Genomic DNA, 140448 nt, shown 5'->3' on the forward strand with positions numbered 1-140448 from the left:
TTCCTGCTTTAACACTGCAGTTTGGCTTATTTTTTCATTATTGAGTGAATTTTTCTCTTTTGAGTTTCTTTTTAACCTGTCCCTCGGTCCTTGCTGCATTTCAGAGAAGGTGGAAGCTTCCAAAAGGTGCTGTGACACCAAAGGGGTGTGGATGGTGTCAGAGCTGGCCTCCTGCCGTCCCCTGAAGAGGAGGATGGCACAGCTGAGTTCAGTGGGGCCAGGGTTTCCCTAGGAGTTCCTAAAAGCTCAGTGAATTCTCCCTTCCCACCACGCCCAGAGAGCTTACCTTGAAGTGTAAGCTGCAAGACAGAGTAGCTCCTTTGGTTTTGTTAATGCCAGGTGTGTACAGATACTTGCTTTTAGCCCAACTTATGCATTTCAGATTGACCAAGGACTTCCATTTGATGTAACACAGCAAATTTGGATACTCCTACTGTGTGTCATTTGCCATAAGGATGGAATTCCAATTAAAGTTCTTTTGAGGAAATAACTGAGCTGTGTGTCTTTGTAAGAGCCCTTTATGCTGGTGTTTGAAGTTCTCTCTGCACCTCTGTTGTCAGGCTGGGGTGAGTTACACCCCCTAAAGAGACTGGAGAAGAAGGTGAATCAGGGATTTGCCCTGGTATAGGATCCCACCTGTGATGGAAAATTTATTCTGTTCCTTGTTAGCGGTCTCTGGGCATCTCCTTGTTGATATTATAATTAAGTGCTTGATTGATTATTTTCTAGAGCAGGGATTGGAGATGTTGGATACTTAAGCTGATCCATTAGTGAGCTCTTGTGACTGGGTTGTGATGGGGGAGAGAGCAGGATGCAAACCCAACACAGTGGAAGGTGGGAAGTGTAGAGGAGAGCAGTGATGGTGCTTCTTTTCTTCTGGAATCTCAGTCCAAGCTCTGCTATTTTACCTTTGAGTGGGGATTTGGCTGTGTGAGCCTGTGTGGCAGAACTTGAGCAATGTCATATTTGAATCCAAAACAATCTCTGACATCGTGGAAGCACTTTTCCTTCCCTCCCTCTTTCTGAAGGGCTCACTCTCCACCTGCTTTCCTGCTTGGCCGTGTTTCTTTTTGTTTCCATGAGCAAATTCCCGAGCACGTATGGGCTGAGCTGTGTCTCTCGTGCTGTGTCTCCAGCAGCACAACCTGAGCAAGGGGTTTAGTTGTCAATCAGCATTTCAAGCCCTCAGGAGCAGGTTCTACTTCTGCCTGTAGAGCACAGGGATTTGCAAATTTGGACCAGGTCTAAAAACTGCCTTTTGTTTTCCTGCTAAATTTGTGCTCAGCAGTTAAGTGCCAGGAAAAGGTTATTTAATTTGAGTCCATTGGCCTGGCTGATGAGCATCCTTTCCATGACTCTGTGGAGATGGATTGTCTGTCCAGAGAGGGATCATCTCCAACACATGCGGCCTTTGATCCCCGGGCTCAGAGGTTGCTCCGGGAGCGGCAGCCCGGTGACATCTGAGCCCCAAAGGCCAGCAGAGCACTAAGCGGGGAGGAAGTGCTTGGAGCACTGGTCTGGTGGAAGGTGTCCCTGCCCTTGGCATGGTCTTTAAGCTCCCTTCCAACCCAAAGCAGTCTGGGATTCTGTGAGTCACTGGAGGTGCTGCCTGCGGTCCCATGGTCCACGGGGCAGGGAAAGGGACTGCAGAACTGGAGCCTGGCAGTTCCCGGAATGAGGAGAGGGAGCTGTCACGGGGAATCCAGAGCACTCCGTTCTCCTGTCATTTTTAAGGATGATCCATAACGTGTGAACATCACCCGCAATTGAGGCCTAATTGCGTTTCTCCAGCGAGCAGGCGGCATTTCCAAGGGAGCTTAAACGAGCACTTAAGGGATAATGCTCGGAGCAGTCCGGGGGGGGCTCCGTGCCCAGGCCGGGCTCCTCACAGCCAACTCCCCCAGCGCTTTTATCCCGCAGTTATTGGGCCATTACGGCTAAGTTGTCTTTTACTGCCTTGGATTTCTTGTGCTTGTGAGGGGAGGGATGTGTAACATGACCCAAAGTGGTCTTGTATGTTTTAATCTGCTGGTTTAATATCTTATGGCTTCCTGCCATTATCCCTTTCTGAGCTGGACCCTGGAGTCACTCCTGGAGGTTTGCTGTGTGCGAAGGCTGAAGGCAGCTTCCAGTGGCTGCAGCTTGTGGCAGGCAGAGCTGGCCTTGGCTTGTTCTCTGTGTGTGTGGGCATTGGTGACAGTTGTTCCCACCTGATGATCCCACCGTGGTATCCTGCCACGCTGCCTGTTCCAAGGGTTTTTTTGTCCTCGTTGTTTTCCTTCAACACTTCCATCCCACGTGTGCTGAAAATCAGTGGCATTGCAAAAGCTCCTGCTGTTTTCCTCCAAAAGAAACCCACTTCCCTCACGCTGATTTGCTGTTGGTGTGCAGCTTTTTCTGCAGGCTGCATCCCAGGCTGTTTCCCGAGGGAATTCCCGCAGGCTTTCAAGTGGTGCGGGGTGTTTGGATCAGAAGAGCTGCCAGCACTTCATCTGCAGCCAGGAGGGAGCCGCACTGCGATCGCGGCGGGTCCCACACGGCAGCTCATTACTGCCGCCGTCATCCTGACGGATGCGCTGCCCGAGGAGCGGGAGGAGGATGGGAGCGTGGTGTCTGCTCCTGAGGGGGCTTCATAGCACTTTAACCTGGAGTAACTGTGACTCTTGGCAGGGTTAGGAAACGGTGAGTTGAGGGGAATCCGCAGGAGTGAGCTCCATGGGTCCAGAGCCGGCCCCGGACCCGAGTGCAGGGGACAGCCTGGCACTGGGAAAAGCTGATTCTGATACAGCATCCCAGCCCGGCTGCAATCCTACCACACACCCAGCTCATCCTTCAGCTTTCGGCAGCTTAATGAAATGGTCCCATTTCCCTCTTCCAGCTGTGCCCACTGCTAAGTGCCTGGAAAATGCATCCCCGGGGGAACAATCCTGCAAGTGAGATGGAAATGACCTGCCGTGGCTGCATTAGTCTCGGTGTCACCGCTCTTGCCTCTTTGCTGTTAAAGGGTTTTTACCCTTCCTGTGCTCTGGTGGCACTGGCTCTGCAGTCCTCACCACCTCTGTGCACGGGAAGGGGGCTTGGGGAAACGCTCCTCACCCAGCACGTTCCCTCTGGCTCAGCGCCGTGGCCGGGGGGGCACGGAGGGCTCAGGGCCCCCCTCCTGTTCCACGGGAGCCCCCTGCACAGCCCAGCCAGAGGGAGCAGGAAAGGAGGCTGGAAGAGCCACGTCCTGAGCTCTGTGACACAAAGTGCTGAGGAGGCAGCTCTGCCTTTATCTGCACCCGTGGCCACTCAGCAAAGTGAAATGAAGCAGCATAAATTTAATTAATGGCAGAATCTGGCTCGGTGTCGAGAGAGGGACACAAAGAGAATGAGCATGAAAACAAATTTTTCAGTGAGTTTATTAACCCCAAGGTTAGACACTGGTGCCAAGGTTAGATCCCAGACAATAAGCCCCACAGGGCCTTGTCACTGCTCTGGGGCTGGGACACGGTGCTGCTGGGGGCTCTGGGGTCCCCCATGCCTTCCCCAGGCTGACCCTGCTCCAGGTGGTCAGAGGAGTGAGGGCAAGAAAGGGCTGGTTTGGTTTTGTTTTGTTTTTAAAGACAGAAATACAACAAAGTGCTTTTCTTGTACATTTTGTTTTGCTTTTTTTTCGAGGAAACAAAACAAACAAGACTTGTCCACAGCTAGGGTAAGTGACTGACTGACTGAATGAATGAATGAATGAATGAATGAAGGCAAACCTGCTACATCCTCCTTGCCATGGAATTTCAGCTCCAGGAACCTCCTGCCTCCTCCCGTAGTGCTGCTTCAGGGAAAGAAAGTGCAATAACTAACATAATTCTATGGTAATTACATTGCATCATATAATTCCATGACTTACATAAATATAAAGTGATTTCTCCTGTAACATCACAGCTACACAGGCTGTGCTCGTGGGAGAAGGTGCTGGATCCTTTTCCAAGTAGTGTTGCTCATGCTTGGCCAGGCCCTCAGTCCCAGGCAGCATTTTTGGGATGTGGTCCTACACTGGGGCCTGCATTAGTCTGGCTGTGCTCAGCTCTCCTCGCCCCTCCCTGTCCCTGAGAGCTGTAGCAGCCCGAGCCCCTGCTTGGCTCCACTGCACCCCTTGGTGTGGGATGGCATTGTGCTGGAAAAAACCCTGGGAAAAAGTCAGGAACTTTTGATTGCACAAGGAAGCAAAAGCATTGTTTTCCTCCTTTATTGAACTTTGGCAAATAATATGTGTGTGTGGGTTTTACATCAATAGCTATAAATAAAACTTCAAAAGCAATGTAATACTTGTCATTGAGATAAAGGACATCTATTGGCACAAATCAGTGAGTAAAAACCCTTTAATGATAAAATAACATTCACTCTTTAGCTACTTTATTTGTCTGAAAAACTCAGCTTACACTCAGTTCAACATACCACCTTCCACAAAGTTAAAAAATGACATAAAATGACATAATAAAATAGACCTTAAATTTCATAATACAAGTACCTTGGCAAATTCCAGCCAGCTGGAGCAGCTTGTGCCAGCCCCGCTGTGCCCTTGCCATGGCCTCACATACCCCTTGTTGCCTCTGGACTGAGGAATGCAGGTGTACTCGGCGCCTGGGTTACAACAACTGCGTGTCGGTGAGGAGTGGTGGCATCTGCCAGCAGGGCTCTGCCGGAACATCCCGCTCTGCTTATTGCGGAAGAACGTGGAAAGCTTTCTGGAAGATTAACCACTGTTACAATCATCAACTGTCTTACAAAAACCCCTATTCAAAGTTCTTGTGTCTGTTACTGTCTTTGGCAGAGAAATCAGGAAAGAAAATAACCCGACTATATTACACAGCTTTCATTATTATCACAACCTACCGAGTAAGGCCAAATGAAAATGTCTCCTTGCACTAATGAGAGCACATCTCTAATATACCCTTAATGACAGACGATATCAACACTCAGAGGCCTCCTCAGGAGACTGCCACTGCCCCCTCCCCAGGCCTCCTTTTCCACGCAGAGTACAGGGTATGGAGCAGTTGGTTTGGCTTTATGTCCAGTACGGTCTGGGATCAGGGGGACATCGGGGCTCCGAAGCTGGACCCGGAGAGAAAACATAACCCATCCTTAACCGGAGGGGCTCAAGCGTGAATCTGGACAAATCAAAGGGGGATAAAGCACCTTAACAAAACCTGGCCCCAGGGCAGGGGTGGGCAAGGGGCTGCGGGAGTCAGGGCTGCCGTGGGGCAGGAGCAGGAGCAGCTGGAGCGCTCGGATGGACACCCGCCCGGCCCGTCCGTCGGGCCAGGTGACACGGCTGGGACGGCGCTGCTGAGCCCCGGCTCGGCTGTCCCGGCCGTGCGGGCACAACAGCCGCGATGGCTGGGCCGGGCAGGAGCGCGGCTGAGGCCAGGGGCGGTCCCCGAGCACCCACCGCGGCCGCTCCTGCTGTGCCCAGGGGCTGCCATAAAGCCAAAGGAACTCCTGACCCTGGGAGAAAACGCACAGCAGCCTCCGTGAGGAGCAGGACGTGTCCTGCCAGGGGACTGAAGGAACCGAATCGCTGGGGAGAAGCTGCCGGTTGGCCAAACTTCTCAAATGGCAATTTCATTGGGGTTGAATTTGGGTCTGTTTAACACAGGGACAGACCAGAGCCGATCTGGACACCCGCCCTGAGCAGTGCTGAGCTGCGCGGGGCGAAACTGGGCGTGATTTCACAGCGTAAATGCAAACACAACTGCGCCACGACTGCGAACAGCTAACAGGCTCCATGCATAAATAAATACCATCAACCCAAAGACCTCGGCCCAAACCCAAAGGAAGAAGTTGCCATTAAGAACCACGATGCATCACACTGCTAAGGGTTTGCCTCATGCATAAACATGGGAGCGCTGATTGGCAGTTGCTAATTATAATACTACACCGTCACACAGGACAATCAGCTCTTCAGACCAAGTAGCACGAATGTAGAAAATAATTTTTTTCCTCCTTTTTTTTTTTTTTTTTTTTTTTTTCAACAGAGCAAATGAACACAGATTGTTTCTTCAGCAAAATATGAAACTGTAAACTTTGGGCTCATTCTGCAACTTTTCCCCGATCCATAATAACAAAAAAAACCCAATGGGAAGAAAGACTGACGTACATTTTTAAGCGCACCTTCTCCGTCTAGTACAAAAGCACAACCTAAAACATATAAAGCTTCTTCTTCTGTTTTTTTTTTTTTCTTTTAAATCACAGTTACCAAAAAGAAACAGTGAATAATTTATTACATACGCTATAATAACATTACGCTAAACAGCTATTCTCTATGAGGTATATCTGAGAAAATTCGGTGAGGGATTGCACGGTCTGCGTTGCCAACATGCCCAGTTCGTAATAAAGCTTTGGAACCATGGAGAAAGAGACATCAGGGACGGGGCGGGGAGGAGGAGGAGGAGGAGGAAAAAGAGGAGGAGAGCCTTTGGTATTATCAGGAGTCTGTTCTTTGCAGGGCTGCATTGCAAAGCACCACAGTACAAAAGCCCACCAGGTACGATTCGGCGGCCCAGTTGAAGCTGAGGTATTCACAGGAAGAATAAAAAAAAGCACAGAGAGGTCTAGACTGGCAAAATCGTTGCTTTGGTTCAAGCAAGGCACTCGTCCCGTGGTAACATCACTCTTTGCAAGTGAAGCAGGAGTCGGGGGGGCCGCGGGGACCCTGCCAGCTCTGGGGACTGTCTGTGTCCGAGGGCACAGGGACAATCGGCTCCCCCCGCCCAGAAGGCATCCTGAGAATTATTATAGCTTTGTATTGAAGGAACACAGAGACAGAGAGAAAAGCACACTTGTCAAGTCCTACCGTTTCCAACACAGACTTAAACCCCCAAAGAAATACAAAATAAAAGGCAACACTTAATTAAAGCGGAGCGTTTGTGTTGAGCTGTCGGTAACCTCTGTGAATGCAAGGGCACAGATTCCTCAGGGATTCCTGGGCCCTGCAGCAGCTGTCCCAGCCTGGGCTGGGCTCGGGGAGCGAGCAGTGCCCAGGGCTGGATTCGGCTCCTCAGAGCACTGCTTCACTCCTATAAACAGCAGAAAGCAGGCTCAAAACCCAAGTGCCAAAGGGCACCGCTAATTCCCCAACCAAACAACCAAACAACTTAGAAGTAATCACTCAGGAACGTGATGCTAATGGAGCTTAATGTAGCCTCACTTCATTGCTAACTTGAGAAAAGTAATTAATTGATTTTTATCTGAAAACGGCAATTGTAAACAACAACCAAAGGTGAGGAGAGGGAGCAGCTCCTGGATCTGTGCACGAACCCCTCCCCTGCCCCGGGCTCTGCGGCCCCACACCAGCCCTGGGCTCTGCTCAAGCACGAGAATAATAATAATTAGCAATGCTAATTGCTGCTGCAAACACACCCCAGAGCGGCCCAGGCAGCGCCTGCAGAGCCTTTCCCCAGGGAATCTGCGGATGGACAAAGCCCGGCGTCACCTCCAGCTCCACACAACCACTCCACTGGCGGGACCTGGAGTGGGAACGGCTCCGCGTCTCCAGGCGGTTTTGGCTGGCAGGAAGGAGAAAGGAACACAGAAAAGGGCATCACCAGAACTGGCAGCTTCCAGGGCAGCGTTTCTTTGGGAATCTGGGCTCTGCTGGACGTTTCTGGGTGTAGGAGAGAACAGTGGGAGTTATCAGAGAGCACAAGCAGAATGCAGACCGCACAGAGAAAGAAATCTTTGGTATCTTTGGTATCATCAACACGATTAAAATTACAAATGGAAAAGTCAGTGAGGTAGCCTCTTTGGTTCTCACTAGAAATAGAAAGGTTTTTTCTCGGGTTTTTTTTTGCTTTTTTCCTTTTTTTTTTTTTTTTTTCCTTTTTCTTTTTTTTTTCCCACACACAGAAGTTCATTCTTGGAAGCAGCTAGTTTAAGGGTTTCTCTCTTTTTGCTTGGCATGAATTATTTTCCCCCCAGCTTAAGTTTTAAGAAGCCACAAAGTTCAGGCAAAGTATCCCAATGTCTTTTTTTTTTTTTTTTTTCCTATTTTTCTGAACGCACAGTTTTAGGTTGAATATTCATTGCTTGTCCTTAAAGTTCGCTCTGCTGTTCTTACAGGAAATCAGCTGTAGTGCTTTATAGATAACTCTAATTAAAAAATAAAAACTCTACAAGGGCATCCCCGGGTGACAATGAATAAGTTAAATAAATAAGTTATATTATGAAGGCTTCATGTGCCATAATAAAGGTATGTCACACTTTCTAATCAGGAGGGAAGAGATTAACTTAAATAATTTAAACGTTGATATTTAAACAAATAAAATGAATTAAAGGAAGGAATTAAAACTAGGCTTATGTTTTATGGAACGAGTTGCTCTTGCCCTGTCTGACAGAATCTGGCTGCTCTAAAAGGCATACCAACTCTGGAGGGTATTTACTAGCAGGCTTCACAACCCCGATGCGCTATACAGCAGTCCTATGGATAAATAAGCAAAGTTACTCCCAAATGAACTCACAAATGGCTGAACTAAATAGATACAAATAGCTAACATCAGAGCCTGACTCCCCCATCTACATTCAGGCAAAACTCCCACTGAATTCAAAAGCTAAACCAAAACACAATGGGATTCAGACTGAACAGAGATCTCAGGACCTGCCCTAAGACTAAATTAAATAAATTACATTATTGATAGATAATATATTGGGTTAAAACCCACAGGTGTCTGGGAAAAAATAAAACCATTTAAAACTTTGCCTTCTTAAAAAAATTAAATAAAAATTCCCCATAATAAATATAAAGGAGGCCAAGTATAAAGTTTCCCCATCTCATAAAAATACTTGGGAATTGTGACAAGCGAGGGAAGCGCTGGCCGTGTCCGAAGCCAGCACACTCCTTGCAATCCGGGCTGGTTCCCGTGCCTTCCTCGGGGAGAGGAGAGCCCTGCCCTCCCGCGGGCGGAGCGAGCTTTGCTGGCCGAGTCCTTCGCAGGTCTTTGGGTTCAGCTGTAGGTCAGAGAGATCCACAATAAAGCTTTGCAACCGAAGTCAGTGAGCACATTCTTTGTTCCTGCACGGGACATCCAGCAATATCCAAGGTTTCTTGAAAGTTGAATTCATCTTGGCTGTGCCCAAGGTTGTGACTCCAAGTTCCCGGTCCAGAAGATGCTGGGATACTCTCTGTACACACGAGTCTTTCGCAGCACAATAAATAAAGCAACAAGTTACATTACACAGCTCTATAGATTCATCAGTGCAGGGCCTAGAGGTGGAACACAACTGCTGGGGTTTGGTGTGGTGCGGGCAGAGCAAGCACAGCCTCTGCCCACATGGACAAGAATCTCCACCACAGTCTTTGGCTCCGACGCTCCTCGTCTGAGGGAGCTGCTACATAAAAGCCTACGAGAGTGGACAGTGAAATGGAAGACGTCACACAGGGCATGAAGAGATGCAGGGATAAAAAATGCAGCAGGATTTGCGGGTGAAAATGGATTGTGACTGTTGATAGGTTTGAGGCCCCAGCCCAGAGAAGCCTCACGTGTGTTGCTACTCTGTAATGTTGCATAACAAACACTTCCACAATTTGGAGAGAATTTCACTGAGGAGAAATCTGTAAGTAATTCAGCGCCTGATCTAAACCCCCTTTGTTGGGGCTAGTGGATGAGCTCTGAGCAGGAGCAAAAAGCCCAGCTCTTTGCTCCCAGGCTTCACCAGAAGCTGTGGGCAGCTCCCCTCTGCGCCGTGGCAATCTGGATGTCCCTCAGGTGAGGTGAGCCTCAGGTGAGGTGAGCCTCAGTGGGGTGTCCCACGTGCTCAGAGGATGCCTGAGGCTCATTCCCTGCGGGATACAATGCACTTCCCTGCCCTCTCACTGCAGGAAGGGGAGCTGAGGAAGGAGCACTGGGCTTTTCACTGATCCTGCGTCATCCCCTGGCACTGCAGATTGCAGGGGGACACTTCCAGCATGAGACAGCTCCCCTGAGGGCAATGCCGAGTTCAAAATGCACCAGGGGCTGGCCTGATGGACACTTAGGTGGGAATGAAAGTGGAACTTCAGCTGGGCCCTGCTCCACAGCCTGCTGGCTCCAAACTCTGCACTCAAATATCTGGCATTTGGGTGAGGAGCCCTCAGGACACATCAACACAGATTGGGACCGTTTTTTAGCAACTTTATTCCATATCTGGCTACAAGGATTCTCCAAATCTCTTTGGAATCTGCCAAAGGATCCTTTGATCCCCAGAGCAGGCACATGCTGTCAATTCAGCTGTGAGGACCCTGAATTTGCTTTCCAGAAACTATTCCTGTCCTGAGCAGATGAGGCTTCTTGATTTTTTTTCTATTTTGAGTGCAGTCATCGGAAAGTGACTGCAGCAGTTCTGTGAAGCAGTTAAAATGAAGCCCTTGCTTAAAGGCAGAGAGGAGCAAGATGTGCTCCAGCTCTGATGATAAATTTGGACATGTCATGATGTGGATCATCAAGACCTGGACCAAACAACATTACAAGGCTAACATGTCAGAAGCAAGCCCTGAACTGCCCCACGAACTGCTGAATACTTGGGTTTGGTTCAGGTGGAGGTTTGGAGCCGGGCTGTGGTGCTGCTCAGCACTCACAGTGACAGAGATGGGAACACACATATTGCAAGTTTTATCCCTGGGGAGGAGGAAGAAGGGTGGAGGTCACTCCACTGATGTCACACGCAGGAGGGTGGCTGTTCACAGCTCCAGACACACAGGAGAACAACACACAAGTCACAGCCAACCCACAAGTGTTTCCTGGAGGGAGGAGATGCACCAGGGTAGTATCCCAACATCCTGCACTTGGAGTCCATGCAGCTCTCAGAGAGATGCCGTGTGGGGCAGAAACAGGGAAAACATAAATAAACCCACCCTTCTGGTTGCACAAAGACTCACGAGTGGTTACCTGTCCAGAGAACAGTGGGACTATGTGCATTAGTCATGCAAGAGGAGAAACAAACTGAAACACAAGTAGTGAGAATCCTCATCTTTGGTATTGTAGCTGTTGAGGTTTTGGTTGCTCTGTTCCTTGTTCTTTTGAAAAAACTGCATAGGCACAAATTAAAGACAATCTTCAACTTTAAGATGACTTGTCAAATGAAGCAGCAATTGTACTGGCTTTGCTTTGTTCTCATTCTTGTCAACCCTTTCTTTGAGTTCTGCTTCCGAAAATGTCCAAGATGTCTGTAGAACACAGTGTGGGACTCGTTTGCTTCCTGACATGCTTCCTTGGTTTTTTTTAATTTTTTATTTTATCTTTCAATGGAACAGTTTGTTGCAGAAGAAGTAGGTGCAGAAAACGTTTCTTTGGTTTCGATTAAGTAGTACATAAAAAAGTCTCAAGTGTCTCTGCCGGCCGCCCAGGCCGGTCACCAGCCAGCGGCCGTTGTGCCGCCGCCAGGGCGGCTCCGCTGCACGGAGCTGGAGAGAGGGCTCGGAGCTTGCCAGGCTTCCCCAGCGCCAGCCAACCACCCGCACCAGCGACGACAAAGAGAAATGGCAAGTTATAAACATCTTTGGCTTGCAGAAATCCTGTCTCTTTGGTGTGCTGTGTTCCTGCCGGCTCGGGGAGCTGGCAGGGAAAAGGAACTTAGGGATGCGATAGAGCTAAACGCGGCACATCTGAAATGGTCAGTGGCATCTGAAGGGCTTGTTTCTGTTTCTTTTCCTGCTTGAAAGTACCATAAAATACTGATAAAATGAACAAAAATGCACTGAACGCTGAAAAGGTTTCGGTAACAGCCGTTGCCGAGGAGAAACCAGATTCCCAGAAACTAAAAAGGATGCAATAATGTAAATTAATCTAAGTCTTCCAAAACATTGTGTTTACTCCATGAACTGTAGTAGTTCCATCGCCCTCCTGAGTGTGCATTAGGTACAAACACAGAGCTTGTGAGGAACTGCCAGCTGTGCTTGAGGCTCGTGCCGTCTCCGCGGTGTTCCCGGGATGTCAGGCTGCAGCTGGCACAGCTGCCCTGGGCAGCCCAGGGCCGGACTGTGGCTGTAGCTACCGGCTTTGTGCTTGATACTTTGAGCTCAAGAGAACTGAACTTTTCGAACAAGCTGATTAAATTAAACTAAAAAAACAACAAAAAAAAACTTAAATCTGATTTTTTTTTCCCTAAAACACTTAACAAAAAACCATGCCTGAGTTTAAAAACAGGGTCTTGGGTTTTTAGTATCCGACTTTGTGCTCCGTTGTCTTGTGGCCGCAGGGTGGTGTGGCCAGCACACGGCAGGCACCGGGCACGGGAGGCTGCCGGGCTGGCAGCGGCTCCCGCCGGCCACGGAAACCTGGGGCTCAGGAGAAACCTGCCTCAAGAACGACTCTCCTACGTTTCAGACCTGCTTCGCCTGTCCTGAGCATAGTAATGTGTGGAGAGAGGTTAATGTGGAGCCTGCGCCTGCTAAGACTGACGAGAAGCCGTAGGAATGTCCTCGGGAACAGCTGGGCTGGGCTTGGTTGCGGGGGGGATTGTGCTTTAGTCTCCAGCGAGGGGCCCTGCTGCGAAGCCGCTCTCTCTGCGCCGTGCCGGCCGTGCCGCGCCCCTCACGCCTTGGTGCAGGTGCTGGGGGCCGAGGAGGAGCCCCCGGAGCTCAGGTCGTCCTGCCACTTCTCCAGGCTGCGCCGGCGGGCGTTCATGAAGAAGTTGCTGACGGTGGTGAGCTCCAGGCCCAGCTGCTGGGAGATGGTGATCTGCATTTCTTTGGAGGGACGCTTGTTCTCCTTGAAGATGGCGAAAAGCGTTCGGCGCTGGAGGTCCGTGAAAACCAGGCGGGATTTCTTCTGGGAGTTGTTCCGCTCTTTGTTGGGCTCTTGCTCTTTGCGTTTGCAGGCTGGGAGGGGGTGGCAGAGACAGAGAGAAAGCGTCAGGGTAGTGCCCACAGACCCCGCCAGCCACCCCGATGGCAGGCACTGTCACATGGCAGGGGCAAGTGTCACCGCCTGAGCCAGCACCACTCTGGCACATGGCACCGGAGGGCTCCCAGAGGAAGCCAGTGGGCTGCATTGCTTTTACATCCCCAATACCTCTCAACAGCCAGGAATAACAGCTGTACGTAAGTTTTGTCCCTTTAAACAGCCCAAAGCAAACCCCAGTCAAAGCCCCAGTAGCAGCAGCTTTGTGTGAGTACCAAGGGGGAAAAAGCACCATGGACCTCCTTGGCCTCCCAGGGCAGGCACTGGCTCACCTGGCCCTGCCCTGCTCCTCCCCTGCTGCCTGACTCCTGCAGTGCCACCACCCCAGGGCACCGCTCCCATAGCCTGTCCCCCTTCCCAGGGCATGTCCCGAGGGTGAAGCCAGGCAGAAGCACCCGTCGGAGCTTAGGTCACGCAGGGCAGCAGTGCTGGACCATTGCTGAGCGATGCTAATGGATCCTAAAACCCATTCGTATTAATAGCTGCTCTGTATTTATTAGCAGAGAGAGAACAGCAAGTGCTGAAACCAATACCGCTGCCGGAGCACACCCACACTTAAAAATAGCCTGCCCAGGCCGTCTGCACCGGGCACAGAGAGAAAATCCATATGTTGACATGGTTAGGTAATGTGCTGGGACAAAATGAGCCCAGAGAATTGATAAGCGGGCACGTTTTAAGCAGCCCTGTTAAATAATTCTGCAGGTCTGGAATGTGAAATGAAGCTAGCCCAAAAGTAAAAGTCAGACTGTGGAAACGTCTGTAATTAACCCAGTCAGGGCTGTACCTGTGTGGAACCTGGCTCAGCCACTGTGGCACTGACTGCCTCCTTCTGTGCAGGGACAGGACCTCACAGCATTTCTGCAGGAAACCGGAGTATTTTCTTGGAGTGCCTGACCCTGACCCCTCTCAGCTGCTAAATTCCAGTGCCTGCAGCAGAGCTGCCTCTGGAAGGGAAGATCAGACCTCAAAATACTCCAAAGCACAAAAGAAGGATGGTCCTGAGAGTCGGTCTGAAACCCAGACAGGGGCTGTGATGAACATTCCCAGCACAGCCCTCCCGGAGCAGTGGCACCAGCACAGGCTGGCAGCAGGAAGCAGCAGGGATGCTCCCACCTGGACATGCCAGAGGCATCAAGATGAGCCTGCACCTGTGCCCCATGGCCAGGCTCGCCTCTCCGAGGCCATTATCCCAGAGGCAGCAGGAGGGAAGAAGCTGGGCTCTCTGACCGCACCTCTGACACTGCACAGATAACATCCAAGTGCCTGTGTGAGCTGAAAAAGCAGACGTTAAGCTGGGTTTACTTGGCCACAGGTCCAGAACCCATGCGGCGATGTCCCCGGCGCTGGGGACGTGATGAGCACCGGCATCTTTGCTGCAGCTTCTAATCGGTTCCGGGACACTGGGACGAGTGCAGTGTTTCCTACCATCACTAATTTATGTCCTGAGATACTCTGCGTTTTACAGTTATTGGTATCTGATAATAAATAATGCAGAGGTATGTGCTTTTTGATGCATTCAGTAAATACTTTCCTTGAACTGTTGAGTTTGCTCTTGAAAAGGCCCCACAAAGGCAAACGCTGTGCCTGACGTGCATCTCTCAGCAGAGAAAAATGGGGTGAGCACTCTAATAAAATCAAGTGATTTTCCGGGAAGAAAGAGAAAGGTTTTAACAGCAGAGGGAAGGGAAGAGACCATCTGGATTCTAAGCACAATTTGATTTATTAGCTGTGGTTAAACCTGAACATACCCTATGAAAGAAAATGGACAACCAGCAAGAACTGAAAGCCATAGCTGTGGAAAAAAATATACATAAAAATATAAAGTAAAAGATTTTTCTTCTGCATTGGATCAAAGATGCTCTTCAATAGAAACAATGCAGGAATTGCTCAGAATTGGGGTCAGTGCTGCCTCCTGTAGTGTGGACTAAAGTGGTGACCCATGACTTGAAGGGCATTAAGAGGGTGCAGGGACCCGACATTGCACTGTGACACCCTGAGTATCATCACATTGAATTTCCCTACTAATAGCTCATTTGTCTGACTTTCTGCAACAATTACTCTGATTTTCCATTTTCTTCCCCACAAGAGAGGAACTTTCCAAACAGCCAGAAATCCTGAAAAATATCTAGAAGCTCTAGTGCTCAGCTCAGTCCCGCCCTGTGCCCTCAGGGGCAGGGATGCTCCAGGGCGTCCCTCAGCTCCTACACTTCTCCAGGAGGGAGACAGAGATGAGGACACGAAGGTCACCAGCATCAGAAGGAGGAAGAGGCCCGGGCGGGGTCCCAGGGGCCGGAGCAGTGCCCGAGCAGCCCCGGGAGAACCAGAGCCACTTGCTGGGATACTGGAATCATCACCAACACAGCTCCTGTGCCTCTCTGGTTCTGGGTCTTTTAAACTTATGGCAAAAGTGACTCTGCAGCTGTGAAACAAAGAGCAGGTGCTAAGAAGGAGCCAAGCAGAGAGCAATATTCCCTTAACCCAGCAGTGTGTCCTCAGTCTCCATTGTTCTAAGGACAAGCCGTGAATATTGATCCCTCCTGTGTGGTTTGTGTGGGTGCAAAGTCACCCAAACCCAGTTATCTGCCTGATGGAACTAAAACTGCTCCTCTATTCGATTTTGGAGAGGACTCAATGTGAGGGAAATGTAATTACTCTGGTAATACTGAACACAATGAAATGACCATCAAAGCATTTTCTAAAGATTTAAAATGTTTTTCTTCTGCTGTGATTCACTTAAAGCAACCCCTTGTATATCCCTGTTACTACAATCTCTTAAAAACTAGGCCTCAGAAATCAATTTGATTACCTCTCTGAATTAAGTATGCACGAATGAGAGCGATTGAGATCAATACAAATTAGGTTAAGTACTCCGCTGTGTACAAAATCATTATGGAACAAGGAGCAATCAGAATGAAGATGCAAATAATCACATTGTCGGGGTGGACAGCCAGTGCTGCTCATCCCAGCTGCTGCACACACACCAAACTCCTAATGTTTGAAACCCTGGGAATGCCCTTGATGGCATTTAGCCAGAAAAACAGATCGGATGTGTAGCACAAAGTTAATTCTGTTCTTCCAGAGAAGATCTGCTTGCTCATCCATTGTAATGGTGAGGTGTTCCCTGTTTGGAGATCCAGGGATTCCTGCAATGCTCCGATAAAGGAGTTTGCAGCCTGGCTGTTTCCAGCCAGGAAGATGTTCTCTTGGTACCCCACCTGATTTTTCCCTCTCAACACGGAGGAGAAGAAGGTGTGTGGGAAGCTCTCCAAGGAAGACCTCCTCTGCTCTTCCTTCACCTCCTGCAGCCCAGTGCTGCTTGCCAAAGCTTAATGCCTCGGCACAGGCCCCGTGCTCCCATCCCATTATGAGGGAATGAGAACTGCTGGAAAATCACCGCTGCTCATAAATATGTTCCCTGCTTACTGAGAGATATTTTGGTCTTGGAGACAATTTGCGTTTTGGGAACCTGCCAGCCTCTATCGCTTGTCTAATAATTCCTCTGAGCAGCATTTACCAGTGGTTTGAGTCCCTTTTTTCTCAACAGAGCGGTTTGATTTTATAGCTCAAAACCCCCAAACAACCCCAAAACACTCCAATTTCTTTTTTGATTGCATTTCTCTCTGCCATCAGCGAATTGTCTGGCTGATGTTATCACCAAACCCATTTGAGATTAGTCTGTTTGGTATGATTTCTGTGTGCAAACCCCTCTATAAATCAGAGAGCCTTTTATGTAAAAGTCTGCAAGATTGATAGAGCTGGATACAAAATCTTTTACCTTGGAAAAAGAGATGTATTATCTGTCCCATTGGATATAGTGCTTTCCCTGCATATTCATCGCCCAGGTATGATGGGCTTTTTCCAGAGAAGACAGGAGACAAGATGGGAGCCTTAAATACAAACAGATTGCTATCAGAGGGAAGGGAGTGTTCTTCTTCGCTGTGTCTAGTGGGGATAAGATGAGAAGCAAAGGGTTTAAAAGACAAAAAGTGAGATTAAGGCCAGTCATTAAGGGGTTTTTTGTACCTGTAAGCCCTGGAAGAGATAGCTTAGGTAAAAAATCCCCCTCTGGAGATGCTGAAGGAAGGGGCAGACTGTCAGGACAAGTGATGTCTGCAGTCCCTTTCAGCCCTGCTTTCCCTCTGAGATCCATTCTCTGCACACCTGCAGAGCCCCGTTTGCACTCTGAAGGCAGCTCCAGGGGAGCTGCTCTGATGAGGAGTGCTGCCTTTAGTGCTCGGAGGCTCGGCACAGCCGTGTTGGTACTGCAGGAAGCTTGTCATCTCCCCGTAATGGCTAATTGGAAGGGAAGGAAAAGCTCCTGCAGCTGCTGGATGGCAGCGACAGCCAGGACAAGGTTTTGTGAATAATACCAGGGAGGAGCACCAAGGATGAGCACCCGGGGCCACAGCACAGAGCAAAAACGCTCCTACAGAGTGTGGGAAGAACCGACACCAGTTACTGGGAAATAATCTTTGGGCAAAAATGTTCTCCCCTGTATGCATTACTCGCCACAAATAAATTGTGGCAATTTTCAGCTGCAGAGGAATACTTGAGTTTGGGATATTTCAGTTCAAACAGTGATGGGCAAGAGATACAGGGGAAAAAAGAGATGCTGGGGGAAAAAATCTTACAAGGAAATAGTGAAGAACAGTTTCAGAATGAGTAACACATGATGGCCGATCAATTGCTTCTTCTAAAAAGTAGGGGGGGAAATACAAAAATGCATTTAATCCAAAACGCACTCAGAATTAACTTCATCAAATCATCAAGAAACTGATAAAACTCGTTTGCTTTGCAAAAACAGGATTCAGATTTCTGTGTGGCAGAAACGCCTTCAGGAATGATGTGGGACAAAGAGCTGGGGCAGGGTATTCTTTTGGAAAGTTGGTACATGAGAAATATAATTTATCAGCTGGCACCACAATTTCCCGCATGGATTGTTCAAACGCAACCACTAATCTATAGCTGAAGAGAGCACCAATATGTCAAGCCACTAAGCACCTTTCAAAGAACCTTTACATACCTGTATATTTAGTTCAATGGTAAGATATAGATTTATAAATACGTAACGTGCCTGATACAGATGTTATCATGCCTTAATTTTTAGCTGGGGATACAGACAACAAAATAGTCTCAAAATCCAGGGAAGAAACATTTGGTAGGGCATAAAGAGGCAGAGGATGGGTGGACAACTGTCCACAGCCCACTCCTCACTGTGAGTCCCCTCTCCCTGGCCTGGAGCACTTGGGGGTGCAGGGGCTCAGCCCTGGGATGTGACACTGCCCACTCCTGGTACTCCACGCACGGCTCGCCGGGCCCGGGCCAGGGAGAGCCCGCGGCCACCGCCGGCCCCGCGGTCTCGCCTCCCGCTCCCGCCCTCCTCCCTTCCCTCCGTCCCTGCGCTCGTCCCTCTCCGCCGCTCTCCGTGGTACTGACACGTCTGAGCACGGAGCGGGGATCGGGCAGCTCTGCACAAATGAGCCCTTGATGGCGTCTCGGTACGAAAGCGTTTAATCATCAATAAAGCGATCCGGCACCGCAGAAGGCAAACAGGCGGCGGAGCGCTCTGCTGACCCCGCAGAAATTTAGGATTGTCCGTCGGGTCCGCCGGGGCTTTCCCGAAACCTTGCCGCGGCGGAGAGGGAGGGTCCGGAGCCCCGATTCCCCCGTCCCGAGGGCAGCCCCGCTCTCCCGGCGAGAAGCGGCACGAGCGCGGGTCCCAGCCCGTTTTGGGGACGAGGTGCCGGGATGATGCCGCCGTCGGGGGTGGTTTTGCGGCAAAGGCGTCAGTCCGACCCTCCCAAAGCCCCGGGGGCAGCACGGCGTCCCCGGGAAGGCACTCGCCGCTTCCCCGGCTGCAGCCGCAGCCAGAGGCGGGCACGGGGACCCCAAAAGGGTGCTCTGCCCCCGGAGCCCCAGAGCACCCGCGGAACTGCCCCTGCACAGCGCGTCCTGCCCGCACCTTCCCGCACACAACCCCCCAGCACCGCCCCCTGACTGAGGAGTCCTAAAGGCCCCCAGGAAAAGACAGTAAGCACAGAAATAATGAGATTAAGTTAGGTTAGGCTAGAATAGGATAGACAATACTATATATCTTCTATAATAAGGAAAATTATTAAGCACACCCACGTTGCTACTGCTTCCACAGGGAGAGGAGGATTTTCCTTCAAGGACAGCAGATTTGCACCCGACTTGGAGTGCACCCCACAGGAGAATGGGGCAAATAGCTGGTGGGTATTTTTTGTTTTTAAAAACCTGAAATACTTGTGGCTTTTCCCCCATGCTCAGAGGGATTTAAGCAAGCGAGTAAAGGGAGAAGGAAGCACTGAGGCAAAGGGGCCGCATATTCACACGTGGTAATAAAAGGAAATTAAAATAATCGATTTCCTGAAGGGAAAAGTAATTTGCAAAGGTCTTTCCCGCTCCATGGGGAGTCCACGGCCACTCAGCACCTGAGCTCTCTCCAAACTTTACTCCTGGATGCAGAGGCATTCAGGGGGCCTGGTAAAGCAGAGATCCAGAATTATACAGGCATAACTCTGCACGCAGCTGTGATTCCTGATTTTCTGCTCTATATGCAGGGCTCCACGGGGAACCCCCACCCGGGACCAGTGCTGGGAAGGAAAAGCACCAGCCACATTACTGGAAATGAGCCGGCTCAGGTTCCAGATCAATGAAAACTGGGTCCACGCGTTGATGCTCCTGTTGCCAGCATTAATGCTCTTTTAATCTTCTAAACATTATCTGCATCGATTTCCCTCTCGATACACGTTTGTTTGTGAAGGCGACATCACCGCGTGCTCGGCAAAAAACTCCAACCCCTTCTGTCCCTCTGACGCCCCTGTCAGACCCCGGCACCTTCATTTGGTGGCAAACAGAGAAGAGCCGGATGCCCGCGGGTGCTGGAAGGGACGAGTTTGCAGTCGGCGTTAGAGCCGAGCAGGGGATCAGCGTCCCTCTCCCGAAAGGCAGCACAGCCGGGACTGCCCCGCAGCTCGGGAAAGCCCGAGCACTCTCCACGGGGATTCTGGAGACCCCAGGCCGTGGGTGTTTAACCCGCAGCACCTCTGGTTAGAGGTCGGGCAGGGATTAAGGCCATCAATCATCCACGGCTCCTCTTCGCCCTGCTCCGTCGCATCCCAGCCTCTGCCGGCAGCTGTTCCTCGTGCGGGAACTCTCTGTGCCCGTTTCCCTACCGCAGAGACCCCCGTGTCCCCTCAGACCCCTCCGGGTGTGCCGGCAGAGCGGGCAGCCCTGGGAACAGCCCGCTGTGTGCCTGCCCACTGGGAAACGATCTGCCCGCGTCGGGCTCAACCGAAATAAAAGGGCGGACTCGGTGGCACAAATATCCCAGGATTTTCATCGCTGTCAGAGCAGAGCGCCTCGGCCCCTGGCCCCCGCCCCATGCTGCGGTTTGTCCCACGCGTGTCTTCCCGTGCCACAGCCCCCCGTGTCCTTCTACACCCACGTCCACGGCCGCGTGGTTTCCGGGGAGCGGGAAGGCAGCCCCGGCCGCGCTCCACGGCGGGGCCCGGCCCGCACTCGCGCGGGACCGGCCGGGGGGCCACCTCTGAGCACCCACCGCGCCGCGGGCGCACCCCGCACGGCCTCACGGCAGGGACAGCTCTCGCTGGGTCTGTCCCTCTCACCTCCGGTGCGAGCGCTGCCGGGGGTCGGTACCGGGGGTCGGTACCGGGGGTCGGTACCGGGGGCAGGTACCGGGGGTCGGTACCGGGGGTCGCTGCCCGCCGCCCCCCCCGCGGCCCCCGCAGAACAATGGGGGCTGCGGCGCTCCGCGACCGCGGCAGGGGGCGCCCGCGCGCCCTCCGCGGACAATGCGGCCGGGCCGGGGCCGCGGGGGCTGCGCGGGGTCCGGCCCCCGCCCGCTCCCACCGGCCCCGCCTGTCCCGGGACGCGGGTGCCCCCCCCCCGGTGCGCCCGGCAGCTCCGGCAGCCGCAGGAGGGACGCTCACGGAGAGCGCGGTGCGGTGCGGAATGCGCGCCTTCAGCACCCGGCCCTGGAGAGCAGCCCCGGCCCCGCCGCCCGGCAGCGGCAGCGGAGCGCGCCCCTCCGCCGGCCCCGAGCCCCGCACAGCCTCACCGGGCAGAGCCGGGCTGCGCGGTGTCGGCGCTGCGGGAGGCGGGGTCCGGCTAGCTCGGCACAGCCCCGCGGTTCACGGCGGAGCGCGGAGCGGGGAAGCGGCCGGGCCGGCGGAGGACGCACTGCGGGGCCGGCCGGTCGGCGCTGCGCTCCGAGGGTCGCGCTCCGCTCCCCGCGCGGCACCGGCTTGCACCTACCTGCTAGCCGCAGGGCAGACATCCTCTGGAACTCCGGCTCCTGCAGCCACTTCCACATCCTGCGGAACGTCTCCCGGCCGGACTTGAGTTTACTCCAAGGCTTGGGGTTCCGCAGCAAGTCCGAGAGGGTCCCCTGGGAGCGGCACAGCACTCGTTGGGCGAAGATGGCCTGCGGGATGCTGTAGCGCTTCAGCTCCGCCGTGATCCTTTGTGCCACCTCCTTGGTGTTGATCTCCTCCAGCTGCCCCGCGCCGCTCCCCTGCGGGCCGGCGGCGGGGGGCGGCCGCTCCCGGCCGGCGGGCAGCGCGGGGCCGTGCGGCGGCGGCGGCCCGGGGGGCGCGGGGTGGTGCGCGCCGTTCAGGGGCGGCAGCATGGCCGGGGGCGTCCCCAGCCCCCGGGGCAGGTGCTGCTCGCCCCGCGCCAGCATCGCCGCGTGCGCCTCGAAGTTGGGGCTCAGCATCTTGTCGTGGCCAGGCGGCCCGTAGCCGTGCAGGCCCTGCTGGGAGCCAGGGAGCGGGCCCAGCCCGTTGCCCAGCGGCGAGAGGCTCTGCCCCACGGCCGGCACCTCCTTGTAGGGCCCGTAGAGGCTGTTGACGGCCGGCAGCCCGCGCTCGTCCCGCATGAGCGCGAAGCCGCCGCCGGCGCTGCCCGGCAGGCGCTGGTGGTGGTGGTGGTGGTGGTGGGCGTGCGGGTGGGCGTGCGGGTGGTGGAACTTGTCGGAGACGGCGGAGATGGGCGGCAGGGGCTGGAGCGGCGTCAGCGTGGTGTAGGTGCCGCTCATGCCCATGCCGGGCGGCGAGGCCTCGCAGGGCACGCTCATGGCGTGGTGCAGCGGGATGGAGAGCTCGGGCCGGTACTCGGCGGCGCCGTCCAGCAGCGAGGCCATGCTGGGCACCATGGCGGGCCGGGCGGCGGGGGGCAGCTCCTGGTGCGGCGGCGGCGGCGGCGGCGGCGGCGGCGGGGGGGGGGGGCGGCACCCGGAGCGGCCCCGCGCTGCGGCCGCCGTGGTGAGGGCTGGGGCTGCCCATCATCTCCGGTTCGTGCCCCGCCGCCCCGTGCAGGCTGCCCAGCGGCTCCATCGCCAGCTCGGGGTTCATGGCGCACGCACCCGGTTCCCCGCCCAGGCACCGCCGGCCGCCGCGCCCGCTCCTCATCCGCTCATCGGGGCGGCGGCCGCCGCGGCCCGGGGCCGCCCGCCCCGCGGGCAGCGGCGGCTCAGCCGGGCCCGCCGCGCCGGCCCCGCGCCATGTCCTCGCCTCGCCGCCGCCGCCGCCGTCTGCGGGCGGCGGGAGCTGTCCGGGGCCGCCCCGCCCCGGCCGCGCCCGCGGGGCCGGGCTTACGCCGCGGGCGGGCGGGCGTGAGGGCGTGAGGGCGGCGGGGAAGGGCGGGAAAGGCGGGCGCGCGGGAGCATTGGTGGGCTGGGGGTCGGGGGGCGGGGCCTCCGTGAGGGGACGTGAGGGGACGGCGGGGCCGTTAAAGATTCCGCCGCCTTTGTAGCGTGCGGGGCCGCCGGGAGCATCCCGGGATCGGCCCGGAACCGGCCTCGGCAGCGGCCGGGGCTCCTCCCGTACCGCCGCCACGGGGATCCGCGGTGCCGGCTGCGCGGCGGCCGCACGGCTCCTGTCCCGGCAGGCGGCTCCGCAACCCCCGGTCCCGCAGCCGGCGGCTCCCTGGGCCCCGCTGCGCACAGCCGGCCCTGCTGCCTCCTTGTTCGCTGCTGCAAGCCAAGGTACAGCGCTGCTCTGTGCTGTTGGTTATTGGTTATTGGTTGCCCTAAATGCGGCTGAGCTGGGGCTCGTTAATAAGGTGTGATGGGTGTACCTCACCCGGGGGTGGATGGTGAGTCCCAGGAGCCCGCCGTCCCCGTGCCACGCCGCTGGCGCATGGCTGTGGCGTCCCGCTCCCGGTGCACACACGGACAGGCGTTCTCCCCTCTTCCCAGGGAAGGGCCGGCTCCCCGGGCCGCCCCTCAGCCCCCGCGGCTGGCAGGGGCAGCGCACAGCCCCGCAGGGCACCGGCGTGGGGCTGGCACCGCGGCTCTGTGGGCAGGGGCAGGGCGGATGGAAGCGGACAGGGACGGGGAGCCGGGAGAGCAGCCGAGGAGAGGCGGGCAGGGTCCCAGTGGGCTCAGGGCCCGAGGGGACAGCATACCCTCGCATGGAGCTGGCAAGTGGCGACTTGCCTGCTATGGCACATTCCATGCAGGACACCCGTGCCAGGGCACTGGGTCGGGCTGTGCCCGCTGCTCGCAGCTGTGCAGTTCAGTCCTTCTCCCTGCTCCTTTAATTAGTAGCAGGAAGAGCAGCCGTGTCCTTGAGTTTTGTGTCATCCTTATCTCGTCCCTGATAACCGTCTCCGTATTTGTGAAAGTCCCATCTCCACTGGGTCTTTCCAGTAACTAAAAGAGGGAAATGGGGAGAAATGCCATCTTTTGGACCCTCGATCATCAGGCCACTCTCCAGAGCACCTGGTATCTCCTTGCAAACAGGTTGTGTATGACAGCACCCAGTTTCCCTACAGATTGGATCCCAAAGGATAATGATCCGTTTCTTTCCATGCTGCCATCGCAGTGTCTCTGGAGCTCATGGTGTTTTCTGAGCTGCTTTTTGGCACTAATCAGGCGGGTATAAAGTGGAGTTCCCCCAACCCCAGCTACTCCTCCCGCTGCCGGCTTGTGGTTAAGGAGGAAAAAGAAAGGAAGACAGAAAAGAAAGCCCTGGCGTGAGGTGCCTTTGTTCAGGGCAACTTATGCGTGAAATCTTTTTGTCCTTCCTAAAGGAAGGCAAAAGTTGCAGTTGATTTGGGGAAAAAAGAGGCGAGTGCAGCGCTCCTGAGACGGAGGTGCCTCTGTGGGCAGGCGGGAGGAGGGTGGGTGGGCAGACCCTGATGGGAATCTGGTGCAGCAGATGTGCTGGTGTCTGTCTTCTCCCTTTTCTTCCCTTTTCCTCTCTTTTCCTCTTGCCTTGCCTTCTCCTTCAACAAATTCATCAGGCCTTTGACTTTTCCTTTCCAAACCTGCACCTGACAGCTGCATCCCCTGAGGATGTTTTGTTACACACTGTAGTGTCTAATTCTGGTGTCTTTCCAAATTCGCGTTAAAATCCTCCTGGGAATCAAGGTGTAAATATCCATGCGTGGTGCAGTTGTACCCGAAGGTCCAGTCTGACGGGGCTGTGCCTGCCCTCAGAGGCAGGAGGGTGCTGGGTGTCCTCTGTGACCCAGGCAGGACAAGGTGCAGCCGAGCTGGCAGCTGGGCACGGTGGGCAGGAGCAGTGCCGGGAGCCGGGAGGCTGCTGCTGCTTCCAGCCCAGCGAGCTTGGGCTGCCCAGCGGGACAGCGTTCCCTGCCTGCATGGCTGCCTTTGCCAGAGGCTTTCCCTCTGCTCTTGGGGGAGGGAGGAGGGGGTTTCTTTGTTAGCTTTCCTTCTCCTGTCTGCCTGCAGCCGGGCCTTCCCGTGCCAGAGCCAGGTGCCCTTGCTCCCCACAAAGAGGCAGCGGTGGGGTGTCCAGGGTTGGCGGGGTGGGACAAACCTAGGGGTTGACCTGGCCTCGCTGAGCTTTCTTGTCCAGCATCCTTCTGGTTTGGGCTGTGACTCCCCTGGGAATATGAAATTTAGTTCCTCTCATCTTTTGCTCTCTGAGGTTCGTCTCTGAAGTGTCCTGCAGCACCCACACCTGGCACCTGACCCAAACCACGCAGGAAAGGGTGACTCCAGGGTGACACCTCAGTGCAGGACATGGCACAGGCACAGGGAGTTCTCTAAAGAAGCTGTCACCAGCTGACCAGGGCCTGCAGATGTCATTTTCACCTGCTTTTAAACAAACATTGCTAGTGTTTTCTTTGGCATTTTGAAACCGCTGTCACAAGCCCGTTCAGAGGGAGCAGCTTCATCCCCTCAGGACACCTTTCCAGGGATGGAGGCAGAGCTGGACATGGAGTGGGGGGTTCAACCCACGCTGGCCACTGGCACCCTCCAGCCCCAGCACCAATGGCCAGCAGAGCCTTCCTCACATTTAGCAGTGCGAGAGGAAGGAAAGGTTTTTTCCTATCCCATCTCCATCCCCGAATTGGGTTATAGGACTATAAATCCCTGCCTCTCTGCCAGGATGGACTCAAGGATAAATATGTGAGCTGTAGTGGATATTAGTGGTGGGAAGCACAAACAGAGGATCTGGCATGGCTCTGATCCTGTGCCTGCCAGCCTGAAGGACTCTGTCCTGGGAATTCATGTGAACTCCTAAAAACACACGGCAGAATTCCTGCCAGGAGCCACTGAGGACACTCTGCAGTGCTGGAGCAAGCAGCAGGTCACCTGCAACAAGTAACAGGGCTGTAAGATGTTCCTGGGGATGTAATTCACCTTAATGAGCAAATACCCGGAGCCAATCAGTGCCCACATTCCCACACTCTTTATCTTCACATATTTCACAGGAGTGCAGAATTTGATACATCACACCAAGCTTGTTGCACTGAGTAATGAAATATAGGGAGCATTAAGAAACACTTTTGGCTACTCCTCTGGTGAAGTTTTCCAGTAAAACCTATCAGTGGCCCCGAGCAGTTTGGGAAATAATAATACGGAAGAAGCAGAGGCAGTGGAGTTTTACGGACTCCCAATGCACAAGAAACCATTTTATTTAAAAACAATGCATTCAATATCAGGTTATGGCACATGAGTCAATGCTGCAGGCACATCACACCACGGGATCACACTGAGAGCTCCCGAGCCCCGATGCTCACGACGGCGATGCGGCACGGTCACGAGGGGAGCCAGGGCACGAAGTGCTGTGCAGGCACGCTCCAGTCCCGGGCTGGGCACGCACACTGCCCAGTGCCGGGATGGGGACACACACTGCCCGGTGCCGGGCTGGACACACACTGCCCGGCCCCGGGCTGGGCACGCACACTGCCCGGTCCCGGGCTGGGGACACACACTGCCCGGTGCCGGGCCGGGCACGCACACTGCCCGGTCCCGGGCTGGGCACGCACACTGCCCGGTCCCGGGCTGGACACACACTGCCCGGTACCGGGCTGGGCACGCACACTGCCCGGTCCCGGGCCGGGCACGCACACTGCCCGGTCCCGGGCTGGGGACGCACACTGCCCGGTCCCGGGCTGGACACACACTGCCCGGTACCGGGCTGGGCACGCACACTGCCCGGTCCCGGGCTGGGGACACACTGCCCGGTGCCGGGCTGGGCACGCACACTGCCCGGTACCGGGCTGGGGACGCACACTGCCCGGTCCCGGGCCGGGCACGCACCCTGCCCGGTCCCGGGCTGGACACACACTGCCCGGTACCGGGCTGGGCACACACACTGCCCGGTGCCGGGCTGGGGACGCACACTGCCCGGTGCCGGGCTGGGGACACACACTGCCCGGTCCCGGGCTGGGCACGCACACTGCCCGGTCCCGGGCTGGGCACGCACTGCCCGGTACCGGGCTGGGCACGCACACTGCCCGGTCCCGGGCTGGGCACGCACACTGCCCGGTCCCGGGCTGGGCACGCACACTGCCCGGTACCGGGCTGGGCACGCACACTGCCCGGTCCCGGGCTGGGGACACACACTGCCCGGTACCGGGCTGGGCACGCACACTGCCCGGTGCCGGGCTGGGGACACACACTGCCCGGTCCCGGGCTGGGCACACACACTGCCCGGTCCCGGGCTGGGCACGCACACTGCCCGGTCCCAGCCCCCAGGCTGGGTCCCGAGGCTCTCCCTGGTCGTGAGGCTGGAGCAGCTCTGCTTGCAGCGTCCTTCCCACCGCTCACCTGAGAGGTGCCCTGGCCCTTTATGAATGCCAGCCATTGAAAAATAAACAATGCTTTTGGTATGGCCCTTACTAATGAAACCGTTATTACAATTATGGCATTTTTTTCTTTTTTTTATTTTTTTTTTTATGTTTTTTTTTTTTATCTAAAACAACTCCATCAGGCATTGAACTGTAGAGCCATTGAAATAAAGACACATTCATTTACAGAAAACCTGCTTTTTCCTATTTGCCCTGTTTTTGCAGCCTCCATTCACAGTTAGTTCTGTTTCACAAACTCTTGCTTTTTGGCTTAGTCTTACAATTAAACCTGGTAGCCAAATGCCTGTTTTCACATGCCTTGCTACCGTTCACCGAGGAGACGCAAGCAACAAAAATAGAGACCCAAGATGTATAAAAGAAGCGATGACACATGTATTCCCAATCCTATGTACACCCCCAGCACCTTGGCACCCATCCTGTTGGCAAAGGGGCTGGAGAGGGGAGGGCAGCCCCCCGCACCTTGTAAATAACAATTGAATAAATAATAAAGATACTTGCTTATTAATGCAAAGGCATTTCTGCTGGAGAGAGGCAGCCCCAAAGAGCCTCTCCTCCTGAGCCACTGTCTTCTCCATCCCCTGCCATCCTCACCTCTCCCTCAGACCCCACCTGGCCAAACAAAAGCTGTGCACTTTGAGATGGTTTTCCACCTTGCATGAGCTTGGGCAAAAGAATATTGATACTAAGAAGCAATTTACTTTGGGCTGTGCTGTGCCATCGATCACGGGGCAGAACTCCCATTAAAATCAATGATTCTGAAATGTTCAATGTGGGTCTGGAGCATCGATGGGGAGTTTTGCTTTAAAAATCAATGATGTAATATGGCGCTCTGTCAATAGTTTTTCTGTATTCCATTTTCCAAATATTTGCAGTCAGTTTTGTGCTTCCTTCTCTGCATTTGGTGCCTCTTTGTGCTTTTGGAAAGTTCTGGGGGTGATGCCAGGGCTGTGCCCAGGGCTGGCAGGGGGTTGTACCCCTCTCCAGGACCATGGGAGGTTCCGGAAACTGTATGGAGCACACTGCTCCCTGCTTTCATGCCAATATAATGATAATAGTTCTCATTTCTTTAATGTGCTGATGAGAAATGATGGGTCCCCACAGGAAATTCGTAAAAGGTCTCTTGATAAAAATATCTGGCATTCAGACAAGCCAAGAAGGGTCACTCAGGGTTCGGGGTGACCCTTCTGCCCCGGTGGGCTCTTTGCCATTAGGATTAGCGTTGCTGGGCACTGCTTTACCACGGACCCCAGTGACCAGCACAGCTGCTGTACAGCTCCATAGGAAACAATATCAGAAATTATTCATTCCTGCACTTCATTAACGACCAGTGCAGAGCTCTTCTTTCCCTGTGCAATTTCTAGTTTGGGGCTAAACAGTCTGTGTGCTCCAGCACGTGGAGAAGGGTCCCTGCAGGCTTTGTTGGGACTGGTGCTGCCCAGCTGCTGCCAGCCCCACAGCTCCCAGAGAGGCTGTGATCCCACAGCCCTTGCTGGCACTGGGGGCACTCAGTCCTCGCCTGGGGGCATGGCACTGGGACATCACCCTGCACCACTGTGACTCCGTGAGCACAGGCACTCGAGCTGGACCCTGCTGAGCAAGTGTGAGGAGCGCAGGACTGGCCAGGGCCCCAGGAACAGCGGCTGGGGCAGTTCTGGACATGGGGCAGCAGGGGGGTGATCCAAGCCCCATCACAGCCCTAAACAGCCTTTGGAAAAACAAAGCTGGGAAATGTGGGATAATTCAAATGAAGGAGAAAGCCACCAGCTCCTTCTCCACCCAGGGGCGTGGGGGAGAACCGTCCTGGCTGGGGGGCCAACGGAGCTGCGGTGCCACAGTGGGCACCAGGACATGCCTGGGCTGCTCAGCTTGGGTGTTGTGCAGGAGATCTCCTTCCTCATCTCCTATGTCTGATCGTAGGTAAAGAAGCTAAGAAAAATTACCTGTGCCATTTTAAATACTGGATTTTGCATCTTCTTTCATTGTTGGGTCAGTTCTCACTCAGAACAGTAGAAAATGGTTAAATACTTGCCAGCATACTCATAAGAAACCCAGTAATTTCCCAGGTTCCTTAATCCTGAGAGATAATGGCCAACACTTCCCAACTGTAAGTGACCCTATTGTTTGTCCTGTCCCCAAACAGTTTGACTTCCTGTGGTGCCAAGGAAGCATCTGCCCTGTCTGCCTTGGAGTGCTGTTGGTGATGGGAAAATGGGGACACTACTCCAGCCGTCTGACTGGTGAGTTAGAGACATAAATGGGGAAATTTGGTCATGGCATTTCCTCTTCCCTGCACTCCAGCTCTGCTCACTTCCCTGCAAAAACTGGTTTTAAAAATCCCAGCACCTGGCTTCCATTTTTGCCCATCCTGCCCAAGCAGAGGGATGGGGTTTGGGGCTTTTCTCACCAAATATGTCTCCAGAGAAGCCTAATTCCATGTATTGTGGTGGTTCAACTTTAAAATCAAATGACAGAATAGTATCAGATGGATGGGAATGAGCATGCCTCCGTCTGTCTAGTCTGGACTAGGATCTGTCCCGAAAGGAATTAAAACACTGAAGTATTCCAAGAGTGATAGAAACACCTAGCTAAGGTATGAGCCACTTTGTGACCTTCTTCTTGTTATTCTTTAAAAAATGTAAAATTCAGTAAATACGAAAATACCCAAGCGGTGTAAATCAGGATCCACACTGAGGAACTTGCGTGTGACGATGCGCTGCAATTCCGAGTGGCTTCCTCCATCGGCCACGGCAACGCCCAGCTATTGAGAGCAACAGATACAAAAGAAGCAAAACCTTTTAAAAGTAGCATTTCTAGCTCTAATGGGAAGGAGCAATAAAATTATTTAGGGTGTTTAGTAGAATGCTAAAATATGAACAGATATTAAAACATACTGAGTGGCTTATCTAGAAATGCAAAATGTTTCAACTTTGCAGCTGCACAAATCGCATCCACAGAACATGATAAAAGCTTCTGCACCACTAAATATGCTGAAACCCTTGGATGAGCAGTAGCTAAAAAGCATCTTTAAATTATGGAAAAGATTCTAGGGTAGGTTTGTTGCCTGTTTAGAATTCTATCTGAAGAATGTTTAATTTGGTTTTGGGCACTTTTTAGACAATTGTTTGGCACTTCAAGATTTAGGTTCTTAGGCACAATGCGACAAGGTGAGTTTGGCCAGTCCTTCACCGTGCATCCTGTAGAGCAGCTGGAACTCTGCAGGCAGCTGGTGGGACTCCTGCCACTTGGTGGTGAACTTGGTTCCCTTCTTGTCATAGTAGTGGTAGGGGAGGTCCTCCCGCGTGTTGGGGTCGAAGGCGAAGGGCCAGAAGCCGTACAGGTGGATCTCGTCACATATGGCCGAAGCCAGGGTGTACATGAGGATACCTGTGCTCAGCCGCTTCGGGGACAGGTGCTTGTTCCTCCAGTACCTGGGAAGACAAGAAGGTGAGTCAGAATCAGTCTGCCCAGAAAGAAACAACTGAAGGCTGTTCTGAAGCAACTACAAAGCTTCAGTGGCTCTGACAAGAAGTGGTCCTGACTAGCCAGACTGTGCCTCCCACATCGGGCATGAGGGGAAAAATCAGTTAAGAGATGTATTTGTACAAAGAGATGTATATGGCCACTTACATGAAAGGCAAGCCCACCCACCTGTTAACGTGCTGCATGATATTTCCTGGCCAAGCCAGCTGGACCTTTAGCTGCCCTCTGTGCTCCACAAAGAAGTCAACCAGTGTTCTCGTGACTGTTGCTGATGTGTGGAAGAAAAAGGCAGGGATCCAAAGAATGGCCCCATCGAGCTTTTTCAAACTTAAAAAGAAGTTGTTGCGATCCTGAATGGTCAAAAGGTTGTTGTAATACTTCTCCAGGATGCTGGGGTTGAAGGTGGTAAGGTTGGTTTTCCTTCCAACATCTTTCTGGAAAGCCTCGGTTGGAGCAAAATTGCACCGAAAGACAAAATCCGATTTATCAATTTCCTGCCCACACTGGCTCCCGGTCAGGATCCCGCTGTTGCCGACCACGGCGCAGATATTGTAGTGCTTGTTCTGGATGGGAGACACGTCAGGAAGCAGAGACTTGAAGTTATTGCTGATGGAGAAAACATACTTATGGCTGGAATAATCATAGTGCATCAGCTGCCCGATCCGAACGCTGCTCTTGGTCAGAGAAAAGTTTTTGATGACGTCAACATGCTGAAGGATTTCTTGCCTAAAACAAGAGCAAAATAACAGAAAACATGGAGTTCTAATTCCCCTTTTTTTGCAGTGGATTTTTTTTCTGCCTAGACTTATATTTTTCCTTTTTATAATTTAAAGTGTACTGAAGTCGTTTCCTGAGCAACATGGTGCAATGGCTTTTAAATCAATACAAATAGATGGGAATGAGGGAGCTGGCTCCTCACCTAGAGCTCCACTTGGATTTACCAGCTGGTCCCTACGGATGCCAGCTCAGGCTGTGCCTGTGCCTCTTGGAATAGTGTCAGGATTAAAATATGGGATTGGCTGCTTAGGACAAGGGGTGCAGCTCCCATTACACCCCCCACAGTCACCCAACTGCGGGGTGTGCACTGCACCGCCCTGTCTGGGCTGTGACACAGGGTGAGGACAGCTTTCTGCTGGGGCTGTGTGTGCCTTTCATTCCTGGTGCAGCCACAAGGCCAATTTAGATATATATGTTTATTTATTTATTTATTTATATTTATGTTTTCATTAACAAGCTTCCAATCACAAAACCAAGCGGCAGTCACTGTCTCCATCTATGCAAATATAGCTCCTTAATTCATATTTGGGCAAGCACAGCAGCACTTTTAGGAGGGTTATTAGGGATACTTACAAAGCAAACAAAACCAATCCTGCTTGGGAATTTCCCTTGCACGGCATAAAATTAGAAACTGAATAGGACTTTATTTACTTATGTTTATGGAAAACAAACAACCATTCCTCCAGCTCACATCCTCCAATGTCTGAGCATTAATGGAGTCCCACTGGGTGCCCTAATTATGGGTTCTGGCTGACGGACAAGTGCAAAGGCAGCTGCTGAGGCATCAGCTGAAATCATCAGAAGGGTCGCACAGGAACAAGCTTATGGAGCTGCTGGTGCCAGGGAAGGAGTAACACTGAGGGTGGCCACTGTCACACAGCCTGGGAGGTCCTGGGCAGAAGATGGGACTAAGTGCCACCTCCTGTCTGTAGCCCACGGCTCCTGAGGGCAGCGTGTGGCAGCACTGGAAGGGAATTACTTGTCCTGCTGTCCTTGGACAGTGGCCTGAAGGGAGGAGAAAAGCCCAAACCCTGCACTGAGAGGTGCAGCAGCTCCATCCTGCCTGGCCACAGAGCCAGATTCCTTCTCCCCAGGTGGCACATGTGAGCAGAGCCACGAGGCAGTCCCTAAACCAGCAGGCATTTGTCAGGACAAAATTACAGTCCAAGATGGCAGTAGCTGTCTTAAATGGCTGCATGGTTTTATTTTCTTTTATAGAAATGCTAAATATATGTAATCAGCAAATAGATATATGTATAAAGAGTACAAAGCTCTGTGCCTGCCCCTGCAGCCGGAGCGGAGCTGGAGGCAGGAGCAGCACTGCACTTGCTCAGAACTGCCAGCAGCTGGGAAGTTTCTCTGCATGTCTCTGGCCTCCATGAACACAGCCTTTCATGGCTGTTACCGGCCAAAGTGTTTCCACTCTTAAACCACAGCTATTTATCCTGGGGTAAGGACAATTCCACTTGCACACCAGGAAAGTGGGTCACGTTCTAGTACAATAATGTGTGTTGCAGCCTGGTGTCCTGCTCTGAAATAATCAAGTCTTTTGGGACAGCTGCAGCTGTCTGGGGAAAAGCTCTGGTTCAGCCTTTGTCTCTTGCCGCTGGCAAATTCCTCGGAGCTCAGAGTACCCAGCAGAGTGCTGCATCCCCTTAACTGCTGGTGGGAAGGGGCACAGCCGGGGCCATGCCCAGGTGCTTGCTCACCTCTGGTGGGCAAAGGCGCTCCGGTTGAAGACCCACTTGGAGGGCTTGTCCTGCAGCTCTTGGCCCAGGGAGTTGGTGATGGGGATGAACGAGGGGTCCAGGAACTTCAGTGCAAACTGAGACCTGGAGATGGGCACAGACAGCAAAACATGCACACACATGGAGACACATGGAGACACAGAGACAGCAACTTACACACATGGAGACATCCATGCACACACATGGAGACACAGAGACAGCAACTTACACACATGGGGACATCCGTGCACACACATGGAGACACATGGAGACACAGAGACAGCAACTTACACGCATGGGGACATCCATGCACACACATGGACACACATGGAGACACCCACGGACAGACACGGGGACACCCGTGCACACACATGGAGACACCCGCGCACAGACATGGGGACACACGGAGACACCCACGCACACACATGGAGACACATGGAGACATCCATGCAGCGCACATGAGGACACCCACGCAGACACAGAGATACCCACGCAAGCACACAACACACGTGCACACAGAAAGCACACGCAGACACCCCACACACCCCACCGGCCCCCGCACACCGCACACACAGACCCGCAGCCCGTTACCGACCGTGCCCGACCCGCCCCCGCGGCCGCCGCCATCAGCACCACGGAGAGCGGCCGGCGCCGCCGCCGGGGACGTGGCCGTGCCGGGGCCCCCCGCCCGCCTCCCCGCACCCCGGGCCATGCGGCTGCCGCTCCCGGCGCTCTCCGGCCCCGCTCCCCCGTCCCCCCCGCAGCCCGGCCGAGCCGGGCCCGGGCCCACCGTGGCGGGCCGCGCCTCACCGGAATCCCGCGTGGAACATGTACATGCGGGGTCCGGCGGCGCCGGCGGCGCGGGGCGCCCCGAAGATGTTGTCCTTCTTGAGCGAGACGTAGCTGATGAGGGACAGGATGAGCAGCGCCACGCTGAGCATGACAAGCCCCAGCACGCTGGCCACCCGCACCATCTTGCAGCTCCGCATGCCGGAGGCGGCCCCGCGGCTGGGCGGGTGCGGGGCGGCCGCGCCGCTACATTGGGGGCGGCGGCGGGGCCGGGGCCGGGCCGGCTCCGCCGCGCTCGCAGGAAAATGGAGGGACGGGGCGGTGAAATGGCAGCCGGGAGCGCCCGCGCGGCCCCGCACGGCCCCCCCCGCTCCCGCGGCAGCCGCGGCGGGACGGCCTCGGGCACACCCCAGCGCCCCGGTGACCCCCGACACCCCCGTGCTTCCCTCCCCATAGGCCCAGCGAGCCCCCGTGAAGGCCCTGTGCCGCCCCCAGCCCCAGCGTGCTCAGCAACAGCACCAGGTTTCCCCTCAACGTTCCCAGTGTGCCCTCAAAAGCCCCAGTGCCACCCAGAAAGCCCCAGTACCCCCCAACAGCCCGGGGGTCTCCACAGCAGCAGCTCCCTCCCCAGCGTGCCCACCCTGACATCCTCAGTGTTCTCCCAGCAAGCCTAAGGTGCCCAGACCACCCTTCCCACTGCCTTCGGGTGCCCAAGTGACCCCTCCCAAAAGCCTTGTGTGGCCCAGCCTGGCAGCCACAGGGACCCCCCTGGACCCCATGGAGCCCCCAGATACGCACGAAGGCTGAGAACGGCTCAGCCATGGGGGCCCAGGCTGCTGGGGACCTGTGTCTCTGCTGGGAACCCTGTGCCTTTGCTGGGGGACCCCTGTCTGGGTGGGTGTACAGCATCCCCAGCTCCCATTTCCCTGTGACACCGTAGATCCCAGGTGGCATATACAGAGCTGTGGGAGCCTGTGCTGGGCAGTGCAGGCTCTGTGCCGGCTCAGAAGAGCCCTTGCTCTTTAAAAGCCTGGTGTTTGGAGCATGGGTCATTAAACTGCCCGCTAAACCACAGAGCAAATCCCATGTGAACTCCAAGAAAGCCTTTTGCACTCCCAGGGATGTCTCTCATGAACACGACCCCTGCCTGCTGCATCACTCTCAGTGTTTCTTCAAACTCCATTTTTCCCCTCACAAAGCCCCCCCTAGCCCGCTCTGCCTCCAAGCCCCTAGTTCACTGAAGTGCCTCATAAATAATAGATCCTGTCTTTGTAGCCCCATCCTTGCTCTGGGCTATTTCCTCCTGCTCTCCATGCACACGGAGCTCTCTTTGAAGAGCAGGAACATGAGGAGCTCACAGGGCTGGGGTTTGCATCAGTGTGGTTCTTCCGCCTGCAGTGGGAGTTCAGCCAGAGTACGGCCTGAGGTCTATATCCGACTGCTGCGGGATGCCTGTGGCTTTGGTGGAGCGAGAGAAAAGCCTGGGAATGCAGGAAATGGCAGTGGTTTGATACAGGACATAGGCACTTTATGTGGCTGTCACCTGATGTCCATTATTGTCCACCCAGTGCATGGTATCCCAGCTTCAACATGGATAGTGTTGTCCCAGTGAAATCCAAGGCTTCCCAGGATAAACCGACTGCAGACTTTTGCTTTAAATATTTTAGAAATCAGTTCTGTAACATTTAATATTGTCTTCTGTAGTTTCTGACCTTGAGTTCTGGGGATAGGAATAAACCCCAGAGTGAGATTGTGCAGCCCTGGTGTCACAGTCCTGTCCACTCTCCTGGCTTCTCTCTTGCAGGAGAGTTCACAGCTGTTGGACTGGGAAAGACCATGCAGTTCCAAGCCCCTGCCGTGGACACCTTCCGCAGCACCAGGTTGCCCCAGTCCACATCCAACATGGCCAACAAGAGAAGCAGCACTACTGTGGTATCACCATTTTTGGGGACAGCTCAGCTGGAGCAGCCTGGAGCTGGAGCAAGGACATTGATGACACTCTGGTCCTGTGTTTGAACCTGTTTTCCCCCTGATTCTGCCCATGCAAAAGAGATTTGGGAAGACCTTGGGAAGGTGTTTTGGTAAGAAATGTTTAAACTTTGTCTATGCTGCAACCTCTCCCCTGACCCTCAGTGAGCCCCAGCCCCACCAACAAGTTGCAGTGGAAACAAAGGCAGTTCTTGCTTCAGATTCTTCAGAGATAGCAATATGTCAGGAGCCCCTGGAGAGGCTGAAAGTAAATGAATCAGTGCTAGAAAGTGAAGGATATCATCCGTGCTGAATGGTGAAAAGGAGTCCTGAACAGTATCTTCATTGATTTTCCTGTAATTGACACAGAGCTCGGCTCGCCGGAGGCTGCGGCAGGAGCGGGGAGGCCCAGGTACCGCTCCCGCCTCAATTAGGCAGCTCGGGGCTGGGGGCAGCTCCAAAGGAGCCAGCGGGTCACAGGGTGCTCTGCAAGCTGCCTTGAGGACAAGGGGCAGCTTGGAGGGACGTGTCCCAGGCTGTCAGCAGCTCCCCACCAGTCCTGGCATAGCCCCAGGTGCACCAAGCCCTCAGCCGGTGAGAAACACCGGCCCTAAAGTCAGGAAAATCCAGCAGTGGCAGTGGCAGGAAATCTGGTTAGCTGAGATCTGAGGCTCTCCAAGGAGAAATTGCCTCGTGTGTGAAACCTCTCAGCTGGGCGGTGGGACAGACCCCGCTCTCTGGGCACCCATGGTGCAGCAGGGGTGGCACTGCAGGAGGGATGGGTCCCATCGAGGAGAAGCATGGCCGCACCTCACAAAAGGAACCAGGAGCATCGATCACTTCACAGCCCAGCGGAAGAGCCACCTGTCAGGTTGGGCATGTGCTTAGGAAAGTTTCCCAGTTTTGACTTATTCATGCAAAAGGTACACGGTCTTTATAACAGCACAGGAAACTTGTGCTTTGAAGATTTGCCCCCACTGAAATCCACTTTTTCCAGGCTATCTTTGCAATTTCCCTCCCTTCTTTGAAGCTGGTGTTTGGGGTCTCCAAGCATAAGGGGGTCTCGGTCTGCCTCACAGCGCTCCAAGTGGTTCTAAAGTCTCTTTAAAACCAGGTGCTTGTCAGCCTGGTGGGGTGTGAAGATCCATGAATTTATTACCACGAGCCTTCTCCTCCCTCCTCGGCTGCGTTTAGCAGCCGCGGCTGATGGATTACAGCAGCTCCGCTTGGACTGCAAAGGTATTCCCGGGGGAAGGGTGTGAGGAGCGAGCTCCTGCGGCTCCTGGGTCATCCCGCTGGGCTAAGGAACCCTCACATCCCGGCCGCTAAGGCAGTGGGAGCAGCCACGGAGGCAGGAGCCAGCGGCAAACGGGGGGCACAGCGGGGACACTGCCACCCGTGCCTGGGGCCAGACGGGACCCCAGTGAGGGCTGGGCAGCCTGGAACCAGGTGGGATCCCAATAACCCATGCGAGACCAGGTGTGACCGTAGTGGGACCCTGGCAGGAGCCGGCGGGATCCAGGCGGGACCCAGGCGGAACCCCGGCCGTCCCCCGGCGGGACCTCGTCCGTCTGAGCCCCGCGGTTTCCCTGAGTCACTCCCTGCCCGGAGCCCCGCGTTCCTGCTGATGCAGCGCCGGGGTCACTAAATGCTTTGTTGAACGCCTGCCCGCGTGTGCCTAAGTGCTTTCAGCCTGGGTGGCTGCTGAATCGGGTTTCCTGGGACAATTATTTTGAACATAAGTACCCAAAGTCTGCTCGAGTCCTTTTCTAAGTGCTTACATTATTTTGTTTTAAAAACCTGGCATTGCATCCTTATCCCTGTGGTCAGAGCCATCGTAGAGATGTACTTATTTTAATTATATTTGGAAAAATGCTCGCTGGGCACAACGGGCACGTCTCTTCTCCTGACTCTAAAACGTGCAGGGATTTCTCTCAGCCTGTGACCTCTCACTCTTCTGGCAGTGCCAGGAGCCCACCAAGCCCCAGGAATGGGATCACATCCCATCAGGAATCTTTGGGAATTCAGTCCCAAGCCTCAGTGGGAAACAATGAGAATAATCCTGGTGTGCCCATGAGGACTGATTGGGGTGTGTGTTGCTACCTCTTGCACCCTCTGCTGCTCTTAGTGCAGGACCAGGGTTAGTTAAGCCAGGCCTGGCAAGGCTGGCAGCTGAAGGAGGTTCCTGGGGGCTCAGGAGAACACGGCTGTCCCTGGAACAGGGAAATTGCCGGTTCCCCAGTTATTATTCACTCTTCACCTAGTTAAACCACCAGGAATTTACTAAAGGCTTCAGGATTTAAGCTCATCATTTCTTTTAATAGTTTATTACATTTTAAAACCATCCCACCACCTGCATTAATGTCTCCTGTGCCAATTGCTTCACCTCCTTCCCATGGAAACTGGAGAGATCGCAGAGTGGGGAGCCTCTTCCAGAGGCTCCTCTTTGTAGTGGAGAGAGAGGAGATGAGCCCAGCCGTGTGCCCAGCACGGCAGGGTTGGAGGGCACACGGGGATGCACAGCACCACGGGGACTCGTGGCACTGCTGGGACTCATGGCGCTGCCGCTCGCCCAAGCTGCTGCCGTGACCCCCGTGGGCTGGCGCGCGGCCGGATCCCTCGGGATGTGTCTGCCTGTCTGTGGCAGCCGGCCTCAGCAAGGACGGCCAGTCCACTGTGGAAAATCCTAATGAAAGAGCTAAAGCTGGGAAGAGTGAGGAGCGATTAGTGGTGTGCATGCAGCTGAGCTTCCTGCAGATTACTTGTCTTTAGGCCTAATCCTCCATGCTGGAAAAAATCCCAAATCTCTTCATTTTTTTATGGAGTGATTATCATAGACTGCGGAATGATTGTGTAAAAATTAATCCTGGGGGATGAGATCAGGTTTGGAGTTGCAGTGTGGTGCTGGCCAGAAGCTGGTAAACAAACCTTTCCTAGAGTGAGGGCATTAAGCTCCAGTGGCTCCCTTGTTTTCCCTGCTCTTTATCCAGAGCTCCAGCTGGGTGGAGGAGCAGCGCATCATGGGGTGGCCAGGGGTGCCCACAGGGCCAGGTCCCAAAAGGCTTTCCAGGACTTCCCTGAGGTGGGAGGGAGACTGTGGAGTGGGCAGGGGGCTTTGGCAGGACACACCAGCAGCGGGACCGTGCCGGCACCCCCGGCTCCAGGCGGTCACCCATCCTCAGGGCTCGGGTTCAAGAAGGTGCTTAAGCCCAGCATTAGGAGAGCACGCCATCCCCATCCCGCTGCCAAGAGTGATGGATCTGTAACTATTCTGAAGCCACCCATGAATATTGCATGTGTATCCACTTATTGGAGCCTCCCCTGCATGGCTGCCTGGGCCTGGTTTAATGTTGGACTGTCAGGAAATGCAAGCCAGGGAGGAATAATTGGGGATCAGCCCTTTTGGTGCCAGCAGGCGAGGGTGGGGGGGGAGTCAGGCAGTGAGCCGGGGGCGCTGCCAGGGATGCAGCTCTGGGCTGATTTAAATCCCTGCCTCAGGTGTTTGATCCCTGGAAGCGAACAGCATATGGCTTTGGGGGAGCTGCCTGCTGGCAGAGCCCAGGGCAGGAGCAAAGGGACAGGGATCACTTGCTCAGCCCTGTCTGGAGCCACTGGAGGGAGAGGTGACAGCAACTTGGAGTCCTGCTTGCAAACTTCTGCCGTGTTTCTCAAACCCAAAAGTAGAGCCAGGGCACCCAGGACCCGCTGCTGTGGTGGCAGAGCACTGCTGGTGTGCACACGGGATGAGCAAGGTCAGAAGTGCTCGTGGAAAAGCAGCCCGAGAGGGGGCTCTGCAGTGATTCACTCAGTCAGGAGTTGGACATGAAGCCTGGGTTAATTTTATGCATTAATCAACAAGAGAGGGAACGTTTTACTTTTACTGGATGGCCGACGTCCCTCCCATTTACACTGCACGGCTCCATTGATTTCATTAGAATCTGCCAGGCAGGAATGAGAGCGGAACTTGGCCCCCTTAATTAAGACGACTGTTGCTAAAGGCAGAATGATGGAAAATAATTAACCCTGTAAAAAAGCCACACGATGCTGAGAAGGAGAAATACATAATTTAGGAATCAGGAGGCCATTATGCAATATTAATTGCAGACAGCATGTCTGAACAGCACGACACACGGTGAGTCGTGCTGTTCCTCACAGAGCTGCTGGAGAGGCCAATTTGGCTCTGATGGCCAACCAAGAGCCCCAAAGTTGCATCTCTGGAATAAATGTCCTCCATGGTGGGGTCTGGACGCATTTGGGGGCCCAGGGTGTGCTCAGGAGAGCCAGCAGGGAGCTGCTGTCTCCACTCCCAGAGCTCCACAAATACGCTGCTTCTGCTGGTGGAGGCTCAACCAATTTAATTAATTAAAGTTCTAATTGTGCTAAGGGAGCTTTGACCTCCTAGGAGGACCCTTGCCCTTCTTTGCCAAGAAAATTGGATTATTTCTTCTAGTGCTGATTGTGAGAGCCTTCTCTGCTGCTAAAATATGCTCTCTACTTCCTAATCAAATGACTTAAAAAGGCCAAACACAGAACTTTCAACAGCAATAGCAACACACCCATTTATTAAAACAGCCACAAGAAACAGCAATTCCATAGGCAATTTCTGGAGAAGGCTATAAATGGATGTGAAGGGAAGGTCCACTTGTCCCTGGTGACACTTTAGGGGTTGGATACTGGGCTGTGAAGCTCCTCTTAACAGAAAAGGAACCAGAGCAATGCCCTGGAGATCAGGATGTCAATCACCCCAGGGCTGGGATAGCAGCAGGAGCAGCTGACAATTTCAGGATGAGGACACTGCCACAGCTTCATGGCTGTCATATTTATTTCACCACAGTGAAACTTCTTTACCCAATTGGTTCCAATATTTTGCTCTCAGAGGCAACTCTATAATCATGGAAGGGAAAGATGGTGGTGAAAAATCAATTAATGTTAATTTCCTATATCATTGTCATGAATGGCAATGCTGGTAAGAGCCCTCTTGTTTAACTCTTTGTAGGAGAAAATGGTTTTTCAGGGGTCTTGGCTCCCAGTTGCCCCCTGCTCGCAGGGAAATGGTGGAGGTTGTGCGTAGTGCAGGGCTGCACATAAACCAGGAAGAAAATCCTCTGTTGGCTCCAGATCTCACTCTGTTTTGCTAACATACCAGGACACATTTTATTTTTATTTATCTCTTATATTTTGATATCTTACATTCTTAATTCAGCCTTAGGGGTCTCCTCCTTGGTCCCCATTGCAGAACAGGCCTAAAGCTGTCTGGAGCCAGCAGCAGGTGGAACTGTGATACACAGCCACTAAAAAGTGTCAGCGATAAGTCATGACAATGAACTACCATGGTAATGAAATTGCTTCCAGGAAAACAACGTAGAAATCTCCTCTTGCAGGTCCTGCTGCTGCTGCTGCTCCCTCACGTGCCCAGATGTGTCAGGTCCATCGGGGTGGTGCAGAGTGCGGGCAGGAGGAGGCCCAGCTCCCTCAGGTGTGCGCGCCTGGGCAGTAGAGCAGACAGGGTCGTGCCAAGCACCCCCCAGCATTCCCATCAGCAGCACATGCGGCCTCTGTCCTTCAGCCCCCTCTCCTTACACACTAAATCAAGGAATTATTTCCTAACTGACTGTAATTTTATTTTGCAGCTCTCGCTAATGAGCTCTTTGTGTAATGCATCATAAATTACTTACAGCAAGATTTTTCTTTTACTTAGAATGGGTAAAAAATCGGCGTTGGCTCCAGCCTGTGCCCGCCGTGCCCACACTGTACTGGATTTTTCCAGCCAATGCTCAGCTACTCTCAAGCCCTAATTTTGCAGATAAACAGCTTCTATTTCATTAAATGAGCTCTGCACAGAATGTTTATCTTAGTTATTTCCAGAAAATTAATTCATAGGGCTTAATCTGTTTAGCATCTGATTAATGGGATTTTTAATCACCCATAATAATGATAATAACAGGCTTAAAGTAATAACCCAGGCAAAGGTGTGTATTTGTCTTTGCTCTGCCTGTTGTCCTGACAGACATCAGTGCTGCACAATAACTCCAGATATTTGGCATTGTTCCTTTCAGATCTATTGATCAGCTGGGAAAACCAGGCCTATTTTGAATCAGTCTCATTTAACAATGTTTGTAAAAGCACCTGTTATCAGAGAGGGAGTTGGGGAGGCAGCACTGGCAGCTCCTGGAGCCAAACTGCATACAAACTGGTCCCTGCTAGGACACAAATGCCATTAAGCCCCGTCTCTGATAATTAAACACCTGCTGCACGACACCTAAAATCAGACTTGTTACCAGACATGGCAAGGGGCACAACAGGGATGTGTTGGAGGGAGGACTTAGTGGGACAGTGACCATCCTGTGGCAGAGATGTTTGGGTCTGAAGTGTTGCATGGTGGATGTCTAAATTCCATTTTTGATCCGAGTGCCACATCCCCTACTGCCAACCTCAGGGTCCCACCTGGCCGTGAACAGAGCAGCTGAGACCAAACACAACTCTCTGCAGATGTGGGCAGGGCTCACCCTCCTCCTGTCGGGATTTATTCCCAACTCCTTTCTGTGCTGCTGCAGAGTGCCAGTGGCTGGGCTCGCAGGCTGCTGTCCTGGCTGGGACACCCTTTGCCTTTTTGAGGGCAGAAACTCCTTTTCTGCCTTGCAGAGACACAAAGATGACTGGTTTTGGCTCTGGCATGTGAGCAGGAGGTCAGGGCACAGGCTGCAGCACTTCCCTGGGAGGGATCGATACCCAGCCAGCTGTGCTCCCACTCTGAACAGGAAGGAACACGGACAGGCATGTGCTGGGGGAGGCAAAAGGTATCCTATGCCTCTCCCCGGGCTCCTTCCTTCTCCCTGAAATTGGAAAGAAATGGATCAGTCTTTGACTCTTTTCGGGGTGAGGGGAAATTGCAGAATGAAGATGACTTGAAAGAATGAGATGGATGGGAGTAACTGGAGCTCATCCTCCACGGGAGAGGAAAATGCAGCACAAACGATGATGTTAGCCATCCATCCATCGGTCAGGGCCTTTATTCTGAGGTCCATCATGGGAGGACTGGAGCACGGCGCCAGAGGGGGCTCTGCTGGTGCAGGAACGTGCAGCCATAATAACCCATTGCTCCCAGCTGCACAGCAGGTCCCCCAGTGCTGTGCCCTGCCGGGGCTCTCAGGGGTCCCAGGAAGGAGAGGACATCCACACTGGGCTGTGGTGGGAGGCTTGGAGCAACCTGGGCTAGGGAAAGGTGGCCCTGCCCATGGCAGGGGGCGGCACTGACCCCCTTTAACACTAGGCTGTAAGACCCCTTCCAAATCAAACCATCCTGGGATTCTGTGGTTTCCCATGCCTGGGAATCCTCCTCCACACCAGAGGCAAAGCCCCAGGGCATCTCCAGGCCCAGAGGTGAGGCACAACCCTTTCCCCTGCTTTTTCCCATGAGAATTCCCTTTTGCCCAGGGGAGGCAGGTCTGTGTGTTCCTAACAGAAGCATTCCCAGCCGTGCCACAGACGGGTGTCCCCATCCCCGTGTCACTCTCCAGACTCAGAGCTCTTTGAGGTGGTGCTGGGGCCGGGGGATTCCCTGGGGGAGCAAACACCCGTTCCTAGGTGCAGGCCAGCTCCTGCCACTGCTCCTGTGGCTCCTGAGGAAGGGAGGGATGAGCTCTCCCTGGCACGGCAGTTATAAATTCCCAGCAGAGCAGGTTCCAGGCTGATTGCCTTTCCTGACGGAGTCTCTCTGTAAATGAGGCTTTTCACAGATGACAGATAGAGCTGCTCCTGCGGAGCATAAATCCTGGCAGCCCAAAGTGCCGCCACAGCCTGTTTAACAGCCTGCTTCCCCCAGCCCCGAGTTCAGCTCCTCGGGATGACACAGCGCTCCGGTGGCAATTCCTCATCAATTAGCACTGTCGGCACCGCTGGGCCCCGCCGCCGCTCCGCTGAGCCGGGCACTGACCCTGCTCCGGAATCAACTTCCTCCGAGGATGGGCTTCCCTCCACTGCTGCAGGCTGCAAGGCCATTCCCCTTGTCTGCCAGCTTCTCCGGGACAGCCTCCTCCCCCTCGTCCTCTCTCTCCTTGCAGGCTCTCCCATGTGCTCTTTATCCCTGTTCCTGACCTCTGGAGCAGATGGCACTGCGGGGTCACGGAGCTCCCCGCGACGTTGGGGCTGAGCAGAGGGTCTGTGCCGCACATTCCAACCAGGGCACCCATGGCAGGAGCACAGGGGTGCCCCAGTGCAGGAATTGGCAGGGAAGGTCAGCACAGGGATGTCCCAGTGCAGGAACTGGCACAGGGATGCCCCAGTGCAGGAACTGGCACAGGGATGCTCAGCACAGGGATGTCCCAGTGCAGGAGCTGGCACAGGGATGCTCCAGTGCAGGAGTTGGCACAGGGATGTCCCAGTGCAGGAGCTGGCACAGGGATGCTCCAGTGCAGGAGTTGGCACAGGGATGCTCGGCACAGGGATGTTCATGTGCAGGAATGCTCCATGCTGTGCCCTGTGCCAGACTCGCAGCAAGGAGCACCAGCAGTGCCAGGGAAGGACAAAGGGCCCATCCATGGTGGTATAAAGGTCTGTCACTTCCTGAGATGGACAGAGCTGTGCTGATTTACCCTGTGCCACACAGGCTGGATCAGGAGGCAGCTCCCTGCAGCTTCTCCCCTTAACCACAAATCCCAGCCCAGCTGGAGCCTCTCTCATGCCGATGCTGATCTGGTATGGCACTGCTGAGGCATCATGTGGAGGAATCAGGTTTGCCAGGCACCTAGGGTACTTCTTCCTGGAGAAACTGAAAGTTTGCAAAGGAGCACAAACATTTAGGCGATCCTGCCCCTTTCCCAAGGCAGCTGGTTCCTGTTGGAGAGCCATCGGCATTCCGGCCGAGGCAGGAGCCGCAGCCCAGCGCTCATTACTCTGCTCCCAGATGAACAGTAAGTCTCTGGAACAGTACTTACAGCCTGTAATAATATTACTGCTCGCTCTGCTACATGGTCCCTCAGTCATTTTTTCAATTAAAAAAGGCCCAATGCTCTATTAACCTTTTGCCTGCTCCTCCATCCTTCATCTGCCGGCGGCCAGGATCGCAGCCGTGTGTTAAAGAAGGCATAGATTACTGTAAAGCAGCGCCGAGCCCTCTGTCATGGCCACGATGAAGTGTCATTTGTTCATTTAAAAATATGAGCCAGTTTATCAAATTCTCCACCTCTGAACCGGTGCTGCAATCTCTTTGTTACCCGTGCAGGAGGCAGGCGGAGTGAAGCCAGACGGGATGCCAGGGCTGGCAGGGCTCCTGATGCCCCTTCTGCCATGGACGGATGTGTTCTGCCCCCAAATCCTTCAGCAGCAAGCGCCGGCAGCTCCAGTAAGTGTTATAAACCAGTACATCTATTTTCCTGGCCCTGGCGCAGGGATGGCAGGGGGGAGCTGCTGTTCCCGGCTCTCCCGTGCCTGTGGCCGTGTGTCCCATCCCACCTTGCACCTCTGCACCTGGAAAACTTCATCCCGTTCAGCTTCCATGGGGTTTTCCTGGCAGGGTTTACATACGGACCCAGGGAAGGTGCTGCCGCCTGGGGGTGCACCCGGTGTCCCACCACTGCCAAGCATGCTGCCTTTTATTTTATTCCGATTTATTTCTGATTTGCTGCTTTCATTCCTCTCTCAAGGCACCAGCTACTGGCTCTAGCTACAGGGACTTGTTAGACAAGAGCCCCGGATGCTCCAGTTTGATTTCCAGGATCCACAAATAACAGTGTACAACACATTATTTGCTAGAAATTACCTGAAGCTCAGCCCTCTGGAGCTCACTGTGCTGTGCAGAAAAGAGACCCTGTTCCAATCAATATCCTTTCCACGGTCTCTGCCTGTCCACTGGCCATTATTTCACTGGGTTTATTTTGCTTACAGTCCCAGCTGCATCAATATAAGAGCTCCAAGTGGTTTGGAGGTGGGTTTTGAGCTCTAACCCTCTCCCTGGGAAGGTTCCAGGTCCTGGAAAAAGATGATATCCATAAAAACTGCTTCAGAGTCCAGCAAAAGTGCCTGTCTCTGTCCCAGCAGTGGAGAGAGCACAAGAACAGAGAATTTGCAGCATCATCTCCAGTTTGAGCAGTGTCCACATACATCCCCTTCCCTTCCCAGTGAGGTGTGAAAGGGCTCGGATTAGCTGGGAGCCAGACCAGCCAGGGTAAATGGGGCTAACTCCATATGAATATTGCTACTGAGCTTTATCCTACAGTGCCACGCTGAATTCATGGATTGCTCATTTGGCAAAGGCCTTGGAATTTCACTCCCTAATCCTACTTGTACCCAAGAGTGTGTGCCTGTGTCAGTGGGGAAGGGCTTGCACAGCTTGCTCCCAGCTCCAGTCTGGGGACTCTTTCCTTATGGAGCAACCTCGGGTTAAAGCTGCTTTGTTATTCTGCAATTTTTCCTGCAGAAGTTCCCATATCCAGCTGTCAGGGCATTTCCCCCTCTTTCCTTGATGAGCTAAACATGTCAGGTTCTTTCAGCTGGTTGCTGTGCAGTGTCTTTTTGGCTGCAGGTAATTTTTATGTCTATTTTCTGCCCTCTCCCCAGTTTCCAGCATCCTTTCGAGCCCTGCGTACCACAACAGGCTGTAGCACTGCAATATCTGGCTACAAGTGCCCCATGCTGAGGCAGGAGCAGCTCCCTCCGCCTCACCTACATTTACCCGGGCTTCCATTAGCCCATTTTCCCACAGCAGCTTTTTTGGGTATCACGTTCCATGATTTATTTGAGGACAAACACCTAAAAGCTGGATGTTTTTCAGAGCTGTTGCTCCCGGAGTGGTCTCCTCTGCGGTGTCCTCCCAGGACATCGCACGTGACACTGCATCTCCAGCTGCAGCTTTTACTGGTGCCCCCCCAGCTCCTCCAGCCTCCCCCTGCTCCTCTGCTTGCTGCGTTCCTGGAAGTGTTCAGGATGGGGCCTGGGGCAACCTGTTCTAGTGGAAGGTGTCCCTGCCCACGGCACGGCACTGGATTGTCTGACAGCAACTGGATTGTTGTCCCAAGCCAAACCAGCCCCTCCCAGCCCTGGGATGCCCGGCTCCTTTCCTGGGTTGTGCCCCATCTCGCCCGTAATGTCTCTCCCCCCGAGAGTTTATGTGGATTAGCAGGTCCCTTTGCGTAATCCACAAACCTCGCTGATCCCCAAAGGACGGCTGTAATGGGATTGTGCCACCTTTTCCAGGCTGGATGTACCTCCCGTCCCTGGGACAGGCTGCTCCCTGTGCCCGCAGGCTCTCCCTCTCCCAGCCGTGCTGATCTCCCTCCTTTCCCTTCTTGGCCCCCAGATTTATTATTCTACAGTGATTGTGTTGAATTGCATTTGAAATCAATTAGCACAGGTACTCAGAGATGAATGTTCATGCTCTGAAAAAAGGTGATGAAAACATACCATTTAAATAGAAATCAATTTCCCTTTCATGTATATCTTCCTAGCTGCTGCCCGAAATTAATAGTTTTTAGATATTTGTGGGGGAGAGGAGAGGCTCCCCTCGTAAAGCACTTCCCTCTCCTCCTCCTCCTCCTCCTCCCCCCGGCTCCCGGGCTCTCCCACGCCGCTTCCCTCTCCGGCAGAGGGGCTGCTGCGTTCGCCGAGCAGGAACAGCTCGGCGAGGAGCGGCTGCAGTAGCCTCCTCCCTGCTCATCTTTTCGGGCCGTCATTAGCCACTTCTCCACGGGAAAGTCTTTAACTGGAGCACGGATAAACAGCGGGGCCGCAGCGCAGGGACCCCAGGCGGTGCCGGATCCTCATCTCAAGCCCGAGCGCCAATTACCCCCCCAGGGAGAACAAGGCGGGGATGGAGGGACCGTCCCTCCGGAGCCGGGGCAGCGCCGTCCGCCCCCGGCACTGCCGAGCACAGGGGAGCCCCCGGACCTCCAGCAGCCCCAGGCACCCCTAAACGGGCTGGGGTCCCCCCTTGGGTCAGCTCCGGTGACACTCGGGCTTCAAGCTGGGGACAAAAGCCGGGAAAAAATCCCCAGAAACAAAAGCGCCTCTTTGTTCAGGGCAGCTCTGAGTGTGGAGCCTGGGGAGCCGGCTGAGCTGAGGGTGCCCCTGCCAGTGCAGCCTGGGCTTGGTGGCTCCACACACCCTTGCCCTTCCAGCTACCCCGGAAAGATGCCCCTGGAGCTCTGTCCCACAGAAATGCCATGGATTTCCCAAAGCCCAAATAGCACACGAGCCAGGTAAAAAGAAAAAAAAAAAGGCTTTTTTTGGCTAAACTTTCCTGGAAAATCGTGACCACAGGATCCTTGCCCCGTGCTCCATAGATCCCCTGAAGGAGGAATTTCCCCTGGGCTAAAGCAGCTCTCAGCAGTCAGGAGATGACCTTTGATAGGGTGCCCTAAAACTGACCTGTCCCCTCATCCCTGGCTCTTAATGCCAAGGGTCTTCCCAACCCACTTGTCCACAGGGACCAGCACTTTAATGCCATAATCATTTCATTTATTATCTTCTTTAGGCTACAAAATCTAATCCCCAAATTCAGGCAAGCATCTGTCCTCCTCATTTCCCACAAGGCACCAAATTACTGCTCAGCCCCTCTGCTACGCCCTGATCCCTTCGATCTGGTTTTCTATCAGTGTTATTATTAATCTCCTCCTCCAATCATTTTTCCTCACCATCTGTTTTCCAGCAGGACTCCCGTGCTTAGGGGAGGACCCTGAGCCCTGGGACTCCCTGGCTCTAATCCTGGCCATGGCAGCGAGGCCGTGGCCATCCCGAACGAGCCGCTCCCGTGACCTCCTTGTCTCCCAGACGGAGCCAGAGTGGAAGTGGGACAGCAGGAAAGCTGAGGTGCTGCGCTGCTGCTGGGCTCTCACGGGGAAATGAAGTGCAAGGGCCAATTAGGTCAATATTTTTAGGAAATGGGGGCAGTTCTCCTAATGGTGAGGTGGTGAAGTGTCCTGGAGAGGCTGTGGGACCCCAGGCTGGAGGTCTGGGCCTGCCGTGGGAGTGGGGCTGATCCAGGTGCTCAGGAGCAAGCCCCGTGCTGGGATTCTTTTCTGTGGGACAATGTATCTCCAGCTCTGAGCTCTTCCCTGCTCATTTCATTCTCACCACGGATGAGCTGGAGAATGGATGTTTCCCATCCATTCTGGATGCTCCTGACCCACAGGTTGTGTCTCCTCCAGCACCCTCAGGGCAGCAGCAACAGCAGCAGCCAGACATCACTGTCTTGGGACAGAGGCACATTCCCTGATCCCTGAACTGGGCTGTGCCCATGTGGTTGGGCAGAGATGTCCCAGGGTCCCCTTTCCCTGTGTCAGGACCCCCATCCAGCCTCTGGGAGCAGCTCAAGGCACAGGGACACCTTGCAGTCAATGCCCTCATTTACATGTTTCGTTTTTAGACATTTCTGAACTATGCCTATGAATTCTCTAAGAGAAATCAGGTTTTCAGCTCAGCCCTGGGTTGCACAGGTCAGGAATAAAACCTGTTCACATCCTCTGTGTTTCTGGTCTCCAAGTATTGATCGCCGTCTCCATTTTCCCCACTCTCGGCTTGATTCCTGCCACTGCCTATTTTTGGTTTATGCTTCCTGCCAGCAGATCCTTCTGGAGCTTTTCTCAGGCTCCTGCTTTGCCTCCCACTGGCACTGCAGCATCTCCAGCCCTCCCCAGGCCCTCCTGGCTGGCTCCCCATGGTCCTGGCCCCGCTCCTGCACTGTGCCCATGGAGGAGCTTTGGGAGCTTGGGCTTGGATTTGTAGTTACAGCACATGTTCATATTTTAATCCAGAGATTTCATTCACCTCCCAACCAACCCCTCTGCGTTGCTAGGATTTGTATCCCCCTCTTATTTTTAGATCGAGATATTTACTAAAAGTATAGATTTTCACCCTTCTCTCGGGCTGGCAATCACTCTGTGTGGGTAGGACTGCAAATCTGAGTTATTAAATCTTTACATATCCAGGACACCATGCTAAAGACTTATTTGGGGTTCTGTTTGCTTGCAGGGCGTAAATAGATTCTGAGGTATCCAAATCCCTGTCCTCCACCCCATCCATTTGTTTTGCCGTGACTGTGATCTCTTTGATTTCCCAATTTTTCCCTCCCTGTGTTATTTGTTACCTGCTCAGACGAATGCAGGCTGGCAGGCTCAGAAATCAATTCAGCGCCGGAGTTTCAGTCTCAGAAGAGCTGTGTGGGGATGGCTGCCACCTTCCCGGGATGGCCGGTGACAGAAGATAAATCGCCGTGGATTTTTTGCCAACGTGCCATATTTCAAACTCATAATCAGTCCAGCATCACCCTCGGCTTCCTTCAGCATCTCCTTCCCACCCCGGGTGATTTATGGCCCCGGGTAGCGACACCAATTGTACATTTCTAATCCTCTCTTGTATAATTTCTCTTTGCTGCATTTCCTTAATTACCCTCTTTCTGACCTTCCTTTTCCTTCCTTACCCCTGCTTCCAGCTTGCTCCTGGGCTTCCTTGCCCTTGCTGGACTCCTTCACTTATTTACGGTGTGATCGTGGTTTATGAGCCCCCTCAGCCCTGGTGACACCGGGATTTTGGGGTGGCGTGTTCCAGAAGTGGGAGCAGCCCCTTGCCAGGCTGGATTTGGGCCTGGAAAAGCTCCACAGCAAAGGACGTGGGCAAGCTCTCCTTTGGGCTGTTGAAACCACCCCAACATCCCTTCCCCGTGTGTAAAGGACTCTTGGTCCCAGCACTGGCGTTTGTCACCTTTGCTGTCAGTAATTCCAACAGCGAAAGACACGGAGACATCCTGGTTGTTCCCCGTGCAGAGGATCTGGGACAAAGCACCCCTCTGGTCCCAGTGCTGCAGGGACACAAATCCATGGCCAGGCGCCAGCTCTGGGATCCTGGAACAAGAAGGGCATAGAGGAATTCTAGAATCTCTACAGGCTGGGAAAGCCCTCCAAGTTCATTGAGACCAAATGTTCCCCCAGCACTGCCCAGGCCACCACTGACCCATGTCCCCAAGAGCCACATCCCCAAAGCTTTAAACCCCTCCAGGGACAGGGATGCCACTCTGGGCAGTGCTGGCTGGGCTGGGGCCTGAGGGCAGAGGGAAAGCACAACAGTTAACTTTAAGCAATCACTGGAACATCTTCTTCATAATTAATAAATGGGAGATGTTACTGCAGCTAATCAATAAAGTTGTTAGAGGGAATTGATCGCAGGGGGAACTCTTTTTGTGGGTACAATTTTTCACCTCTGTGGAACAAAGGGCTCCCCGGGGTGCTCTCACTGTGATGGGCACGGGGAGCCCGACCCAAAGAGCCAACGAGGGAGAGACAATTAATAAATTAATTAATTAACACCCAGCGAGCCAGCGGAGGGGCCAGGTGGCTGTGCATGTGCCACTCCTGGGGTGACCTGGGGCGCACTCTGTCTGTGCCACTTGTGCCAGCACCGAGCACGGCAGTGCCCCTGGAACGCTCATGGCAGGATGTTTTCCCAGCTCCCTGGCTGGGTCAGCTTTTCCATGACAAGCCCCAGTGCCAGGCAGGAAACATCCCTCTAGCAGGGGCTTTACAAGGTGATAATGAGCACAAAAAACCCTGGGACTGACGCTCGACATTAAAGGATTTGCCTCGGGAGATGAAACTTAAAGAGCTTGTTTTGGATTCTCTACTTGTTTGGGGGTTTTAAGTGGTTTGTTCCTTTTCCACTGGAGAAGCCGTTTGTGCCCTGGCCTGTTTGGCTCCCGAACAATCCGATCTCAGCTAGTTCTGGCCGAGGCAGGGGCGCGGGCTCACAGCCGCTCCTGTTCTCACAGGCACCTGACCCTCACACGGCGGCACAGGAAGGAACCCGGGAACGCTCCCGGGACAGGGCAGGGGCCGGGCAGGGACACCTGCGGGCCCCGGGCGGCGGTGGCTGCCCCACGCTCCCTGCCCTGCCTCCTGCTCCGGGCACGGCAGCAGGCCGGGCTGTGCAGGCAGCTCTCGGCACAGCATCCCGCTCCCCGAGGGTTCCCCTGCACCCTCTGGGGGGCCCGGGGGCAAAAACCCCTGCAGAGCTCCGGCTTTAGGGAATTTGCGTGCCGCGGGCTCCGGGCAGGCTTGGCGCTGGGAAGGAGGGAGTCCACCCAATTCCAATTCCCTGCCACAGCCCGGGCTGCTACAGCTGGCCTCGAGCACTTCCAGGGGTAGGACATGGATCAAATCAAGGTGAATATTCTCGGCAACAAGTGCTTCATGCGCCCCAGGTAGCTGATGCCGAGGCGCGGGGTGAAGCAGGCACAAAGCAGGATTGTCCCCGGAGCAGCTGCTGGGCTTTCCGGGCAGCCAGCACAGCCAGTTATTGCTTGTAATTAACTCCAGCAAGCAAATCTCCTCTAAATCAATCACAGCCTGACTAATAAATAAATCTTGGCTCAATCACTACCTGTAGAATGTGTAGACAAGGGTGAGTGTCTCTGATTTACCACTTCCTTGTGCTGGACTGGGGAATCACGGACTGACGGCAGGAGGAGCACCGGGACCCGAATGTGATACATTATTTAAAACTTCAGAGATAATAAAATTCTGGAGGAGACTAGCCCATTAGCTCAGCGTCCCCACTGACATTTCTCCCACTGTATTAGTCGCTGTTTTAATGATTTTATATTCCCTTCTGACTCCCCACTCATTTTTCTTTGTCTTTTTGTCATTTTAACAGGGCAGCGGGACATGTTCCATGGTGACATCCCAGCGGCCGGAGCCTCCGTGGCCCCTCGGAGCAGAGCACGCACCTTGGTTTGACTCAGCTCCTCTGGACCCCTCAGGTACCACCTCAGCATCACACGTGCCTTTGCTAATTCCGGGCCCACGTACCTTAATCTAATGACTAATTCCAGGAATCCGTCACTCCAAAATGGGCTGTGCCCCCCGGGATGAGCCAGGGAGGTTGTGCCGGGTCTGGTGCTGAGACACTGAGCAGGGAGGATCCTGTGAGATGAGAGGGAAGCTGGCTAGAATTCCCTCATTAGCTCATTAACTCACTAATTGTGGGGTATTTGTAAAACCCAGAAATGTCCTGGAAATGGAGGGAAAGGAGGGAGTCGCCCAGCCAGGAGACTCCGTGGGAGGTGGCACCTGGACCCAAACCCGTGGATCTGCTCCCACTTCACTGTCAGTGCCCTGGAGGTGCTTCCTCAGGGGAAAGGAGCTGTGTGAGCCCGGCACGGGGTGAGAAACCCAGTGGAGCCGGGCGCTTTTTGCCAGCCAGGGAATGCCACGGCTCAGGTGGCGCAGGGAGGAAGAGCAGAGCAGGGGGCAGGAGCCGCTGCAAGGGACTGTGTCCCCTTCAGACAATGCAGCCTTGACTCATATATTTTTCATCCCAGTTGAGGGTACAGTGTCAGCCGATGACCTTTGTCACACCCCAGTGCTTTCTGGGATGTAAATTAGGGCCTTTTTTTTCCCCCATCTGGACAGATAAGACGGACTCTGACTCGCCCGTCTCGGAAGCCGATATTTATTGTGAGCCCACCGCTCCTCTCAGCAGGTGGACAAAGATAATACTGTCATTATGTGCTCAGAAAATGCTTTGTAAAATTTGGTAAAGTCCGCGCGATAACATCTGCCTCGAGGACTGCTCCGCTGTAAACAGGGCTTGGAAAAATAGCACCCACTGCTTCTCCCCGGGAATATCGATTTTTGGTGTTGGAAAGGGTCAAATTCAAATCGGCGGCACAAAGAGCGGCCGCAGCTCCCGCTTTTCACAAAGAACAAAGTGCTGCGGCGGCGGAGGCAGCGCAGGGCCGGGGCCGGCGCCTTTCCCACGGGAGCGGGCAGCTGCTGCCCGCGGGGACCGTCCTGTCCTGCCAGCGTCCCGCCGGGAGCCGCGGGCAGCCGGGCCGGCGGGCTGCGAGGGGCTCGGCCCCGAACGCCGCGGCCACACCTGGGCCTCGGGCCGGACACGGGGGACTCCTGGGCTGCGCTGGGCTGGGCAGGAGGGAGCTCTGCCCTGGCTGCTCCCGCACCTCACCTGGCAGCCGGCTGGTGACAGCGACATTTTGCTGCCTGGCGCCGGAGAGCCAAGCGCCTTCCCTGCCTTTCCGGGTCAGACAAGCGAGGAGCGTGGGCATCAGAGGTGCCGGAACCGCTGGCACCTGCCCTGGGCACCTCTGCAGTGTCCCAGCACCGCCCCAGCAGGGAACACATCCCAGCCAGCAGCCCAGGCACGCTTCGGGCACCCAGGTGCATCCCAGCAGAGGCACTCGGCATTCCCATTTCCCGCCCTGCAAATCCCAAAGCCCTGCTTGCTGCTTGTAAACCGAGCCCCTGCCTTGCAGCACCACCCCACAGCAGAGGGTCCTGGAGCACTGACAGCATGGTGTCAGCCGTGCAAATTCACCAGCCGAGTTCTTGTCCCTCAGGAATGCCTTGGACACGGCTCCTGCTCTAACGGGAAGCAAAAGCCTCGGCAGCAGAAAAGAAAATGCAGGAGTGGCACAGGCGACGGCTGCTGCTGGAAGGAAAGGGCTTTACCCAAGGAGCACGTGGCAGCTCCAAATCCCCTTCATCCTCACGGCATTATTTATTCATATTCCCCTTGTACAGACCGGGGGCTCGGACAGACGCAATCGATCCGAGAGCACAAAAAAGGAACCTGGGATGCGGGGCCAGGCTGGGAAGGGAGGGAAGGCCGGAGTGGGAGCTTGCACAGCAGGCCCCGAAAGCAGGACGTGGTGTCCAGGGAGGAACATCCCATGGGCAGGGCAGGGCATCCCCCATGGCATTGCCAGGCTGTAGGACAGCAGGGGAAGTGCCACGGGAGTGGCACCGTGGCAGCCTCCCAGGAGCGCTCGGAGGCTGGGATGTGCCACCGCCCTGGAATGTCCCACAGCCCCAGAGGGCACAAGCGAAGGAGAAAAGGAGGTTCGGGAGGGACCTTCTGGCTCTCCACAACTCCCTGACAGCAGGATGGAGCCGGGTGGGTGTCGGGCTCTGCTCCCAGGGAACAGGGAGAGCTGGAGGAGCACGTGCTGCTCCCCGAGGCAAGAACGTGGCCTTGGATCGTTTGGGCCTCCCCTCCTGGTGGGAAGCAGGCTGGGCCCTGCCCGCAGGACGGGGAGATGATGCTCTGTGGTTACACACAGGAGGGAGCTGGCATCCTGGAAGGGAAAAAGAAACTTGTTTCCCACTCAATGAAATGTAACTGGAGGCTTTGGAAAAGCCAGTGGGCTCCATTTATGGCTTTGGGATGGCAGGAGGGCAGGGCTTTGAGAACCAAATCATGCTGGAACCCATTGGGGGAGAGCTGTTTCTTCAGCACACAGACTGCTTTTGTCGTGTGAAAATTAACACACAGCACTCAAACCCCCCATTTTCCAGAGCAAACTGCTCCGTGTGCTGTTTTCCAGGGATGCAGGTGAGTGGCTGGAGCAGACAGGAGGAAGGCAGGGTGACGGTGAGGACGCACTGGGGTGTGCCCCTTCCTGAGTGGTTTTGGGCCTTTAGGGCACCTGGGCACAGCAATGTGTGACAGGGACAGCTTCCCTCGCGCTGTGGGTGCACAGCCAGGGAGCTGCTGCAGGCAATCTGCACCTCTGCTCCCGAGAGCTGTCCTGCACAGCTCCATCCTCCATCCCTGTGCCACGGCAAGGGCGGCCCTGCTTGTGTCCCAGCAAGTGCTGGGTGCTGCGAGGCCTGGCTGCATCCCTCACTCCCTGCCCGCAGCCCTGGATGGATGTGGGAACAGCAGCACCCAGGGAAGGCCCATCTTTCACCTCCAAATCCCCAGCACTGCTGCCACAGAGCCTGGAGAGGGGCTTTAAGCCGTTTCAAAATCCATCTCCCAGCTCATTATTATGCCGGGCAATTTTTCATTCATCGTGAATCTGCGGCAGCATTTTAATGTGAGAAGCTCCCTGCTCTGTTTCTCTTCCCCTGAAGAAAAATAGCTTAATTTCTGCAGTTTGATAGATTTTCCTGAGCCTTCAAAAGGTAGAGAAAGACTCTTGAAAATCGGTCGTTGAACTATCCACAGGCATTTTATAATGGCCGTAAATAGGCCTGGACTGAATAGCTCTCCAGGCATCAGCTTGAATGGTGTCCTTGACACTGTTATTATTATCCCCACGGAGAAAAAAAAGGGAAAAAAGAAAGGGAAAGAAAGTCTGGGAGCCTCTCCACACTGCAGTTGGTGTGTCTCTAGGCTGGAAGAACTAAATCCCCCCCACTGGATCTACACCCCCGATGACATGCACTGGTTTTCACTTCCCAGAATTGTCATAAATTTCATGGAATTTCCTGCATTAAAAAAAACAAAACTATGAACTTGAGAAATTTTGCACACTCTGCAGCAAATGAAGTACAAGAAGTTTAGGGGAATTTATTTTCTGCCTTTTTGCCCCTTTGCCCATCTAAATCTGTGGTTGCTTTCCATCAAGGAATTACTCTGGTAACTTCCAAGCTGCCGTGTCCCACTGCTCTTTGCTGAGGAGCAGCGTCTGACCCCCAGTTTTGGGGGGTTACTTTTCAGGGTGACCATTTACAGCACCCCAACACATCACCACGGAGCAGCTCGAGAGGCTTCCAAACCCCATCTGGACCCTTCACCACTTCATGTTCCAGCACCTCCACCAAACCTGTCCTCCTCACCTTAGATCCTGTGGGATTATGTCACCAGAAACACTGCAGAAAAGCTCGAGGTTAATCAGCAAGAACAATTTCCTCAGCTTAAATAGGGTGCTTTCATTTCTTGAAAGCCACTCTGATTTTTCCAGCCCCCTCACAAGGCAAAAATAGCGTGTCCTAGAAATGTCAGTGCTGTATGGATTTCTCCATATGGAAACGAGCACAGTGATCGGCCGTGTCTCTCCTGGAGCAGCCTCAGAGCCCTCCCCATGGGGTGATGTTCTGCCAGGGTGTGGGCTGTGCTGGAAGACACAGAATTCCAGGATGGGTTGGGTTGGAAAGGAGCTTAGAGCCCGTCCAGTGCCAGCTCTGCCATGGCAGAGACACCTCCCACTGTCCCAGGCTGCTCCCAGCCCTGTCCAGCCTGGCCTTGGGCACTGCCAGGGATCCAGGGACAGCCACAGCTGCTCTGGGCAATCCTCAAAGCCAGGAACGTGCTCCTTATTCCCTCCCCTTCCTGTGGGGGCTAAAACAGAATAAATAAATCTGTATTTTACCCCTTGGCCTGCGTTCAAACGCGGGAAACAGCTCAGCCTGGGGCTGGACACGGAGACACTGCGGGAACAGGGGAGAGCTCGGCAGTGCTTCCTCTGCCCGCCGCTGCTTCATCCACCGCTGCATCCTCGGGGATGCCCCGGGTCCCTGTGCGTGCTCGGGATGCCCTCGGGCCCCCGGCACGTCCCCAGCAGTTCTCTGAGCCTGGTTCCCCCTCCCGGGCCCGGCAGGCTCTTGGCAGCGCAGCCGCCCTTCCCGGCACCGCGGCGCTAATTGCTCGGCTTCGTTAGGGAGCGACAGGCGCGCTCCCTCCGCGCCGCTCCCCGGGGGCTCCTCTGCCGCCTTTCCTGGAAGTGTTTCCTCCCCGGGCCCCTGCAGTTCCGCCTCAATCCATAATTGATGCCAGAGAGGGACCGGAGCTGGGGTTTGGGGTGGAACGCCGGACCACATCCTGTGGGATCCCACCCACGAGCTGCCCGCCGTGCTGGTTTGGGGGCCGTGGGACACGGATGGGGCTCGTTCGGATGGAAACCTGCCCCCCGTGAGCTCGTCACCAGGGATGAGCTTCGGCCCGAGATGGGCAGGTGGCGTCGCCAGCGCTGGAGCCTCCCTCCCCTCCCCAAACCCAGCGGGACACGCGGCTGGCAGCCCCCGCTGTCCCAGGGAGGTGGCTCGGGACGGATTTTCTCCTGGCTTGCCGGGAAACCCAAAGTCCCCGACTCAAACTCTACATTTAATGCCCCCAGCCCACCCAGTGGTTACATAATTCCCAGCTCCGGGCTCGGCGCAGCAATGAACACTCGGAGTTTTTAAGCCCCGGGTTAATTGTCTCCCTCCTCCCCGGCAGTGCAGGAGAACAGACAGAGCAGGCACGAAATGAATCCCACAAAACCACAGATGACAGGTTTAAAAATCTATTTTCCTGCAAGGATCTACGGGAAGGACGGGTGATTAATGAAGACTATGAAGAAAAGGTTTTATCCAGCAGATTAATTTCAACGGGTGTTTAAATCCTTAGCAGAGTTGGACAAGATGCTCCGAGGAGCAGCTGGGGGGGCTGCCTGGGCACCTTCCCAGCAGGGCACGGCATTCCAACCAGCCGTGCTCTGGATCCCAAGGCTCCATGTCCCAGCAGGGGCTGCCTGCCCTTGTCTCCCTCAGGCACAGCCTTTGGCTGCAGCTGCTCCAAGCGGTTTGGGGGGAATAATGCAGTGTTTTACCGAAAAGAGGGAGTATCTGTCACCCTCCTCGTGTGTTTTCCCCTGCAGAGACATCCAAGGAGAGCAGCTGAAGGAATCTGGTGTAGATGGAGGGTGATCATTTCCAGCCTCCATGTTCAGGAGCAATTCGTTATCCAAACCTCCAGTTTGGGAGAAAAAGGTATTTAATCTTTTTTAATCCCTCAGGACTCAGACCTCTGACCTGGAACCTACAACCACCCCCATCCCACGGGACAGGACACAGGCACAGAGGGCTGGTGGTTTGCAACCAGCCCTTCCCTGTATCCCAGGAAATGCTGTTCCCTATATCCCAGGTAGGCTTTGCTGCCAGCTGCCTCTCCAGGTGGGCTCCAGATCCACCCTGGAAGGAGGTGACCTGCAGCCTGCCGAGTTCCTGCACAGTTTGGCTTGGAAAGGACCTTCAAGACCATCCAGTCCCAACCTCCTGCACGCTGGGATATTGGGACAGGCAGGTGTGGAGCTGGAGCTCTCACGATCTCCCATCTCACCATCTCTGTATGGTTACTCTCACTATACAGAGAATAGCTCCCAGCAGCTGCAGAGGGAATGCATAAGCTGTCCCTGACAGGCAGTGTCAGTGGTTCTGAGTCCACGAGTCCCATTTATCCTCCTTCCCAGTCCCCCCCATCGTGTGTCTGACAGAATTCCATTAGGGAGCTGCTATCCTGTGCTGTGTCCCTGCCCATGGCAGGGGCTGGAAGTGGCTGAGCTTTATGGTCCCTTCCGGCCCAAACCACTCCAGGACCCCAGGATTCTGTACGCCCCCTCCCACAGCGGTGCTCCAGGAGCAGGTGATGGCTCTGGACAACTGAATCCTAGAGAAAATTGTCACTGAAAGGAGCAATCACAGCAGCGTGGCTGCAGCCCTTCCCATTTCCCCTGGCAAACCTTCCCCCGGGACTGTGTGCGCCTGACCCTAAACCTTCCCCATTTTCCAAGCCAATGCACTTGATGGGAACTCATCTCTGCACTCCCCACGGCTTCCCTGGCATCCCCGGGGTGGGACACGGCCGCTTTCGGCTTGGCTGAATCCCTGAATCCATTTCTCAGATTGGACTGGGGCTCTGCTCCGATTTGTTCCCCTTCCTTCCAGCTCAGCAGACATCCTCACCTCTGGAACACAGGCGGCTCTGCTCTCCTCAGCAGGACAGGGATTTCCCTCAGTCTCCATGTGGAAAGCAGACCTGTGCTGGACAAACACCCGGGAGGGCCAAGGAAACCCCTCTGGCACCCCGGGACCATCCCACTCCCCATCCTCTCCCTCCTGCCTCTGCCTCCTCCCACGAGGCCACCAGCAGCACCTTCACTGCTTGTTCCTGGAATAAAGTGCATTTTAACCCATTTTCTGACTGAAACCATTGCTTTATAAAGAGACAAATTAAACCTTGCAAGGTGTGCAGATTCTAGCATCACTTCCAAGCTGGAAGCATTGGTTTCCTTTCACTGTGTTGTAAACGGTGAGTAGCTCTGTAGGAGTGAGTAAATGCCTGTTTAAGGTTATTTACATCAATAAATAAATATTTACCCCTTTTTAAGCATCTCCAGTCCTTGCAAACAGGTTTCCAATTTACAAAAATCAATTAAAATCTGATATTAGAATGCACCAGCCCATGGTGCTGTTCCCGGAGATGTCACTCAGCCTCCATTCCAAGCCCCACATCAGCATTCCAAAAGCTCTGCTGCTGAAAGAGCAGAAAGTTTCACCTTTTAATTTTTCATAGCGGATTAATTTTTAATTTTCAGACATCAGAGAGAGGGGGAAGTTCCCCAGGAGCCTCTCCCGCTTCAAAGCGCGCTCCAGGCAACTGCTGGATCGAGTGTCAATTTATCACGCCGGAGGCTCCGATCCAGATTTTTCCTGATTTTTTTCTTTTTTTTTGTTCAGACAAAAGTATTAACGCTGGTGAAGTTTTCTAAAAGCTGGGAACGGGCTGGACAGAAGCAAAGCCTCTCCTGCACCCCCTGAGCTCGCGCTGGAGGAGCAGAAGGGCCCTGGCTGCTCCGCTGCGGGTATTGCACTGCCCCGAGCCGGGGCTGCAGCCAGGGAACCCAGCAATGGCTCCGTGCATGGCAACGCAGCCAGGGCAAAGGCAGCAGGACAAACGGCCCCAGCACACACAGAGAGCAGGAGGGGACGGCTCCAGGTGTACCCTGGGCTTCCACGGGCTGTCACTGCCCTCGAAGGAGATGGCAGCGAGCAGGGAGCTCCCCCTTTGTGTCTCCCCAGCCGTGGGGCTGTGGGGCAGCAGCAGCAGCAGCACACCCTGGCTTGGGAATTCTCCAGTGCTCCGGTTCCTTTGGTGCTTGGCTGGGTGGAGGCTCCTGTGCCCAGACCCACCCTGAGGTGCCAGGTGTTAAACGTGACTCTGCTTCCCTCCCTCCCCGTGCTGCCGGAGCATCCCGGCCTTGTCACAACACATTCTCCACTTAGAGCCTGGAAGTGCTTCCCTCCTGGCTCCCAGCTATTGATTTTCCAAGGCTCTGCTCTGCCCTGCAGCTGAAGGAGAGGAGAGGAGAGGAGAGGAGAGGAGAGGAGAGGAGAGGAGAGGAGAGGAGAGGAGAGGAGAGGAGAGGAGAGGAGAGGAGAGGAGAGGAGAGGAGAGGAGAGGAGAGGAGAGGAGAGGAGAGGAGAGGAGAGGAGAGGAGAGGAGAGGAGAGGAGAGGCTTCCACAGGCACTGCCTCTGCCCCGTCCCTCCCTGGATCCCACCTGGCACTGCCCCGCAGCCTGCAGGGAACAGAGGCTGAACACATCCACACAATTCCTGTGGGGTTCGTGTTTGGTAATTCCTGACCTGCTCGGAGCATCCCATGGCACAGGGGCTTCCTCTGCAGGCCAATGGCTGCCATGCCCCAAAAGCAGCGGACAGCCCAGACTCCAGCAGACACAGCACAACACAGCCCATTCACCCACTGCAGGCAATTCCTCTGGGGAACTCACCTCTGCTCAGGAGGAGCCCCGCAGAGCCGGGGGTGCTCACCTGCCCAGGGGAGAGCTGCAGAGGGACTGGGGACAAGGCAGGGAACAAGGACCCTTAACGTCCTTCCAACCCAAACCATTCCAGGATTCTGCTCTCGTTCCAAAGGCAACGGGAGAGATTTGTTAAAGAGTGGCAGATTCCTGATGACTGGGCAAAGAACCATCAGCAGGAGATCACTGACACCCATGCAAGCCGACACGTTTCAGTCCAGCTTTATTCCACAAGCATATTTACACCAGGAATGTCAATCCACAGAGGGCAGGGAGCACATTTGTGGAGAAGCAGACACTGGAACCATCACACGGTGACTTCATCACCCCCCTCTCATCCAGGTGTCCCACCGTGTCCCTCGGAAGCCACGGACACCTCCACACGTGCAGGGACGAGGCCAAACAGCGTCAAGGACACGGGAAGCTCACAGCGGAACAGCGGGATCGGGAACAGCCCCTGGCACAGACCAAGCTCCCAGCAGCTTGTGCTCACCGCTCCTCCGGGCCTGAGCCTCCTGCTTTGGAACTCAGTTGTTAAACAGCGCACAGATATGGGGCTTCTGGGCTGAAAATCCCACCCGGGCACTACACAGATAACCCACAGCGGAATAAAACACATTTATTTTCTCTTTCGGAGCCATGTGGAAAATGAATTCCCTCATTTTTGGGCTCCAAGTACCATTTTTAGCTTAGCAGGTAGTGGCAGCCTCAGGACCGAGCTCTGCAGCCAAGGAAAAGCTGCACAAAGAGAGATATTGAAATAAAAGGATTTGAGAGATTTTTTTCTCCTTCCCATGAACAGAAACCAGAAAATTTCACACAAAATATTCCACAAAATCAGATATGTAAGAAGGAAACACAGTCACAGCGAGTGTCACACAGGAATATTCCTACTGAAGGAAATATTTCAGTACATCCAGTCAATAATTAATTTTTTCCATAATTTTGATAATTTTTCCATTCAAAATGGCCCCCTTTGTCCTTTATTTAAATAAATACCTGCACTGGTGGCAAAAACCACCTTTCTATATAAATACTGCTTTTTTCCAAGTCTGCCATTTAACAGGATTTTTAAATTATTTATTTACACGTGGACTATCATTTTTCCTTCCGGCCTGGGCACAGCAGCACTTGCAATCCCCTCAGAAAGGAGCCTTCACCCCCTTGGGATCAGCACACAGGCCACAGCCCCCAAATTCCAGCCCCATTCCCAGGCAGGTACCTGGCTCCAGGGCAGCACCCACCAGCATTCCATGGCCACCAGGAGCGCGTCCATGTAAACACGAGCCTTTTGGTAAACACTGAGATTCTGGGAGGCTCCGAAGGGAGAAGGGTCGGGTGACATCCAGCGCGGAGGGGCCGGGCTCAGCCGGCCTCGGGACGAGCTGCTCCTGATCCCGCTCTGCCGGGGCAGAGAGGCCCCGGGGCCCTCCTCCTCCTCCTGGATGCACGGAAAAGCTGTCAGTGCCACCAGCCGGCCAGCAAAGGTGGGGGGTGAGCCCCTCAGACCCCGGCAGGGTTCCCTCAGACCCCGGCAGGGTTCCCTCAGATCCCAGCAGGATTCCCTCAGATCCCAGCAGGGTTCCCTCAGACCCCAGCAGGGTTCCCTCAGACCCCGGCAGGATTTCGTCAGACCCCGGCAGGGTTCTCTCAGATCCCAGCAGGATTCCCTCAGACCCCAGCAGGATTCCCTCAGATCCCAGCAGGATTCCCTCAGACCCCGGCAGGATTCCCTCAGACCCCGGCAGGATTCCCTCAGACCCCGGCAGGGTTCTCTCAGATCCCAGCAGGATTCCCTCAGATCCCAGCAGGATTCCCTCAGACCCCGGCAGGATTCCCTCAGACCCCGGCAGGGTTCCCTCAGACCCCGGCAGGATTCCCTCAGACCCTGGCTGAGCCCCTCAGATCCCGGCTGAGCCCCTCAGACCCCGGCAGGGTTCCCTCAGATCCCAGCAGGATTCCCTCAGACCCCGGCAGGGTTCCCTCAGACCCCGGCAGGATTCCCTCAGACCCCACTGAGCCCCTCAGACCCCGGCTGAACCCCTCAGACCCCGGCAGGGTTCCGCCAGATCCTGGCTGAACCCCTCAGACCGCGCTGAGCCCCTCAGAGCCCACAGGACCCTCCTGGGTTGCCCCCGGGCGATGCCTGGCGCGGTTCCGGCGCGGTTCCGGCGCCCGGCTCACCTAGACCATGAAGCGGTGCTCCTTGCCGTCGTGGGCCATGAGGATGATGTTGCGGTTGGAGGTCCAGATGAGCCGGGCCAGCCGGAGCGCGTTGTGGGAGCCGGGCGACGCCGGCTGCACCGGCGGCACCTGGTAGGTCTTGACGCAGCGCAGCTGGGGCGCGGAGTTGAGCATGCCGATGCTTCCCAGGAGAGAGGTGTTCATCTGCGGGGACAGCCCGGCTCAGCGGCTCCTGGAGCGTCAGAGCTCCCGCGTCCCAGGGACCGCCGGGAGCGGGGCTCGGGCCTGCGCCTGCGGCCCGGCAAGAGGCCGCAGTGCAGATCAGGGGATGGTTTGGGTGGGAAGGGACCTCGCAGCTCACCCAGTGCCACCCATCCACCCCAGGGTTCTCCAAGCCCTGCCTAAGCTGGCCTCGGACACTTCCAGGGATCTGCTGGGTCCCACTCCTGGGAAAACAGGCTGGGCACTGCTGGTGCCAGCTCCAAACTGAACACTGAGATGCCCCAAGCCAGCCCCTCGGGACATCGCTCTCCATCCCCCCCAGACGCACGGCAAGCCTGGGACTCCTGTCCCCAGGAACCCTGGCAGACCCCGGGGTGCTTCACTGCTGTCGCCACGTCCTGAACCCTGAGCAGTCCCTTGTCCCAGGCACCCTTCTGCCGGCTCTCCCCGGCAGCGGAGCGGTGTCAGGGGTGTAAATCACGGCACCCGGGGCCGGCAGCGTGCGAGCCCCACTGACATTTTCACAATTTAAATCATCTTGAGTAATAACCCTTTTAGGATGACTAATGTTCCTGATTTTCCTGCATTAATAATCGTGCCAAACAGGACACGGAAGGGAAAAATCACCAGCGCACGAGGTCACACTTGAGAACTACACGGAGGATGTTTGGGTTGGGAGGGATTGCAAGGATCAGCTCATTCCACACCCCGCCATGGGCAGGGGCACCTTCCACTAGTCCAGGCTGCTCCAAGCCCAGTCCGGCTGTGCCCTTGCCCGCCCCGGGGTTTTCCCCCGCTGGAGCCGCTCAGTGTGTGAAGACAGGGACAGAACCCCAGGGCAGTTTGCCGCTGGCGCGGCACGGAGCGGCGCAGGGACGCGTCCTCACCTGCCAGAAGCACAGGTGGCTGTCCGCGTTGGAGTACGTGGCCAGGTACCGGCCGTCGGGGGCAAACGCCACGGCGGTGATGGCTCCCTTGTGGCCATGGATGGTCTGGGAACAGGGCACAGAGCAGCAATGAGGGACAGCCAGGAGCTGGCAGCCCCAAGACAAGAGCCCCCCACGGCAATGGCTCCCCAGTGAGCTCCTCTCCCACAGCAGCAGCCCCAGAAAGGATCACACAGCCCAGGTCTGTATTAAATCCAAGATGCCATGTGATCTTCTCCTGAACATCCCACTCCCTGCTGGATCAGCACTGGCAAAACCCCATTAGCAGGGCTCCTGTGCCCATCCCCGGGTTATTAAAAGCCCTGCTCAGTGTGTGCACCTGGAATGAGCCTGATATATTAAGAACCCATTAAGATACAAATTTATTCCTGGTGGAAAAGGTGAGTGAGCCCCAAATCTCTCTCCTTAATGGGATCCCCACAGTTAATTAGCTGATCCCACGTTTAGCCCCATCCCACTCTTTAGCACTTAACAAGCATGGAATACTTGTCAATAAAATATGTTTTGGTGAGACAAAGGTAGAAATCAATAGGAGCAGCACACTTGTTGCTCTTTTTACTCCTGGAATACGTTCCAAGAAGTACAAATCCTTCAGGGAATCCGGCTGCTTTGTTATTTAAAGGAAGTGCTTCTCTAATTGATGCTAATCCTTTCCAGACAGGATTTTTGTGGTCTTAGCTTGTGTTTTCCAGGAGGAAGTGAAGCAAAGATCACTGCTGCTGTTCCAAATGCTGCAAGTTACCCCGTGCAGCTGCTCAGCTGTGTGAACACACAGTGGAAACTGGGAAAATCCGTGTGGCACCACTTTGGAAATGTCCTCACCCTGTCCCACAAGGACGGTGGGACCGAACGCGGCTGCTCCCAGCTCCCCTGTGCCCAGGGCTTTAACGGGAAGGGGACGCTCCTGGGAGCCTGCTGGCCTGCTGCACCCGCCCCCTGCGCCGCAGCACACGCTCCAGCCATTCCAGCAACCCAATTCCAAGTGCAGTGCTTGGGGAAGTCTCCACTAACTGCAGTGTTCCACGAAAGGCGACGGAGAAACCCACCCACGCTGGATCAACTTTATATTCATAAATGCACCTTTTAAAGTGGTAACGCCCTCCTGGAGACACCCACGAACACCTGGTCCCCTTTGTTCGCTGGTATTTGTCATTCCCAGCTCCAGGGGCTCCTTACATGGAAGGGACAAGCCTTGCTGGGCTGGAGAGCAGCCGCGGCCCGGCAGTGCCCAGCTGGGCAGCCCTCAGCCAGTGCCAGGGAAGTGCCAGCTCCGAGCTCTGCGCGGGACACGCAGCACCCCGGGACGCCAAGGGACACCGAGCAGGAGGTGACTGGAACCCCTGCCTGGGTGAGCCTGGAGCCACGGACGGGAAGCCAGGGGAAGGGAAAGGAGCAATGCTCCCACCTCTCGAAGAAATCCCTGCTTTGGAAGCAAAGTAATGGAAAGCTCGACTAACCCACACCGGCTTCAGCACCTCTAATCGTGTGATTTAATAAAGAAATTGATGAAAATCCCTTCCTCTGTTATTTCCATGCTTAGAAAAGGCCTTTGGCCTGTGCATTTGAGGTTATACTCAGGAATTCCCTTTTCTCTGGAATTCTGGGATGTGCTTTCCAGTGACCAGGTTTCCCTGGAAAAGCAGGTGTGGATTGCAGGATAAACACCTTTAAAGCGCTGCTTTCAAGAACAGCATCTTTTACTCTGAAATTAATTAAGCCAAGCCACGATTCATTCCAAATGGAATATTAAATCCTTTTCTGCCTTCCACATAAATCAAACTGTGCCAAGGCATCCAGGACTGAAATAAAATCAGCCCTGCACAATCCAATTAATGCTCGGATTGCTGGGATTTTAATTCTGGAAGGACCCGGGACCAAACATTATTGATTCCAGCCCAGGCTTAAAAGTAGTTTTTGCTTTGAAATAAACCCAAAATAACTTATGTTTCTCTTTAATCTTCCGGTGCAAATGACCCAGGTTTTAGGTACAAAAATTACATGTATTTCTGAAATGCAGCTCTAAATATTTATGATGAATCCCAAGATTTAATCAATAAAAATGGAATATTTCAGAGTCTCTCCTTATAGACCCAAACATGGTCGTAAAGGAAAAGAAGATAATTAAAGAACCTGTACTGAGGAATTAATTGGAGGATTTTGAGCCAGACTCTGGTACTCAGCAGGAATTTACCTGGGAAAATATGAGTATTTTCCCATCATCCCAAAATCAACTGTCAGGTTGATTCAGTTACCTACCAGCTCTCCAGTCTGATTTTAGTGTTTAATGTGATATAAAATAGCATTTATAGCATCAGTATTTTCCTGTGTTACCGCACCTTTAAGTGCAGGATTTTTAGCTGTGTGTTAATAATCTTATGCAAAATATTAATAATTTGGTTGGAATTTAGTATTATTTTAGTGTTTAACTGGGCAAACAGAGCTTGTGCTCAATGATACCTTAATCCTGTTGCCCAATCCTTTTAATATTGTTATACATTAATCACAGTTGCAATTATTAATCCAAGGGGTTTCTTTTGGGATAAAAATTGCCACTGGTGCTTAACCAATCCCGTGTGCTTGGCTCGTGGCCGTGGGGTTTCAGGCTGGGCAAACAAAGGGCACGTTTCCAGGTGGAGCTGCTGCTCTGGAACTGTTTTCCAATTCCCTGTGAAGCATCAATTATCTTTATCAAATCCCAGATCTCATCTCAGCCCCTGATCAAGATGGAGCCCCGCTGGAGCAGGAGCCAGGGAAGAGCTGGGAGGGAAGGAAGGGATCAATAGTCATCATCGGATTGTGCTGCAGCTCAGGGGGTGCTGGGCAAGGTGCTGATGGAAGCTCCACCTTCTTTTTGGGAAGCTGCTCAAGTTTAACCTTTGCCTCACCTGAGAGCTGGGGCTCTGCTCGAGGCAGCTGAGCACACAAACCCTGGGAATGGCCGCAGGGAACAGCGAACAGCCCTGGGATGGAGCTCAGAGCCAGCGCTGCCCCGGGCTCCCGGCGGCAGGGATTGGCTGCTTCATGGCAGGAGCTCCCTGTGCTCCACGGTAAAGGTGGGATGAGACAGAACACCGGGATAAAACCACACAGGAACCCGGTGGGGCACGAGGCTCCTCCCCAGCTGTGGAGGGCACTCACATCTCCCGGGGGCTGGTGCACACGCCATCCACCTCAAAGCCTGGCAGAGCCCTGACCGCCCACCCATCCAGCCAGCAATTCCATGCATTTCAGGAGCTCAAAGAACCTGCCCACAAAGCCACTGCTGCTCCAGCTGGGAAAGCATGCCATGGATTCCACGGCAAATATTACAGCTCGTTATTTCCAAAATTATAATGGAGTTTAGCTAGTTGGTGAGGAATTCTGAGCTTCAGAATGGAATTCCTGTAATCTCTGTGGGGGAACGGGTGAGGGGGAATATGGAGGGGGAACGAGTGAGGGGGAATATGGAGAGGGATGTGTGAGGGGGAATATGTGAGGGGGAATATGGAGGAGCAAAGACTGAGGGGGAATATGGAGGGGGAACGAGTGAGGGGGAATATGGAGAGGGATGTGTGAGGGGGAATATGGAGCAGGAATGAGTGAGGGGGAATTTGTGAGGGGGAATATGGAGCAGGAATGAGTGAGGGGGAATTTGTGAGGGGGAATATGGAGCAGGAATGAGTGAGGGGGAATTTGTGAGGGGGAATATGGAGGGGGAATTTGTGAGGGGGAATATGGAGGAGCAATGAGTGAGGGGGAATACGGAGGGGAATATGGAAAGCTGGTGGTGCCGTGTGGGACAGAACCTGAGTGCAGGGCAGGGATCCTCCTTGGCATGGGGGACAAGCCTCTCTCCCAGCTGGCTCCTGGAGGGAAAAGCCCTCGCTGAGGACGAGCTGGCTTCCAGAGGCACGGAGGGAGCTCCCAGGCAGTTTATTAGGAGCGTCATGGAGACGGGTGAGAAAGCCGGAGCCACGGGCAGCGAGTGGCTCCGGGTCAATGGCTCTGCTGTGGGAATAATCAACAGCAGCCCTGGGATCTCTGGGAGCTGCCAGCAGCTGAAGGACAAATCAATAGTGGCACGGGAAGGGCACTGCCCGGCTCCAGCGAGCCACGGAGCCAACGGCGCCGTGTGCCACGTCGGGACAGCAGCAACACCCAGAGAGGGTCAATAAAGTCATTGCGGAGGAGGAGGAGAAAGAACCTGCTCGTGACATGGAGTTAGGGAAAAACAGATTCCACGTTTGCTTTTGGAATAGCCATAACACAGTCCACTAACACAGTACATTTTACTGAGGGGAAACCCCATCCTAGATAAATGCCGATACATTTTTTGTTAAAAAGGGGGATTTTTGATATCCATCATCCTACTGATCATTCAAAGTAATTTCTCAGTCAGTTCCTACAACCACCTTTCTTAAAAAAATTAAAATTACCTGGAAGGAGAAAAACAAACCAACCCAAAATGCTTTTCAGGATCCCAAAATTCCTCACAGGAAAGGAAATTAAAAACCTGAGCTTTTCTCCAATGACACAACTTTTTCAGCTGCACCATCCTCAAGTTATTCCACGTTTTTGAGCAGCCAGAAAAATCTGAAGTTGTGAGAAATTATGTATAAAATCAGATTTGGAGGCAGGAATTTGTATCCAATAGATGGTGCTGCCCCACAGTAATTTACCTGAGAAATTTCTGTATCTCCTGAATAGCAATTTAACCTGAGAAGGACCTGTCCTAATCATCCTGGGAGCCCCTTTGGTCACCCCCATCTCTGCTTTCCACGGTTAATGTGGAAGATTATTAAGAAAAGTAAGGAACTGTCAATATTCCCCAGCACAGAGTAAATAATTCCAAATCTTTGTGGCAAGAACCCCCAGACTGAGGTTTCCCTCATGAATCCGGGGGCACCTGGTGAGTGGCAGGGATGGAGCCGGCAGGACTCGCTATCCCTAAGTCCCTCCCTGGGCTCTGGGCTATCCACAGTGCCCAGCAGCCCAGCACGCAGCAGCTGCTGCACACTCCAGCTGTGCTGCACGCTCCAGCTGTGCTGCACGCTCCAGCTGTGCTGCACACTCCAGCTGTGCTGCACGCTCCAGCTGTGCTGCATGCTCCCAGCTGTGCTGCACACTCCAGCTGTGCTGCACGCTCCAACTGTGCTGCATGCTCCAGCTGTGCTGCACACTCCAGCTGTGCTGCACACTCCAGCTGTGCTGCACGCTCCAGCTGTGCTGCACACTCCAGCTGTGCTGCACACTCCCAGCTGTGCTGCACGCTCCAGCTGTGCTGCACGCTCCAGCTGTGCTGCACGCTCCAGGTGTGCTGCACACTCCCAGCTGTGCTGCACACTCCAGCTGTGCTGCACACTCCAGCTGTGCTGCACATTCCCAGCTGTGCTGCACACTCCAGGTGTGCTGCACACTCCAGCTGTGCTGCACGCTCCAGCTGTGCTGCACGCTCCAGCTGTGCTGCACACTCCCAGCTGTGCTGCACGCTCCAGCTGTGCTGCACGTTCCCAGCTGTGCTGCATGCTCCCAGCTGTGCTGCACACTCCCAGCTGTGCTGCACACTCCAGCTGTGCTGCACACTCCAGGTGTGCTGCACACTCCAGCTGTGCTGCACGCTCCAGCTGTGCTGCACACTCCAGCTGTGCTGCACACTCCAGCTGTGCTGCACGCTCCAGCTGTGCTGCACACTCCAGCTGTGCTGCACACTCCAGCTGTGCTGCACGCTCCAGCTGTGCTGCACGCTCCAGCTGTGCTGCACACTCCAGCTGTGCTGCATGCTCCCAGCTGTGCTGCACGCTCCCAGCTGTGCTGCACACTCCAGCTGTGCTGCATGCTCCAGGTGTGCTGCACGCTCCCAGCTGTGCTGCACACTCCAGCTGTGCTGCACACTCCAGCTGTGCTGCACACTCCAGCTGTGCTGCACGCTCCAGGTGTGCTGCAGCCACGCCCAGCCCCTGCTCACCTGGCACTTGCCCGTGCGGATGTCGTAGAGCGCCACCGAGCCGTGGCGCGCTCCCACCGCGATGCGGTGGCTGCGCTCGTAGTAACTCACCATGTAGAACCTGGGGGGCAGCACAAGGGGAAACAAGGTGAGGCTGGCAGGGGAGACCCAGCTGGGATCGCGCTGCGCGGTCAGCTGAGGGCTGGAACTGAGAGCTGATTTAAAGATCCACTCGCTGCTGGTTTAACAACTGATGGCTGGTATGTTACCGTGGCATCTGATCAGATTTACCCACCAGATGTATTTATTTGGGAATAGTCTTTGGGATAACCACCGAGTCCCTGGGCGGCCACGGCGTATCCTCCCTGCGCTGGAACACCTCAGTAAAGCTGGAAGTCAAATGGTTAAGTGCCCATCCAACACCCTGCGTGACTGAGGGCATTCCCCGTGGAAGTCAAACAGAAAGGAAGGGAAGTGGAAGGAGAAAGAAGCAAACTCATCAATTTTTGATGGGCATAAAGAAAAAGGAAGAGGGAAATTCACCATCACACACTTTCTACTCCAGTAACACCCTTGGGGTAAAGCCTGCAATAGTCCTGAACACCCAGTGCAACCACGTGGCATTTACTGGAATTCCAGCAGCTGCAAAATCCAAGGAATTTCAACACTTTGAAATCCAAGAGACTCTAAAACCTAATTGCAAATTCAAATCCTTGGGGATATCGCTGTGCCTTATCACAGGGAGAGCAGACCTGTGGAAGCGCCAGCTGCATTCCGAATTAGGCTAGATTTTCCTCTACCAAAATCCGGCAGAAATACCTGGAATCAGTCTCAAAAAACCATATTGCTGAGCATATTTAGGGCTTCAAACAACCCATCTTTCAGACTTCTCTCCCGGTTCCTGGGGATTCCCAGTGCCATAGCAACTGCTCACACGCAGGTACGAGACACGTCCTGCACTGCAGGACGGCAGCTGGGAAGAAAAGCAGGATGAAACATGGGGAAAAACCAATAAAGAATAAAAGAGAAGGAAGAAGATCCCCAGTTTTTGTCCAGGGAAAAGGGAAAGTGCAGCTCAGCTGCAGCTTTGCACCTGGCAGGGTGCATCCTTGCCCGAGGTGTTGACTGTGCTTCCCCTCAGCCTGCTCTTCCCGCTCCTTGGATCCAAGGGTTTGGCCACATGCACACGTTCCAGTACAGCATGAGGAACTGGGATATCAAAGGGATTAACCATGGGATGCTGTAGCAGTGCTTCCACCTGGAATCTCTCCGGAGATCTCCCCATTTGCTGTGACCTGGTGGTGATTTCCCTTGGGCTCCGCCATGCCGTCGCTGGGCGCCGGATCATTTTTACACTGGCTATAACCAGGAAATATGGCCAGCGACTGCAGAGAATTTTAAAATACTCGATGGCTATAAATACAATACAGGGAATAGGGAGATTGGCCACTAATTCCCATTTATCCTTCCCTTTATGTTTTAAGGAAAGCCACTTAAAGCATCAGGAAGGAGGAAGATCATCTCCATCAGTATCCAACCTGGCAACAGGATAATTGTTCTTTCTGTGAAACTATTCAATATTTTAATAGGTTATTAAATTAAAATGCAATGGCCGACAGGTGATTATTAGAATTTATTGGCTGGACCAGTTTAAGAGGATGACTGGGCTATTTAGCTATGTTTAAAGATACTGGAAATGCTCCCATTTTATAAATCACCTTTCACTCTTTGTTGTGTCACCTAAAAGACTGTTTCACTCTTAATTAGGAAATATATCCTGCTGTTGATCCCATAATTTACTTCACAGTATTCCCAGAGGAAGAGCTCACCTGCAGATGGCTGGGAAACATTCCTGAAGACCCTTTTTCTTAACTAAAGATCCTTCCAGGCAGTACATGATGATGTCCATCACCTTGGAAACAAAAATTACCATCAGTTGGCAATCTGTGTTTTATGCTCTATAATTAAGGTTCTGAAGGTCATCCCATTCCAAGGGACACTTTCCAGCAGATCAGGCTGTTCCAAGCTGTGTCCAGCCTGGCTTTGACCTTCTTTTGCTTGGGATATTCTCCCCAACAGCATGACTTATTTAATGCAATTTAAAGTTTAAGAAATTAACTCGATATAAAGCAAATCCTCTGCACTCCCGAAGTCCGCACGGAAAGAAACTCCTCGAGTGGGGTCAGCCTCATCCCTGGCCCCGAGCCCAGGCCAGAGGGCCTCACCTCCACCAGCAGGTCCACGACGTCGGAGGGCATCTTGTCGATGAGGATCTCGATGACGCGCAGGATCTCGCCCTTGGCGCGGGCCAGCGTGCTGGTGTGGATGTTCTGCTGCGACTGCGTGTTGGCCGCCAGCGCCGTGTGCCGGTGCACCTGCGGGGAGCGGGGACACGGGCAGCGGCGCGACCGGAGCGGCCGCGGCATCCGCGAGGCCGGCCTTCAACCCGGCACCGCCTCCACGGTCACTGCTAAGCCCGTCCCGCAGCTCGGCTCGGCTCGGCTTGGCTCGGCTCGGCTCGGCTTGGCTCGGCTCGGCTCAGTTCAGCTCGGCTCAGCTCGGCTTGGCTCAGCTCAGCTCAGCTCAGCTCAGCTCAGCTCAGCTCGGCTCGGCTCAGCTCAGCTCAGTTCAGCTCAGTTCAGCTCAGTTCAGCTCAGCTCGGCTCGGCTCGGCTCGGCTCGGCTCAGCTCGGCTTGGCTCAGCTCAGCTCAGCTCAGCTCGGCTCGGCTCGGCTCGGCTCAGCTCGGCTTGGCTCAGCTCAGCTCAGCTCAGCTCAGCTCAGCTCGGCTCGGCTCGGCTCGGCTCAGCTCAGCTCAGCTCAGCTCAGCTCGGCTCGGTTCAGCTCAGTTCAGCTCGGCTCAGCTCAGCTCAGCTCAGCTCAGCTCAGCTCAGTTCAGCTCAGCTCGGCTCGGCTCAGCTCAGCTCGGCTCAGCTCAGCTCAGTTCAGCTCAGCTTGGCTCGGCTCGGCTCAGTTCAGCTCAGCTCAGCACGGCTCAGCCCCGGCCGGGCTGGGGTGGCTCAGCCCACCCTCGGCCCGGCCACGCCTGGGGCACACCGGGCCCGCAGCACCGCCCCACCCTGCAGCCCCCCTGCAAGCGCCCAAGGCGCAGAACAGGCTCCGGAGGTGCCCCCGGCTGTCCGGCGGGGCGGGCCGCTCACCTCCTTGGCGATGGTGGTGATGAAGGCGGGCGGGCGGGCGGTGGCGATGAGGGACAGCGCGTGGCGAGCCGAGCGCGCCGAGTCGGCCGCCGGGCTCAGGGGCAGCCCCATTGTGATGCTAAACGGGAGCCACACAAAGGCAGGGACAAAGGAAAGCGGCGTTAGAAATATAGAGTGAAAAGATTAGAACCAGCTTATAATGTCAGTTCAAGGTCACCGGGAGCACTCCGGCAGTTCCAATATAATGGACTCCCAACAAAGAGCGGTGATTAGGAGTCAGGGTGTTCCAGCGTCAACCCCAAATCGAATAATTAACCATGAAGATTGAAAACAGTAAGTGCATCTGTCCAAAGTGGGCAAAAGGCCTTGTTAACAAATTATCTGTATGTGCTGAATACATATCACCCCACGGAGGCCCAGGCGAGCGCCCAGAGCGTCTTCCCGAGGATTTATGGTTTGGTCTTTTACAGTATTTTAAACACAGCCTGAAAAATCCCCTGGCCAGAGTAATTCTCCTTAATTCAAGGCTTTTACTTGCTGTGACAAGATAAAAGCAAAAAGCAATAAGGTGGTAAGTGCCCGGCAACTGCAAAAATAAAATTTCTACGTGCCCTGCACATTACCCAAAAATTCCCCAAAATGTAGAAACACGGAATCAGAGGCTGGTTTGGGTTGGAAGGGGCTTTAAGGGTCACCTATTCCACTCCCTGCCATGGGCAGCGACACCTTCCACTCTCCCAGATTGCTCCAAGCCCTGTCCAACCCGGCCTTGAACACTTCCAGGACAGGGCAGCCACATATTTTTGTAGATAACCCGTGGAAGGGGTTCCTCCTTCTTTCCTGTGCTCTCTGATTTTTTGGGAAGAGACTAGCAGGAGTTTATAATCCCAAAGAGTTTATTTTCCTTTCCCATCCCTCACCATCACCGTGCAAATTAAAATGTGGAACTAAATAAAGTCTCTTCCACAAGGTGATGTCCCTGTTGGCCTTTCCTTGGAAAACCACATTTCATGTAACTTCCAAGCTCCTGTCCAGGTGTTCCATGAAAAAGGAATAAGCCAGGGGAGGAGTTATCCCAGTTAACTTTTGGAGGGGGTTGCCAAAGGCAGCAAACCCCGAGTGCCTCTCTGGCACTTTTGAAGGCTCCGTGTCACGCCAGCAGTGTTTTCCCTTACAGGATGCTTGGCAAAGTGTGCATTTCCCTGGAAAGCAACAGGCTTTTAGTGAATTCCTTCCCTTGGGAGGATGTGACAGGGCAGAGATCGGGGCCAGCCCTGCGAGGGGACATTCCAGCCAGGACAAAAGCACCCAGACCATCCTACTGCACCTTCCACCAGGTCAGACAAAAACGTATGGATTGATCCTAAGGTGATCTGCTAATCTGGCTGTTTCAGAGCAGAACGGGGCCCAGAGAGGCTGTGGCTGCCCCATCCCTGGAATTGTTCCAGGCCAGGCTGCACGGGACTCGGAGCAACCTGGACAAGTAGAAGGTGTTCCTGACCGTGGCAGGGGGTGGAATGGGATGAGCCTTAAAATACCCCACAACCCAAATCATTCCATGAAAATCCGTGTGAAACACAGCTAAACACAGAAAGCAAAAATACAGCCAAAAATGATTTCTATCATCATCCAAGCCAAGACATCAAAGCCTCCAAGTGCTGGGAAAACACTCCTTATCCTCACAACCGAGCAGTTTCCCTTGGCACAGTCTAACCTTTGGGAAGCAGGACGAGCTGGGCAAGCAAAGGAGTTCCAAGCACCTGAGTTTTGCCTAACAGCTCGGATATTCCCTTGATTCAGCAGGGAAAAAAGAAACCCACTCGTTTTCCTGGTCAATAAATGTGATTTCTCCTTTTCTATCTAAAAGCAGAAGCTTGACATAAAAGCTCTTTAATAAAACCTCCGGGAGAGGCACCGGCAGCTGTGTGCCGTTATTGTGTCCACGGCAAATCCGGCACAAAGCGGGAGCTCAGCGGGGCTCCGGCAGGGTGAGATCCACACTTAACCCCTGCACACATTGTTGCTCCATTTCTTTCCATCTCCCTCCATCCTGGATCTGTCAGGAATGTAACAGGCCATTTTCAATCTAAATCTTGTTATGGATTAATAAGCAAACGCTTTCGCGCTTATTATGCAATTTATCATGAGGAAAATTGCGCCCGGCTCCTCAAGGCTCCACGCTGATCCCTTCATTTATTCCCTGCTCTTTGGAGGGAGAGCCAGACTAATCTTCCTGACAGCTAAGGGTGGAATCACACGAGCAAAAGGACTTGCTGAAGAACCGTGGTCACTTGGATCCTGGAAGTCGGGATTTACATAAAGCGGGGCTTAGGAGGGGCTTTGGGAAGGGACAAGGTGGTGGTGCCTCCTGTCACACTACAAGGAATAACTGGAATTCGGACAAAAAACAATGCTAATCCAATTTGTCCATATTTCTCCTGCTAACACAGGGCAAGGATTCATTCTTTGTATGTTGAGGAAACGAAAACTTACATAAAATGGGCAACATCTACCTTAGAATAATGTCAGACTCCTCAACACTGATGGATGTGGAAACACATTTCTGGGATAAAACCAGCCCTGGGCAGCTCCTTATTGCAGGTGCCATTTAAATTCTGTGTTTGTCAACAAATATTTCCTGGAATCATGGAATGGAGTGGGTTGAAAGGAACCCTAAGGATGCCACGGGCGGGGGACACCATCCACTGGCCCAGGCTGCTCCGTGCTTTGTCCAACCTGGCCTTGGGCACTTCAGAGATGGGGCAGCCGCGGCTGCTCTGGGAATTCCATTCCTCCCCAGCCATCCCTTTCCAACAGCCACCCAGCCCTGCCCTCCACCTCGGGGCCGCTCCTTGCTCCTGTCTCCGGTGCCCCGCCGCTGCCCCGCTGCGGGATGCCCCGCTGCGGGATGCCCGGCGGGCTGGCCGCGGTACGCACTTGGCCAGCTGCTTCTCGGCGTCGGCGCAGAGCTCCAGCAGCCCCATGAGCACGGCCGACACGTCCATGTAGGGCTCCCAGACGGTGAAGCCGCGGCCGATGAGGTCGATGGCGGTCCTGCGGATGGTGCTGTGCGCCGGGAGCCGCGCGCTGGGCGGCTGCAGCAGCAGGAACGTCAGCGCCTTGCCTGGCGGGAGGGGACAGCGGGGCGGTCAGCGCGGCGGGCACGCGCCCCACGGACGCCCAGGGCCACCCCTGCCGCAGCCCTCCACTAGCCCAGCTCGCCCCAAGCCCGTCCGGCCCGCCCTTGGACACCCTCTGTGCCGCTGCTGACTCTCACACACGGTGTTTTCACTGCCTAAGAAATAGCAGTAAATGGATTTTTTGGGGGGAAAAGCAGGAGAAGTGGACATGCCTGAGTGCTTCTGAGAAACAGAGCTTAGGAGGGAAGGGGAGAGAAACATCCCAAACAACTTCACCAATCCTGAATCCCGAACCAGGTTCTGCACATTTTGGAAATGCTTATTAATATTGCATTTAACAGCCTGCTCTTAAATAAAAACAATTATGTACACATAAATGGAGGAGGGCTGAACCAGCGCCTGCTGATAATTCATCATTATCTCTCCATCATTATTTATTACCCCTCAATATTGCTTCTTGTGGTAAAGATAATTGCTGATTTTATCAGGTTTTTCTTGAAGTGTCCTCAACAAGTTGCTTGTTTTGTTTTTTAAACAAGCCTCCTGTTGTTTTTAGGACTGGGGAAAGCCAACAGCGTTTTTCCAGTTGACTCACACCAGCCAATCCCGATCCGTGCGAAACAACCCCCGAAATTCCTTCCTGTCATGCCACGAGGTCGATTTTCTGCCTCAAACCCCGAGCCTTATTGAAAACGTGCCCCCTCGAGCAGTGCTCCAATAAAGGCCTCCTCCTTCCCCTCAGCTCCTGCCGCTGACTCCAGCAACAGCAGCCCTGCCCCAAAGGCCCGGTGCCCCGGTGGCTCCCAGCCGGGACGTCTTTGTTCAAAGCTCTGCCTGGGCTTAAGCGGAGGAATGGATATTGACAAAAACATCGCGGCGCTAATGAGTTGTTCGTTAGGGCAATAAACATGTCACATTAGAGTCAGCCCCGACGAGGTAATTAGCCCTGGAAGGGCTGGGCACAGCGGGGCTGGAACACCCCGGGATGAGGTGCGTCCCCAGAGCCCGGTGTGCTGCTGCCCATTAATGCTCTCGAGGCGAAAACGCGGGTGGGCACAATTCCTCAGGCAGCCTCGGAGCTCAGGGAATGCCATTCCCACTTGAAGGGGCATTAAAACTGAATTTTATTCCAGGTGTTTCATTCTGCATTGGCACACTTGCTCCTTGCGTCACTTTATTAACCCAGATGTGCCCAAATGCTAAAATTTATCACTTGTTGTCACTGCACAGAAGCCCCTGGATTCCCAAAATGTCCTTCCTTGCCTTGGAATCCCTCCGAGCACACGGCTCCAGGCAGCCTTGTTATCCCCAGTTTGCCAATGGATTTTAAAAAATGAAATTATTTGCTCAGGAAAATCAATAGCCCAGGCAGGAATGAGACACTGAGAACTCTGATCAAGATCCAACTAAATCCAAATGATGGACTCCAAGAATAGGATTTAACTTGATTGTGACCCTTCCTAGATGATTTTTTTTTCCTTGATTGTCCACAGAGAGACAGAAATTTGGAGAGCTGGGTTAAAATTCCATATCCCTTCATCCCTTTCTGCTCCTGGCCCCGTGAATTTTTAGTCTTTTATTTTTATTCCAGATCTGCTCTCAGGTATCAAATCAAGATATTTTCAGGCCTAAATTTAAAATCACTTGTTTTTTGCATAATGACGATCAGATTTTTTTTTTTCCCCCCAGTTACAATCACCTCCCATCTGGAATTGCTCCAGGGCAGGCTGGACAAGCTTGGAGCACCCTGGGCTAATGGGAATTATCCTTGCCCGTGGGATGGGACAGCAACAGCTTCTCTGGGCACCCTGTGCCAGGGCCTCAGCACCCTCACAGCCAGCAATTCCTTCCCAATATCCCAGCCAAACAACCCCCACAATTATCCAGGCTGGGAGATTTCTCTTTCTGTTCAGAAATTCCACTTGCTTCCCCTCCTGCCCAGCAGCTGCCGGGAATTTGGGACACCACAAAGGCAGAGGGGTCTGAGCTGGGAACTGAACTGCTGGCTGGCTTGTGGAATCCAGACTCCAGCAAACCTGCATGGATCAGGCAGCGTGGAAAGCCTGCCATTCCCTTTGGAAAGAGCCCAAGTCAGTGGCCAGGAGATCTCAGTAACTCCGTGGCCACGGTGTCACCTGCGGCACAGCCAGAGCGAAAGGGCAAAGAGCTGCTCATTAATAACTGCAGGGATGGCAGCTGCCTGGAAAACCCCCTGGATTATCCCTGGAATCCAGCATTTCCACGGCCTGGCCACAGCAGCCCCATTTCCCAGCCCATTAGCTCTGTAAACACGGCATCAGCTGCAGCTCTGGGGGCACGTGGGGCATCTGCAGCCAGCGATTCCTGGGGTGCCATTTCATCAGGGAATAGCTCCGGGAAGGAGCTGTGAGGGCTCCAGGGACGAATGCAGGCAAGGGCACAGCGGGAATTTCTAGAGAATTCCACCCTCTCCAAAAGGCACACAGTCACAGCTCCATGTCAGTGAAGGCAGAGAAATAGCCTGCATTTGATGGATTTAGGCTTGCCCAGAGAAGCTGTGCGTTCCCCACCCCTGGAAGTGTCCAAGGCCAGGTCGGGCAGGGCTTGGAGCAGCCTGGGGCGGTGGAAGGTGACAAATAACCAAGAACAAACCATATAAATGCAGCGCAAGCGCTCTGCTTTACCTGGCAGGAGAATGAAGCCTGTCAGAATTCCAGCAGAATGATTCCTCGACAACCTCCTCCTGCCCATTCCCGCTCCCCCACCTTGCTGTTTCCCACAAAAACTGGAGGGAACCCCGTCACCAAGCGAGGCAGGAGAGGCCCGGGGGTACTCACACGTGTGCCTGGCCAGGGAATAATTGGATCCCCCGCTGGTGAGGCCGAAGCCCTCGGGGATCTGGCTGGAGCTGCGGGGCCGCGTGAGCAGCTTGGGCGGCTCGATCTCGGCGCCGAACTCGGCGCCGATGACTCCCAGCAGCACGATGGCCGTGGCCTGCTTGCGCCGCTCCTCGTAGGACGTGGACACCTTCTTGGGCTGCGTCAGCCCCGGCAGGCAGCCTGCAGGGGAGAGCCCAAAGCACGGGGGTTTAGCGCCGCACAGCTGGGCACCAGCAGCGCCGCGCGCGCCCCCGTCACCCAGCCGGGGAACGCCGGGATCTTCGGGCACGGAGCTCAGCCCGCTCCGGACAAGCCAAAGGATCCCTTCAACAGCTGCCAAGAGCTCATGGGGAACGAAAGCCACCGGCAAACTCCCTAATTTCCACGTTTCTTTGCCCAGTGACAGAAGACCCTAGGATTTCAGTGTTTATCTAGGGATTTCTGGGTTGCTTTCTGTTCACTTTAAATTGACAAGTTGCAATTTTTATTGCTTTTAAAAGATGGGTTTTTTTTTTCAGGATAAGTTGTTTGCATTATGTATGATATAAAAGCATCCTTTTGATACAGGATCCATCACCACATCCAGCTTCCTATTAAATTTTAGGATATTTCAATTTTAGGATAACAGTACACACCATTAAACCAAATGGATATTTTCATACAGTAAAAGGCACCTATGGAATTTTAACAACGGGACAAAACCACAATTATGAATTTTACACAAAAGTGAAATATGTGTTAATAGTTTAACACAGTCCAAGGATTCTGAATTCCACTAAGCAGAGAAGGTTTTTTATTTAGAGTAAAAGGTTTTTTATTTAGAGTAAAATCCCAAAATCTTTGAAGAAATTATTGGAACAAAACCACAGTCACTTTGACAAATAAAGTCCACTGTTACCTAGACGTTAATTTCCAGCATCCTGGGAAATTCCCTAGCATTTATTCCAAAAAACAAGGAAGTTTGAATCCTTCCCAAGTGCTGTGTGCTGAGGAGTTGGGAGGCATCACCTGACACAGGATGTGGCTGGTGGATTAATGAAGGGTGGATTAATGAAGAGCACGGGATGTCTCTGTTAATGACATCCGTGGGGCTCCAGAGGAAAATAAGGAAGTTAACCAAATTTTAGGAGCTGTGGTCAGGCAACCCCGCCAGCCAAAAGGGAGAGAAAAACAAGGGAAAGCTTAACAATGGGAAGGGAGGGGAAAAAAAGGGAAAAAATCGATAGCAACTGCCTGTGGAGGAAGAAGGACGCAGACGGGCTGGAACAAAGCAGGGCAGAACAGTGGGAACTGTCCAAGAGCCGTCTGAGCTCTCTGTGGTAACACGTGCAGTGTCCCACCGATGTCACAGCCCGTGGTGGCCCCACGGCCCGTTCCAGAACAGCCCATTCCAGGGACAGCCCGTTCCAGGACAGCCCAGCCCCGTTCCAGGCCAGCCCATTCCAGGGGCAGCCCATTCCAGGACAGCCCGTTCCAGGACAGCCCGTTCCAGGGACAGCCCGTTCCAGGACAGCCCATTCCAGGCCAGCCCAGCCTGTTCCAGCCCAGCCCGTTCCAGAACAGCTCATTCCAGGGACAGCCCGTTCCAGGACAGCCCATTCCAGGCCAGCCCAGCCTGTTCCAGCCCAGCCCGTTCCAGCCCAGCCCATTCCAGGGGCAGCCCATTCCAGGGGCAGCCCGTTCCAGGACAGCCCGTTCCAGGCCAGCCCAGCCTGTTCCAGCCCAGCCCATTCCAGGACAGCCCATTCCAGGGGCAGCCCGTTCCAGGACAGCCCATTCCAGGACAGCCCATTCCAGGACAGCCCATTCCAGGGACAGCCCATTCCAGGACAGCCCGTTCCAGGGACAGCCCGTTCCAGGGCAGCCCGTTCCAGGAGCAGCCCGTTCCAGGGCAGCCCGTTCCAGGAGCAGCCCGTTCCAGGGCAGCCCGTTCCAGGGACAGCCCGTTCCAGGACAGCCCGTTCCAGGACAGCCCGTTCCAGCCCAGCCCGTTCCAGGACAGCCCGTTCCAGGACAGCCCGTTCCAGCCCAGCCCGTTCCAGCCCAGCCCGTTCCAGGACAGCCCGTTCCAGGACAGCCCGTTCCAGCCCAGCCCGTTCCAGGACAGCCCATTCCAGGGACAGCCCGTTCCAGGACAGCCTGTTCCAGCCCAGCCCGTTCCAGGACAGCCCGTTCCAGGACAGCCCGTTCCAAGACAGCCCATTCCAGGGACAGCCCAGCCCGTTCCAGCCCAGCCCGTTCCAGGGGCAGCCCATTCCAGGGACAGCCCAGCCCGTTCCAGGGCAGCCCGTTCCAGGGACAGCCCATTCCAGGACAGCCCGTTCCAGCCCAGCCCATACCAGGACAGCCCATTCCAGGGACAGCCCGTTCCAGGCACAGCCCGTTCCAGCCCAGCCCGTTCCAGGACAGCCCGTTCCAGGGGCTCAGCAGACACCTGGGGCCGGGCTGGGCGGGCTGCAGGATGTCCCAGCCCGAGCCAGGCCCTGCCCGCTGGGCTGGGCGCAGCCCGGGGAGGGCTCTCCCTGCGCGGGAGCGCGGCAGATGCTGGAGCAGGGCCGGCATGCGGACGGATCAATAGCCCAGGGCTGACCCCGGCCCGCGCCGCTCCAGCCGCGGGAAGAAAGGAAAAGCCAACACATGTGCGGCTTCCAGGAGGAAATTATCCACCGCGGGCCTCCCCCCGCAGCCAGGGGCTGCAGCAACACCGAGTTAACCCTTACTGCATCCCGCAGGGAGCATCTTCAGACCGCGGAATGGTTTGGGGTGCAAGGATTTTAGGGATCATCCCATCCTTCCATTAGCTCAGGTTGCTCCAGGCACTACCTAACCTGGCTTTGGACGCTTCCAGGGATGGGGAATCCTCAAGCTCTCTGGGCAACAGAATCTGTACCAAGAGAATTTTCATGTATCAACCTGGAATGGCAAGAAAAAAAAATCCTACTGGAAATCCACAAGCTCCACCTGGATCTGCCCCTCATCCACTGTTTTCCACTGGGAAAGCTCCCAGGCCTGGGCTGGGCACCAGGAGCTGAGCTCCTTCCTGCTGCTCCCCCTGTGCCAAGATATCCCTCTTTGTTAACCCCACAAGAAATTCCAACCAGGACGTGCACGGTGGGAAGGATCCACAGTGTTCCATTAGCAATCTGGAATGTGACAGTTTGATCCTCACAGCTGCCGTGGAGGATTTTCTGCCTCAGAAAGAAAACCCCCAAAATCCCCCAAACCTGCTGAAACTCCAAGAAATTAAATCCTAACCAACCAAACCCCTCAGATACAGCAAAATCTCGGCCATTCCCCTGGAAACCTCTGGATGGGGAAAAAACCTGCTCAAACAGAGGGGGATAAAAACTCCTTAATGTTTTAGTTTTTTTTTTTTAATAATTACTAGGTGAAGCCCCCAGTTAATGGGAATGATTTTCCCCAACTGAACGGGCGGGCAGAATTTCCTCTGGAACAGTACCTGGAAGAGGAGCCCTTTCATTTGGCCGTGACAATTTGGTATTTTCTCCCCGCGCTGCGTCCCCCTTTAATCACGGCAGGGGCTGACACACAGATCCATTTTCCTGACAGGACGCTTGATCACCCTATCACAGGGAGAAAATTAATAACCTCCAATAGGTCTGTGTGCAAAGCACAAGCTGCGGTGCCAGGAGGACAAAAACCGTCGGGATTTCAGCTGGAAAAATCCCACTTCGGGCTGATGGCAAGACAAAATAATCCTCAGTATTCCCAAGCATGGCCACTGCAAGCACTGCGGCCCAGCGGCGCTGGCAGCAGGGCTGGGGCTGCGGGGGGAACGTGCCCAAATTTCCATGGTTTCCAGGCTGCCCGATCGATGGCTGCCGGAGCCGGGGTCAGGCTGCAGTTAACACCCGGGAGCGCGCGGCTCCGAGCTCCCCTTAATTGGCTTTGCACACTTCTGGGGGGAAATTAATTTCAGCCCAGCTTACAATAAAAGGATTAGAGCCCGAGTAAGTTCTCCAGGTGGGGCTGGCAGGGGAATCAGGGGTGTGGTTAGGGCGGCTTTGGGAGAGGTGCGCTCTGTATCTGCCAGCGGGTGCACGCTGGGGGCGCTCCCTGCTGCAGGAGCTGGGGACGGAGCCGGGAACCCATCCCGAAACCCAACCTGAGCCACCACATCCGTGCTCTGAACAGCCCCGGAGAATCCCCTGGGCATTCCCAGCTCGGGGGTGTAGCTACACAACACTCCCTGCAGGCTCGGCACTGGGATTTACTCACGGCATATAAAAACCGCCTGGAAACACAGAAATACTGGAAACGGAGATTTCACGTGGATAAATCATTGGCTCAACGCACAGAGAGTCTTGAGGACTCTCTCCAAATAAACCAGAAGAGCCAGTATGACCCAGGAATCCCGGTGACAGCGAGCACAAGGAAAACGCAGGAGGAGAGGAGAGTATTTTACAAAAGCCGAGGTCACTCATCCCGGGTCCCTGCACCGCTCGGGAGCGCGGCCATTCCCAGACCCACGGCTCCCTCTCCTGGCCCAGCTGAGAGGGGCCTCGGGAGCCCGGCGAGGCGGCCGGAATTCCTGCCGGGAACGGCCCGCCCCAAGAGGAATTTGGGGAATTCCTCCCTGACAGCCCACCCTGTTCTATGTCTGCCGTAACAATTCAGTGCCGATCACTCATTTCTAATAAAGAATAGTGTCAATACAATCAGTGCTCTGGAATATCTGGAATTCTAAACTGGGAATAATTTCATGGCAGAGCTCTTTAAGTGCTGGGAGTTGTCACGCATTAGAAATTACAACTTAATTTCTTTAATTGCAGGTGGAAGATGTGCTTTTTCACACATAAAGTGAGTACTTTTGCAGCCATTCCCATCTCCTGCCGTTTACTGGAATTTTCTGCTCCCTTTTATGAGGGAATATTTCACTGTACTGCAGCATCTGGGAACACAAAATGGGTGAGGATGCTGCAGCCTTTTCCAGGGAAATAGGCAGAGACAAAATGGATTCTGTGCTGCTCGGATGGGGAATATCAGGCACCTTTTACCCAGGTTTTAAAGCACTGGGCCCATCCATCAAAATTCCCCTCAGAGGGGCACATTTAAGGGATGAGAATTTCAATTTTTTAAAGATCTGTTTATTGTTATTAGGATGTTAATATAACGAGCCTTTAGACCAATGATCTTTAACACTTAAATAAACTGGATTTGAAGTTTAGTGACAACTTCCCAACAGGATCACTTGGAACAAACAGTGATGAGTAAGACTTAATTTGGAGTAGTTACAGCCCAAATTCCAGCCAAAATAAAATAAAAAAAAACCCCACACTTTTTGGTACAATAAGGCTTTTTTTTAAAAAAAAAACTTCCACCAGATTTTTGATGTGCAGAAATGGGATTTTGGAGTTTCAGAGCCATTGGCATCAATTTACCTACAAAAATTTACCCACACAAATGGACCCAGAGATGAAGAAATGCCATCTCAAAAGGGGTTTAATGGAACTAACTCATCGATTTCTCTTTCAGTAAGGAACCACAAGGAACTGCACAGTCCAGTGGGGAGCTCTCCTTCCCTTCCATCCCACTCCTGAAGGGATCCCAGCGCGCGTTTTAGGGAGCTGAAGGACACGCCAGGAACACATTCCTGCCACAGCTCCACTGAGATCCCAAAAGGAAAACGCAGGAAACCTGGGAAGTTTCCAGTGCCAGCAGTCCTGCAGCTCAGGAAAGCATCCCAGCAGAGCATTCCTGCCTCACACCCCTGAGCCAGCAGGGTAAAACCACAGCAAAGATGGTTCCACAGAGCCAGAGCCAGCTTTTCCCAGGAAATATGAATTCTGCAGAGCTCCAGGGCCCCCAGGGCAGGGACCTTCCCCTGGAGCAGGCTGGAGCCGGGGCTGGGACCTTCCCTAACGGATATCTCCGTGGCAGATGCTGACCCCACACACGTCCAGCCCCAAAGCCCTCTGGAGCTGAATGGGGCTGGCTGGGAGACATCTGCTTCCCTGGCAGCTGCCCACAGCTTCCCAACACGGGCTCTGGCAAAGGCCTCTCTTCCCGAGCCCATTCCTTTGAAAAGGGAAAAGGAACAGAGCGTGCCTGGCGATCTCTGCTTTGCCATAAGCAGCTGCCTGCAAACAGCAGGAACCCAAATCCTCTGCTCCCTTGCACCTCGTAGATATCCCTCAGCTTCTGAATTCCTGTTAGTGCACCCAAAAACTCCTTAAAGCCCAAGGTTTTGTGCTAAACAGCGTGTCCCTGCGCTCCCGCTCCATTTGCACTGGAAACAGGACCCAGCAGAGGAGGAGCGCTCTGCCTTTCCCCAATTAGCATCTGAAAGGGACCGAGGTTTGGATGACAAACCCTCACTTTTTTTGGAACTGTCACACAATAGTCCACGGTATGGTGGATGGGTTCCAGTGAGTGGTTACACACAAATTAAAAGCTTTTCCCCCTCTGCCAGTGGGTCTGGGGCACACAGCGTGCCTGTGACAGCTTTTGGGAGGTGCTCAGCCCCAGTGGAACCTCCTTAAAGCAAAGCCAGCAGGAATTTCGGGTGGGAAGGGGCTGCCAGATGGTGCTGTTTGTTGTGCAGCTCCAGCCCAGCCTGGATTTTCTGGGGCTGGAAAACAGGAGGGACACACTGGGAACAGCACCTGCTGCTCTCCCTCCTTTCCAACCCCTCCCACTCCTCCCTTAAGGAAGAGAAACTGCCAGAGGAGCTGCTGCAGAACTCAGGTTATTAAAAATGCACTCTGCTACAACCTCAACAGGAGCAGCTAAAATTAAAAGAGCACTTACCATTTGTTACAGAATTTTCTTCTGAAAGATTTGATTTCTTCGAGTAAAACAATTGTAATATCACACAGAACAAATAATGAATCACTTTGGAATTCATTTTAGGTTACTTTAGAAATGAATTCATTTTACATTCCACCGGAATAAACTGTTTAGGGAACAATCATAAAGAATGACAAACAACCACAGAAAGCCTTTATTTTGGAAGAACTGCTGGTGGCTGTGGGCAGATTTGAGAGCTCCAAATGCAGTGAAATAGAGACACAGGAATTATCTTGGTAACATTAATGATCTGAATGCTCACCTGCTGCGATGTCATCATCCACCAGGTCGTGCTCCTCCTCCTGGACTTTGGCTTCTGCTCCTGAGGGATCTGGGCTGGCACTCGCAGTCTGAAGGGCTTCTGTGGTCACTCCAGCTAGAGGAACAACCCAACACCCCAAAATCAGGGATCTGGGGAAAGAATCCCCTGTTCCTGCAGCAGCTAAACTTCATTTCATTCCTTCTCGTCCTGCCTTGCTTTGGGCTCCTTCAACTCCAACCTCGCACAAGATGCTCAACCTCATCTAGAAATAGCAAAATTTGGTATTTATTTGGCTTTCCAGGGCCAACATGGATTATTCCCCATCCCTGGGAGCATCCCAGGCCAGTGTGGACACGGCCTGGAACAAGCTGGTCTGGTGGAAGGTGTCCCTGCCCGCTCCAGCCCAGAGCATTCCAGACAACCAACAAATCCCTTCCATTTGTGCTGCCACACTGCAGGTTTTCCCTTCAAAACAAACCACAGCTCACCCAAACTAACAGAATTTTAGGAATATGGGAAGCAGAAGGCCTCACAGGTAATTTCTGGGCAGAAAGGAGCTAGAATAAAGAATATTTCTTTATCTTTCCTATGCTCCTCCCTCTCCTTCTAGCATAAAATGAGACTACACAAGTCTGTTATGTCCCAAATAATTCTTATTCCCTTCAGTTCCTCCAACTCTGTATCCTTAATTCCAAGAGTTTCAACACTTACCATAAAAACCTAATCCAGATTTGCTAGTTTTGACCCACTGGAATGGTTTCCAGTCTAACTGAGCTCAGAGAAACAAAAACCACATCCTAACATCTTCCATTAAGATTTAATCCTGGGATTAGACACCCCAAAATCAGTTGGTGAGTAGCAGAGGCCGCATTTTCAGGGGAAAAAAGCTCCTTCTGAGCCCCTTGAGATGCTCTCACTGCAGGAGTATCTGTGCATTCCCTGCAGGCCTGGGACACCTTGGCAGGAGTCCTTTAGGGACAAGCAGTGAGCACTGGGTGGATCACTGGGAATGTGGGGCTCCCAGCCCTGGATGGATCACTGGGAATGTGGGGCTCCCAACCCTCAATGGATCACTGGGAATGTGGGGTTCCCAGCCCTGGATGGATCACTGGGAATGTGGGGTTCCCAGCCCTGGATGGATCACTGGGAATGTGGGGCTCCCAACCCTCAATGGATCACTGGGAATGTGGGGTTCCCAGCCCTGGATGGATCACTGGGAATGTGGGGTTCCCGAGGCCCTTTCCCTGGATGGATCACTGGGAATGTGGGGTTCCCGAGGCCCTCTTCCCCGTTTCCTGGTGAGGGGCAGTGCCGGGCGCTCCTTACGGGAGATGACGCTGTCCATGTACTGGGGCAGGTAGGGAGCCCAGGTGTCGATGGTCTCCTTGCGGCCCGCCTGCTCGATCCTGCGCAGCTCGGCCAGCAGCAGCGCCTGCGCCGCCTCCCGCACCTGCAGGGATCAGCACAGAGGTCACAAACCACACAGACACCGAGCTTTAGTGCCACTCCTGAGGGTTAAACTGGGCTTTAGCTGGAGAATATTCCAGCAGCAGCGCCTGCGCCGCCTCCCGCACCTGCAGGGATCAGCACAGGGGTCACCAAGCACACAGACACCGAGCTTTAGTGCCACTCCTGAGGGTTAAACTGGGCTGTAGCTGGAGAATATTCCAGCAGCAGCGCCTGCGCCGCCTCCCGCACCTGCAGGGATCAGCACAGGGGTCACAAAGCACACAGACACTGAGCTTTAGTGCCACTCCTGCAGGGTTAAACTGGGCTTTAGCTGGAGAATATTCCAGCAGCAGCGCCTGCGCCGCCTCCCGCACCTGCAGGGATCAGCACAGCACAGGGGTCACAAACCACACAGACACTGAGCTTTAGTGCCACTCCTGCAGGGTTAAACTGGGCTTTAGCTGGAGAATATTCCAGCAGCAGCGCCTGCAGGACACCCAGCTACAGCCAGCACAAACACAGTTCTGATGCCTTCAGTTTTGGCTTTCATATTTTCCAGATTCTGTACTGCATTAGTGTGTAACTCTGAATTTCACACAGAGTTAGCGAGTTCTCTTCAGAGTTTAGTCGCACAGAACGATCCTTTTCCAGCCTGAGAACCAAGGACACCGCTGCAGCTCCAGGCCCAAAAAGTGCAAACAACAGGGAACTGAGGAGAGCAATCTGGGAAGGTGGGACTGCATAACCTGGAGCTGGAATTGGACAATTAACCTCAATATGGAAATGGACCAAAACTTACAGAAGTGTGAAAACTCGTGACCTGGGGTTCATCTTGGGGCTGCCCAATGTGTATCCTTTGAAGGCCTTCTAATAAATCCCTACTTTATTCTTTAACTCTGTCCAGCCTCTGTTCCGGGCAGCCTCTCCAGGCATCAGCTCCCAGAGGGTCACAAACCACACAAACACAAAGATTTCATCCATTCCTGGTGGGTTAAACTGGCTTTAACCAGAAAACACTCCCGAATGAGGAATAAAAGCTGCAGGCTCCCTGCTGGAAATGAACTGGGTGGGGAACACTGACCACTGAACACCAACAGCACCCCAAAGCAGGAAGGCTGGGCTCACCTCCAGGCAGCGATCCTGCCACCTGCGTGCCAGCATCTCCAGCAGAGGAGGGCGGAATTTCTCCAGCCCCAGCAGGTCCGGGAGCATCACGCAGTGCATGGCAGCCAGCTGGCTCCAGCCTGGGAGAACACAGGGAATGCACACATCTCCAGGTCAGCTACATTCATTTCTGCTCACATTTCATCAGCCGCTTGCAGCAAACTCACAGGAATGACCCCTATCAGGAAATGGGGTTTTCTGTCCTCATTTAAAGTTCTGCAAATAGATCCAAGCACAGTTTGCCTGCTATCCTTATTTTCCACCTGAATCTTTACTTTAGCACACTTAATCCGGGTGCATTCCTACTACAGCTCTGCAGTTCTGTGCAGGTAAAACCAGGAGAGAAGCACAGAGTTCAAATACCACAGTGTGCAAAAACATTCCACATTCTATTAAATATATGTCCAGTATTATATTCAAATCTCCATCAACACCAAAACTCAGATTTAAGTGGTGTGAAAGCCAACAGGGAAGCCTACCCCAGGTACCCCGTGTCCACAGAAAAAAATCCCTTAAAAATCAAATAAAAATAACAATGAGAAAGGATTTCAGCTGAAGTAAAGGACAAGTAGAAAAGTGAGGAAGGAATACCTTCGTTGACTAAGAAACAGGAATGGAAAGCAGAAGTGTCAGAGTGCCCAGATTCCGTGCTGGAAGCAGCAGCAGGAGCAACTTGCAGAGGAAAGAAGAAGAAATAAAAGAGAGAAAAAAAGAGGGAAGTGAGGAGAGCAGCAGCAGAAAAACGGGTTAGTATCACTGGAGAGTGGAAAACAAGGGGAGGCTGTGATGATCTTCAACTTAAAAATAACACTCAGCTTCAAAATAATATTCAACTCAAAATAATGTCCAACTTAATGGGAATTCCAGGTTTTCCAAGAAGGAAGAGGCAGACATGCAGCTGCAGAGGAACATGGAGACAGCGACAGAAACTGGGATGTTTTGAAAAGACCAAAACACATTGAAATTAAGTGATTTTAAATATGTTTTAAGGCAGGTGGCTTTGGTTTGACTTCATGTTTGACTGTAAATTAGAAGCCCAGGAATTCTGCTGCTTCTTTTCATGCTTTTCCCATACTTCAATAGATTTGGAAGTTGTACTATGCACCAAAGGCCCAAAAAATAAACCTTAATCACCCTGAGCTGCCCCATCTGTCACTCCAAGATGTCCAGGATGAATTCCTGAGGGCTGGCTGGAATTTAACTTCATTTTAAATGGGCCTCTGGGCAAAAAATGTAACTCTTTACCACAGAAATGCCTAACAGCCTAAAGGAGAAGGACACAAACTCAGGCCTGGAACCCAACACAGTACCTGGGACACGTCTTTTGGGAACTCCCATGTCACCAAGCTGTTAGGGCTGGAAAAGACCTGGGAGATGATTGAATCCAACCAGGAGCTGGCCCCACAGTGCCCACCACTCCCTGTGCCAGGGGACATCTGCATCCAGGCTTTTTTCCAGCACGTGGGAGGCACAGAGTGGCTGCAGTAAATCCCTTCCCACCCCACCTGCACAAGGTGCATCAAAAAAGATGCTTAATTTAGGGAAAACATAAATGATAGCTACACAAACCCACCCCAGACTGAAACTAAAGCTTCACTCCAGAGTTTTTTGCCTGGCTTTGCTGGAGTTGCTCACTCTGTTCCAATGTGAGGAGTTCCAACCAGCCAAGGAGTGATCCTGGCACCGAGCTGGGATCACTCTCACAGAAACACTTTGGGATGAGTCTGTAGAGCCTTTATTTCCAGGCTGTAAAGCCTCCTCAGAGCCAGAACGTTTGAGAGCACTTTAAACAGGCAAAAACTCCTTGTCAGGGAATGATGTCATGGCAGAATCAGCATCTTGTACTGGTTCTGGAACAAGTCCTAATCCCCAATAATTTCATGGAGATTAACAATACATTACTACCTTGCCTTGTCCTCCCCGTGCAGTCATTTTATCTCTTGACAACAAGGTGTTAAGTTCAGTGTCATGAGCTGCAATAACACACCCAAGGGTTGCAAGGGAAGTGGTTTTTACCTTGTTTGATTTGCCCTTGTGCTGCGTGGCTGGACACGGGAGGCGGCGGCTTCCCCTTGGCTGTCTCGGGGGTGCCCGGCCTGGGCGGCCTAAACACGAAATATCCACGGAGAGACACGTCAGCTCCAGCCCCAAAGGCCTTGGGAGCCATCCCATCCTCCACAAGGTAAAGCACACCCAACCCACCGCTAGATTCCCGCCGGGGCAGCGCCCGCCGTACCTGGTGGGGCCTTTCTTCATGTGGTCCCCGATGAAGGTGGCGTTGGTCATGCTCATCAGCGTGTTGGCCAGGGAGATGACGGACAGCAGGTGCTGCGTGGTGACAGCCCGTGACACCCCGTAGGTGCCCTTCCCCAGGCCCTCCGTCACCGACATCTTCCTGCCCGGCTCCTCCAAGGCCAGCCTGCCCACGGGCTGGTTGTAGCCCGGGAGCATCAGGGACATGTGGCCCCCTCGCGACAGGAGGCCGAAGGACACGGAGCAGTGCGGCTTCAGCATGCCCAGGCGGTCCAGGCACAGCTCGTCCAGCACCGAGTTCAGGCCCCAGGCGTGCAGGCAGGACATGAAGAGCTTGGCCGTGTCCATGGTTAGATTATACTCCAACAAAGTCAGCGGTTTGGATTTGCTGGAGCGATACTCCGGGTCGCCGTCTTCTCTCCTCTGCCTCACGGCCTCCTCATCCTCATCCTCATCGTCGAGGAGGTGCTCCTTGATGTTCTCCTTGATGGTCTCCTTGACCTGCTGGAAGAGCACGGCCGCTCGTTTGCCGGTGAGGAAGGAGCCTCCCTTGTCGGAGGCGCCGGAGGCCTTCTGGAGGTTCTCCGGAGACACGAGGGCGGCGCTGGGCCGCGAGGCCTCCTCCGTCAGCAGCTGGATGATCAGCGCCTCCACGTCGAAGAACAGCACGTGGATGTCCGGGTCTGTCAGGTTGGTCTTGATGGCCTGAACCATCAGGGAGTTGTGGGAGTATTTCGGTAAATTCCCCTGGAAAACAAGAGGGCAAACTGAAATTCCCAATAGGGAAGCTGTGGATGAGGCAAGTTTGAAACGCACCCACAAGCCACAGAAATTCAATTTACAGGTGTTTATAGATAAATGGAGCTCTCCAGGTGAGACACAAGTTCACACCTCCTCCTCCTGAACCCTGTGAGAGCGTAGTTATATTCCAAACAACAGCCAAACTGCTACTAAGCTTAAAACACATTAAAGATTGCATATTTGCAGGGGGAACTGTGGAATCAATATATGCCATTGGAGAAGCTGCTCAGATTCACCCAGACCTGCAATTACTGCACCACTTGGTCACTCCCCTTCAGTCCATCTCCTTCCTCCTTCCCTCCCTCCCAAGGGGGAAAAGAGGGAGGAGGCAGGGAATGAAGGTGCTGTGGCAAAAAAGCTGAAGAATGTCAGAAAGGAGACTGGAAACCAGAACACTAACAGAAGCTTTTAAGCATTATTCTCCCTAACCCCTTCACTCCCAGCACCTTCACTGCATGAGGAGCCCACACATAAAACCCTGCAGGTACAAATGCAACGTTCCCAGTTCTGCCTGGATGCAGCAGGAGCAGCAGCAGAAACCCTGAGCAGACATTTTTTAATGGAAACATGCTGGAATGTTCTCAGCACGGGAGATTTCTCTCCTGACAGAAGGTGACAGCACAAGGCAAAGTAAAGGGATAGTGGGAGAACTGGGAGTGGAGCCCTGCTGCTCTCTGCTGGCCACAAGCTGCACAGGGGAGCTCCAGGCTGGATGTCGGGAACAGCTCCTCGTGGAATGGAACGGGCTGTCCAAACCCAGGGCAGGGGCGGAGTCCCCAGCCCTGGGGGCATTAAAGCCCTGTGCATGTGGCACTTGGGGACACGGGATAGCGGTGGCCTTGTCAGTGCCGGGCAATGCTCAGACTTGATTTTAGAGGGCTTTTCCAGCCTAAACCACTGCCTGATTCCAGATTCTGTAACTCAACCTGCACAAAACCAAAGAGCAGGATACACGCTGAAGCGGTATCATGGACAGTGACACAAACTGGGCAAGAACCGCGTTCAGGTTTTGGAGAGCTCAGGCCGAGAACCTGCTGGTTACAAGGACGGAAACTTCCCGTATTTCACTTCCTTCTGGAAAGACAGCACGCCCACCTTATCCGAGGCCTCGGAGGCCAGCAGGTTGGTGGCCAGGGTCTGCAGCTTCTGGTGGGCCACGTTTTTGAGGGCGGCCAGGCTGCGGCGGGTCATGGCCTGCTTCAGGTTGACGGCGGGGTGGCTCAGCGCGTCCACGGCCGCCGGCACGGCCTCGTCGCAGGCGCTGAGGATCTCCACGGCCGTGATCCCCATCACGCACCGGTCCAGCGCCCCTGGAACGGGGAGGGGACAGCTCAGCATCCCCAGTGGCACGGGGCACGAACACCTGGGTGTGACATGCCACCTCCCGTGCTTTAGCAGCTGGGCTCTGAAGGAACACTGCTGAAAGGATGGAATCCCCTACGTTTCCATGAGGTTCACAAACCCCCCAGTGCGATTCTGCACCGAACGCCTGGAGCGACGAGCTCCAAACAGAAATGTGCCAAAGTGCTTGAATTCTCCCCTCAGACACAGCTTCGACAGCGCTAAGAGCAGATCTATATTTATGGCCATTAAAAATGGATTAACCAAGGTCTCTGAGCTCACCAGTGTCCATCTGCCAGACGTACACGGAGCCATCGGAGCATCCCACCACCAGGTAGTCGTCGGACGGCCTCCACTTGATCACTTGGATTGGGAACAGGTGGCGGGACGCCAGCATGATGCACTTCTTCTCCCTCAGACTCAGCAGACCCACGGAGTGATCGCTGGCAACAGAGCAAACGCAGTGCTGGACTCTGGCCTAACAAAGGAAAAAAGAGAAGAAGCTTAATCATAATGCAGAGGTGGTATTAAAATCCTTTCCCTCTGTGGGCCGAGCAGGGTGACCCAAAGCCTCTTTAATGCACAAAACTCAGGCACCTAGGTTAATGCTCAAACTCGCTGAGGTCACTGGGAACAGAATTCCCTGACCAGAAATTCCCTTTAATCCATCCTTTGCACATCATGAAGAGAAAATGGGTATTAAACCTCATTTTGCTAAGCAAACCCCGGAGTTTTCAATGAATGTCATTTTGCTCATTAAATTCTATTTATTCAGCTAAGTTTCAAGAGGCAAAATTGTCTGTGAACCCTATTTTTTTAATAGGTTTAATAAAGACCCCATTTTCAACCCTTTACAGAATTAAAGCACAGTGGAAGAAACCATAAATAACAGAATAATCAAGCTCTATTTTGTGAAGCTCTTGCTAGAGCTGGGTGGGTGCTACACCCCCAGCGTTCCATGCTGCATTCCCATTCTCAGGGAGGACTGAGGTGCTGGAAAGGTTCTCCTGGAGAACTTACACTGCAGTTTTCTGGTGGAACGAGCAGCTGGGTGATTTCCCCCCCGTGGACACAGAAGATATGCTTCATCTCTCCCGAGAAGATATCCCAGATGATGACGGAGAAATCCACCCCACCTGAGATCAGGTACCTCTGGTCGTAGCGGGAGGACACCTGGTGAGGGTACAGCAAACACGTGACCTTGTTCCGGTGGCCTCGGAGCGTCCGGTGCGGGGGCCAGCCTGGCGGGCGGGAGGACGGGCACAAGCGCAGACAAAGAGAGGGAAAACAGAAATTCACCACAACAATTGACTCCCAAGTGTTTGTTCTGCAGCTCAGATCCCCAAACCCCACGCCACATGGAACACACACACCCAAGAGCAGCCCAAGCACAACACACGGATCCCAGCAGGAACCCCGGCAAGCTTTTCCCATGGAGATTTCTACTGGCACATCAGTACCCAGCACTGCAGTGCCAGGAACTCTCTGGACAAGGCAGGAGATGCTCCCTTGCCTTATCTCTGCTCCTGCATCTCAAAACCCCCACAGAAATACCCAAGCTGGCCTTGCCTGGGTCAACAGCTGAAGGGACTGCCAGCACAGAAGGGTGCAGTAGATTTATGAGTTTCCACCCGTGCATGCCGTACCTCGGCGCAGCATGTGCTCGCCCTGCAGCAGCTGCACGATGGCAGCAGGTTTGTGAGTTCCCACCCGTGCATGCCGTACCTCGGCGCAGCATGTGCTCGCCCTGCAGCAGCTGCACGATGGCAGCAGGTTTCCAGGTTTCCACCCGTGCATGCCGTACCTCGGCGCAGCATGTGCTCGCCCTGCAGCAGCTGCACGATGGCAGCAGGTTTGTGAGTTCCCACCCGTGCATGCCGTACCTCGGCGCAGCATGTGCTCGCCCTGCAGCAGCTGCACGATGGCAGCAGGTTTGTGAGTTCCCACCCGTGCATGCCGTACCTCGGCGCAGCATGTGCTCGCCCTGCAGCAGCTGCACGATGGCAGCAGGTTTGTGAATTCCCACCCGTGCATGCCGTACCTCGGCGCAGCATGTGCTCGCCCTGCAGCAGCTGCACGATGGCAGCAGGTTTGTGAGTTCCCACCCGTGCATGCCGTACCTCGGCGCAGCATGTGCTCGCCCTGCAGCAGCTGCACGATGGCAGCAGGTTTGTGAGTTCCCACCCGTGCATGCCGTACCTCGGCGCAGCATGTGCTCGCCCTGCAGCAGCTGCACGATGGCGGTCTGCGTGGCCGGCACGATGACGATGCTGCCGTCCTCGCGGCCGCACACCAGCCGCCCGTGGGCCGGCATGTAGACGCTGGCCGTGACGCGCAGCGGCTCGCTCGCGTTGGCCACCATGCTCAGCTGGTCGATGATCCCCGCGGGCCGGGGGCTCAGCTGGTCGAAGGCTTCCTGCAGGGACGTGGACGTGGCTGTGCGCAGGCCTGGGAAAGGAGGGCAATACCAGGGCTAAGGTGGGAGGATTTCAGCGACTGCTCCTAGCGGGAGGTGCTGGGAGCTGGAGTTCGATATTTAAGGTCTCTCCCAGCCCGCTGTGGGATTCTCTACTGGGAACGGAGTCATTACAAGAATAATGCTAATTAAGATTTTGAGCGTATCTGATCAGATGAAGACACTACAACTCCTGCAAGGAGGTAACAATTAAACCCCAGCCTCATGATCCGTGGGAGAAGCAGCACGGCTTTACCCAGCAAGAGCACACAGGAAGCACAAAGGTCTGGCTGTTAATTAGGTACCTTTTGCACCCTCCTGCTGGTCAAGGGTGTCGGGCACGCTCCAAATGCACAGCCTCCCTGAGGAGTCCCCTTGGATTAAGAGCCTGTAGGAAAACTCTCTCTGGCCACAGAAGAAGCGCGTCACTGGAGGACATATCAGGAGCTGTTTGAAAAATAAGGAACAACCTCAGACCACGCACCAAGCACGTGCTCAGCTCCCAGCTTCCTTCCTTCCAAAGCAGGACGAAACCTCACACAGCCCATTACAGAGCTCCACAGAAAGGGATGCACCTGTTTCTCTGCTCTGTCCAACACGCTGTACAGCAAAGGTGGAATCAAGTTCTCCACTGCTTTCCCCACATCCCTGCGGAACGAATCGCTGGCTGGGAGGCAGCTGGGAGTAGGAACAAAGAAAGGAGATAACAAATTTATAGTAATAAAATTCCTCGCATTTAAAGAGTGATTCCTACAGCAGGACATGGGCGCTGCTCCCACCCTCATGCTCTGATGACGTGAGGGCAGGGAAGGAGTTCCCACATGATTTATGTGGGAATATTCAAGATAAAACACTATCTCCACCCAGAACAAACACATCTGCACACCATGAAGATGTCAGAAAGAAAGTCTTTGGTTTTACACTTGTCATTTTTAACTTCTTTAACACCACATTTTGAATTAATTTTATAGTTTTATATTTACATGTCTTCCCTTATTGGACCAATATTTCAGTAGTTCTTTAACGAACCCAGTTCAATTCAAATTAACCAAAAATTAAATAAAAGGAGTGTTTTTCTGTTGAGTACCTGGCTGGTAATTTATAGATGAAACTTTGTCCATCCTCTGTCCATACAATCACTTTATCAGCTGCCACAAAGTCCCCACCAGTCCAGGTCTGCTCATTTTCACTGGGCACTGAACACAAGAGGGAATAATCTCCAGCATCAAAGACCTGAGAGGAAACAGGGACAAAGTCTGCTGTTATTAACCAATTAATTACACATCAAAATGCCCAGGCAGCAGCTGATTTTGGGTTCAGTTCCACAGAATTGTGGAATGGTTCGGGGTGTTAAAAACCTTAAGGGTCATCTTGTTCCAAACCTGCCCCACGGGCAGAGATTTCGATTAAATAGCCAGAAATAGGTTAAATATACAGTAGAGGCACAGTGAAGGGACTCGGAGCCCCTTCACCTGGATGTTTTCATGCAGCTCAGTGGAGGTTCCTGAGGGAGAAGCCCCGGGGCTGTGCCTTACCCTCCAGTACTTGGAGCACACGACGAGGAGCGAGCGCTGCGTGAAGGCGCAGAAGGCAATGCTCTGGCAGTTCTCGCAGTAGATGGGTTTGGACTCCTCCTCGAACACGGGCGCGGTGTCCTGGACCAAAGAGACCCGGCTCACCCAACGCCCTCCCCCTGCTCCCGCTGAACCAGCAGCGGGCCAGGCCCACGGGAAACACTGGGGCACTTCTGCAGGCACTCCTGTGGGTTTGCCAAACCCAAAGCCTCCGAGCAGCTCTCACTCCCTGGCTCCTCCTAACGGATCTGCGGGAGCACGTGGTGTCCCCTCTGGGCACTGAAGCCTCCCAGCTTCCCCAGCAGCACAGATTAGTGGTGCTGACCTCGCAGCCAGGCTGTAAGGCAGGAAGCTGGAGTGCAGCAGATTCCATTCCCATGTCACTCCCTAAGAGAGTGATTTTTCCTTAGATGATAAATGTATTTTACAAGAGGCTTTTGTGAAGAGCTGATTCACCACAGGTCTGAGACCTGGGGCAAATCTCCTTTAAGTAGTACCCAGGAAATGCCAAATAACAGGGAGCTGGAGATAATCCCATATAATGAATACTCCTAAAAATTGTACGGCCTGCTCAGCAAAATATTAACCCAAATCACTACATGGCACAAATAAAAAACAGATTTGGAAGAATTGGACATAATCCTACATTTCATTTGGAAATCAGTTCTCTGAGAAGTATTAGGAATTCTGGGGGCAACTTAAATCAGTAAAGGAAAATTCAGTAAGTTATTTTCCACTGTCAAAGAGGAAAAAGACTATCAGCAGCAGAATATCAGGAACAGAACCCTCCATCCCACCAGGAAATGTCACTAATCCAGCAGCTGGTGCCTACCTGCATCCGATTCACTTCCGAGGTGATGATCCAGACTTTCAGGATGCCAGTCACGGACACGGCCACGACAGTGTCCTCTGGGAAACACAAAATGAGCCTGAGGCACAAAGAGCCACTCACCTGTGCACATCTGAGCATAAATGAGAACCTGATCCAAGCGTTCCTGGAGCATCTGCTTCTGAATGGAATGTTTATTGGTGAGGATGGAGCAAGGAATAAATGAAAGGCATTAGCAGGAAACCCTTCACAGCAGAGCTCATTTCCAGTTCTTCCAGCAATTTATTTGTTGTGGGGATAAGAGCTGAGCATTCCCACCCCAGGATTTTGGGAATGCCCAGTTTACAGCTGTTGCTGAGCCATAACTCAAGAGAGAAGTCCTTTGGTCAGGATTTTCCCCTCAGTGTTCCCCAAACCCCTCAGGAATTCCAGTCTGCACAACAGGAACACCCCAACAAGCCCCTCATCTGCCAGAAATTAAAGCCCACCAAATTAACACCAATGAGCAGAACGAACCCAGTCTGTGCTCAGGTGACACTTCAGCCCGTGCCAGCTGATCCAGCTGCAGCAGGATTCCCAGGGCAGCTGTGGCTGCCCCTGCATCCCTGGCAGTGCCCAAGGCCAGGCTGGACAGTGCCTGGAGCAGCCGGGGGCAGTGGAAGGGGTCCCTGTGCTGTACTGCACTAAATAGCTCTCCCTGCCACAAGAAATAATTACCTTGTGTCCTGTTGGACCGGATGATGGTCATGGAGCTGATCCAGTCAGGAGAGATCTTGGATATCAGAGAATAAAGAACCTCGAGGCTGGTTGCATCCACGACCAGAATTTCAGGATAATGCCCATGGCACAGGAGTCTCCCTTCCCGCTGCGTGCCGACTGTGAACTGATAGAACTGCACGGATGGGAACAAGCACCAGTTAGGATCTGTGCAGGACAGGGATTCCTTCATTCTGGACCTGGGCCTGCTTCCCACACCCATTCTGCTGCCTGCAGAGGACACTTGCTGCCCTGCCATCGCTCCCAGCGCTCACCTGGATGCCCGTGTGAGCACAGGCCAGCTTGGTGAACTCGATGCACCGCCCATCGTTCACATCCCACAGGCACATCTCCCTAAAACACAGGGAAACCACGTGGAAAACAGGCCAGGCTTCCACGCACTTCAAACCCTTCACACCGCGAGGAACCTCACTTGAACCATTTGCTAGGGATTAGGCCAATTGTATTTGCAGAAACTCAAAATCAACTGGACTTCCCAGTCCTCCTAAATCCACACAACCTCCTGTTCCCTATGAGGATAAATTACAGAACCTGCAGGGGTTCAAATGAGCAGCTATTACTTTTTCATTTAAAACTTCATACCCAAATTTAATCAGAACAGAATCTGTGAGGTGCTTTCTCCTTTCCATCAGACAGATTAATTCCTGAGGAAAACATATTTTGGTTTTAAATCCAGTGGGAGGAGATTACTTAGTCCTGAAATCAGCCCAAGGTGGAAATTCTAAATTTTGACACATTCTGCCCTCAAATTCCTTCCTAAAAGGTTATTTAGGTAAATAATTCCTTAGCTTTTCTGGATAAAAAAAATCTCTATGTATTTGGATATCAATTGCACAAGAAATCCTTCCTGCTTCTACCACTTAACTCCTGCTCTGTGATTAATAAATAAAACCAATCAAAAAATAAAATGCATTTGCTGAGGAATTTTCTCTTGAGGGTAAAAATCGAACACAGTGTTGAATATATGGATAAACTGGGCACAAATTCCCATTATTGCAGTTCTGCACATAATAAACACTTAGAAACTCACCCACTCTCTGATGCACTCACTATATATTGCTTTTCACTGGAAGCTGAGGCCTTGGATAAACAAGTAACTGAGGCTGTATGACCAAAGAGCAGAGCTCTGGGATTGATCTGGGAGCAGGGAAAGAAAACAGGGAGTCAAAGTCTCACAAATGACCAGAACACCCATATCCCTGCTGTCTACTTCATGTATTATGTATCCATTAATATGTGCACACACATTTAATTAGCGCAGCAGTGGATGGATCATCTCGGAAGACTTTCTACTTCACACAGGAATGAGAATTTGGGGGGAAAAAAGCATTCCTCTCAATATTTACAAATCAGGAGCTGAATTTGGCTCAGTTCAATTTAAATTGAGTTTGGCTGAATGAAAAAGATTGTGCTGCACATTATAGAGTTCTCCCCAGTTGAGTTCCTGTATATCCATAAATAAGGGGAGACCTCAGAGCCCCTTCCAGCGCCAAAAGGGGCTCCAAGAGAGCTGGAGACGGACTTGGGACAGGGAATGGAGTGCCAGGAAAAGGGGGAATGGCTTCCCACTGCCAGATGGGATATTGGGAAGGAACCCCTTTTCACAACACACTATGAAGCAGCTCAACTAGAAATCAACTGGTTTAGAGCAGCTCCAAGGAATTGGACTGAGTTAAAAAAGCTTCCTGCAGGAGCAGCACGGAAGCCCAAGAGCCAAAACACCTCTCTGTAACCCTTGGCGTGCCATGGGAAAGGTGGAGCAGCCGCCCAAGCACGGGCAGAAGGAGGACAGGCTGAGGGTGCCCCGGCACAGCTGAACTGTGCCTCCATTACCTGCAGGTCAGGAGCCAGGTCCCAGAGGCAGATCTGCCCGTCGTGGCAGCCGGTGACAATGACAGAGCCATCCACGAGCAGCAGGGAGGACACGCAGTGCGTGGGGGCGCGCCGGCCCCACAGCACGATGGGCAGCACCAGGCTGTTCCCGGCCATGGCCACCGAGCGCCTGCAACTCCAACAGCGCAGCAACGTCACACACGGCCCGGCCTGCTCCCTTCCCTCGTGCTCTTGCCATCTTTTCCCCTCATGTTTCTACCATCTTGTCCCCTCCTGTCTCTGACACTTTGTTCCCTCACATTTCCCGCTCTTTTCCCCTCAGGTTTCCCGCCCTTTTCCCCTCAGGTTTCCCGCCCTTTTCCCCTCAGGTTTCCCACCCTTTTCCCCTCAGGTTTCCCGCTCTTTTCCCCTCAGGTTTCCCGCCCTTTTCCCCTCAGGTTTCCCGCCCTTTTCCCCTCATGTTTTTTGCCATCTTTTCCCCTCAGGTTTCCCACTCTTCCCCTGATGCTTCCTGCTCTTTTCCCTCATGTTTTTGCCATGTTTTCCCCTCATGTTTCCTGCTCTTTCCCCTCATGTTTTTGCCATCTTTTCCCCTCATGTTCCCACTCTTCCCCTCATGTTTTTGCCACCTTTTACCCTGTTTCCTTCTCTTTTCCCCTCATGTTTTTGCCATCTTTTCCCCTCATGTTTCCTGCTCTTTTCCCCCATGATTTTGGCACCTTTTACCCTGATGCTTCCTTCTCTTTTCCCCTCATGTTTTTTGTTATCTTTTCCCCTCATGTTTCCTGCTCTTTCCCCTCATGTTTTTGCCACCTTTTACCCTGATGTTTCCTTCTCTTTTTCCCTCATGTTTTTGCCATCTTTTCCCCTCATGTTCCCACTTTTCCCCTCATGTTTCCTGCCCTTTCCCCTACTGTTTTTGCCATCTTTTCCCCTCATGTTTCCTGCCCTTTTCCCTTCATGTTTTTGCCATCTTTTCCCCTCATGTTTCCTGCCCTTTTCCCCTCATGTTTTTGCCATCTTTTCCCCTCATGTTTCCTGCCCTTTTCCCCTCATGTTTTTGCCATCTTTCCCCCTCATGTTTTTGCCATTTTGTCCCCTCACGTTTCCCACCATTCTCCCCTCACATTTGGGGGATCCCAGGATGCAGCAGATGGGGTGCAGCAGACGGACAGACAGACATGACCCCCAGGTATGAGACAATGGTGCTGTTGATTTACATTATGGGGGTGAGGGGGAAGGCTGCAGCCTCCCAAAATCCAAAATATTATCCTTCAAACCAAGAGGGAGGGGAGTAAAAGGTGGGGGCCAAACAGCACATCCCTGTGCACACAAGGATTATTGCCCAAATGCCTCTTTTTAGAGTAATTTTGAAGTTACAAATGTTTTAAGCCCCGAGACTGAAGCAGTTTTTATACCCCTGATGTTGTTATGTCCCTGCTACACAAACATTCATATTGGAATATGGAATATCCTGCCTTAGGTGAAATCAACCTTGTATAATCCACTGATAAAGTGGATCCTGGCCACTCTCCAGCAGGAAATAGGTCCAGCACTATCTTTACAGCAACATTTCGGATCTTCCGAACGCATTGACACAAAAAACACAGTGGAATTTCAATTGTCCCCGGGCCAAAACGGTCTCAATGACTGGGAATAGAAACTCAAGTTGTGGCAATAAAACCCACTTGAATTTGCACAAGATTTAAACCCCACAACAACCCTCTGTTTGTGGTAGCAACATTCCCAGCTTGCTGAGCACTTCCATGCTTTTAGAACTGAGCTTTTCTTATCGGTGAAAAGGTCGTGTTAAATTAATAACCAAACACTCCTTGTGGATTATCTTGTGGAGGTTTATGCTCTGAACTCACCCCAGCTCAAACCAGAGCTCTGATTTAGAGGAGCATGAACACACCAAAACAGGCAGGATTCATGGAAGAACTATTTTAAAATTTGTGTGTTTTTGTGGGGTTTTTAACAGCTACATACACATTTTTCTACCTTGAGTTTTCACTGGTCTGTAAACCTGTTTCACAGCACTTCAGAGGGAATAGATCTGAATTATGACAGAAAAATAAAGGTCACTCCAACCTGGACACTTCCAGGGATGGGGTACCCACAGCTTCCCTGCACAACCTGTGCCAGCACCCCGATCTATTCCAGCAGAAATCCCTGTCATTTCTTGTCTGGGGAAAAACCGCAGGAATTGTTACTCCATTTGATGAGTGCTGCCACCCTCTGCAGCCAGAGAAGTGGAACACGACTGTGTCCCTGGAAAAAAGGGGGAAGGGAGGGAGCAAGGGCAGGGTAATGAATGGCTAAGGATTACACATGGCTCCCGGGAGGCTCCCGACAAGTCAGGGATCAACTGTGGGGTTTGCACAAAATCCACATCACAAAATCACTAATATCACATCAAATGACCCTTCCCAGTGAAGCAGCCCATTTCTGGCAGCCCACTGGCCCATCTTCATTAAAAGCTATTTAATTAAGAGCTCGAATGTAATGAGCAGGATCAATAATAGACCAAAAATCCAGTCTTTCTCCACACTGCAAACCACACCTGGCCCTGCAGAGTTAATTGTTATGCAATGCTGGATCAATTGCTCTGTCTGGACCATCACATCACAGAAAGAGAAATTAATTCAGCATTTTAAATAACAGGGTGACAAACAAAGAGCTACAATTAAACCAGGCTTGATTTGCAGGGAAATCATCATAAAAATGGAATGAAAGCAGGAATAAAGTGTCCAGATGCAACAGAACAAAATGCAAATATCAACAACTAGAACAAAAACACGCGCAGCAAACAGAAATACCTACTCAATTTTTGTGAGGAAACAAACCAAAAATGACTAAACCGGAGCTGAAAAACACCAATAAGCAGCACAAAAATCCCTTCCCACTCCTCTGCCGCCCTGCTGCTCCCACCTCAGGGAACAAGTCACAGTGTTCCCGTGTCACCTGGCTGTCAAAAACAGCTGCATTTTTTAATAAACACAGGAAGTGCCCTGCTGGGGCACAGAGCTGCTGCTTGAGACCCTGCATTTCACCATTCTGCATTTCAAGCTACTCCTGAACACTTCCAAACCCACACCACTCTGAACAAAGGGAATTTTCAAAAGGAACACACGGGAGGATGTTACAACACACAAGAGCATTAGCACACAGCTAACCTAAGAGATTTCAGATTTTCCATGCAGAAAACACATTATCAACCCCCTGACAGTCCCATTTCAAACACAGTTCTCAGAATATTTCACAGCAGGGCTCTGGGGGAGAGGAAAAAGAAAAACTACCTCTTTCCTTCTAGTTTGTGACTATGGCAGCGCAAGGCCTTCGTAAAAAACTTCCTTTTCAGGAAAAACCACATTTTAATTCCCCAGGATTTTGGATTCCAGAGCTCAGCCCCTGCAAACACCAAGTGCAGCCCTGCCAGCACCAAAACCCCCTTTTGTCCGAAAACAATCAATAATTCCCTTTTTTGCCATCAGTGATGACAAAGCACAGGAGCAAATCGACACTGCCCCAGTGCCAAACGGGCCCAAAAGCAGGCAGGGAATCACTGCCACCAAGTGCCGCCCCGGCGCCGCTCAGAACTGCCCCAGAGCCTCTGCTTCCCGCAGAGAAGGGAACTTGGGCTCGGGAAACGGAGGTGCCCCTCGTGCAGCTCTTCCTGAACTCCACGGGGTACATCTGTCTGGCTCCGCAAGCGCCAGACCCCTGCCCTCCCTCCCAAAACACACTAAAGCAAGGGTTCTGCTGTTCCGTGTGCACACCTAGCTATCTCAGCACCCTTGTGTTTAGTGCCCTCACCCGACATCCTCGAACACTAAACCTTGCAAACTACAATAAATAAACAATGCAGAAATAATCCTAATCTTAGACATGCAGCAAATGCAGGGAACACACGTAACAATAAACAGAACAAATGCAGGGATGTGGAAAAAACACCTTCCCAAAACCAGGATTTTTAAAAATATTTCAACAGAAAGCAACTATTTAAATGAGGAAACGAACAAACAAAACCAAAAAGTTAAACAATGTGTTAACCTGACAGAATAATCCAGTGGCTCTTTGAACTGCTCTGCTTGAAGGTGGGATTTAGGCACATTGAATAATCCCGGATCAATTCCTATTTCAGTAAAGCCACTAAACTGATTTTTCAAGCACAAGGAATTACATTCTGAATCCAAGACTCAACTAAACCCCTTTTCAGGCTGTCTACCCAGAAATCCACCAGTGGATTTTTACCCAAAAAAGCCCCCAAAGAGAGCAAATCCTCGGGAGGAAGAGGTGAAACAGAAGCGAGCCCCCTCAGTTACACCAGAGTAACTCCTCCCAAACACTCGTGTTTCCATTACGGAAGGAATTCATCTCAGCATGTGTGTGCACACTCCACTACCTGCCCCCAAAACACTAATACACAGCCCTGAAGAGCGTTAAATAGCATAATATAGCTATGAACGGGCATTTTAGAAAAATCCGATGATTATAAATCTAATGACAGATTAGACTTCCTAGTTATTATTTAGGGATGGAGAAAAGGGACCCTTGAGGGAGGGAGAACACAATGAGAACACCTTCCCTGGGTATGCAGGAGGTTCCAAACCTAGACGGAGAACAAGATACTAATTTGGGACACGAGGCCGGAGTTAATGAGCACCTCTGGAAGCCTCTTGCAGGTTTGCCCGGTGCTTCGTTTGAAGGCACGCTGAACCCACAGCAATTTCTCCTGTTTCCAGCTGCCACTGGACAGTTACCCAAAGCAGCTGGAGCACTCCAAATCCCATCCCTGGGTGCCAAGAGCGCCGCGGCTGGCACAGGGAAGGGAAACAAAACCGGGGAAGGCTGCGAGGTAGCAAAAAAGCGGCATTAAAAGGCATTTAAGCCGCCAAGAGGATCAATTCCTGTGGAAGCCTCCCCTTAGCTAAGGCTCCGTTAGCAGCGATGGAAAGCTCCATCCATTAATAACCTGGTGCCGGTTTTGCGGCGAACCCTGAGGGAATTCCAAAGCCAATCCTGCTCCGTTACCGGTGTCCCGCGATACCGGGGCTCCTGGGGCTCCGGCCCAGCCGAGTCTCGGGTCCCGGAATGCCCGGGTCCCTGCGCCTCCCGGTGCCGCAGCCTCCTCAGCGCTCCCGGCGCGGATGCTGCGGGGCCTGCGGAGAGCCGCGGGCTCGCCCTACCCCTCCCGCTGGGAGCGAGCCGTTCTCCCGCCCCGTCCCCGGTCGCACCTGTCCGGTGCCGGTGCCGGTGCCGGTGCCGGTCCCTTTCCCGGCCCTCACGTGCCCCGGGCGCCGCGGCCCCGCCGCGCTCGGTGCGGCAGCGGCCGGATGACACCGCGTCCCGCGACACTGGCGCAAAGCTCCGGCCGGCGCACTTGACGGCAGGTGCCGCCGCCGTGGAAACCGGTGGGTGCCGCTGAGGGCGAGCGAGGAGCCGGTGATTACTTGCTTACTTAATTAATAATTAATTAGCGAATACTGCAAGGCTTTTGAATTACAACAGGCGGGAGCAGAATGCTGGGGATATTCCTGGTGTTTGGTAGGAAAAGCGCAAATATGAGACCTCTTGAAGTGACCTTATGTTGTGTTATAAAGTACGTTGGGAAGTTGTCAGGAATGACGCCGCAAATGCAGTCAGAGAAAGTCCTGGGTTTAATTTTGGCTTTATTTTGTAATTATTACAAGCACTCATCTTTTATTTTCCCCCTTTTGGCGTCACCAAAAAACGAGTTAGTGACGAAACGAGTACTAAATTTTTATGTTAAAATTTGAAGGCGCGTCTCCCCTCACAGAATTCCTGCGCTTGCCCGTTCCCAAAATGGCCGCTGGGCGGCGTCGCGCCCTCACGGCCTGCCCGTTCTCAAAATGGCCGCCGGGGGGCGTCGCGCCCTCACGCGCTGCCCGTTCCTAAGATGGCCGCCGGCGGCGTCACCGCGTCCCGCGCTGCCCCGCCCAAGATGGCGGCGGCGGCCGGGCGGGAGCGGAGCGGAGCGGGGCGGCCGCGCCTGCGCCCGTCCCAGCGGTGCATGCCGGGCGTCCTGCCCGCCGTGACGCTGCACATCGCACCCGGCACCGCCACCGGGGCCCGCGGCCATGGCGGGCGTGAAGGTGATCGCCAACGACACCGAGTTCCAGCCCGAGCTGAGCGCCGCCGGCTCCCGCCTGGCCGTGGTGAAGTTCACCATGAGGGGGTGAGTGAGGGCGGGATGCGGCTCCTGCGCGCCCGTCCCGCCTCAGGCTCCCGGGAAGGGCTCCGCTGTTCCCATGTTTTTATTCGGGGTTCCCCGGCGCGGTTTGCAGCGTGAGGGGCGCTCCGTAACGCGTCAGTGCAGTCTCAGCATCGGCGCCTTTAGAAGTTACGTGATTTTAACACCGTGTTCCCAGGTCCTGGAATAAATTCCCGTTTTTCCCGCCGAACCCACCGCCCGCGGACCCGCCAGCCCTCAGGCGCTCTGAGGGAGCAGGGGCTGCGCTGGTTTAAAGCCCCGTTAAAGGGCAGGAAACTGATGGAAACGAGGCACGGACAACACTAAAAACACCTAAAAACTTGGGAAAACATCTTTTGCCCTATAAAACTTGGCTGGATCCGTACCCCATTTGCGCAGGATAAGTGGATTATCCCTTTTTCCTCCTCAGCAGGGAGATGCAGCTGTGGTGAAATCGGGATGAATTTGTCACGAAATAAACCTAAACATCTGAATCATTCCCGTTAATCTGTGAAATTAGGGAGAATAGTGATAATCCCGTGGGTTTGGAGGTTCATAGGGCACCTCATTATTTTTTGGCTGCTGCCTCTTAGTTGGGGTTTTTTTGCCAATTTTCTACGTCGGGGTTTTTTGATCCACTTTTCCTTTCTCTTTCTCAGTGAGAAACTCCCTTTACAGGAACTGGTGCAGCTGAGCACTTCCTACACCTTTACTGACGCAGAATAAGTTAAAAATACACATTTTCATCCAAGGCAATGCAATGAAATCAAAAGAAACCTACTCTGTCCTCCCAGGGCCAAATAAATATGGGAATAGCTGGTTACAGGTGTAAATGAGATTTATTGTGGGAAAAGATTTATGATCCCTGAAGCTTCGATACATGTTGACCATTAAATATTTAAGTTATGTGTAAGTATAATTTTTTCCCAGGAGGTAGCATGGACTAACGATACGAGTTTTTTGTTAGTAATATTTTTTTGCTGATTTCGCCCTCCTTTGTCACACTTTGTTGAGCAGAACTGTGGTAAAAATGCTGCAAATAAAGACAATAAATTGCAGATTCCCAAATGTCATCTTGCATTGTATCGCCAGCTGGCAGGCAGGTAGAGAGGCTATTTTTACAGCAGGATATGAGGAAGAGAGGAACGTTCTGGTTCCATTTGGGGCAGGCACTGAAAAAGAAAACAAAAGTGGAACTAAGTGGAAGTGTCACTTTTCCCACAGGTGCGGCCCTTGCCTGCGGATCGCGCCCGCCTTCAACGCCCTGAGTAACAAATACCCGCAGGCAACGTTCCTGGAGGTGGACGTGCACCAGTGCCAGGTGTGGGCTCCAGGGCCCTCCTGCTGCTGGGAGGGACAACAGGGAATGGGGAGCTGGGAAAGGCTCCAGCCGTGTCCTGAGCAGGGAAAGGCTCCAGCCATGTCCTGAGCAGGATGGGGCTGGAGAACAGGGAATGGGGAGCTGGGAAAGGCTCCAGCAGTGTCCTGAGCAGGGAAAGGCTCCAGCCGTGTCCTGAGCAGGGAAAGGCTCCAGCCGTGAGCAGGATGGGGCTGGAGAACAGGGAATGGGGAGCTGGGAAAGGCTCCAGCAGTGTCCTGAGCAGGGAAAGGCTCCAGCCGTGTCCTGAGCAGGATGGGGAGGGAGAACCAGGGATGGGGGAGCTGGGAAAGGCTCCAGCAGTGTCCTGAGCAGGGAAAGGCTCCAGCCGTGTCCTGAGCAGGATGGGGCTGGAGAACAGGGAATGGGGAGCTGGGAAAGGCTCCAGCCGTGTCCTGAGCAGGATGGGGCTGGAGAACAGGGAATGGGGAGCTGGGAAAGGCTCCAGCCGTGTCCTGAGCAGGATGGGGCTGGAGAACAGGGAATGGGGAGCTGGGAAAGGCTCCAGCAGTGTCCTGAGCTGGGAAAGGCTCCAGCCGTGTCCTGTGCAGGATGGGAAGGGAGAACAGGGAATGGGGAGCTGGGAAAGGCTCCAGCTGTGTCCTGTGCAGGATGGGGCTGGAGCAGGATGGGAAAGGAGAACCAGGGAATGGGGAGCTGGGAAAAGCTCCAGCCGTGTCCTGAGCAGGATGGGGAGGGAGAACCAGGGATTGGGGAGAGGGAGGGAAGGGCTCCAGCTGTGTCCGTGCCTCTCGCTGTGCCTGCTGCAGCACAGGAGCTGTGACAGTGACTTCTCCCAAACTGGGAGAACAAATCCCTCCTGGGAGGAAATATTTCTGCAGTGCCCGCTGTGCTGCCCTTCCTCTGAGCAGTGTAACAGCCCAGTAATTCATTGATTCTCAGCCCCTGCTAAAATAATACTTCAGCCATTGAACCCAGCACTAGTGGGAGTTAAAGGCAAACATGAATAAGTGGATCTATTGGTGGGTTTAGTGGGAGTTAAAGGCAAAAACGAGTAAGTGTATTTATTGGTGGCACTAGCTAGCTGCCAGGGGTGCAGTGGGACTGACCTAAAGCACTGAATGGGACTCATGTCTGCTTCCAGGGCACGGCTGCCACCAACAACATCTCAGCAACACCCACGTTCCTGTTCTTCCGGAACAAGGTGCGGATCGACCAGTACCAGGGAGCAGATGCCGTGGGCCTGGAAGACAAAATCAAACAGCACCTGGAGAATGATCCTGGCAACAGCGAAGACACAGACATCCCCAAAGGATATGTGAGTATCTCCCCAGAGCTTTACTGGAGTGCTTGTGCGGCTCAGGTGTTAAAAAAACCCGCTTTTCAAATGTACTGGAAGTCAAAGAATTGGATTTTAGGCAAAGCTGCCCAAGAAAATCATTTGTCTGGGCTTTCTTTTCCAGAAAAAATGTAACTATTGACATACACATGGTTATTAAGAATGAAGAATCTCCCTAGTCACTGAAATGAATTTTGTGTCCCATGCTATGCTGTCCCAGCTGTGAGCAGCTGTGCTCTCTGTCCCCAGATGGATCTGCTGCCCTTCATCAACAAGGCTGGCTGTGAGTGCCTCAACGAGAGCGACGAGCACGGCTTCGAGAACTGTCTGCGCAAGGACTCCTCCTACCTGGAGTCCGACTGCGACGAGCAGGTGTGCTGCCACAGCTCCAGGGATTGCTGCATTCCCGGGATGTCCTGCAGGGGGCTGTGCTGCCACAGCTCCAGGGATTGCTGCATTCCCGGGATGTCCTGCAGGGGGCTGTGCTGCCACAGCTCCAGGGATTGCAGTCCTGGGATGTTCTCCTGCAGGGGGGCTGTGCTGCCACAGCTCCAGGGATTGCTGCATTCCCGGGATGTTCTCCTGCAGGGGGGCTGTGCTGCCACAGCTCCAGGGATTGCAGTCCTGGGATGTTCTCCTGCAGGGGGCTGTGCTGCCACAGCTCCAGGGATTGCAGTCCTGGGATGTTCTCCTGCAGGGGGGCTGTGCTGCCACAGCTCCAGGGATTGCTGCATTCCCGGGATGTTCTCCTGCAGGGGGGCTGTGCTGCCACAGCTCCAGGGATTGCAGTCCTGGGATGTTCTCCTGCAGGGGGGCTGTGCTGCCACAGCTCCAGGGATTGCAGTCCTGGGATGTTCTCCTGCAGGGGGGCTGTGCTGCCACAGCTCCAGGGATTGCTGCATTCCCGGGATGTTCTCCTGCAGGGGGGCTGTGCTGCCACAGCTCCAGGGATTGCAGTCCTGGGATGTTCTCCTGCAGGGGGGCTGTGCTGCCACAGCTCCAGGGATTGCAGTCCTGGGATGTTCTCCTGCAGGGGGGCTGTGCTGCCACAGCTCCAGGGATTGCAGTCCTGGGATGTTCTCCTGCAGGGGGCTGTGCTGCCACAGCTCCAGGGATTGCAGTCCTGGGATGTTCTCCTGCAGGGGGCTGTGCTGCCACAGCTCCAGGGATTGCAATCCTGGGATGTTCTCCTGCAGGGGGGCTGTGCCAGGGCTGGCAGCATGGAGGAAGCCTGGGTACCAGGCTGGGAGTGTCAGTGCTTTCCACTCTGAGCATGACCAGGCACAGGAGCGTGTGCTGGGAAGTGAAGGGCCAGAATGTGTGGAGCAGGGAAAGTGAGCGCAGCGTTTTGTTCCAGAGTGTCCTGTGCTTGCTGTCTAATGAAGACACCGGTGTATAACTGTGCTTTCTTTCCTCCACAGCTGCTCATCACTGTAGCTTTTAGTCAGCCTGTCAAGCTGTACTCTATGAAACTTCAGGGGCCAGACAATGGTGAGTGGTGCAGGTAGAATTACTGATTACTGATTGAAGGGCAAAGACTATAGTTTGACACACAAATCAAAGTATTTATTACAGATTCATACACCAAGTATTTCTTATTGTTTGATACACACATAGAAGTATTTCTTAGAGATTGATACACACATGGAAATATTTCTTATAGATTGATACACAAATAGAAATATTTATTATAGATTGATGCACACATAGAAATATTAGATTATACACAAATAGAAGTATTTATAGATTCATACACACAGAAGTATTTATTATAGATTATACACAGATAGAAGTATTTATAGATTAATACATACATAGAAATATTTATTATGGATTGATGCACACAAAGAAGTATTTATTACAGATTGATGCACAAATTATTTATTGTAGTTTTATACACAAATAGTATTTATTGTAGTTGATACACAAATAGAAATCTTTACTGTATTTGACACAGAGAAAGTGTTTGCTGTAGTTTGATACACAAGTGTTTGCTGTAGTTTGATACACAAGGTGTTTGCTGTAGTTTGATACACAAGTGTAGGCTGTGGTTTGATACACAAGTGTAGGCTGTGGTTTGATACACAAGGTGTTTGCTGTGGTTTGATACACAAGGTGTTTGCTGTGGTTTGATACACAAGGTGTTTGCTGTGGTTTGATACACAAGTGTAGGCTGTGGTTTGATACACAAGGTGTTTGCTGTGGTTTGATACACAAGGTGTTTGCTGTGGTTTGATACACAAGTGTAGGCTGTGGTTTGATACACAAGGTGTTTGCTGTGGTTTGATACACAAGGTGTTTGCTGTGGTTTGATACACAAGGTGTTTGCTGTGGTTTGATACACAAGGTGTTTGCTGTGGTTTGATACACAAGTGTAGGCTGTGGTTTGATACACAAGGTGTTTGCTGTGGTTTGATACACAAGGTGTTTGCTGTGGTTTGATACACAAGTGTAGGCTGTGGTTTGATACACAAGGTGTTTGCTGTGGTTTGATACACAAGTGTAGGCTGTGGTTTGATACACAAGGTGTTTGCTGTGGTTTGATACACAAGTGTTTGCTGTAGTTTGATACACAAGTGTAGGCTGTGGTTTGATACACAAGTGTAGGCTGTGGTTTGATACACAAGTGTAGGCTGTGGTTTGATACACAAGGTGTTTGCTGTAGTTTGATACACAAGTGTTTGCTGTAGTTTGATACACAAGTGTTTGCTGTGGTTTGATACACAAGTGTAGGCTGTAGTTTGATACACAAGTGTAGGCTGTGGTTTGATACACAAGGTGTTTGCTGTGGTTTGATACACAAGTGTAGGCTGTGGTTTGATACACAAGTAGCAGTGTTTCTGGTTCGGTAGGCTGCAGAGGCACCCCTGGCTGTAAGTGCAGGCCGAAGGGAGGTTCACTCAAAGATTCCCCGTACCTCTAGCAGTGGCCCAGCTGACACCGTGCAGCGGCGTGCCGTTTGCTGCGCACTGGGACTCTGCATCCCCGGGCCGTGCCTCACACTGTCCCTCTCTGTCGTCCCAGGGCAGGGGCCCAAGTCCATCAAAATCTTCATCAACCTGCCGCGCTCCATGGACTTTGAGGAGGCGGAGCGCAGCGAGCCCACCCAGGCCCTGGAGCTGGGCCCGGAGGACATCAGGGAGGACGGGATCATCCAGCTGCGCTACGTGAAATTCCAGAATGTCAACAGCGTCACTGTGAGTCCCTTGTCCCGCGGAGCGCGGGCGATGGCACAGCCGCAGCAGCCCCGAGCCTCTGGGACACCTGCCCCGGAGCTCAAACGTCAGCGCACTGATGTGAGCTCAGCTTGCAGTCACATCCCAGCCGAGCTGTCACCTCTTCGGTCCTGCAGCAGCTGGGTGTGGGAAGTGGGAGCTGGGAAGATCCCAGCTGGGGGGCTTTAACAAGCTGCCAGCAAAACAGCAGTGCTCTCGAAATAACTATTGAAGTGAAGGGGACAGAGACCTCTGTAATGGGGGAAGAGCTTTCATTTGGTCACTTCACACATCTCGAGCAGCTGATGCTGTAGCTATTAACGCAGGGACGCCATTAAAGTCCTCCTTCTGGCTTTTTCCCTCTGCAGTTGTTTGTCCAGTCCAATCATGGTGACGAGGAGACGACAAGAATCACATATTTCACATTCATTGGCACTCCAGTGCAGGCCACCAACATGAACGACTTCAAACGAGTGAGTCCCTTGCTAACCCCCCTGGGGAGCAGCTCGAGCCTGCTGCGGGCCGGGCTGAGGGAGCAAACACCGGGGCGACACAGTTCCACTCAGGGCACCTGGGGGGGTGTGCACCTTGGGCCTGGATTTTGCTGAGCTTTCCACAAGGTTTCAGCCATCAGCTTGGTAAAAAGAAAGGGTAAGAACTGAAAACATGAGGGGCTGGCAACTGATACGCACCAAAGGCAACAGTTTTTTTGTTGCCTAATAGCTGTGAGATTTATATCTTGGATTTTGGGACTCTCTCTTTTGGCAACTTCATTGTAAAAAGTCTTATTTTAAAATAAACTGCTTCAGTATTTATGGTACAAATACCCTCTAATTTCAGAAGGTTAAAAGCACTAACACCAACATGGCACCTACTTAATTTTTAGCAGCAAAACTTGATCTTAACTAAACCTAAAACTCTTTTAAGTTTAACTTTCTCTTCTGCTAATAAATTAACAAGGGAGTTTAACAGCTTTTGCTGCCCTGCACTGCCACTCAAGACCATTGAAATCAGTTCTACGGTTCTAAAATAAATACAGATTTTAGAGCTCCCTCATTCTCCCCAGAGTAGAAACATGTGAATTGATGCTTGATCTTTTTCCTTTGGGTTTCTGTGGCTTTTTGAGCTGCATGAGAAGGTGTCTGGACCCAGCAGCCAGGGCTTGGTGCTGGGAAGGGCAGGGTGGGAAGGAGCAGCTCAGCAATCCAGGAGCAGCAGTGCATTGGGAGCTGGTGATCCTGCCTCAGTCACACCCTCATGGACAGTCTGTGTGATGATAATATTCCTGTTTTCCTTCCTGGACATGGAGCTGGGGGAGAAGGGAAGTGTTTGCATTGCTGGCAAGGGCACACCAGGGAAAAGCTGCTGCCTGTGTCCTCAGAGAGCAGCGGCAAGAGCCAGAGAGGAGCACTGGCTGGCAGAGGGACACTTGTGTCCCCCCTGGAATAAATAAATCCCTGCTCTCTCCTCACACCTGCTCGCTTGCAGTGCGCTTTGGACACGCTCTGCTGCTGCTTTGCTTCTCGTAACCCTCCTTTTGTTTGTTTTCCAGCTTAACTCCCCATTCCTAAAGAGCCAAAGAGGCAGAAGAAATTAAAAATAATAACGGGATTGATGTGGCCTCACTCTCCTCCCTCCCCGTGCTCAGCTCCCACCCCTCCCAAATCCTGCAGCATCTCACCTCCTGACTCATCAGCTCAGCTTTCCCCTCCTCTCCCCGCCCCAGATCCTGCCTTTAGCACTTTTCTTTCCCAAATTCTGTCCCGTTTCTCTCCTGACCTTGCCACTGTCAGGTACACCCAGCATCCTGTGTCAGCTAGCACCTAATCCTTAATCCTTGAGCTCTGCTTTTCCTTCCTTTCCTCACTTCTGTGCCTGGGGTGTGTGAGCAGGTGTGGAACCAAAGCAATTCACAGCAATGCCAAGGCTAGCTCTGGCAAAGGCCTCTCACAAGCTTCTCCTAGCAGCTCCTGTGCCTGGGGAGAACTCAGCTGGGCAGGGGGAATTCCTCCCTCCCACAGCCTGCCAGGATCGACCCCGGAAGGAGCAGAGTGCTTGCAGCAGCTCCAGAGCTCATTCAGCCAGGGAATGACCCAGGGAAGGAGCACAGAGTGCTCCCAGCAGCTCCAGAGCTCATTCAGCCAGGGAATGACCCAGGGAAGGAGCACAGAGTGCTTCCAGCAGCTCCAGAGCTCATTCAGCCAGGGAATGACCCAGGGAAGGAGCACAGAGTGCTTCCAGCAGCCGGGGAGTTCAGACCTGGCAGGGCTGGGGCTTTGCTTTCTACCAGTTGGAAATCCAGGGATTTCTGGGGGATTTCCAGAGCTTCTCCCATTTCTTAGCAGCTGAATGGTGAGGTCTCATTTTTCCCGTTCTTTTCCCATTCTTTTCCATTTTTTGCCATTTCCCCATATTTCCCCCTTTTTCTCTTGTTTTCTCTACTTTTCCCTTCTTTTTTTTGCCTATTTATTCCAATTTTCCTCTCATTTTTCCCCAAAATCCCGTTTTCCCCCCAAAATTAACATTTTTCTGCAATTTTCCTCTTTTTTTTTCCCCAATTTTCTGGCTTTTTTCTTCTGCTTTTCCCAATTTTTATTTTCCCCAAAATAACATTTTTTTCTACGTAACATACTTATTTCTCCCCAAAATTACCATTTTTTCCTTGTAAATTTCCCATTTTCTCCCAAACTTCAAAAAATAAGACTTTAAGGGGGAAAAAAGGAAATTTGTGGGGGGGAAAAATGGGAATATCTGGATGAAAAAGGATTTTTTTGGGGGAAAAATGTGAATTTTGGGGAGGAAAAAAAGGAATTTAGGGTGGAGGAATGTTTGTGGCAGCTGAGTTGCTCCTGGAGCGTGCCGGGTGTGGGGCTGGCCTGAGCTGAAGCTGTGCTGGGCTGTTCCCACAAGCCCGGGCCTTTCCCCGCCCGAGTCCCGGGGCTGTCCCGGGGCTGTCCTGGTTCATGGGGCTGTCCCGGGTCCCGGAGCTGTCCCGGTTCCCGGAGCTGTCCTGGAGCTGTCCTGCTCCCGGGGCTGTCCCGGTTCCCGGAGCTGTCCTGGAGCTGTCCTGCTCCCGGGGCTGTCCCGGTCCCGGAGCTGTCCCTGTCCCCGCGGCTGTCCCGGCTCCTGGAGCTCTGCCCAGCCCGGCCCCGCCGCCTCAGCGCTGCTCTTTGCTCTTGCAGGTAGTGGGCAAGAAGGGAGAGAGCCACTAGAGGAGAGGCTGCAAGGCCCCGTCCCGCTCCGGGTCCCACTGCTCTCCATTCCCGGATGATCGCCTGGCCAGAGCCAGGGACTGTCCCTTGGATTTGCTGCCATTCCCAATAAATCATTGCTTTCAGCTGGAGCGTGGTCCTGGTCTCCTCCTCCTCCTGGATTTGTAAATAAAACTCCTGACTTTTGCCAAGTTGGATTTTGTTATTGCAGGAATTGAGGCTCTTGTGTTCCACTGAGCGTTCCCAGCCCCGCTGAGAGTTTCAGATGTCCAGTGCAAGTAAGGTTGGAGTTCCTTTGCTCTTTATTCCCACAAACACAATCAGGATTTTTGTTCTGTCATTCCCACAGACACAGCTCAGGGTTTTCCTGTGCCATTCCCAGCACAGCTCAGGGTTTTTCCTGTGCCATTCCCACAGACACAGCTCAGGGTTTTTCCTGTGCCATTCCCAGCACAGCTCAGGGTTTTTCCTGTGCCATTCCCAGCACAGCTCAGGGTTTTTCCTGTGCCATTCCCACAGACACAGCTCAGGGTTTTTCCTGTGCCATTCCCACAGACACAGCTCAGGGTTTTTCCTGTGTCATTCCCACAGACACAGCTCAGGGTTTTTCCTGTGCCATTCCCAGCACAGCTCAGGGTTTTTCCTGTGCCATTCCCAGCACAGCTCAGGGTTTTTCCTGTGCCATTCCCAGCACAGCTCAGGGTTTTTCCTGTGCCATTCCCACAGACACAGCTCAGGGTTTTTCCTGTGCCATTCCCACAGACACAGCTCAGGGTTTTTCCTGTGTCATTCCCACAGACACAGCTCAGGGTTTTTCCTGTGCCATTCCCAGCACAGCTCAGGGTTTTTCCTGTGCCATTCCCAGCACAGCTCAGGGTTTTTCCTGTGCCATTCCCAGCACAGCTCAGGGTTTTTCCTGTGCCATTCCCACAGACACAGCTCAGGGTTTTTCCTGTGCCATTCCCAGCACAGCTCAGGGTTTTTCCTGTGCCATTCCCACAGACACAGCTCAGGGTTTTTCCTGTGCCATTCCCAGCACAGCTCAGGGTTTTTCCTGTGCCATTCCCACAGACACAGCTCAGGGTTTTTCCTGTGCCATTCCCAGCACAGCTCAGGGTTTTTCCTGTGCCATTCCCACAGACACAGCTCAGGGTTTTTCCTGTGCCATTCCCACAGACACAGCTCAGGGTTTTTCCTGTGCCATTCCCAGCACAGCTCAGGGTTTTTCCTGTGCCATTCCCACAGACACAGCTCAGGGTTTTTCCTGTGCCATTCCCAGCACAGCTCAGGGTTTTTCCTGTGCCATTCCCACAGACACAGCTCAGGGTTTTTCCTGTGCCATTCCCAGCACAGCTCAGGGTTTTTCCTGTGCCATTCCCAGCACAGCTCAGGGTTTTTCCTGTGCCATTCCCAGCACAGCTCAGGGTTTTTCCTGTGCCATTCCCACAGACACAGCTCAGGGTTTTTCCTGTGCCATTCCCAGCACAGCTCAGGGTTTTTCCTGTGCCATTCCCACAGACACAGCTCAGGGTTTTTCCTGTGCCATTCCCACAGACACAGCTCAGGGTTTTCCTGTGCCATTCCCACAGACACAGCTCAGGGTTTTTCCTGTGCCATTCCCACAGACACAGCTCAGGGTTTTTCCAACATAAAGAAATAAATATTTACCAAATAAAAATTTGAACCTTTTCATCAATAGCTGCATAAATAAATAAACAAACCCCCCCCAAAATGTTTAGAAATAATCAAGAAGAGAAAAAAACGCCCCACAAAAATAAAAGTCAAAAACTCCACCAAAATAATAAAAAAATAAAACACAAAGCCCCTCAATGGAAAAATGGGGGGAAAAGTACAAAAGAAATATAAAGCTCCTGAAATAAAAGCAACAAAAATTTTAAAAAATAAATTAAAAAAGAAAAAATGAACAGAAATAATCAAAAAGAAAAAGGGACCCCACAAAAACCCAACAAAATAAAATAAAATAAAATAAAATAAAATAAAATAAAATAATAAAAAATAGGAAAAACCCACAAAAGAAATATAAAGCCCCTAAAATAAAAGCAGCAAAAAAAAATTAAAATAAAAACCAAAATAAAGTAAAAAGAACCCCTCCCAATAATAATAAAAATTCAAAAGAAAAATAGAAAAAAACTTGAAGGATTAAAAAACCCAATAAAAATTAAAAAAAAACACCCCAAAAATTTAAAAATAATTAAATAGGGAAATGAACCACAACAAATGGAAAGAAACCCCACAAAAAGAAAACCAAAATAAAAATCAAATAAATAAAATAAAATAAAATAAAATAAAATAAAATAAAACAAAAAATCATTGATAAAATAGAAAAACCCACAAAAGAAATATAAAAACCTTAAAATAAAAAGAGGAGTAAAAATATCAAAAAATAAATTAAAAAAACAAAATAAAATAAAAATAATCCCCCCCCAAAAAAATTAAAAAGAAAAATAGAAAAATCAAGTATAAAAAAGAAAAAGCCCCTATAAAAATTAAACAAATAAAAACACCCCAAAAATGTAAAAATAATTAAATATAGAAATTAACCCCCAAAAATACCGAAAATAAAATAAAATAAAATAAAATAAAATAAAATAAAATAAAATAAAATAAAATAAAATAAAATAAAATTTAATGAAATAAAAATTAAAAAAATAAAATAAAATAAAATAAAATAAAATAAAATAAAATAAAATAAAATAAATACAATAAAATAAAATATAAAGAATAGAAAAAAAAAACACAAAGGAAATATAAAACCCCCCAAAATAAAAACAATAAATAATTTACAAATAGATTAAAGAACAAAACAAAATAAAAATGGAAATCCCAAAAATAATAAAAATTAAAAAGAGAAATGGAAAAAATCTTGCAGTCTAAAAAAAGAAAAAACCTGATAAAATAAAAAACAATGCCCCAAAAATTTAAAAATAACTCAATATAGAAATAAACCACAAAAAACTTGAAAAACCCCACAAAAAACCCCAAAATAAAATAAAACCAAAAAAACGATCAAAAATAAAAAATATTAAAAAACCCACAAAAAATCTTAAAAAAAACTTTTAAAAACCGCACAAAAAATTAAAATAAAAATAAAAATTGAAAATAGAAAATGAAAATTGAAAATAGAAAATAAAATAGAAAATAGAAAATAAAATAGAAAATAGAAAATAAAATAGAAAATGAAAATAAAATAGAAAATAGAAAATAAAATGGAGAAGCCAAATTGAAATGTAAAAAATGAAAATACACCAAATAAGAAAGACTAGTGAAAGAATTATTTAAATATTAATTAATTAATTAATTAATTATTAATTAACATTTATATTTCTATCTATTTTTGTTATAATTTTAATTCTTACTAAACATATTTATTAATATTAATATTGATCTTGAGAATGAATTAAATTTAAAATACTTTTCAAAGAATTATTTTAATTACCTAATTAATGATTAACGAATTAAGTGATTGATAATTGATTTATAATTTCTTAATTACTTAAAAATTATCTCCATCATGACCTTCCTAATTTACTAATTACCAAATTAGTAAATTGCGGATTAATTATTTTCAGGCCTTCATTAAGTGCTAATTAAAGCATCCTATATTTATTCTTAATTAATAATTAATGAATTCCTCATTGAAATACTCTGTCATTTCCTAGCAATTGCACAATTAAAAATGAATTATGTAATTAGAGAATCGACTAATTAACTAGATACCTCATTAACAATTAATTACATATCTAGTTTACAAATCACTTAAATTACGAATTAATTGCCCAATTAATGACGCATTAATTGCCAAATTAACTTATTAATGACCTAATTTATCGTTATTGCATAATTACCTAACTTGCTAATTGCCAAATTAATGGCTAATTAATTTCCTAATTAATAATTAAGTTCATAATTGCCTACCTTATTTACTAATCCCTAATAATGACTAATTGATTAATTATTAATTATGCAATTATGAAATGTTTCTTGCCAAGTAATTTTCTAATTATTGATTAATTTATGACCTTCTTAACTAATTAATAATTACCTGATTAACTCGTAATTAATAATTTAATCACCAGTATAATAGCAAATGAACTTATTAGCTAGCTAATTAATAATTAATTATTTCTTTAATTACCTCCATAGTGCACTAATTACCGCATCATATTCCCAATTAATTGCCTAAGAAATGTTACATTAATTAGCTAATTATCGAATTAATTACCGACGTAATCATTCATTAAATACATAATTACCTACGTAAAACACTACTCATTAATTATTCATTATTTATTCATGAATTATTAATTAGGCCATTAAATCGTAATTGGCAATTAACCAATGAATGACCAAATTAACTAATTATATACCTGCCATTATTTAATTAATGAGTCATTAATTAGCTAATTAATTATCTAATAATCCAAATAATTAGCTAATTATCTAATTATTGCCTAATTAGCTAAGTAATAATGGTCGAATTGTCTGATGAGCAAATGATCCAATTATCTAATTAATTATCTAGTTAGCTAATGAATTATCTAATTGTCTACATAATGATTATCTAATTATCCATTAATAATCATTTAAATACCTAATTAGCTAGTTAATTAACTAATTATCCAATTATCGAAATAATTAATTATCTAATAGCTAAGAAATAATTATCTAATTATCCTATTATATAATTAATTATCCAATTAGCTAATTAATTACCTAATTATGTTATTATGTAATGACCTCATTATCCAATTATATAATTAATTATATAAGTAATTATATAATTAATTACATAACTATGTAATTAGTTAAGCAATCATTTATATAATTATCTTCTTATCGAATATGCTAATGATCTCATTATCCAGTTACCTAATAATTATCATAAATTATCTAATTATAGAATTAATAAAATCTAATAGTCAATTTGATAATTAGTTATCTAATTAACTAATTAAGTTATTGATAATGAGCTATCAAATTATCCAAATAATTTAGGATCTGATTAGCTACGAAATAATTGTGTAATCATCTAATTAGCTAATTATCCAATTATCTAATTAATAATCTCATTATCTAATTATGTTATTATTTAATGATCTCATTATCCAATTAAGTAATTATGTAATTAATATAGCTGATTAGCTGGGTAATAATTATCTAATTATCTAATTAACCAGTTAATAATTATCCGATTATCTAATTATCCAATTAGCTCATTAATTAGCTAATGCTCTAATTAGCTATTTCTCTAATTAGCCAACATCAATCTAATAGGATTAGCTAATGTGCCTAATTAGCTGGAGCGCTAATGATTGTATAAATACCTGATTAGATAATTAATGATTATCGGATTATCTCATTATCCAATATCTAATTAAGTCATTATCTACATATCTGATTATGTAATTAATTTATCCAATTAAATAGTGATAGAGTTATCCAATCTAATTATCTAAACCAGCTGTCTAATTACCTAATTAGGCTGAGGGTCTAATTAATAATTAATTAGATGATTATTTTTAATAATCCAATTAGCTAATTAATTATGCAATTAGCTTTGTCTCTAATTATCTAATTAATAATTATCTGATTATCCAATTAGCTAATTTATTATGCAATTAGCCAATTAATTTTCTAATTATCCAATTATCTAATTAATTTTATAATTGGCTAATTAGATGATTGATTATGTAATTAATTAATTAAATAATTAGCTAATTATCTAATCTATGTATCAAATTAGCTGATTTTTAAATTACTTAATTGCCTAATTATTTGTCTTATTAATTACCTAATTAATGTATAATCTAATTACATAATTAACTCATTATCCAGTTACCTAATTATTTCATTACCTAATTATTAGCTAATTAATTGCTTATCTAATTAGTTTAATTAATTAATTACTCATGTGCTTTATCGTTAATTCATCAGTAATTATTAAATTAATTTTTAAGTAGTAAATGGCTCATAATTACCCTATTAATTATTTGATATTAATTATTTCAATATCTAATTAATGGTGCGTCTATTATTAATTAATAATCTCTTAATTAATATTTCTTTAATTATACAGTTAATTATTATGTAGCAAATAATAATAGCCCGATTAATGAATTATTAATTTCGTGATTAATTAAATGCTTAATTAATGACATCATTAATGAATTATGGAAAATTAATTAGCTTTTTAATTACCTAGTTCATTATTGCCTAATTAATAATTAATTCATCAAGAGACATGTAATTAATTATTAACTAATATGTAATTAATAATGAGCTCATTAGGATTTAATCGTTCAATAATTATCATTTTAATAATACCTTCCTAATTAATGATTTCTTAATTAATATTTGTGTAAATATTAATTACTAAGTAATTTTCACATCATGAATAATTAGTTTCTCTTTAATTATATTATTAATTAATAATAATCATGTGCCAAATGGTAATTATTATTATCTGGCAATAATTACTAATTAATTCTTAATGAATCATTTTGAATAATTGTTTCTTAATGAAGAATTTTGATTAATTATCTCGATGGTTAGTATCATAGTGATATCATCACTTTTTATCATTACTAATTACATTTAATATTTAATAATTAATTCATATTTTAATATGGGATTATTAATTATATTAATAATATGTATTAAATTAAAAAGTATTATTCAATGATTAGATGTAATCGTTTATTCATAAAGAATTAATTTTAATAATTAATTAATAATTAATTAGTTTTCTTAATAATATATTACTAAAATAATTATTATTTACTATTATTTAATTGTTATTATTTATTAATTAGTAATTATCTACAGCTTACTGTTTAATTGCTAATTATAATCGAAATATTAATTATTACCCTTTTCATAGACGCCAATATGTATTGTCAATAGCTATTATTAGGTAGCTACTAATGAGTATTTCTTTACTAATTAATAATTAATAATTAATGATGCGGACGTTTCCCGCTGGGTTCCGCTGCCGCTGCTGCTCTCCCCCAGCAGGTGGCGCTGCAGGCCCGCGCTGCGCGGGAGCGCGGCACGGCCGGGACAGCGCGGGGACACGGGGCGGGGACAGGGACAGGGACAGGGACAGGGACACGGGGCTGGGACAGGGACACGGGACAGGGACACGGGACACGGGACAGGGACAGGGGACACGGGACAGGGACACGGGACTGGGACACGGGACACGGGACCGGGACAGGGACACGGGACAGGGACAGGGGACACGGGACATGGGACTGGGACAGGGGACTGGGACACGGGGCTGGGACTGGGACAGGGACACGGGATGTGTCACCTCCCGGGGACACGGGGCACGGCTGGGACAGCGCGGGGACACGGGACACGGGGCTGGGACAGGGACACGGGATGTGTCACCTCCCGGGGACACGGGACACGGGCAGCACCAGGGACACGGGACATGGGCAGTGACAGGGACACGGGACACGGGACTGGGACAGGGACATGGGATGTGTCACCTTCACCCAGGGACACGGGGCAGTGTCACCTCCCAGGGACACGGGGTGTGCCACCTTCACCCAGGGACACGGGGCAGTGTCACCTCCCAGGGACACGGGGCTGTGACACCCTCATCCCAGGACACGCGTTTGTGTCACCTTCACCCAGGGACACTTGTTTGTGTCACACCCTGCGACATACTGGGGACACGCAGTTGTGTCACCTGCCTGGGATACACATTAGTGCCACTCCCAGGGACACAGGACACTCCTTAGTGTCACCTCCCAGGGTCACAGGTTTGTGTCACCCCCAGGGACACAGGACACTCCTTAGTGTCACCTCCCCAGGTCACAGGTTTGTGTCACCCCCAGGGACACAGGACACTCCTTAGTGTCACCTCCCAGGGACACAGGTTTGTGTCACCCCCAGGGACACACTCAGGGACAGGGGACACTCAGTGGTGTCACCCCCCGGGACATGCTTGGGGACAGGGACACTCATGGTGTCAGCCCCTGGGACACACCTGGGGACACAGAACATGCAGTTGTGTCACCTCCCCATGACACAGGTTTGTGTCACCCCCCTAGGACACACTTGGGGACACAGAACATGAGTTGTGTCACCTCCCCAGGACACACTCAGGGACACAGGACACTCCTTTGTGTCACCTCCTAGGGACACAGGTTTGTGTCACCTCCCAGAGACACACTCAGGGACAGGGGACATGCATTTGTGTCACCTCCCAGGGACACAGGTTTGTGTCACCCCCAGGGACACACTCGGGGACAGGGGACACTCCTTAGTGTCACCCCCAGGGACACAGGTTTGTGACACCCCCAGGGACACACTCGGGGACAGGGGACACTCCTTAGTGTCACCCCCAGGGACACAGGTTTGTGACACCCCCTGGGACACGCTCAGGGACACAGGACACTCCTTAGTGTCACCTCCCCTGGTCACAGGTTTGTGACACCCCCAGGGACACACTCAGGGACAGGGGACACTCCTTAGTGTCACCTCCCAGGGACACAGGTTTGTGTCACCCCCAGGGACACACTCGGGGACAGGGGACACTCCTTAGTGTCACCTCCCAGGGACACAGGTTTGTGTCACCCCCAGGGACATGCTCAGGGACACAGGACACTCCTTAGTGTCACCCCCCTGGGACACACTTGGGGACACAGGACACGCAGTTGTGTCACCTCCCAGGGACACAGGTTTGTGTCACCCCCAGGGACACACTCGGGGACAGGGGACACTCAGTGGTGTCACCCCCCGGGACATGCTGGCGGACAGGGACACTCACGGTGTCACCTCCCCAGGACACACTCGGGGACAGGGACACTCACGGTGTCACCCCCCGGGACACTCAGGGTGTCACCACCCCCTTTTGGGGTGCCCTTTGGGCAGGGTGACCCTGGACACGAGTGGCTGCGCCGGAATTCCCCCACCACGGACACAAAGAGGGTCCGGAGATGGACGAGCCCAGGGCAGCCCGGTGGCCGCGGGTTCCCGATGTCACAGCCTGGGTGTGGCACTGGCGGGTGACACCGTGGCCGGTGACACCGTGGCCGGTGACACCGTGGCAGCACACGCAGAGCCCCAGAGCCTTTCAGGCGTTTCCCCTGGAGTTTTCCCTGTTTTGAGGCCTCAGCTTTGGCTTTCCTGTCCCCACATTCTGGGCTGCTTTAGTGGGTGGCTCTGGCTCCACATCGGGGGATGCTGAGCTCTGTGCACAGAGCAGGGACACAAAACAATTTAATGGGCAAAGCACTTCATTCCCACGTGGGTGTTTTTGACAGAAACATCCAGGAGTTTCCTGACATAGGTACTTCCAGAGCTGGGATTTTCCAGCTTTTGTTTCCCCCACGTTGCCCCGGGGTGCTGAATTTCCCGCGGTGCTGGAGCCCTGCGGGAATGTCCCTGCCATTGTGCCCAAGGCAGGGATCTCCCGCTGCAGCTTCCTGCCCGAAGCAGCAGCAGAATTCCCGCAGGCCCTGGGAAATTCCCTGCAAAAAGCCTTTTCCCCTTACGTGAACCAGCAGGAAATGCTCCTTCCTTTGTCTCACTGTCCACACTTTGGGTTTTTGTGGGTTCTACCTCTGTAAGGTCCAAGCCCTGCACTGGGATGCAGGAACTGAGGGAAGCGCACGAGGGGGATAAGTGTGGGACCGTGGATCAGACACCAAAAGGCTTTTTTTTCCTGCAAAAATGACATTTCAAGCACCAAACGTGTGCAGAATGAACCCCACTCTTACCTGCAATCCCTAATTTCCACTCCTTCCATGCTGGGCTCCCATCCCTTCTGTGCTCAGCTGAGGATGGGAAGAGCCCCAGGGATGGATAAAATGCCCCGAAGTCTCCATCCCAGGGCTGAAACCCTTGGCAGTTCTGAAATTGTTTATTTATTATTTTTATTTTTATTCATATCAAGATTATCTCGCCAAATAACTCACACGGACAAGGGAAAGGGAAAGGAAAGGGAAAGGGAAAGGGAAAGGGAAGGGAAAAGGGAAAGGAAATTGGAGGTGGTTTCTCAGTTTATTATATTTTAATGTCAGTGGAAAAAGGGAGAAAAACGATGGCATTTGGTGAAATTCCCCCATTTCTGACCACCAGCATGGAAAGCTTTTACACTTCCCAGGCGGCTCCAAGGCGTTTTTCCTCCTCAATTCAGCTCAGAGCATGGAATGACTCTGCTTGTTCGTGGACAGCGATGTGCTCTCCCAGGCTGATTTTCCTGGGAGAAAAGACTTTTTAGAGGAATTAGCGAGGCATTATTTCCTGGTGCCAGGGAAATTTGAAACATCCAGATAGAAAGAGGCTGCATTTCTCACACACCCCCAGGTAAGTGTGAGCCAATTCCCCAGCCCCACCTCAGCTGCCAGATCAATCATCCCCCCATATTTTCTTGTACATCAAATCTTCCGGGCAGAGGATTAGCTGTACCTCCTGAGGCATGAATTGAGTTCCATTTCTCTAATTCCTGGGAAGGCTGGGAAGCAGACAGAAGGGCTGGCAGGTTCTAATTTGGGGTATTTTAGGCCTGGCTTAGGTGCCGCTGGCGGCTGCTCCCAGGGCTCAGCCCTGAGGACGCGGGGTCGCAGCCGGAGCGGGACGGGGTGACAGCCGCTCCCGGGAGAGCTGCCCGCAGCGGCGGGGCCGGCCCGGGCTGTCAGCTGCAGCTCCGGGAGCGGGCTCGGCCCGCAATTTTCCTGCAGTAATTAGTCTCTCTGTGAGTTTTTAGGCTCCGTGTCATGTTGTGAAGGCAACATGTTCGACAGCGGTACCTGCCGGGGGAGGATCCGCGGCAGCCGCATTTTTCATGGCAGACAGCGGAAAAATGGGAAGCGAAACGCGGCAGCGGCGGGGGGCACGGCGGCTCGCGGCGGCAAGGAGGAGCCCAGCCGGCTGGCGAGCGCGGCCCGGGCCTGCTGCCGCTCCCTCGGCTCCCCGGGGCTCAGTTTCCCTGCTGGAATCCCCCGTGGCTGCCCGGCCCCCAGCAAAGCGGGCACCCGAGCGCTGGGCACGGGCGAGGAGGGGCTGCCCGGCCTGAGGGCGCTCGCCCCGCGGGGAGGGACGGGAGCGCGCCCAACGTGGGGTCGTTCCATACGCTGGGAATTGCGTTAGTGCCGAGGGAACGTGACCGACACTGCCGATTTCCAGCTGGCTGTGGGGCTGGGAAGGGACAGGCAGCCCCCCCGAGCCGCTGGTGCTGCACATCCCTGGGATCTGCTGCTGGATGGGCTCAGGGAGGGACAGCGGCCCTGGGCTCAAGAGGAGACCACGCTTAGCAGCAATTCCCATCTCTGGAAGGATGGGGGTCTCTTTCCCATGGCACGCTCGGAAATCATCCCGGAGCGTGTCATCCATCAACCCCAAACTGCTCCGCGGCTCGCAGGCCAGCGGCAGCGGGGCGAGCATCTGCTCCTTGTGCCGGGAGCCGCGGATGGAGGCCCCGGGCTGCGCTCCGGCCCCGCTGCCGCCGCCAGGAGCCGCGGGGAGGCCGGCGTGCGCAGCGCGGGCAGGGAACCGGGGAACACAGAGAACGGGAGCCCAGAGAACGGGAACCGGGAGCCCAGAGAACGGGAGCCCAGAGAACGGGAGCGCAGAGAACGGGAACCGGGAGCCCAGAGAACGGGAACCGGGAGCCCAGAGAACGGGAGCCCAGAGAACGGGAGCCCGGGAGCCCAGAGAATGGGAACCGGGAGCCCAGAGAACGGGAGCCCAGAGAACGGGAGCCCGGGAGCCCAGAGAATGGGAACCGGGAGCCCAGAGAACGGGACCCCTGGAGCCCAGAGAACGGGAACCGGGAGCCCAGAGAATGGGAACCGGGAGCCCAGAGAACGGGAGCGCAGAGAACGGGAGCCCGGGAGCCCAGAGAACGGGAACTGGGAGCCCAGAGAACGGGAGCCCAGAGAATGGGAACCGGGAGCCCAGAGAACGGGAACCGGGAGCCCAGAGAACGGGAACCGGGAGCCCAGAGAACGGGAGCCCGGGAGCCCAGAGAACGGGAACCGGGAGCCCAGAGAACGGGACCCCGGGAGCCCAGAGAACGGGAACCGGGAGCCCAGAGAATGGGAACCGGGAGCCCAGAGAACGGGACCCCGGGAGCCCAGAGAACGGGAACCGGGAGCCCAGAGAATGGGAACCGGGAGCCCAGAGAACGGGACCCCGGGAGCCCTGAGAACGGGAACCCGGGAGCCCAGAGAAGAGAGCTGCGGAACCGGGCGTGTGCTGCACGGAAGGTAAACTCCCCAAGGTGTCAGGGCGCGTGGGACACTTACTTGGAGATTCCCACATTTGCAGGAATTGTACCCAAACACCTTTTGCAGCAGGAATAAAAGCGCGGCCCGCGGTATTTTATGGGTGGCAGCTGCGTCCAGAGCCGTTGCATGAACATCTGTGCGCGGGGCTGTTAATGCAGGCAGGAATTCTGCTGGCTCTGTGCAGGGTGTCTGGGGCAGGCCCTTCCCTGCTGCTCGTGCTGGGATATTCGGGGGAAGCAGCCCCAGTTTCCGCAGCGTCCTTGCAGGAGCCAGCAGAGCTCGCCCCGAGGGCACCGGGCACCCCTGAGGAGAGATCTGTGTGCGCACAGCGCTGGCCGTGCCTCAGCTTCCCTCCGGGGTGGCCTCCGCGTGCCCTCTGCCCTCGGAGCACCCCGTGCCGGTGCCAGGTGGGGGCTGGCATTCCTGCCGCGGGAAATGCCAGCCTGCCCGCGCTTCCCATCACTAGGCAACGGCTCGATCCCGATTTCTGAGCTCCCAGTTGGCACCTCCCACCATGTTCTTGCCGTGCAGGGGATGCAAAGCCCAATTTCTATCTTTGGGTGCCAGTGCACGTCGGAGGCACCGGCGCGAGGACAGGGAAATCGCTGGCACGGAGCGGGCGGGTGACACGGGGACCCCGCGCCTGGAGCTCCTCGGCGCGGGGCCGGGGGCTGCCGAGCCCAGGCCAAAAAAGTTGGGAGGGTTTTTTTTTTTTTTTTTTTTTTTTTGTCACATCCCAACTGGGAGCTGCTCAAAGAAACAAACACTTTTAATGGAGCATATGCGGGCGCCGGAGAAGGAGAAGCCTCACAATGCATCTGCTGCGGGACCAGAAGGCTCCGCCGAGGTGTGAAGTGGGAGGAGAAAAATTCCGAGTGGATGATGCCAGAGAAGATTGCAGAAATATTAAGCAGAAGGAATGTAAACACGTGGAGCTGGGAGGGCTGGCACAAAGAGCCATCGGGTTTGGGGACGGCCCCAGGCCCCACCCGCTGCTTCCCGTGCCCGGCAATGGCCACGGCCACCTGCAGGCTGCTCCCCATGCCAGGAGCCTTTCCCGCTGCTGGGGGCTCGCCCTGTGCCCAAGGGCAGCTCCACCTGGGCTGGGGGAGGCGTCCCTGCCGTGGCACGCGTGGAACACCGCGATCCTGGAGTCCCTCGCGAGCCACAGCAGCGCGTGATTCTCTAGGGCACCCAGCTGCAGCCGGAGCCCGGCACACTGATTTGCATTTTCCGTAGGAACGGCAGCTTCGCCGCGGTATCGATTTCCACGCGGCGCGTTCCGCTGCCAACACAAACACTGGGAACACCTGCCTTCGCTGCTGATAACGGGAGGGCTCCTTATCAGCTGGAACATCACCTCATTACCGCTGCTCCGCGGCCAGGAGCGAGCAGGGCTTATCTCTGCCAGCCGCTGGCCGCGTTCTGCTCTCCCTCAGCCCTCGGCCGTGCGCAGGATCCAGCGAGCCTGCCCAGAGCCGCATCCCTTCTCCTGACAGCCCCCAGCCAGGCCGCTGCTTTTCCCTGCGCCGGGCCAGGGGACTCTCTCCTGCTCGGAGCCGAGGGGCTGCGGCTGCCAGGGCAGCTTCGCCCGAGGTCGCGGCCACGGAAGAGCCCGCGGCATCTGCCGAGTGGCCGGGAGACAGCTTAATGTATTCTCTGACCTTTCCAAGGCTTGCCAGCTGCAGCTGCCAGGCGGCCCAAGGGGCACCTGTGTGCTCTGCCTGGGACCTGGAGCTCGCGGCTCCCTGGCCAGACGGGGAAAGGGAGGAGCAGCCTCCCAAACGCTCCCGGCACCTGCCAGGTGCTCCCCGGCCAACAGGAATGGCACGGCACGGCACGGCACGGGATATTTTCAGTGAGCCCCGGCCCACGGCCTGTGGCTCAAGGGTGGTTGGTAACTGGGATTAACTGGGACACAGCTGTGTAGCTATAATCCCTGCTCATTCCACCGTGCTTTTCCAAGGCCACGTGCAGTGTTGAACAGGCTCCCCAGGGCTTTGGGTGAGGCAGGATCCCAATGCAATGCCTTTCCTGCGTACACTGATCCCATAGCACGAGGCTGTGGCTCCCAGCTCCCTTCCAAGGGCTGGCATGGCTGCTGGCACATCCAGGTATCCCGGATATCCTGGCTGCGGGGCTGTGGCTGTCACCCCGTGTGTGCACGGCAGCCTGGCTCCCCCCGAAGCCGCAGCACGTAGGCAGAATTCCGGAGGAATAATAAGGGAAAGATGTTTGCCCCGGTAAATGAGCCTCATTAGAAATGTGATCGGAGCCATCGGGAGCGGGAGGTTCCCCAATTCCTTTAATATCCATCGTGGGCAGCTCCTGGAGAGTCGTTGCAGCACCTGCAGGCGCGGACGGCTGCTGCAGGCGCGGCTCGCACCACGCCCTCCCCGAGCCCCCCGAACCGCGTGCCTCGCTCCGCAGGAGCCAATGGCTTTGTGGGAAGCAGGTAATGACTATTCCCTTCTCAGCAGCCTCCTAATGCAAGCTCATCCCGAGAAATATGACACATCCGCCTCCTTTGGAGGCAGCTCATTAGAGGCGGAGGGTTTGCACTCCCACTGCTCCAGGAAGATGCTGCATTTTTCAAATTTGATTCCTAAACCAATTAGTTTTCCATCCTCTAAATGCCTCCTTTATCCTCGGCACATTATCCGGCAGCGCTGTCGCTGCTTTAATGGGAGCCATTATTTGAGCTGGAACGTCGGGGCTGGGGAGCCACGTCGGGTCCGCTGTGCAAAGTACAACCGGAGGAGCCATTTCTGGGGGTCGCAGCCCTGGATCCCACGGGATCTGCTCCGGGGGGCCCGGAGCAGCCCTGGTGCCCCACCGCTGGCAGTGCCCAAGGCCAGGCTGGACGCTGGGGCTCGCAGCACCCGGGGACAGTGGCAGCTGTCCCTGCTCACGGCAGGGAGCGAACGAGACAATCCTAAAGGTCCCTTCTGCCCCAAACCGTCCTGGCACTGCCCGATCCCGTGGGCACAGAGCCGTACCTGATTCCTGTCAGCAGCAGACAGGAATTCTGCTCATTTGCAGCCCAGCTGGAGGAGAGGCCGGGCCTGAGCGGAGGCCTCGGCATCAGTGCCAAGCAGACAGGAGCCAGCCCGGCCTTCCCGTGCTGCCCTCGGCAGTGGCACCCACAATGTCACCAATAATCCAGCAGCACGGGGGGCTGGGGAGGGAGACACTGATTCCCGAAAGCAGGACACACATGGCACCCATCCACGGGCCAGGGAAAGCATTCCCTCAGAATTGCTTCTGCTTTAGCTGAGCTGATCAGATCCCTGCTCAAAACCAAACTCCGCCGGGATTGCTGTTTCCCTGACCTATATCCACCACTTCCCGCTGGGAAAACAAATCTAATAATGTTACAAGAAATATAAATCCATACTACATAGCATTCTGTTCTGCATAACTTTCTAATAGCTACAACATTAGATACAACTATACAGAGACACCTTATTGCCCCTACATATACACACCATCATTTCATGAATTCCAAACGATTTGGGTCGAGCTGCTGCTCATCCAGAGTCCTGCATTTGGAACAAGTCCAGGCACTGGGAACCCTTTGGAAAATCCTCCCAGGCACAGGAAGCCGTTGGCTGGGGCAGTGTGTCCTGGGGGAGCTTGTGCCATACCTGATAAATCCATATTTTAAAGGGTCACTGACTACTTTTGGGGCTCGAAGGCTCCCAGACACCTCCTGCACTTTCCAAAATCAGCTCCTGGGAGTGTGTTATGGAAGTGCCCTTGGGAAAGCTGCCTTTAGGGGCACATGTACAAATAGTTTATTTTCCTGCTGTTTCCCTCACTGACACCAACAGACAAACCCAGAGGTGGGAGCAGACACGGGACAGGGCCTGGAGCCTGCATGTGCTGGGATACCCCTGGAGTCATCCTGATTATTCCTGGGAAGGTGGTGAAGAGCTTAGAGGCTCTGGAATTAAATGTGCTGGCAGGGAAACGCCGTCCCAGTCACGAGCAGGACGTTCCCGCAGCGATCCAAGGGCAGCGGCGCTCGGGCCAGGACTGTCCCTCTTTCTTAGTAACTCCCAAATCCCCCAACAAGTGCCCCCTGTCGCACCCTTTTGTCCCGAGGCTTTGTGCGCCCCTCGTGCCACCCGAGCAGGAGTGGCTTTGGAGAGGAGGGAGGAATGCCCTGCAGCAGCAGCCCCAGCGGCCCGGCGCTCACAGGGAGCTGGCAGCGGCGTTTCTGGAGCAGCGCTGGGCTCCAGAACGGCGTGCGCCGGCTCCTGGCTGTCCCAGCAGCTGTGGGCGCTCCCTCCCCGCAGGTATCGCCCGGCGATTAGCGCTGCTTGGCCTGCTCGCGCGGCCGAGGAGGGGATGTGCAATTGCGTTAGGCACGCCTGGGCTCCCCGCGCTGCCTCCGCCCGCCGCTCCGCTCCCTCCCGCGTTTACCTTCCAGCCCCGCGTCCCCGTTCCAGGCGGGAGGCCGCGCACCTGGCGCCGCCTTCCAGCTTTCTCACCGGGAGCGCCAATTGGCAGCCTGGTGGTTCCTCTCGCAGAGGAAAGCTGCTGCTTGCCCAGCCCGTCTGGGACCGCTTCCAGGAGACACCGCAGTGCCCGGGACAGGCGGGGCTTTTTGGGTGATGCTTACTGCACCTCAGGAGTCCGCGGTGGGCGGAAATTGTGGAATTTCTGGTGGAAATCCTGGGAGTGGGCATGAAAGCTTTGCAGGAGAACCTCGTGCCCCTCGGGGTGAGTCACACCTCGGTCACCCCCCAAAATGCACAAAGATTTAGCGTGTTCCCAAACGCGCCCCCACACTCCCGGCTCCGCATTCCTGACTGAGTCTCCTTGACGGAATCAGCTTTATCTCACAGCTCCGTCCCAGGAAACCCGGGATTTGCCTCCATCAGTCGTAATGAAAGAAGCAAACAAGCCTCAGGCCCGGGAAGGCTCCAAGACTGTGTTGAGTTTTTCTAGGGATGACGCTGCATTCTAAGTTCAGCTCTGGTTTGGGAATCCCACTTAAAGCAAGTGCGTGGCCTCGCTGCCATGCCACTGACCTGAGCCCAGGGAAGAAGCCGGGTTTGGGGGTTTAGAGCCCCCCTCGCTGGGATGTGCCCCCTTCCTGGCACAGAGCCCCCCGGCCCGCAGCCTGGCAGCAGGAAGGAGCTGCAGAGCCGGAGGGCAGCTCCCGGCTGAGCCCAAACGAACGCGGCTTAAGAGACTTAAAGGCCTTGGATCTCCCCTTTGGAGCGGGATTAGAGGGTGTTTGTCCTCCAGATTCACAGCAGAAGGAGCGAACTTTAATCTCCTCCAGGGCCTTGTTATCCTCTTTGCTGAGACTCATCCCATCGGATGTGCAGCATCTCCAGGGGTTCCCAGAGCGGGGAGCTGGGCTCTGCCCCTCCCGCTGCCCACGGGCCCAGGGTGGAGCGGGGAAATTGCCCCTGCCCGTGGCTGGGTTCTGTGGGGAGGCTGGAAAGCCTCTCCATGACCTGGATCTGCTTCCATGGGAGCTATCTGGGGCCACACACCAATTAACTCCCCATCACCCACATTGCCTGGGGGAGCCGCAGTGTTTTGGAGCAGTTTCAAATAACCAGGACAGTCGAGCAGCTGCCTGTGACAAAAAGGTGCTTCCTTCACCCCTCAGCTATGGGATGTCATTCATTTTGCCACTGATCTGGTACTTGCTGCGGCTAATGGACAAGGGGAATGATTAATTCCCTTCTTTTTGGCGGAGGGAGAACAGAAGATCAGGACAGAGCGAGGAAGGAAGGGAGCTATAATGAGGCACATTCCCATGTAGTTATGTTTGAAGAATCACAGAATACGGTTCTTCCACCCTCTGCAAAGCCACTGAAGATTTCAAAAGGACATAGCGCAGTTCATCCCCTCATTCCACCGCTCCCTAATGAAAAATTCCAACGGCAATAAAGCAGGGAACTTGCTGTGCCAGTGGCAGCCTTCGAACGGATGGCTTGGCGAGGGAGAGGAGGGAAGGAAGCACTCAAAGCTCTCATCAGATGCTCCGAAAATTATTTCAGCTGCTAAAAATGCTAAACAAATTTGGATTTCAAAGGACATGTTCCAAACCCTTCCCCTTTGATAATTGCTTTTTTAGTTTTTTTAAGCCATCTGTCATACATTTCATTCCAGTCTCAGAGGGCCGACGTTCCCCTCCCCGGAGCGCCCGGGATGGGAGATGTGGCAGCTCCCCAGCGAGGCTTTGGGAGCCCTTCCAGGGCCCAGGGGGCTCCAGGAGAGCTGCAGAGGGACTTTGGACAAGGCACGGAAGGCCAAGACAAGGGGAAGCGGCTTCCCTTTGACAGAGGGCCGGGTTAGACGGGATATCGGGAAGCAGTTTCTGGCCGTGGGGGCGCTGAGCCCTGGCACAGCGTGCCCAGAGCAGCCGTGGCTGCCCCATCGCTGGGAGCGCTCCAGGGCAGTTTGGAATTACCTGGGCTGTGGAAGGCACAGGAGTGGGACTGGGTGATCCCCGAGGCCGCCTCCGTCCCGAGCCGCTCGTGGCTCCGCGCCCGCTCCGTGAGGGGAGAGCCGCGTCCCGCGGGGCTCGGCCGCGTTCCCGCTCCGTGAGGGGAGAGCCGCGTTCCCCGCTCCGTGAGGGGAGAGCCGCGATCCCGCTCCGTGAGGGGAGAGCCGCGTTCCCCGCTCCGTGAGGGGAGAGCCGCGTTCCCCGCTCCGTGAGGGGAGAGCCGCGTTCCCCGCTCCGTGAGGGGAGAGCCGCGATCCCGCTCCGTGAGGGGAGAGCCGCGTTCCCGCTCCGTGAGGGGAGAGCCGCGTTCCCCGCTCCGTGAGGGGAGAGCCGCGTTCCCGCTCCGTGAGGGGACAGCCGCGATCCCGCTCCGTGAGGGGAGAGCCGCGTTCCCGCTCCGTGAGGGGAGAGCCGCGTTCCCCGCTCCGTGAGGGGACAGCCGCGATCCCGCTCCGTGAGGGGAGAGCCGCGTTCCCCGCTCCGTGAGGGGAGAGCCGCGATCCCGCTCCGTGAGGGGAGAGCCGCGTTCCCGCTCCGTGAGGGGAGAGCGAGGGGCGACAGCGCCACCTTGTGGCCAACGCGTGCGCCAGCGCCGGCTGGCGGCGGGAAACCGGCGGGGACAGCGACACACGGCAGTGACCCACGGCAGTGACCCATGGCAGTGACAGTGACACACGGCAGTGACCCACGGCAGTGACCCATGGCAGTGACAGTGACCCATGACAGGGACAGTGACACACGGCAGTGACCCACGGCAGTGACCCATGGCAGTGACAGTGACCCATGACAGGGACAGTGACACACGGCAGTGACCCATGGTAGGGACAGCGACCCACAGCAGTGACCCATGACAGGGACAGTGACACACGGCAGTGACCCACGGCAGTGACCCATGGCAGTGACAGTGACCCATGACAGGGACAGTGACACACGGCAGTGACCCATGGTAGGGACAGCGACCCACAGCAGTGACCCATGACAGGGACAGTGACACACGGCAGTGACCCATGGCAGTGACCCACGGCAGTGACCCATGGCAGGGACACACGGCAGTGACCCATGGCAGTGACACACGGCAGTGACCCATGGCAGGGACAGTGACACACGGCAGTGACCCATGGCAGGGACAGTGACACACGGCAGTGACCCATGGCAGTGACCCACGGCAGTGACCCATGGCAGTGACATCTCCACTGTCCTGAGCTGTGCCACCGCCCCATGGCAGGGACAGCTCCGCTATGGCAGTGACAGCTCCACTGTCCTGGGCTGTGCCATCCCCAGCCAGCCTGGGCACTGCCAGCGATCCAGGGCCTGCCCACCCTGCCAGGGAAAATCCCCTCCCCAGATGCCACCGAAAGTCCCCAGCTGAAGGCCATCAGCCCAGCTGTCCCTCAAGGCTTGCTGCGGCAGGTTGTGTTTTATTCCCAAAACAACGTGGAGGGAAGGTTTGAGATGTGCGAAACGCTTTCCATGTGGTGATGTTGGTGGAAAAATATTTGCTCCCAGCTCGGAGCGCGGCGTTCAGCGCTGAGGAATGAGGAGCAGCCTTTTCCTACCGCTGGGGAAGCGGGACGCTGTGCGTGGAAAACAGGATGTTATTGCCTGACGATTTCCTTCTGGGCTTAGGATTTCAAATATCACTCGCAAATACCAGAGCTCGTGCTACTCCTTGCCAGACTGATAGCCCACACGGCGATGTGTAATCCCTCGGTGAACATCTTGGAGCACTTGGATGCTCCTGCTCCCCTGGATGGCCCAGCAATGCTGCTTTGGGGTGCTGCTCCTGCTCCCCTGGATGGCCCAGCAATGCTGCTTTGGGGTGCTGCTCCTGCTCCCCTGGATGGCCCAGCAATGCTGCTTTGGGGTGCTGCTCCTGCTCCCCTGGAATATCCCAGCAATGCTGCTTTGGGGTGCTGCTCCTGCTCCCCTGAATGACCCCAGCAATGCTGCTTTGGGGTGCTGCTCCTGCTCCCCTGAATATCCCAGCAATGCTGCCCTGCCCTGGGGTGCTGCTCCTGCTCCCCTGAATGGCCCAGCAATGCTGCTTTGGGGTGCTGCTCCTGCTCCCCTGAATGTCCCCAGCAATGCTGCTTTGGGGTGCTGCTCCTGCTCCCCTGGATGGCCCAGCAATGCTGCTTTGGGTGCTGCTCCTGCTCCCCTGAATGGCCCAGCAATGCTGCCCTGCCCTGGGGTGCTGCTCCTGCTCCCCTGAATGACCCAGCAATGCTGCTTTGGGTGCTGCTCCTGCTCCCCTGAATGGCCCAGCAATGCTGCCCTGCCCTGGGGTGCTGCTCCTGCTCCCCTGAATGACCCAGCAATGCTGCTTTGGGGTGCTGCTCCTGCTCCCCTGGAATATCCCAGCAATGCTGCCCTGGGGTGCTGCTCCTGCTCCCCTGAATGGCCCCAGCAATGCTGCCCTGCCCTGGGGTGCTGCTCCTGCTCCCCTGAATGGCCCAGCAATGCTGCTTTGGGTGCTGCTCCTGCTCCCCTGAATGGCCCAGCAATGCTGCTTTGGGGTGCTGCTCCTGCTCCCCTGAATGGCCCAGCAATGCTGCTTTGGGGTGCTGCTCCTGCTCCCCTGAATGGCCCAGCAATGCTGCTTTGGGGTGCTGATCCTGCTCCCCTGAATGTCCCAGCAATGCTGCTTTGGGTGCTGCTCCTGCTCCCCTGAAAGGCCCAGCAATGCTGCCCTGCCCTGGGGTGCTGCTCCTGCTCCCCTGAATGTCCCAGCAATGCTGCTTTGGGGTGCTGCTCCTGCTCCCCTGAATGGCCCAGCAATGCTGCCCTGCCCTGGGGTGCTGCTCCTGCTCCCCTGAATGACCCCAGCAATGCTGCTTTGGGTGCTGCTCCTGCTCCCCTGAATGGCCCAGCAATGCTGCTTTGGGGTGCTGCTCCTGCTCCCCTGAAAGGCCCAGCAATGCTGCTTTGGGTGCTGCTCCTGCTCCCCTGAATGGCCCAGCAATGCTGCTTTGGGGTGCTGCTCCTGCTCCCCTGAAAGGCCCAGCAATGCTGCCCTGCCCTGGGGTGCTGCTCCTGCTCCCCTGAAAGGCCCCACAGGGGATCCAGGAGCCCCCGGCTGGGTGCCCACACGCAGGAGCCATTTTGGTGCTGTGCTGGAGAGGGATTTATCCCCATTCCAGACCCAGCTCTTTTCGTTCCATGTGCTGAAGTCCTTGGGCTTTATTTTTTTTAAGTCAGGCCTCTGAAATCTGATGGTCCTAAGGGTGTCTTTTGACATTATAGCAACATTTTAGATGGGTTTGTAAGGACTCCACCAGAGAGAGGCAAAGTCTGGCTCCTGTAGCGTGTGCTGGCTGCAAGCAGCGAGGCTCTGTGCTGGCAGTGCCACCGGGGCCATCCCTGCCCATACCCCCAGATGCCAGGGAAGCAGCTCTGCACCCCTGCCCATTCCCCCAGATGCCAGGGAAGCAGCTCTGCACCCCTGCCCATTCCCCCAGATGCCAGGGAAGCAGCTCTGCACCCCTGCCCATACCCCCAAATGCCAGGGAAGCAGCTCTGCACCCCTGCCCATACCCCCAAATGCCAGGGAAGCAGCTCTGCACCCCTGCCCATTCCCCCAAATGCCAGGGAAGCAGCTCTGCACCCCTGCCCATACCCCCAAATGCCAGGGAAGCAGCTCTGCACCCCTGCCCATACCCCCAGATGCCAGGGAAGCAGCTCGGCACCCCTGCCCATACCCCCAGATGCCAGGGAAGCTCCTCGGCACCCTCTGCCGCGGCAGCGCTCGGCGGCAGGGCTGGGCACGGCACGGGCTGCCGCGTCCCCCGGGCAGGGCAGGACCTCGGGGAGCAAACGCTGCCGTGCGGGCGGGAGGAGGAGCTCGGGCAGCGCCCGGGGCCGGCGTGGCCCCGGTGCCAGCAGCCGCGGCTCGGTGCTGGCAGCCGGGAATGCGCCCAGGGAACGGCGCGATTGGATTAAAAAAGGCTACAGGGTGACCAGATGTTCTGGGCACCAAAGCAGAACTGCGAGGGGGGGCTGCGGTCCCCGGCAGAGCGCATTAGGGCCGGCCTGGAGCAGCGCCGGGAGCGCCTGGAGGCTGCAGCCCGCGTCTGCCCGGCCGGGAGACAGGGAGGGAGGGAGGGATGGATGAATGGAGGGATGGATGGATGGAGGGATGGATGGATGGAGGGATGATGCATGGATGGATGGATGGATGGATGGATGGATGGATGATGGATGGATGGATGGATGGATGATGGATGGATGGATGGATGGATGGATGGAGGGATGGATGGATGGATGGATGGATGGAGGGATGGATGGATGGAGGGATGGATGGATGGATGGATGGATGGATGGATGGATGGATGGATGGATGGATGGATGGAGGGATGGATGGATGGATGGAGGGATGGAGGGATGGATGGATGGATGGATGGATGGATGGATGATGGATGGATGGATGGATGGATGATGGATGATGGATGGATGATGGATGGATGGATGGATGGATGGATGGATGGATGGATGGATGGAGGGATGGATGGATGGATGGATGGATGGATGGATGGATGGATGGAGGGATGGATGGATGGATGGAGGGATGGAGGGATGGATGGATGGAGGGATGGATGGATGGATGGAGGGATGGAGGGATGGATGATGGATGATGGATGGATGATGGATGGATGGATGATGGATGGATGGATGATGGATGGATGGAGGATGGATGGATGGATGGATGGAGGGATGGAGGGATGGATGATGGATGATGGATGGATGATGGATGGATGGATGGATGGATGGATGGATGGATGGATGGATGGAGGGATGGATGGAGGGACGGATGGAGGGATGGATGGATGGATGGAACCAGGAGAGGTCTCCTGGGACTATTGCTGCAGTTACAGGGGAAAATGGAAGGTTTCTTACACTGCCCTCTTCCTTCAGACGCCACAGGGATGTCGACAGCGGCACCAAGCCTCCCAGTTTCAGTTCCCAGTCCAGCTCAGCCCCTTTGCATCTCCTCCTTCCTCCCCTCTCCTTCCCAAATCCTCTGGCCTTTTGCCACTTGGCCCCTTCCATTCCCATTCCAATTCCCATTGCCGTTGCCATTGCCATTGCCATTCCCATTCCATTGCCACCCCATTCCCATTCCCACTCCATTCCATTCCCATTCCCATTCTCATTCCCATTCCATTGCCGTTCCCATTCCCATCCCCATCCCCATTCCCATTCCCATCCCCATTCCCATTCCCATTCCATTGCCGTTCCCATTCCCATTCCCATTCCATTGCCATTCCCAGCAGTCCTTCCCAAGGCAGATGCACGGGTGGGTTTGCAGGAGCGGAGCCTCGCGTGACTCCTGGGGCAGCAGCAA

The 140448-nt window shown here is 53.0% G+C and overlaps 4 protein-coding genes and 1 long non-coding RNA gene across 9 annotated transcripts; 2 read left to right on the forward strand and 3 right to left on the reverse strand.

Annotated features, from left to right (window-relative positions):
- Positions 1-12542: 12542 nt before the first annotated feature.
- ONECUT2 (one cut homeobox 2) lies at positions 12543-22249 on the reverse strand. The gene is given in 3 exon segments (XM_054004319.1): positions 12543-12829; positions 21210-22125; positions 22127-22249. Coding segments are annotated over 3 exon segments (1317 nt in total). The 5' UTR covers positions 22241-22249.
- Positions 22250-27089: 4840 nt separating this feature from the next.
- Positions 27090-34105, reverse strand: ST8SIA3 (ST8 alpha-N-acetyl-neuraminide alpha-2,8-sialyltransferase 3). Of its 2 annotated transcripts, XM_054003853.1 has the most exons (5): positions 33818-34105; positions 32990-33112; positions 30672-31229; positions 30408-30451; positions 27090-29781 (listed from the first exon to the last, which is right to left on the reverse strand). In XM_054003853.1, exons 1-5 carry the CDS (start codon positions 33994-33996, stop codon positions 29699-29701), a joined length of 987 nt encoding a protein of 328 aa, XP_053859828.1. In that variant the 5' UTR covers positions 33997-34105; the 3' UTR covers positions 27090-29698. The 2 variants fall into 2 exon arrangements, with proteins under 2 accessions (XP_053859828.1, XP_053859827.1); XM_054003852.1 differs by lacking the exon at positions 27090-29781 and having other exon boundaries at positions 29788-30451; positions 33818-34104.
- Positions 34106-34220: 115 nt separating this feature from the next.
- On the forward strand, positions 34221-59421 carry LOC128822214 (uncharacterized). Its single transcript, XR_008441400.1, has 5 exons — positions 34221-34471; positions 35601-36687; positions 44985-45104; positions 52400-52505; positions 58128-59421. It is a non-coding gene; the product is annotated as an uncharacterized LOC128822214 (long non-coding RNA).
- Positions 59422-61275: 1854 nt separating this feature from the next.
- Positions 61276-106388, reverse strand: WDR7 (WD repeat domain 7). 4 transcript variants are annotated; one of them, XM_054002464.1, is made up of 29 exons: positions 106288-106388; positions 101051-101219; positions 100248-100354; positions 99472-99550; positions 99158-99332; positions 98444-98520; positions 97573-97692; positions 97125-97270; positions 96613-96715; positions 96343-96484; positions 95782-96030; positions 94603-94823; positions 93865-94060; positions 93337-93551; positions 91424-92187; positions 91204-91292; positions 89779-89859; positions 89149-89267; positions 87901-88024; positions 86575-86688; positions 79461-79682; positions 76442-76628; positions 73505-73622; positions 72571-72720; positions 72175-72257; positions 70367-70466; positions 64363-64467; positions 63254-63457; positions 61276-62507 (listed from the first exon to the last, which is right to left on the reverse strand). In XM_054002464.1, the coding sequence occupies exons 2-28, from the start codon at positions 101204-101206 to the stop codon at positions 63254-63256; spliced, it is 4446 nt and encodes a 1481-aa protein (XP_053858439.1). In that variant the 5' UTR covers positions 101207-101219; positions 106288-106388; the 3' UTR covers positions 61276-62507. The 4 variants fall into 4 exon arrangements, with proteins under 4 accessions (XP_053858439.1, XP_053858440.1, XP_053858441.1 ...); XM_054002465.1 differs by lacking the exon at positions 106288-106388 and adding an exon at positions 101864-102232 and having other exon boundaries at positions 101051-101679; XM_054002466.1 differs by lacking the exons at positions 89779-89859; positions 106288-106388 and having other exon boundaries at positions 101051-102232.
- Positions 106389-107081: 693 nt separating this feature from the next.
- On the forward strand, positions 107082-116560 carry TXNL1 (thioredoxin like 1). Its single transcript, XM_054002469.1, has 8 exons — positions 107082-107249; positions 108489-108585; positions 109748-109921; positions 110192-110314; positions 111364-111433; positions 112967-113139; positions 113526-113630; positions 116340-116560. Exons 1-8 carry the CDS (start codon positions 107152-107154, stop codon positions 116367-116369), a joined length of 870 nt encoding a protein of 289 aa, XP_053858444.1. The 5' UTR covers positions 107082-107151; the 3' UTR covers positions 116370-116560.
- Positions 116561-140448: the final 23888 nt, after the last annotated feature.

Source organism: Vidua macroura, chromosome Z (genome assembly GCF_024509145.1).
Source record: "Vidua macroura isolate BioBank_ID:100142 chromosome Z, ASM2450914v1, whole genome shotgun sequence".
In the NCBI taxonomy this organism is placed as follows: domain Eukaryota; kingdom Metazoa; phylum Chordata; class Aves; order Passeriformes; family Viduidae; genus Vidua; species Vidua macroura.

Coding starts and splice junctions, on each gene's coding strand:
- TXNL1 (XM_054002469.1), top strand. CDS start 107,152: ATGGCGGGCGTGAAGGTGATCGCCAACGACACCGAGTTCCAGCCCGAG. Junction 108,586..109,747: donor TGGACGTGCACCAGTGCCAG/GTGTGGGCTCCA, acceptor GTCTGCTTCCAG/GGCACGGCTGCCACCAACAA. Junction 109,922..110,191: donor CAGACATCCCCAAAGGATAT/GTGAGTATCTCC, acceptor CTCTGTCCCCAG/ATGGATCTGCTGCCCTTCAT.
- ST8SIA3 (XM_054003852.1), bottom strand. CDS start 33,996: ATGCGGAGCTGCAAGATGGTGCGGGTGGCCAGCGTGCTGGGGCTTGTC. Junction 31,230..32,989: donor AGCGCCTTTGCCCACCAGAG/GTGAGCAAGCAC, acceptor CTCTTGTTTTAG/GCAAGAAATCCTTCAGCATG. Junction 30,452..30,671: donor ATCATGCAGCACGTTAACAG/GTGGGTGGGCTT, acceptor TTGTCTTCCCAG/GTACTGGAGGAACAAGCACC.
- WDR7 (XM_054002464.1), bottom strand. CDS start 101,206: ATGGCCGGGAACAGCCTGGTGCTGCCCATCGTGCTGTGGGGCCGGCGC. Junction 96,031..96,342: donor CCAGCAGGAGGGTGCAAAAG/GTACCTAATTAA, acceptor CTCCTTTCCCAG/GCCTGCGCACAGCCACGTCC. Junction 92,188..93,336: donor CCTCCGAGGCCTCGGATAAG/GTGGGCGTGCTG, acceptor CTTGTTTTCCAG/GGGAATTTACCGAAATACTC.